General features: G+C 51.2%; 2 protein-coding genes across 3 annotated transcripts; one reads left to right on the forward strand and one right to left on the reverse strand.

Annotated features, from left to right (window-relative positions):
- Nucleotides 1-44,960: 44,960 nt before the first annotated feature.
- Nucleotides 44,961-63,028, forward strand: LOC135879458 (C-type lectin domain family 4 member F-like). 2 transcript variants are annotated; one of them, XM_065405442.1, is made up of 7 exons: nt 44,961-45,121; nt 47,153-47,269; nt 58,490-58,597; nt 59,734-59,871; nt 60,664-60,815; nt 61,695-61,813; nt 62,579-63,028. In XM_065405442.1, the coding sequence occupies exons 1-7, from the start codon at nt 45,061-45,063 to the stop codon at nt 62,727-62,729; spliced, it is 846 nt and encodes a 281-aa protein (XP_065261514.1). In that variant the 5' UTR covers nt 44,961-45,060; the 3' UTR covers nt 62,730-63,028. The 2 variants fall into 2 exon arrangements, with proteins under 2 accessions (XP_065261514.1, XP_065261515.1); XM_065405443.1 differs by lacking the exon at nt 47,153-47,269.
- Nucleotides 63,029-94,038: 31,010 nt separating this feature from the next.
- Nucleotides 94,039-113,303, reverse strand: LOC135879709 (C-type lectin domain family 4 member K-like). Its single transcript, XM_065405760.1, has 6 exons — nt 113,157-113,303; nt 110,930-111,046; nt 101,647-101,754; nt 95,320-95,454; nt 94,394-94,545; nt 94,039-94,044 (listed from the first exon to the last, which is right to left on the reverse strand). Exons 1-6 carry the CDS (start codon nt 113,215-113,217, stop codon nt 94,039-94,041), a joined length of 579 nt encoding a protein of 192 aa, XP_065261832.1. The 5' UTR covers nt 113,218-113,303.
- Nucleotides 113,304-124,559: the final 11,256 nt, after the last annotated feature.

The raw sequence follows: 124,559 nt of genomic DNA on the forward strand, positions 1-124,559 counted from the left end.
ATTACATGTCTTTGAAGGAAGGGCAGCCTGAGATGCAGAAAAACACCAGATTGGGGAAGGACTGCTCCTGTTGGGTTGGAAGGGAGAGACACGTTTTGTTACGTGGCACAGCGACGCAGGGATAGGAGAATTCGAACAGCTGTTGAATCTGGTCTCCCAGCTGAGCCTGAATTTATCTCCTCGGTGGCCCAAACATATTTTGCGACATACCTTGCTTACCAGATACAATTGGACATTTTAAATGTATGTATAGATGGTTCTGACATCATCATAACATCTGATCCAAAGGTGCAAAAATTAGAAATTCAAGTCAAGCAAATAATTATTTATTGGGTGATTATGAAACAATAACTCCATGATCCAAGGACTTTATTCAGTGACAGACCAGGAAACATATAAATTACAGAGCCAGCAACACTGAGCGGCATAAGGGCAGCTGTCTCCGCTACAGCCAGAAATATCACACCAAGACAAAGCAATCCTGCGATGCACATTCCATGCGGCCCCCTCCAGTGCACAGGGCTCCTCGTTGGCAGGTATCTGGAAAACATGCTCCATAGCTTGGAAATTAAGGAAGCTTTTGAGGTGCTGGGACCTGCATGTCACAGCCCAGCCTATCCATGGGCCTGCTTACAAATCCACCTGAAAGGCTGAATGCACTTGTTATCATTCCACAAATTCCGGTGTCTTGGCTCGGTATGAACACAGTCTTCTCCACCATAGGCATTGTTTGGCTCATCCTGCATCCAGAACCTACGGATCAGAGTGTTAATGTCTCAGGGGAGAACCACAGCCAATTCCTGAGCTCAGTTCTGCTCTGTGGACTCTGTGGTTGGCAGGGGACCAAGGCACCCAGAAACGACGCGGTGAAGCGATCCACCCCCCGGCCACCCCTCAGAGTTCTCTACAGCTCTTGTGGCCATGGTAACGAAGGGCTTCTGACGGCTGGGGGTAGCAACTGCCCTGCGCCTGACAGGCCAGCAAAGAGCCCAAGTCAGTCTGTGGCTCCAAATGCTGACAGCAGCAACTCCGATCTCAGTGCCCAGAACCAAAGCACGTGGCACAGCACGTCCCAGGAGCCCCCCGAGATGGGAACGCAGGAACGGGAAGAGAGGGCAGCGGGGGTCAGTCATTAACTTCTCCCTGGCCCTGCTTATGGGCCTCGTCCACAGCCCACTGAGGTCACTGCACCGACTGCAGCTGGCTCCGGCCATGCCCCTGGCCCCACAGCCTCCCCTTCCCCAGCCTGACAGAGGGCAGAGCGCAGTGCAATCCCAAGGAGAGCGTGAACCTGCCGCTCACTCCAGACTCACCTGGCTGTACTGAGGTGACTTGGGGCCAGATCCTCAGCTGGTGTAAATCCCTGTGGTTCATTCAAGTCAATGCCGAGTTACCCCAGAGGAGGCTCTGGCCCTGGGTCTCAGTGGGCACTGAACACACACTCCGTGTTTAGGCTCCTGCTCTGAACAAAGGGGCATTAGCAGAAATTCCTGAGAGGATTCATTGCTGTTGTGGCAGCGCCCGGGGGCCTCCCTCAGGATCGGGCCCGCTGTGCCGGGTGCTGCATAGACACCAGGGGCCGTACAGACACTGCCCGAAAGAGCTTGTGACCAAACGTGTAATAAATAATCACTTATCTCAAGCTTTACTCACCCCCTGCTTGTGTCTGCTCTGTATTCTGTGCCATCCACCCAGCGCCAGCTGCCTTCTGTCCCCCGGTCGGTGAGTCCAATCCAGTGATCTTGTCCCTTGGTCTCGTTGGAGAGAAACTCCTGCACAACACAGTTTGCAGCATGTCCAGGTCACCCAAGAGAGGCTGCAGGATGCAGCCACAGCTGCCTGGGCTGAACAGATTTGGGGGAGAGGAAAGGGCGTCTGGTGATGTGAGCAGGGCGCTGGGCAGCGGGAGACACGGTGTCCTGCCCCCAATGCTGACAGTGACTAGCTGGGAGACCCTGAGGGAGTCCTGGAGCATCTCTGTCTGTGTCTGCATCTGTATCTGCCTGGGGCTACCAGCAGCGACCTGTCTCAGAACACTCCCCCCACAGCCCCTCAGAGCTGGGCTGCGGCAGTGACTGACAGGCACCTCAGAGTTCACACCAGCGCCCTGCCCTTGGAGGAGACAAAGCTCGGAGCAGGGAACTGGGTGCAAAGTCTAGCCCTGCCGGAGGGTGGGATGTTCCTCCTCCGAAAGTGCCGCAGAGGCCTGGGGTGAGGGCTACAGTGGGCACGTGGGCAGAGAGGATTCTCTGAGAGGCGCATGGCCCCTTGCACACAAGCCCTCCAGATACAGGCTTCTAGATCGTCCAGCAGGAGCTCAGGCCCGAGCCCAGAGGAGGATTAAGGTTTGCTGGGGCCCTGAGCTAGAGCGAGTGGGGGGCCAGAGAGATATGTCGGAAATGAAGGATTCAGGGCCAGAAATGAGGGATTCAGGTGCAGGAGGGGGCTCCGGGCTGAGGTAGGAGGTTGGGGTGGAGTGTGCGGGAGGGTGTGAGGGCTCCGGCTGGGAGTGCGGGCTCTGGGGTGAGGCGGGAATGAGGGGTTCACGGTGCAGGAAGGGCTGAAAGCTGGGGTAGGCGCTGGGGTGAGGGACGGTGTAAGGGCTCCTGCTGGGGCCAGGGATGAGGGTTTTGATGAGGATTTTGAGGTGCAGGAGCAGACTCCGGGCTGGGGCCGAATTGTTCGGAGTGTGGGAGGGGATTCAGGGCTGAGGCAGGGGACTGGAGGGTGGGAAGGGGTGGGGATCGGGCTCCAGACAGGAGTTTGGATGGGGGAAGTGGGCTCAGGGCTGGGGAAGAGGGTTGGAGTACGGGAGGGGATGCGGGGTGGAGGCTCCCTGTGGCGCTTACCTCAGGCGGCTCCCAGGAAGTGGCCGGCATGACCTCTGACTCCTAGGCGCAGGCGCAGCCAGGGGGCTATTCATGCTGCCCCCACCCGCAGGCGCCCCCCTCGCAGCTCCCATTCATAGGTGCTGGAACTAGAGGTGGGGGGGTGCTGCAGCACCCCCTGACTTCAGGTGGCTTCCATTATGTACAGGGTTTACAGTTTGGTTCAATGGCTGTCAGCACCCCCACTATTCAAACTGTTCCAGCACCCCTGCTCCCATTGGCCGTCGTTCCCAGCCAATGGGTGCCGTGGAGCCGGCGCTCAGGGTGAGGGCAGCACATGGCTTCCCCGTGGCTTCCCCTATGCCTAGGAGCCGGAGGGACATGACGGCCGCTTCCCGGGAACCGCGTGGAGCCAGGTTGGGAGCCTACCAGCTCTGCGCCAACCGGACTTTTAACGGCCCAGTCAGTGGTGCTGACCGGAGCCACCAGGGTCCCTTTGCCACTGGGTGTTCTGGTCGGTAACCGGACACCTGGCAACCCTAACTGCGGCCTGGCAACCGTTTGCTCCTTTTTGTCCAACCCCGCATGGCGGCCCCAAGACCGGAGAAGCTCTGTACCTTCACCCTGGGGCTGCAGCGGGGAGTATGAGCTCCCCCAGCCCTGAGGCTTCACAGGGAGCGTGTGCTCCTCCAGTCCAGAGGCCGCAGCATGGGGGCCGGGGTGGGGGGTTTCCCCTGCTGCCTGGTGCTCATGCTGGGAAGCGGGGTCGGGACGCTGGGGCTTCTCCCGCCCCACCTGCCAGCCCGGTACTTCTGCCGGGGCTATGGGCTTCCGCTGTCCCATGGTGGATTTCTGCTGGGAGTGGGGCACCCATTTTTCTGGGGCCCTGGGGCACAGGCCCTGTCGGCCCATTGGACAATCCACCACTGCCTGAGCCCTCGGACTGGGGAGAGGGATCAAAGCGGGTCCTCCCTGGGAAAGGTCATTGGGTTTGCAGGAAATGCTACATTGGAAGTAGGGAAAATCAGAAATGAGCCTGACCCCAAATCCCCCTCCCCCGACACCCCAGACTCCGGGAAGTTCAGATCCTGGCACTGTTCGTCTGCCCCATCTCTGCTTTTAAACTGATGGTTGATGTGACGTTGTGCAGTCTATATGGTTTTATAAAAATATAAGTGAGTATAATGTAACTGGGATATGCTTCATGCAAAAGGTCTCTTGTAAGGTATCATTACAAAGCTTATAATCTACTGAGTGTGATCATCCTATTTGTAGAAATGTACCACTCTTGTATCTAAAACTAGAAATATAAAATGTAACTCTGAGGGCCTATTGTAATTATGTAAAGTGTGGGCCATTAATGATGGTTTGGAATCTTGATGACTCCCATTGTCTGCAGATGACTGTGTTTACCTGTGAGTCTCCCTGTATATGTGTGTGCTGGCAAGTGAGTAATGGAGTCTTGCAGTGACATGTGATCATGTCACCTGAACTGGAATCCATCTTTAACCTGGTGCTTTTCCAGTGAGGGGAGGGGGTGGAAACCCAGAGGGACAAAGGGTTCCCGCCTTATGCAAAAGATATATAAAGGGGTGGGAGAGAACTGAGAGGGGGAGGAGCCATCATGGAGAAACCCCTAGCTAACACCTAAGCTGGAACAAGAGCTGTACCAGGGGAAAGAATTGTGCCCAGGCTTGGAAGGTGTCCAGTCTGAGAAAAACTTACTGAAGCATCTCTGAGGGTGAGATTATCTGTATTTAGTTTGATTAGGCATAGATTTGCGCATTTTATTTTATTTTGCTTGGTGACTTACTTTGTTCTGTCTGTTACTACTTTGAACCACTTAAATCCTACTGTCTGTATTTAATAAAATCACTTTTTATTTAGTAATTTACTCAGAGTATGTATTAATACCTGGGGGAGCAAACAGCTGTGCATATCTCTCTATCAGTGTTATAGAGGGCGAACAATTTATGAGTTTGCCTTGCATAAGCTTTATGCAGGGTAAAACGGATTTATCTGGGTTTAGACCCCACTGGGAGTTGGGCATCTGAGTGCTAAAGACAAGCACACTCCTGTGAGCTGGTTTTCAGGTAAACTTGCAGCTTTGGGACAAGTGATTCAGACCCTGAGTCTTTGTTAGAGCAGACAGGAGTGTCTGGCTCAGCGAGACGGGGTGCTGGAGTCCTGAGCTGGCAGGGAAAACAGAAGCAGGAGTAGTCTTGCACATCGGGTGGCAGCTCCCAGGGGGGTTTCTGTGATCTAACCCGTCACAGTTGAATCCCCTGAGTCACGTTCCAAGGCTTGGCATCCTCTCCGATGGTTTCCAACCTCAGCTGCCACCTTCCACCTCCTTCTGGTATGAAACAAGACACTGACCCATTGTCCAAGCCCCTAGGAGCTTCCTGCACTCACCTGTTCCGCCTGGGAGGAGACAGAGGTCAGGTGCGAGTCCTGAGACACACAGAACTGCTCGGCCTCGTGCCACGACTTCCTTTCTTGTGAAAAGTAATAGAGGTTCCCACCGTAAAACGTCCAGCCTCTGGAGAGCTTTGTCAGCACGTCACCTGGGAGCAGAGACTGAGGTGAGACGCCCGGGCTAAAGTCACAGGGACACACGCAGGGAGCTCAGGGTTTCTAGTGCTGCATTTCCCCTGCCCTTCAGCTGCCCCCAAGCTCAGGGAACTTCTGAATCCTGATTCTTCGGCAGCACAATAAGTAACTTTTGTGGCCACATGATGGATCCCGAAGAGCGCTGCAGAAAGCAGACACCACGGGGTCACTGCCCCAGCACTGAAATGCAGCTGCATCTGGGCTGGAGCATGGGCGCTGGTCCCAGTGCCGAGCAGCACGGCTGTAATGGGAAAGGGGAGACTCACTGTTCAGCTGAGCTGGCAGGGGGAATTCAGGAGGGGGAATGGAGCTGCCCAGGGTGGAACAGCCCCTGGTTCTGCAGCAACAATTTTCAGTGATCTTAAGTGGTGAAGGTCTCGGGTGTTTTGCACTTTGGCACCTCCCCCAACACCCTGCCGGGGGCGCTGGCTCAGTGATGGTTCTGAAAGTAACGCCCCATACGCTGAAATGCCAGTATCACTTTTTGCCTGTGACCTGACGGGTTTGGAGCATCTAAGAAGAGCTGGTAGCTGGTGTCACGTTATTGATTTGAACTGGGACGATATAGAACATGGTTGCAACCAAAGTCCTGTAGTGGCACCAAATCTTGTATAAAGGGGGTCAAATGAGGTGTCTAAGCAAGGTTATGGTTTGCTGGTTATAATTATGCTGTCTATATGTGTGTATCAGTTTTGTAGTTGAAGTTATGAATATTGGCTCTATACTGTCTGTATTTCAAACTTATGCTATGCTTCTTGGAGACATCCCAGACAAGTTGGTGTCAGCTCTGCCTAGCCTGCTTGATGGCCCATTAAGGACCATCAGCTATACAATTGACCCATTGAGAGAAGGCAGATACACCTTGTAACTCAGCAAAGTATGCAGGGACTGGCCCATGTGACTCCAGACTCCATTTTGCTGTAATTTTCCACAGTAAGGACAAAGAGGTGTTCTTACACCTGGAAAAGACTATAAAAGGCTGATGCCTCCTCTCCATCTGGTCTTCAATCCTGCTTCTTATCTCTGGAGGGACTTTGCTACAAACTGAAGCTCTAAACAAAGGACTGAATGACCCATCCCAGCTGTGAATGTACTCCAGAGACTTGATTTGAACCTGCAGTTTATTCTATCACTGCTACAAGCCTGAACCAAGAACTTTGCCATTACTGTATGTAATTGATTCCATTTAACCAATTCTAGCTCTCATCTACATCTTTTTCCTTTTATGAATAAACCTTTAGATTTTAGATTCTAAAGGATTGGCAGCAGTGTGATTTGTGGGTAAGATCTGATTTGTATATTGACCTGGGTCTGGGGCTTGATTCTTTGTGATTGAGAGAACCTTTTTTTTTCTTTTATTGGGGTTTGGTTTTCATAATCATTCGTCCCCATAACGAGTGGCACTGGTGGTGATACTGGGAAATTGGAGTGTCTAAGGGAATTGCTTGTGTGACTTGTGGTTAGCCAATGGGGTGAGACCAAAGTCCTCTTTGTCTGGCTGGTTTGGTTTGCCTTAGAGGTGGAAAAACCCCAGCCTTGGGCTGTAACTGCCCTGTTTTGAGCAATTTGTCCTGAATTGGCACTCTCAGTTGGGTTCCGCCAGAACAGTGGCGTAGTCGGCAGGATCCACAGAACCAGTTCAATTAAGCTTTGGGTCAGTACCCCACGCTATCCACATTTGAAATTTGGGATTGAGAGTTTGGTTGGTTAAAGATCAGTGACCATGAGCCAAAAAGCAACAGCAGAAGCAATGAAACTGCAAGCCCTGATGGACAGCCTGCCGTTTGAACATGAGCAAAAACTGGCAGAAATTCGAATGGAAGAGAAGCAAGCCTTGGCCCAGCTGGAGAAAGAGGCTGCTGAGACAGAAGAAAAAGCTCTTAAGGGGCGTCTGGAACTGCTGGCTGCTGAGGAGAAAGTTCGACAGAGGCAACAGGAGACTCACAAGATGCAACGGGAGACTCACAAGATGCAACGGGAGATGGCTAGACTCCAGCTCCAAGTCAAAAAGGCAATGGAAGAACAGCGGAAACTGTATCCTCTTGAAAGTCCAGTTTATAACTATGGTAATATGTTGTATTACTCTAAGCAGTTTTCTGTGTTTAACGAGTTTTGCTATGGCCAGGGAGAGGGGGATTCTAACCTGGTGGGGAAAAGCTGTTTGTCTGTGAATGAAGTGTCTGAATGTCTGCCTAATGTCTCAGAAGTAAATCTGGAATTAGATAAAGAGCAGAAAGATCTCATTGGTCAGGAAAATGTTTCTCAGGAGCAGATTAAAGTAAGCGGTCAGGTTGAAGCCCTAACTGAGGAAGGAAAGGGTAGATTTTTAATGGGTGATGAATTGTTGGCTAGTACAGCTTTTAAAATGAACCTGAAAAGATTAACTGTGATTTGCTGGAAGTAGCTCAGTGTAGTGAGAAGAGCAGCAATGTGCCTGGTAAGAAAGCTGCCCCACTCTCTCAGTATTTGTCTGTAACCAGCCCTGTGTGCTGGGACAAAGGAGAGGAAGGCTGGGAAAGTTTGGAGGAGCCTAGGCAGCCTTGTGAGCTAATGGGTTTATCTAGTCAGCAGTTTGGGAAGGCAAGGATAGTGGAAGATGAGTGTCCATATCCCTTACCTGTTACCTGTGTGGAGAATTGTGAAAGTGAAGGAAATGTGCCTGTGTCTATCGGGGTATTGACTTGCCTATGGAGGGAGCTACCTCGGTCTCCAAGCAGTTGTCTGTGAACAGCCATGTGTGCTGGGACAAGGGGAATGGGATCCCAAGCTGTGTGTCTGGTAAAGGAGAATGTGTCTCCGGCTCTTCTTTGTCTGTGAAGCAGACAGAAGGTGCCTTTCAGCCTGCGATGGTTGAGAATAGTGCAGTTGTCTCAGAGTTGGTTCTGAATTCAACTAAAGCCCAGGAAGGGAATGATCCTAAGTTTGTGTCTGCTGGGGAGAATGGCACTGTAACTAGGTTGCATCCAATTAGTGTCATGGCGAAATCCCAGAGACCAGACAATTCTGGTGCTTGTATTTTGCCTGTTGCTAATGTGTGGTTAGAAAAGGATGTAGCAACTCTGTCTAATCAGGGTGATATCCTAGCCAGGGAACAAGGAGAGCCCCCAGATCCCACAGCCGGACCCCGCCCCCAGGAGACCCAACACCTTCTCCAAGGTTACCCAACGAGCCTCCGACCGCCAAAAACCCCATGCCCCACCGAGGACCCCCCAGCCGGATGCCGCCCGCAGAAGAACCAGAACCATCCCCAGTGCCTCCAAACACGACCGCGCCCCCACAAAGCCCAGCACCGGTGCTTCCAGAACCCCACTCCCTCCCGGAAGATCCAGCACTGCCTCAGAGACACCGAGAGCTGCCCTCCCCACCGCACCAGGAGCCCCACCTCAAGACCCACCTGAACACCGCTCCCCAGTCCGAGGGTCAACAAGGCCACAGACCATCCCCGCAGCATCTGAACCTGCAGAGACAACGCAGCAGGAGGAGCGATGGCCGCAAGCGAGGGTCGCCACGCCGTGGCAATCCGCCTGGATGGAGGAGCTGGCAAAGTCTGAGGACTTTGAGAACTTTGACACCCTGATGGACAGACTGACCACAGAACTGTCTGCGGAAATTACGGCCAGAAGGAGGGAACCCCAGGAGGCCGCACGGGCCACTCGCAGATTCCCTGCACTGAGCCGTAACAACACCGCCAGAGAAGGCAGGAGAGGGGACGTCGGCCGCCGCTATGATCCGGCGGCTGCATCCCGTATTCAGAAGCTATACAGGACGAACCGGACAAAAGCCATGAGGGAGATCCTCAACGGGACCTCCTCCTACTGTGCCATCCAGACCAAGAGGCTGTACTCCTACTTCAAGGATGTGTTTGATCACGAGGCCCAGACCAACTTGCGACGCCCAGAGTGCCTTCCCCCGCTACCCCGGATCGACCTCATGGAGGACCTGGAGCGAGATTTTTCCCTGCAGGAGGTGCAGGCGAGGCTGACGAGGACCAAAAACACCGCCCCTGGTAAAGCTGGCATCCACTACCCCCTGCTGAAGAAGCGAGACCCCGGCTGCTTGGTGCTCACTGCCATCTTCAACAAATGCAAGCAGTTCCATTGCATTCCCCACTCCTGGAAAAATTTCATGACCGTGCTCATCCACAAAAAAGGCAAACGAGACGATCCCGGCAACTGGAGGCCCAACTCCCTCTGCTCCACCATCTACAAGCTGTATGCCAGCTGCCTCGCGGCAAGGATCACAGACTGGTCAGTGTGCGGGGGCGCCGTCAGCTCAGTGCAGAAGGGTTTCATGTCCTGCGTGGGATGCTACGAGCACAACTTCCTCCTTCAGACGGCCATCCAGAAAGCCAGGAGGTCCAAGAGGCAGTGCGCAGTAGAATGGCTTGACCTGACCAACGCCTTTGGGTCCATACCCCACCATCACATCTTTGCCACCCTGGGAGAGTTCGGGATGCCAGAAACCTTCATCCAGATCCTCCGGGACCTCTACAAGGACTGCACCACCACCATCCGCCCCACGGAGGGAGAGACAGACGCCATCCCCATCTGCTGCGGCGTGAAACAAGGATGCCCCCTTAGCCCCATCATCTTCAACCTGGCCATGGAACCGCTCATCCGAGCCATCTCCAGCGGCCCGACCGGCTTCGACCTGCACGGCAAGAAAATCAGCATTCTGGCCTACGCGGACGATCTGGTCCTGACCGCGGACGACCCAGAGAGCCTCCAAGGTATGCTAAATGCCACCAGCCGAGCTACTGACTGGATGGGGCTCCGCTTCAATGCGAAGAAGTGCGCAACTCTGCACATTGACGGCAGCAAAAGGGACTTGGTGCAGGCAACGGGGTTCCAGATCCAGGGTGAGCCCATCATCCCCCTGGCAGAGGGGCAGGCATACCAGCACCTGGGCACGCCAACAGGTTTTCGTGTTCGGCAGACACCCGAGGACACCATCCAGGAGATCTTGCAGGACGCCGCCAAGATTGATGCCTCCCTGCTGGCACCGTGGCAGAAGATAAACGCCCTGAACACCTTCCTGATCCCACACATCTCGTTCACCCTAAGGGGATCCGCCGTGGCGAAGGTGCCCCTCAACAAGGCAGACAAGATCATCCGGAAGCTGGTGAAGAAGTGGCTGTTCCTTCCCCAGAGAGCCAGCAACGAGCTGGTCTACATCGCCCACAGGCACGGCGGCGCCAACGTCCCCCGCATGGGTGACCTGTGCAACGTCGCGGTGATCACCCACGCCTTCTGCCTGCTGACATGTCCCGACGCCATGGTAAGGAACATTGCGGAGAACACCCTGCATGATGCGACAGAGAAGCGGATCAACAGAGCCCTCTCGAACCAAGACATCGCCACCTTCCTGAGCGGCTCCCTGGATGGGGAATTCGGACGGGACGGGCGCGACATCGCTTCACTGTGGTCCCGCACTCGCAACGCCATGCATTGCCTGGGGAAGCGCATCGGCTGCCGCTGGGAGTGGTGCGAGGAGCGCCAGGAGCTGGGAGCCTGGGTGCCGCAGATCAGGTCCGACGACAACACCATCGTCACCCTGAGCGCCAGGGGCTTGTTGGAGAGGACTCTGAAGGCCGCCATCCACTCACTGTACGTGGAAACCCTGAAGCGTAAACCGGACCAGGGTAAAGCCTTTGAGTTGACCAGCAAGTGGGACGCCAGCAACCACTTCCTCGCCGGGGGCGGCTTCACCCATTTCACCGACTGGCGGTTCATCCACTGTGCCGGGCTCAACTGCGTCCCGCTCAACGGAGCCGTCCGCCATGGGAACCGAAACAAGCGTTGCAGGAAGTGCGGCTACCCCTACGAGACCCTGCCCTACGTCCTGTGCAGCTGCAAACCCCACTCCAGAGCCTGGCAGCTGCACCACAATGCCATCCAGAACGCCTGGTGAAAGCCATCGCACCACGCCTGGGGGAGATCTCCGTGAACTGCACCATCCCCGGTACCGACAGCCAGCTACAACCTGACGTGGTCGTCACCAACGAGGCCCAGAAAAAGATCATCCTCCTCAACGTCACGGTCTCCTTTTAGGACAGGACCCCGGCATTTCGCGAAGCCCGAGCTCGTAAGCTGGAAAAGTACGCCCCCCTGGCTGACATCCTGAGAGCGAAGGGCTACGAGGTGCAGATGGACGCCCTGATTGTCGGAGCCCTGGGCGCCTGGGACCCCTGCAACGAGCATGTGCTGCGGACCTGCGGGATCGGTCGACGCTACGCACAGCTCATGCGGCGCCTCATGGTCTCAGACGCCATCCGATGGTCCAGGGACATCTACATCAAGCACATCACCGGCCACCGACAGTATCAGGAGGCGTGAGCCAGAGTGACATTGTTCTCCCACTACGAGAAAGGGACCAAGTGACCTTCTCCGTTGGATCATATGAACTGGAACCATAAACCCCCTGAACATTAAATCTCACCAAATGAGGGTCAATCCATCCTCATCATCATATCCACTCATTATACTCCACACCCGAACATAGCCACTCTATGAACTTCATACCCTCATATCTCAATGCCTGTACTTTGACCCATCAACCTTTTACCCCCAATCGGGGATATCACAGATTATGTATTCCTCATGCCACCTGATCTTAAACCAAACTTTGCACCCTCGATAATCTGTACGTTATTCCCTGATAACCAGAAACTTCTTGGCTCAAACTCTGTTCACTTTTTTTTAACATCATCTTAATAAAATGTTTAACTCTGTCTAATCAGGGTAATACCCCAGCCAGGGCACAAGGAGAGCAGAAAGGTGATTTGATTGTGTTACCTAATGATGGTGTGGAAACTTGTAGCAAGAAGGAAAGGATTCCTGAACTTGTGTGTGGCAAAGGGAAGGAGAATGTTTCTAACCTTTTATCTAGGAAGTCTATAAGTTTGCCTGAAAGGGGATTGTGTAGAAATCCACCTGATGGGCCAAAGGTAAGCATGGATGTAAGTGAGACCCAGCAAGAGTCTGTTGCTGCTCAGGAAAGTGTTCCTTTAGAGCAAGCCCTAGGTGAAGAGGGTAAGGGCAGAATTTCTGTGAGGGGTGAATTGTTGCTTAGAGAAGAATCCTCAAGAAAAAGATCCTCATGGTAATCAGTGCAAGCAGTTTGCTGTAGCTGAAGGGTGTGAAAGTGATGTAATCAAGGAAGTTTCAGTTCCTAGCAGCCAGAAATTTTCTGTTGTAAATGATTCCACTGACTTTCCTTTTGAAAGATCCAGTGTGGATAGCTCTGAGAAGGTCTCAGATGGAGTAAAAGCTGTTAAGAAAGTTGAGCAGCCCTATAACCAAGTGGCTGTGCTTGGTCAGCTTGTTGGGAAGACAATGGTGTTGGAACAGGAATGTCTCCATTCTGATTCTTTAAGTGAGCAATCTGTGCTTCAGGGTCTGAGGACAGATTTGGTTACTGGTTTGTCAGAGCAGAACAGTTTTTGAATTCGTGTGGTATCTCTGTAAGACAGAGTCCAGCCTTGGAATTGATAGCAGCTGAAAATCTAAAAGCTAGTGTCTGTGCTAATGCAAATTACCTGCCTGGCTGGGAGAGGAAAGACTTACTAATAGCAATTAGCAAAGAAAGCCCAGCCAATCAGCCAGTGAATTCTGTTAAGCAAGAGAAATCAGGGTTTAATCCAGGGGTCTCAAACATGTGGCCCGCGAGCCCCTCGCAGCCCCCCCGCCCTCCCCCAGTGTTTACCAGAGCAATGCCCGGACGTGCACCGGGGGCAGGGCAGGCTCCCTGCCCTGCGCAGCTCCGGGAAGAGGCTGGAACGTGGGGAACGGGGGGTGGAGGGGCTGTGTGTGGCTGTTGCTTTAGGCAGCGCTCCCAGCAGCTCCCATTGGCTGGGAACGGGGATCCGCGGCCAATGGGAGCTGCTGGGGGCGCTGCCTCAAGCAACAGAAACACACAGCCCCTCCCCCTCCCCTTCCCCACGTTCCAGCCTCTTGCGGAGGCAAGGCAGACAGGCAGGCAGGCAGGGAGCCTGCCCTGCCCCCGGTACGCGCCGGGCCAGATCCTGCCCCCCGATCCCCTCCTGCAGCCGAACCCCCTGCACCCCGACCCCCTGCCTCACCCCGCACCCCTCCTGCATCCCAACCCACTGCCCTGATACCCCTGCCGCACCCTGCACCCCTCTTGCATCCCAACCCCCTGCCGCACCCTGCACCCTGACCCCTTGCTGTACCCCTCACCCCTCCTGCACCCCACACCCCAACTCCTTGCCCTGAGCCCCCACCACACTCCACACCCCTCCTGCACCCCCTGGGGGCAGGGAGGAGGCAGAGTTGGGGTGGGGATTTCGGGGAAGGGGTTGGAATGGGGGTAGGGAAGGGGTGGGAAGAGGTGGGGCAGGGGTGGGGCCTCATGGAAGGGGTGGAGTGGGGGCGGGGCCGAGGGCGGCCGGGGGGGGGGGGGGAGGTGTCAGTAATGCGGCCCCTGGCCAATGTACTAGTCCTCATGTGGCCCTCATGGTCATTTGAGTTTGAGATCCCTGGTTTAATCCTTCAGAACAAGGAGGAAAAGAAGAACTTAATTTTGAAAAGGGAAGCCACAGCTTAACCCTAAAATGCCCAAACTCCAATGGTATTGAGCCAAAGGTGTGGCATAGCAAACATAATTGTAAATGGACACTTGCAATGGATTTGTTGCTATTGCTAATGGTAATTTTTGTAACTAATGTGTTGCTATTACCAAGAACTGTAAAACTGTACAATGTGCCTAATCTTTTGAAAAATCCCTTGAACATGTTGAAAATGATACATAGGAACACACCTTATGTTAAAAGGCCTTGTAATGCTAATGTTGCCCAGTTAATGCCTGTAAACAGTATTGGAACTTTTCACAGGAGAAAAGACATTCCAGACCTGATGTGCTGTATGAAATGGGGAACTGAGGCACACTACCATATTGCTTTCATGGCTAAATGCCAAAATTCCTGTACTATGTACAAGGTTAATATCTACATTGACTTGATGTTAATTGGGTTCCAAACATTTGCCAGCGCTTGTATGGATAAAGTAGCTGTTTTCTTTAGCTCTTGGCAAGGTCACATGAGACATACAGAAACCATGCTGCAAGAGCAGATCCAATCCACTATTGTTCTTGTGACAGTGTACCCCATAAGGCTTTATGGGGAGGGGGTGCTTATAAATGTATGTATGACATAACTGGAATATGTTTTGTGCTGCCTGTGCCAGGTAACATATCTCCGTAAAGGTTATGGTCTACTATATCTATTCATCCTATTTGTACATATATATATCATTTTCTACTTGAGGTTAAGAATATGGGCTGTATGCTTGCTTGGTTTCTAAGTAAGCTTTGGGAGGCATTTGGTCAGCTTCTTTAGGAAGGAATTCGCCAGGTTAAGTACCTGATCAGGAAACACTTGGAGAACAATGCATCTTGGAATGCTCCAATCCACATAAGAAGTCTTCCTGGAGACATGCAAGATACCATGTGGACAATGGCGTTGGCCTGTAAAGACTGAGTCATGCAGGGGCATGTGACTTGCCCAGGTGACTCCAAAACTCCATCTTGGAGCTGGACTTTGCATAGGAGGGAGGAGGGGGGTCCACACACACAAGAGTCTATTTAAACCCGTGGGAGACCCCTCCATTTTGTCTTCAGCTGGCTAAAGAAGGAGCCTCTCCACCCCCACCCCCCCAGGATACCTGAAGGAGACTGAAACAAAGGACAGTAACTACAGGGGGTGTGAGTGATTGCTGGACCCAGGCTAAAAGGAGATTAGCCTGTAAAAGGGAGTGCTCTGGAACTGGTGAGGAAATCATCTGTATTTAGTTGGATTAGACATAGATTTGCGCATTTTATTTTATTTTGCTTGGTGACTTACTTTGTTCTGTCTGTTACTACTTTGAACCACTTAAATCCTACTGTCTGTATTTAATAAAATCACTTTTTATTTAGTAATTTACTCAGAGTATGTATTAATACCTGAGGGAGCAAACAACTGTGCATATCTCTCTATCAGTGTTATAGAGGGCGAACAATTTATGAGTTTGCCCTGCATAAGCTTTATGCAGGGTAAAACGGATTTATCTGGGTTTAGACCCCATTGGGAGTTGGGCGTCTGAGTGCTAAAGACAAGCACACTACTGTGAGCTGTTTTCAGGTAAACTTGCAACTTTGGGACCAGTGATTCAGACCCTGGGTCTGTGTTAGAGCAGACTGGAGTGTCTCGTTCAGCAAGACAGGGTGCTGGAGTCCTGAGCTGGCAGGGAAAACAGGAGCAGAGGTAGTCTTTGCACATCAGGTGGCAGCTCCCAAGGGGGTTTCTGTGATCCAACCCGTCACAGTTGTAACCAAGTTTTACCTTGAGTTTGTAAAGAGATTCAATCATGTTATTGAACATGACTTTGATAAACCATTTCTATTATACACCAATCCTTGCTGTAGTAAGACAGACCCAAGGATGGGGAGCTCTTGGGATGCAGTCAGTGATGTTTGTGTCATCGCTTCCTGCATCAATTTTGCGTTGGGGGTGTGACATTATTGATTTGAACTGGGACGATATAGAACATGGTTGCAACCAAAGTTCTGTAGTGGCACCAAATCTTGTATAAAGGGGGTGAAATGGGGTGTCTAAGACAAGGTTATGGTTTGCAGGTTATGATTATGCTGTCTATATGTGTGTATCAATTTTGTAGTTGAAGTTATGAATATTGGCTCTATGCTGTCTGTATTTCAAACTTCTGCTATGCTTCTGGGTGACACCCCAGACAAGTTGGTGTCAGCTCTGCCTAGCCTGCTTGATGGCCCATTAAGGACCATTAGCTGTACAATTGACCCATTGAGAGAAGGCAGATACACCTTGTGACTCAGAAAGGATGCAGGGACTTGCCCGTGTGACTCCAGACTCCATTTTGCTGTAATTTTCCACAGTAAGGACAAAGAGGTGTTCTTACACCTGAAAAAGACTATAAAAGGCTGATGCCTCATCTCCATCTGGTCTTCAATCCTGCTTCTTAGCTCTGGAGGGACTTTGCTACAAACTGAAGCTCTAAACAAAGGACTGATGACCCATCCCAGCTGTGGATGGACTCCAGAGACTTGATTTGAACCTGCAGTTTATTCTATCGCTGCTACAAGCCTGAACCAAGAACTTTGTCATTACTGTATGTAATTGATTCCATTTAACCAATTCTAGCTCTCATCTATATTCCTTTCTTTTTATGAATAAACCTTTAGATTTTAGATTCTAAAGGATTGGCAATAGCATGATTTGTGGGTAAGATCTGATTTGTATATTGACCTGGGTCTGGGGCTTGGTCCTCTGGGATCGGGAGAATCTTTTTTCTTTTACTGGGGTATTGGTTTTCATAACCATTTATCCCCATAACGAGTGGCACTGGTGCTGATACTGGGAAATTGGAGTGTCTAAGGGAATTGCTTGTATGACTTGTGGTTAGGCAGTGGGGTGAGACCAAAGTCCTCTTTGTCTGGCTGGTTTGGTTTGCCTTGGAGGTGGAAAAACCCCAGCCTTGGGCTGTAACTGCCCTGTTTTGAGCAATTTGTCCTGAATTGGCACTCTCAGTTGGGTCCTGCCAGAACCGCATCATTACAGCTGGGTGATCCCATTAGGCTAATGAGGCCTAGGGTGTAATTTAACTCCACATTGATCACCACGGTGTGGTTACAGGTGCAGCCACAGGTGATTTTTAATGGAAGAGAACTCGGTGCTGGTGAAAGGCGCTGCGCTGTCAGCCTTGGAGCCTGAAATCCTCCGTTTATCCTCAGCACCAGGAGAAACGGCACCAGCCAGCGCTGCAGCTAGTACTTACTGTAGCGACCTTGCACTGCTCCTCGCGCTGCACTGACGTTGTCCAGACGGATCTGGATTTCTCCAAACGCTGCACTGACATTACCCAGCTGGTCTTTCAGCATCCGGACTCCTGCCTGCGCTTCATCCAATAGCTGCAGACCTAGAAGAAAGTCACAGGGACTTCAGTGGAGATGCAGAACACTTGATTATCAGCACGTGTAATAGAGCAGCACCTGCAGGCCCCTCTGTGCCAGGCGCTGTACAGACAGGAGGGGACAGTCCCTGCTCTCAACAGCTCACAGTCAAAATCGACTTTAGGTGGGAGAAATAAAGGATGATTTTTCTGCTGGGGAACTGAGGTGCAGGGAGATGTGCCCAAGATCACACAGGAAGTTTGCAGCAGAGCTGGGAAGTGACCCCAGCACTTCTGAATTCTAGCCCTGTCCCCACAATCTCCCCAGCCACCTCTTCCCAATCGCTCCCACCTTGTGAGCTGTGAGTGGGTCACCTGCAGCACGTGGCAGAGCTGGGGCTGCAAGAACATCCCTGGACCCGAGCCGTGGCCCTGGGCTCCAGGCCAGGATTTTGAACAGCCCAGCTTTCCGGCGTGTTCTGTGCCAGGGTTTAGTTCAGGCCCATCTTCTGACTGGACGCTGAATAACCTGATCCATGGACCGGTTTGTATGTGCAGCCCTGGGCCAGACAGACAGAGCGTTGTGAGACGTGGCCACAAGGGGGCGCTCTGCCTCCAGCAATGGGACTGTGGCAGTTACCCGAATTATTGGAGCTGCATAGGAAGGGCTCAGGGACTCGGGGGGGGGAAATTGAGACCCACGAGTGCATCTCCACTGACGTCCTGCTTACAGCAGGGTCTGAACTCGGCCCTGTATGTCTCATGAGCTGCATCCGTCTTTCCCGCGAATGCAATCCTGACAATACAGGGCCAAGGTGAAAACTATGGAGCGAAGGAAGCAACAGGGAAAGGACAGAAGATGTGACCACTAGGCATCCTGCTTAGGAGCGTGGGGCAGATGCAGCCAGCCTGCCACTGCCAGGAAGGGAGCTAGGAGGGAAGCTGGAGCAGCCGCCCGTCCCTGGGAACAGAGCCTCCGTCGGCAGAGGAAGGGGCAGAGCAGCAGCTCATTAGACGGGGGACGGGACCACCTGGCAGGGACGTCTATGGAGGGGAGTAGGAGGATGCCAGGCACCCACCATCCCTATAGGCAGGAGTGTGCTCAGCTTCCAGGCCAAGGGAGGGGAGCCGACCCTGATGCCTAAGACCCTCGTCCTGCGACTTACTGTCCGATCCCTTTGCTGACGCGTCCGAGGCGTTGTCAGGCTGCAGCGAGACTTGAAGGAGTTTCTGCACTGCTTCTTCAACCGCTTGCAGCTTGCTCTGTCCCCGGAGATCTAGAAATCACATATCTGCAGGTCAGTGACCGAACTGAACTGCGGCTGGAGACCAGCCAGGCCCGGAGAAGGAATATGCTCCGAGTGTGAGCCTGTTCCCTATGAGTTCTATTATTTTAATCTTGGAAACCTTCCCTCCCGAGGAGGGACACAGGCAAAGCCAAGGCCCCGTTCGGGGCTCTCTCCTGGTGTATGTCACACCGTCTTAACGTAGGGCGTCAGCTCTTTGGAGCAGGGAGCTACAAACTCCAGCAGAGCAGATTGAGATTAAATCTCAGGGAAAACTTTCTGCCTGTGAGACCAGCAGGACGATGGAACAGACGCCTCGGGAGGTTTTGGAAGCTCCTACACTGGGGGTTTTCAAAAGGAGGCTGGAGCCATGTGTCTGGGATGGGTCAGACACAACAAATCCTGCATCTTGGCAGGGGTTTGACTGGATTCCCCTGCGGTCCCTTCTCACCCGATGGTTCTGTGATTCTATGACCTCATTTTCCTGTGTGTTTCCTGCTATGGAAAGCAGGACCTGGGTGCAGCTTCTGGGCCCTGTGGCCGTCCAAGTGCTTATTAACGATCCTGACAGCTCTGCTCCTGGCGTGTCTCAGGGGCCTGTCTGCTAACTGTAGCCCAGACCCTTAGAGGTGTTCAGGCTCCAAACTCCCAGTGATTCCAATGGAAACCAGGAGCCCAAATGCCCTGAGGATCTGGGCTTGCAGGACTACTGGCCAGCTGCTCAGATGGTGTCAATCTGACTTCAGAGGAGCTACTTCGATTGACACCTGCAGAGCATCTGTCCCTAAAAATCAGCCTTCACTCCCCTTAGCGCTGCAGGGCCAACCCAGCGATGCCCCGGGGAGCAGCTTCTCTTCCGGCTTGTGCATCATCAACAGACTTGTGATCTAAGTGCTGTCTGCGGAACCTTTCCCGCGATCCGTCGTACGCCTCTGGCTCCTTTCACTGCAGTATCTGAGTACCTCACAGGCTTTAATATGTTATTTAATGTCGCACGACACCCCTGTGAAGTAGGGAAGTCTCCTCCCCGCATTTTACAGGTGGAGAACTGAGGCAGAGACAGGTCTCATAGACCTTACAGCCAGAAGGGCCCATCATGGTCATAATCTGACCTCCTGCAGGCCACAGAACCTCACCCACCCACTCCTGTAACAGGCCCATAACCTCTGGCTGAGTTACTGATTGAAAGACTTCAAGTTACAGAGAATCCAACATTTACACTAGTTCAAACCTGCAAGTGACCCGTGCCCCAGGCTGCAGAGGACGGCAAAAAACCTCAGGGTCTCTGCCAATCTGATTTTGGGGGGAAATTCCTTCCCAACCCCATTGAAAGGGGGATCAGGACCCGGTTAAATGGGAGACTACAACGGGTCATGCTCAAAGGTGAAATGTCAGGCTGGAGGGAGGTTACTAGTGGAGTTCCTCAGGAATCGGGCTTGGGACAAATCTTATTTAACGTTTTCATTAAAGACCGTGGCACAAAAAGGGGGAGTGCGCTAATGAAATCTGCAGATGACACAGAGTTGGGAGCTATTGCCAGCGTGGAGGAGGACCAGAATATCATACGAGTAGAGCTGGATGACCTTGAAACCTGGAGTAGTAGAAATGGGATGAAATTCAGTCGTGCAAAGTGCAAGTTCATGCACGTAGGGATTAACAGCAACATTAATCCCCATCTTCTCCAATTTGGTCATAATTTCCCATGTGGAACTGAATCAAAAGCCCTGAAATCCAGATAGATGAGATCTACTGCATTTCCTTTCTCTAAAAAAATCAGTTATCTTCTCAAAGAAAGAGAAGGTTGGTCTGGCATGATCTACCTTTTGTAAAACCATGTTGTATTTTATCCCATTTACTATTAACCTCTATGCCCTGTGACAAACCCAGACCAGTGGGGTACAGGAGTCTGGTAGGGGGCAAATATACTGGTCACTGGATGAGTAGTTTTCTGTTCCCTGAGTGACCAGAGCAGGGGCTGTACTAGAGTAATCAGGAACCTGCTAGAACCAGTTAAGGCAGGCAGGCTAATTAGGACACCTGGAGCCAATTAAGAAGAAGCTGCTAGAATCAATTTAGGCAGGCTAATCAGGGCACCTGGGTTTTAAAGGGAGCTCACTTCAGTTTGTGGTGCGAGTGTGAGGAGCTGGGAGCAAGAGGCGCAAGGAGCTGAGACTGAGAGGGTGTGCTGCTGGAGGACTGAGGAGCACAAGCGTTATCAGATACCAGGAGGAAGGTCCTGTGGTGAGAATAAGGAAGGTGTTTGGAGGAGGCCATGGGGAAGTAGCCCAGGGAGTTGTAGCTGTCATGCAGCTGTTACAGGAGGCACTATAGACAGCTGCAGTCCACAGGGCCCTGGGCTGGAACCCGGAGTAGAGGGCGGGCCCGGGTTCCCCCCAAACCTCCCAATTGACCTGGACTGTGGGTTCTTCCAGAGGGGAAGGTCTCTGGGCTGTTCCCCAACCCACATGGTGAATCTCTGAGGCAAGAAAATCCGCCAATAAGCGCAGGGCCCACGAAGACAGAGGAGGAACTTTGTCACAGCCCCTAACTACTTTCTCCTTCTAAATTTGTTCAAAGACCTAGCATACAATTGAGGTCAAACTAAAAGGTCTGTAGTTTCCTGGATCACTTCTTTCCTGTTTCTCAAAAATAGGAACTCCATTAGCAATTCTCCAGTCACTGGGTCTGACCCCTGAATTTATGGACCACTAAAAATCCATGCTGGTGGGCTTGCAATTTCATGTGCCAGTTCCTTTAATATTCTTGGATGGAGATTATCCAGGCCCCCCAGTTTGGTCCTATTAAGCTCTTTTGAGTTTGACTTCCACCTCAGATGTGGTAATTTCTACTTCCATATCCTCGTTCCCATTAGCCAGCCTGCCACTACCCCTAAACTCCTCATTCCATTTATTAAAAATGGAGGCAAAGTATTTGCTTAGTCATTTGCCCATGCCTAGATTATCTTCAATCTCCAACACATCCTTTGTGTTGGACAGTCCCTTTTTGCGTATATGGCTATAGAACCGTTTACTGTTAGATTTAATTCCCTTTGCAAGGTCCAGCTCTGCTTGGCTCTTGGCAGTTCTCACTTTTCCCTGCACTTTCTGATCTCCAACAGGTAGCTTTCCTTGCTGATCCATCCCATCTTCCATTCTTAGTAGGATTTCTGCTTTCTCTTAATCACCAGTCCGAGACGCTTGTTCATCCAGCCTGGTCCACAGCCCTTCCCTAGGAAGTTTTTCCCCTTGCTTGGGATGCAGGCTTCAGAGAGCTTCTGTAACTTTGACTTAAAGTAATTCCAAGCCTCCCCAACTTTCAGATCCTTGAGTTCTTCATCCCAGTCCATTCCCCTAGTTAATTGCCTTAATATTTTAAAGTGTCCCATTTTGAAATCAAGGCCCCTAGTTGCAGACCTGGTAGCCTTCTTCCGCAAAGTGATTTTGACCCAAACACACTCTGTTTTATCCATTCTAGCACTTCTAATTTCTTTACAGTCAGTCTACCTCATCATTAATGTACAATGCTACAGCACCACCTTTATCTTCATTTCTGTCTTTCCTGAACAGCACATACTCTTCATTGTCTGTACTCCAGTCCTGGCTACTATTCCACCATGTTTCTGTTATCCCTGTAACATCTGGTTTCACTTCCTGCACCAGTAGATCTAGTTCCTCCATTATGTTCCCATAGCTTCTTGCATTGGTGTACAGACACTTTATTTTTTTCCGCTCGGCTTTGCCAGGGTTCCTCACGCGATTAGGTACAGTCATGCTACTGCCAGTATCACCTACTACTTGAGTGTTAGCATCATTGGCATGGGAACTCTCTTTCTTCTTGATGTCCATTCTCCTACCCTCTTCTGTTCCTTTCTCCATCACTGTATTTGCTCTTACTTGATTTTCTCCTGCTCAATATTAGAATCGGAAGTGGAGATTACATGAGCATCTCTCAACTGTCTCCCCTGAATTCCAAGCTTAAAGCTCTTTTAATCAGTTGTGCCACCCTCCATCCCAGAATCTATTTCCCTCCCTACCCAGCTGGAGTCCGTCCCATGAGAACAGTCCTATGTCTGTGAATGCCTCCCAGTGGTGGAACATCCCAAAGACCTCCTTACAACTCCACTGCCTGAGCCGTCTCTTGATAATCATCATCTTGTATCACCTCCATTCTCCTCCTCTAGGGACAGGTAGAATCCCATTGAAGATCACCTGAGCCTTCATTTCTTTAAGTGTCTTCCCCAGCCTGGCATCATCTCCCTTGATCCGTTCCAGCAAGAATCTAGCAGTATCATTTGTTCCCACATGAAGGACAATCAGCGGATTCTTTCCTGCTCCCATTAGGATCTTCTTCAGCCTCAGATTCACACCCCATAATTTAGCTCCCGGCAGACAGCTCACCCTTCTGTTCTCTGGATCAGCTCTGGTGCCAGGCCTGTCCATTCTTCTTAGTAAGGAGTCACCAATCACATAGACCTGCCTCTTCCTGGTGTTGGTGCCATTCTCCAGCCTTCCTCCCGTTCCTTCTGCATGCAAGTCCTCTTGTCTTTTGGTCTCCCTTGCGATCTAGTGCAAGTCATCCTCTGTCCTCCTGGGCTCTGAACTCTGGGTATGTACATTGACTCTTCCCCTCTTCTAGTAGGACTAGCTGCTCTACCCTTCTTCCTGGCCCTCCCACCTTCTGCTACTCCCTGCTGCAAGCATTCTTCATTTTCCAACTCAGCAAACCTATTCCTGAACTCTACTTCTCCTTCACTAGCTGGTCTTTTCCTCTGCCCGGTTCTCATCATCACATTTCCACTGGCCACTTTACTCACCCAGCAGTCTCTCCTCCGTGTTCTCCAGTCCAGCTTGGATTTGCCAGTCTTGAATTTTTCCGTCAGCCTCCTATCGCCTTCCCTCCATCATCTGCTCGAATCCCCTTCAAAACTCAACCATAGTTTCCACCTGCATCTCCAAACCTCGGCTCTTCTCTTCCATTAGCTCTCTAAGGCGGCACTTCATACAAACAAGCTCTTTTCAGGTACCTGCTCCAGGATCATCTCGCAGCTTCCACATCTGGTCACCTTCACTGTCTCTTCCATTGCTTGGGTCACTACCACTGCTGCCTCTGTGTCTGTCACACCCTTCCCACCTAAGCGCCTGTCAAGGAGAAAGAAAACCCCACACAACACAAAAACAGAACGCCACCGCCCCTCCCCCAAACTCTCCTTACAATCATGCACGCTAACTCCCCTGTTTCCAGTTGTTTGCTGGCTTCTTTGACACTGGCTGGCTGCCTTTATAGGCCCTCTACTCAGGGAAGCTTGTCTCCCCTCTCCTCCAAGAGCTCTCCACTCCAACTCCCTTGTTTTCAGCTCTGTTTGCTGGCTCCAGGGCAGGGACTCATTGGCAGAGCAGGAAATTAAACCCAGCAGTCTGAGCCCCCAGACAAGCGCCCGAACCACTGGGCCGTCCGGTCTCTCTGTAGGGCATTTCAATTGTGCCATGAGGAGACCTGGGGCTGAGGCTCATGCTGGTGATATGTGATCGGGAAAGGACCCAGCGTGACCCTCAGAGCTCAGGTTGAGCATGTGGGGCTGCCATGTGTGATCTGAAGTCACTGGGGTGATGCTCAGGCAGGATGAAATACACCCAGATCATCTCTGACAGGTGGGTGTCTAACCTGTCCTTAAAAACCTCCCGTGATGGGGATTCCACAGCCTCCCTAGGTGACCTGTGCCAGTGCTGGACCATCGTTAGACTTAGAAAGTTTGTGCTAGTATCAAACCAGCAGGGCAAGATCTTACAACTCCATTCGAACTCCCTGGAGTAGGAGATTTATTTGGTGGGACAGACTGGAAACACGGTCGATATTCTGTTGAAATGTGGGGGTACCCCCCCCCAGTCGAGCCAGCTGGCCTGTATGGAAGTTGGCAAACGTTGGTCTTGGAGCTGCAGTTGAACTTACATAGAAGCGTCACAGCCAGGAGGGACGTGGCCAGGGCCAGACTCAGGAGGAGAAGGACAGCAGTGACGATGTCCCCCACCCTGGGCCGCCAAGGGACCGATGTCTTGGGAGGATTTCCTTGAAGGAGAAGAAGAAACGTATCCATGGAAAGTTACAGCTCAAATGCCACTGACCGAGGAAACTCCATCCCCCAAAATCTAATAACTGCTCAGCCTCCTATTCCCTGACTGTGGTTAACAGCAACAGCGGACTCAGGCCAAATAAGGTCAGAACCGACCTGAACTCGAATGTGAAAAGCGACTCTCCCTAAATCAGGAGTGACTCTAGTGCCAGGCAGGCGTTCTGTGAGAGAGATCTGGGAGCAGGACTTTCCCCTGCCTAAGCATTTCTTGAGAGGGACGTTTAGGGCTTGTGAAGTCGAGGCCCAAAGGAGTATTTTTAAATGAGAACAGGAACCTGAACCAACTTATGAAATATGAAAACAACGAGGCAGTGAACTGAGGGGGAAATGATTCTTTGCAGGAGAAAAGTGGGGCTGACAGCAGTGTGCTCAGAAGGGCCTTTCTACAGCATCCCTGTCTAATAACCCATCCCCAGGATGCTGGGCTCCTCACTGCAAGGCAGCCAAGGGGCGAATCACAGGGCAAAGCCAGAAGACTGTGTCTCCCCTGCACATTAAAGGGAGAAGACTAGAGCTGCATTCGAGCCAGGATCTATGTGTAGTGAGAAATAAGTGTGCTCTGTGTGGTCTGGATTTGGTCTCCCCAAGGTGAACGGCAGCTGCTTGGAGACGCAAAATTCTCCTCTCCCTGAAAGTCTCAGCCTGCCACACCCATGTGCGGTGAGTTCTATGGGCCCGTGGTGCCCGGGCACCAGGAATATTCTTGGTCCGTGGGCCTGGCTCCAGCAAAGTTTCCAGCCTGTCCCCCCCCCATGTGCTCGCCCCACATGTCCCCCGGCCCTGCCTGCTGCCCAAGGGCAATTTAAAGCAGCCCAGGGGCTCCTGCCGCCACCCTGCAGCACAGCTGGGCTGAGCCGCTTCCTGTGTGCTCGTTCCACGTGGCTGCCGGGATGTCCCTGCAGCACGTGGGGGCGGGGCTGTGCCACTGCGTGCTGCCCCAGCCCCAAATGCCCCTGCGGCCAATGGGAAGCTGGGGGGGGGCAGTGCCTGGGGACAGCAGCGCATGGAGACCCCCGGCCTGCCCTGCCTAGAAGCCGCTGCCAGAGGGGCGCCCCAGGTAAGCACCGAACCCCTCGTCCACTTCCAGAACCTGCAGCCACACCCCCTCCCCACACACACCCTCCGGCCCCCAAATTTCCTCCTGCACCCCCACCCCCCACACTCCCTCTCATTCCCAAACTCCCTGCACCCATCACCTCCGCCTGCACCCCCCCAGAACCCCCACCCTCTACCCCAACCCAGAGCCTGGACCCAGCACCCAAACTTCCTCCCAGAGCCTGCACCCCCACCCCTCCCCAACCAAACTCCCTCCCAGAGCCTGACCTCTCATCCCTTCTGCACCCAAACTCCCTCTCAGAGCCTGCACCCATCCTGCACCCCAATCCCCTGCCCCAGCCCAGAGCCTGCACCCAAACTCCATCCCAGAGCCCCACCCCAGACCCCCTCTCCCACTCAAACTCCCTCCCAGAGACTTAGGCAGGTGGGGAGGGGGAAGTTTGCAGGGGGGTTGGGTGTTCTGAGCACCACCAACATTTCTACAAACCTGCCGCCCCTGGCCACATCCCCTCCCTGTCTGATGTGGGCCTCAGCCATTAGCTAGCGCTGCTCCCCCATGGGGTGTGGTTCCTGGAACCAGCAGACAACACTCAGATGCCCAGATAATCCCCTTACATTGCAGAAGTGGCTTCTCTCACGCTAACCAAAGGGTGAAGCTGCCTGTTAGGATAGAGATATTCAGGCCTGCCTGCAAAGGCCTATACTTTAAGAATGCAGCTGTATTCTTATCACTTAGCTAGTTTATAGAGGTATGAAATAAGAATCAAAATCACAGGCTGCCTGTTTATGGGCCTTCTCTCACTAGGATAGTCTAAGGCCGTGTTCGTAGGCTGAGATCTTTGGCTAAACAGCAGAGGCAGCCATAAGCTGGGAAGTGGATTGAAATAAGGTGCTATTGGGCTGTTAGGATGCCATCAAACTACGTTTTCTTTACATCTTCTAGGCTCTTCCCTTTCTCTGGAGGTGATAGGCATTACCAGGACAGGATTGTATTCCTGTCTGGCAAGAACTCACTTATCAATAACTGGGATGTCAAATCCTCATTTCTGTATTGTTCTAACACTGTAGTCTCCACTTCCCTATTGTTTGTCTGTATAATCTCTGTCTGGTTCTGTGATTGTTTCTGTCTGCTGTATAATTAATTTTGTTGGGTGTTAACCAATTAAGGTGGTGGGATATAATTGGTTAAATAATCATGTTACAATATGTTAGGATTGGTTAGTTAAATTTCAGTAAAATGATTGGTTAAGAAGATATAGCTGAGCAGAATTCAAGTTTTACTATGTCGTCTGCAGTCAATCAGGAAGTAGTGAGGGGAATGGGACCCATAACCATGTTTGCTAAGGGGTGGGGGAATGGGAACAGGGAGACAGGCAAGCCAAGTCTCTGTGGTGTCAGAGCTGGGAAGGGGGTCACTGAGGAAGGAAACTGGAATCATACTTGCTGGAAGTTCACCCCAATAAACATCGAATTGTTTGCGCCTTCAGACTTTGGGTATTGTTGCTCTCTGTTCATGCACGAAGGACCAGGGAAGTGAGCGGGTGAAGGAATAAGCCGCCTAACACTGCCTCTCACTAATGTACTGAGTTTACAGTTCTCAGCCTTTACTGAAACAGATTCTGGGAGGAGCTTCTCTGTCACCCAGCGCTGGCTACATTTCCCTTGTGTTTTCCTTTGTCGCTGCAGAGAGCCTAGCTGAGCTCGGTGCGTAGCTGCAGCTGCCTACGGCCGCACCCTCCACTACCGTCAGCCTCGTCTCCCTGCCTGTCTCCTGACCCTTCCTGGGTGTCTTTCATGTGTTCGAATCCAGAACAGCTGCCACACAGCATCTGGATTGCACTGAAACCAAAGTGGATAAATAACCCCTGGAGCAGGCCCTTGTTCAGCTGACACCTGCCCAACCAAACATAAGAACGGCCAGACTGGGTCAGACCAAAGGTCCCTCTAGCCCAGTGTCCTGTCTGCTGACAGTGGCCAGTGCCAGGTGCCCCAGAGGGAATGAACAGAAGAGGGAATCATCAAATGATCCATCCCCAGTCACCCATTCCCAGCTTCTGGCAAACAGAGGCTAGGGACACCATCCCTGCCCATCCTGGCTAATAGCCATTGATGGACATATCCTCCATGAACTTATCTAGTTCTTTTTTAACCCTGCTAGAACCCCCGGGAGAGGCTGATGGTGGCAGTGAGCTGGGGAGGGGGAGCCTGGATGGCTTTTATGGCCAGCCCACGGCACTGCGCTGGCCAGCAGGAGGCTGGGATGCTGTGCAGGGACTCCCGTCTCTCCCCCCGTGCCCTTCTCCCGTGGGGGACTGGCAGGGGAGAGAATGCACTGGGAAGCACTGACCGAGCACCCTCGCCCACTGCCCGTGGTGCTGTCTAGCCAGCACACGGCTGAGCTCTGGGGATGTGGTCAGTGGAGCAAGCGATCGCTGCCCAGAACGCTCTGCAGAGACCGCAAAGCCAAGGAAAGGCCAACGGGAGTCCAGGGTCGGGTGCAGCCTCTTGTGCTTACCTTTGGGCTGGGGAGCAGCTTCCGTCATCAGCATGTTCTCATAGATATTCTCATCCGCCATTCTCCTGCCTTCGCTCTGAGCCGAGCCCCCGATGACTGGTCTGTGGGTCCTTTCAGCAGCCTCCTGGGTTACAGCCTCTCTCTGACAGCTGCCCTGGCCCAGAAATAGAAATGGGAAGTGATGCCTGGTGGTGAGAGCCACCCTGTCGCCAGCTGGGCCATGTGCGGTCAGCCCTAGTGGTGGAAGTGAGAGTTCAGCCAATGGGCTAGAGCTGGGTCCAGCGTGGGCAGCATCCAGGAAATGGGCCCAGGGTCAGAAGCCAAATGCCAGAGCCAGGGTGGGGGGTACAGCAGAGTCCTCAGCCAGAGGCGGAGCCCGGGATCAGTACCAGAGAGACAGAAGCCCAAGCCAGAAGTGGGGGGCCAAGCAGTGTAGTGAGGCAGGGGCAGGGCTGGGCATCAAACTAGACGTCTGAAGCCGAAGGGGAGCAGGGGCTGGAGCAGAGCAGGAGCAGGGCCTGGAAGCCGGCCGGAGCAGGGACTGGGCGAAGAGGAAGCACAGCTGCAGTGAGCAAGATACACATTGAGCAGCTGCTGATCTCAGCTGGTGCCAGGCTTCGAAGCAGGGCTGGGGAGCCAGCAGCCAGCCAGTGGTGTGGCTCCTCCGGCAGGTCCCAGGAAGAGCAGATGGCCTTATAGGTTGTCTAGCAGTGAAGTTATTCAGAGAGCCGGCCAGCAGCTGTCCCCGCTGCTCCAGTCCCTGACAAGCCGAGGCAATAGGGACTCCCGGTTCCTATTCCTTGCTTTGCACCTGACTCACTGGGAGACCGTGGGCAAGTTACCTCACCTGCCTGTGCCTCAGTTTCCCCCATCTATTTACCATTCTGAGGAACTAGGAGGGGGATCAGGGTGGATCAGGGCTTTGGTAAAGGCCTACAGAGCCTTTCACCTCAAGGCAGATGGGTAAAAGCCTACCAAAGTTGCTACGTCTCACGAAATAAATATGCGACCTTGCCTTTCAAAAACAAGCCCAACCGCACCAAAACAAGCAGGTCAGTCAGAGGTGACTTGAGCTCCCATGGGGCTGGCCAGCCGCCCCCCTCCCCGACCGTGGCACCCTGGGCAGCCACCCACATCGCCCGCCCCGAAGGCCGGCCCTATCCTATGGGCATCCACGACTGTCCAAATCCGCATCTTTTTCCTACGTGTGACCAGCCACAGGTGGGAGTTCTGCTGTCCAAAGAGACAGAACCTGCTCACTGCTCCGGCGGTAACATGGGATGAGAGGGGGCACGTGTGGAAGCAAAGGTTAATCCACCACAACTCCCAGATCCTTCTCGGCAGTGCTGCTGCCAAGCCACTTCCGCCCCCCCCCCCCCCCCATTCTGTATTTGTGTGTTTGGTTGTTCTTCCCTAGGTGTAGCACCTTACATTTGTCTGTGTTGAATTTCGTGTTGTTGTCTATAGCCCAGTTCTCCAATTGATCAAGATCCCTCTGAATTCTAGCTTATCCTCCAAAGTGTTGCAACCCTTCCCTCCTAGCCTTGTGTCATCTGCAAAATTGATCAGTTTGCTCTCCATGCCTACACCCAGTGTACGGGGAGATTTTGGCAAACCAGTAAACCACTATGGCTTATTGCTAAAAGCAACCAAGTCAGCAGGCCGTAAAGTGGTCATGCAGCAGGCTTAGCATAACCAAGGAAGGAGGGGAGGGGGTTTTGGGTGCCACAGAAAGAGCAGCTTGACCCCGTGTCCTTCCTGATAAGAATTGTGTTGAAGTTGCTGATGCATGCATTTTAGAGGAGCAGGATGTGCCCTCAGGAATGTGTCTGACAGGGTCTCAAGGCTGCAAACTCTGGGAAAAACCCACACCTGGTTAATCAATAATCAGAAGGAAGCCTCTTGCTGGACCATTGAAACTGCTTGCTTAACAAGTTTTCTTTAAGGGACATGCCATTGTATTATAAATAAGGGGGAAAAGTTTGAGGTAGTGGGACTCTTTGTGTTATCCTGTTTGTGCCGGCCATCTATCGGTCGGACGGCCGTGTCTCCCCGATTTATTTCCTGACACCACCTCGCACAGAGTAAACGTTACCAAGAGCTTTGGGTTGAAAGAACGCCGGGTAACACCAGGTCATTACTGAAGATGTTGAACAACACTGGAGCTAGAACTTGAGTTAACGAACTTGAGTTAAAATCCTAGTGAAGACAAGGCCGTGTGTAGTTTTCACATGAGTTGTTAGCAGGTCAAGTTAAAGCCTGTGGAGGAGCCTAACAACTACTGTGAAAAATATGACCTACCTTGTCTCCATGAGGTTTTAGCTTGAGTTAAGGGCAAACCTTTCTCCCCATCCAGACGAGGCCATCCGGAGCTCAGGAGTGCTGCAGGGGACTGCTTAGCATGGAGAAAAAGACTTTTAATGAAAATTAGAATCTTTTGGTTAAACCCAAATGAAAAAATCTCCTGCCACACAGAGTACAAAGAGAGCCCGAATGCATGTTCGCTTGAGGTTAACGCTAGGCTGGTGCGGAACTTGGTTTTAACAGGAAACCCCCCTTTCCTCCTCTGAAAATGTTTCTCACGTTGGCTGAGGATGGAAGCTAGCTTACAAAAAACTCCTGATGCAGTAGGGCTGGGTTCTGCCATGCTAATCCACACCTTCCTCCACAAGCAGCCTCATTCATTTGAAGGGGACCAGCTGCAAATTAAAGTATTTCTCATAGTGAGTAAAAGGCAGAATCTCACCCTCTGGCTTGGTCTACACTACAGAGCTGGGTCAACGTAAGCTGCCTTACGTCGAGCTATTCATGTCCGTGTACACATCACAGCTTTGGTCCCACCGATGTAAGTGCCCTACTACACTGACATAATAACCCCACCTCCACGACAGGCATAGACCTTATATCAGTGTAGTCAGGGCAACACATTGTCTGTGTAGAGACTGCGGGTTACTCACATCAGCGGTTGGTTGTCATTCATGGAGCCGTGAAATTGACAAGAATGCCGGGATGTGTGGGGAGCGCCAGCTAGAGCCCGGCTACGCCCTAGGGTCTTGGCCCCTGCTCCCAGCTCACCTGCTGCTCAGGCTCCCCAATCCCAGCAGCGCTACGCCTGCCCAGCTCCCCACTCCGTGCTCAGATTTTTGGTGAGGTTGAGTAAGGAGACATGATTTTAAAGGCCTAGTTTGGCATGTTGTTAAAGAATAGAAAGAGAGAACTTAAAGAAAAATAACAATTTTTGTTTTTAAAGGGTTAGTTTGGCATGTTATTAAAGAATAAAAACAGTTTGAGATAAATTTAAAAGGTGTATTTAATATATGAGTAGGTTAAGAAAAGAGCATTTAAAAAGAGTCAAATAAAAGAGACAAATATAAAGGAAACTGCCATGTACTCTGAGCTGTGAACCCAGCTGGCGGAAGAATCCACTTTCATGATTCAGCTTCCCGGGGGAAGGGCAGAACAACCAACGTATCTTATCCTCTTTCACATCCCACAACAGTCCGTCTGGTGCCGATGGACCTTTCCTGTCGGGAAGGATGTAACACCTTCTGCTGGAGACCGGCACGTCACACCAGTTAATGTCCCTCTCCTGTCTGGTGGTTTACACGGTCACAGAGGCTCACAATACAACTGCTCCATGAATGACAATCAACAGCCGATGTAAGTAACCCGCAGTGTCTAACTCTGTAGCGTAAACCGAGCCAGAGGGTGAGATTCTGCCACTTTGACTCACTATGAGAAGTACCTTAATTTGCAGCTGGTCCCTTTGAACTGAATGAGGCTGCTTGTGGGGGAAGGTATAACCCAGTGTGGATTAGCATGGCAGAACCCAGCCCTATTGCATCGGGAGGTTTTTGTAAGCTAGCTTCCATCCTCAGCCAAAGTGAGAAACAACATTTTCAGAGGAGGAAAAGGGGGTTTCCTGTTAAAACCAAGTTCTGCTCCAGCCTACTGTTAACCTCAAGAGAACATGTATTCGGACTCTCTTTGTACTTGTTAGAGGAAAGGGCAGAAAGGCAAAGAAATATATGTGGGATAAGGCAAGAGATCCCTATGCTTCCTGTTTCCTTAGATTCGACCCTCCCTATCCAGCATCTGTCATCTGGTAGGGTCGATCTTCCCATAAAGGGTCCCTCCGACCGTGAATAACAAGGAATCAGTCGTGATAAGGTGAAAGACAAGTGAAGTGTATGGCGGGATTGGTGCACAATGAATGGGGCAAAGAAAAGGAGGGAGTAAACAGTAAAATTATGTAAGACAGTGATTTTCCCCAAATAAACCCTATAAACAGGTAAGTAAACCCCTTAATAGAAACCTCCTTCTATAGATCAAGCGTCGATTGTAGCCTGGGACCTCAATCCTCTGGCTAGTTGAAAGCCATTGGAGAGGAGCTCCAGGGAGTCCCTTGATGTTCCTCTCGGTCTGTAGAAGAGTAGATGGTCCGTCGGGGGACAGCAGCTGAAGGTGGATGATGGTAAGTGGGATGTGGCTGTCTGTCCTTCTCTTCTCCTTGCAGGTGATGACAAAGTAGAAGCAGAGCTGTGGAAGGAAAACCCGAGCCCCCTCTACCACTAGGATGGGGAGGTGAGTGCAAGTCAGACCCTCACTGTCACTCAGATGGACAACAACTGAGCAGTAATCTGGCCTGATAAACCCCGTAGAAGGAGCAGAAAACCCCTTCTGGGAAACCCTGTGGAAAAGGCGGTAAAAACCAGGTCTATCTAGAAGTTCTTTACCACTCCTGAGGAGAAATAAAAAGCGGGAAAACTGTGATCAGCTGGATCACATGGGCACAAACTCCATTTTGAAAATCAATATGGGATCCTGAAATTATACCAAACATACAAAATGGACATTACCTAACAATCCCCTCCTTGTAGGAGTTATAGCGATAAGCATAACTACTTCAAACATATAAAACAGATACTTAAACTAACAATCCCAAGGCATCAATATCAAATGGTACCCTGGGTGTCCTCTTATCATTTCCTTTTTTATACATACAAAAGCCAATAGTTAACATCACCAGATATATCAACATAACACCTTGTATGATTAACAATACACCAATGGGGTGTAAGACGATATTCCAAGCGGATCTGATATCACCTAAGTTATTATGGAAGACAACTTCCCACCAATGAGCTGGAGTAGTCTCTTCTTTTATCCTTTTCATGTCTGTTATGGAGTGTTATACCATCAATAATGTTTTTGCCCCTTCCTTTTGTAGATTATCTATATATCGGGCAAGCTTTGGATGCACCAAAAGTTTCTCAATGGCCTCCAAATTTGTGCCAACATGGATGGTCATTAACTCATCATACAAAGGGTAAGTATACAGGATGGTTTCCGTAGTCACGCTATGTGTGGTAACATTAACATCCCACCCATAGATTTGTATCACTTGGCATAGACATAGGTTCCCTCTTTTAACATGACTAACCTTGTAGAAATTATTTACAAAGAAATAAGGACACAGGCTCCTAATACAAAAGCAGTGTTGATCTACTTGTACCACAGCAGAGGCACGGCTGACAGAACGATGAAAAACCTCATATAAGCAGGTACCTTCTTCAGGACTTAAACGTGTTTCATCCTCGTCCCACACTTGTGTGGTGCAAGTGTATCCCAGATCTAATTGGTTAACACAGGCCTGTAGGTTAATGGGAGTGTACTTATTTTCCTTATTTATATGCACCCATTTATGTTCTTCGATAGGCACAAGTAAGGACTTGTTGGAATACATGCCTAAAGATATTGATGGATGTATTTTCTCCTCCTTAGCCGATTTCAAAGTTAAAATCAAAGCCATGAGAGTGTCATTTTGGGGGAAATAAGTAAATGTGAGCAATCACCACCATTAGTGATATAACTTTTCAAAGTCACTAGCATGTTCATAAATTATTTTCTTTAACTCTCTTGGCAGCTGTTGATTTAAACCATCTCGTACAAGTGACTTTGCCACACTAATTAACCACTGCTGAGCCTCGATGCATGAAGAGATTCTGAGAGATTTGATTGCAGCACACTCAGAGCACCCAATATTTGGAAGTGGTTTTGCTGCTGCATCTCGAGCCAGCGTGGAAGAATATTCACTATGTCAAATGTTATAGATGCCAGGCTTTGGAATGCCGGAGTGAGAGGTTCTGAGAGGGGGGCTGCATCATGGCCCAATTCTCCTGTACACTTAGCCGAATATTGCTGATCCACAGCATTAAGTACCCCCAAACCAGCTCCCATTCCACCTAATAAGGTTGCTCCCAAATCTCGCTTCTTCCTCTTGATTACTGAAGAAGTTGGAGGCAACACTCCCTTTAGCCACGCTCTCCACCCCAGGATTAGCAGAGAGATATAACGAGTAGAAGGGGCGTACAGTGTGGCAATAGATAATTGAGTTGGCATGATTAATTGTTTTATAGAGTATTGCAGATTTATCATTAGACTTCTAGTTATTAGGGTGACCAGATGTCCTGATTTTATAGGGACATTCCCAATTTTGGAGTCTTTTTCTTATATAGGCTCTTATTACCCCCACCCCCAGTCCTGTTTTTCACACTTGCTGTCTAGTCACCCTACTAGTTATATCCCTCTTTACCATGAATGGTCAAATAATGGAAGTCAATGAATGGCTATGCAGGTGGTGTCATTAGACTTCTAGTTATATCCCTCTTTACCACAAATGGTCCTACTTGGTACCTAGAGGGTGATGGCATTACTTGTATCTCTTTCCCAATCCTAAGTTCGAAAGGCGCTTCAAATGTCCATTCTCCAGAATGGTTCAGGGAAATATTCAATGTCAATGTATTAGAACATAATGTAGCAAACTGAATATTAACATCTTCTACTGGACAACATGTAGATTTAATATACTTTTTCATGGAAATATTGTAGTTAAACTCATGGTAAGTACAAATCAAGTTCATCACCATGTCATCATGATTAGGGGATTTTATATGGATATTCCCAGATTTTATCTGAGCATCTTGATGATGTATTATGACAGACAAAGACATTTCTCCAGGTGATACCACGGATGGGGATATGATATTTAATAAAGAGCATCTAGTGAGGTCCCTAGAACAGTTAGAAAAAGTCTTTGTGGGGACCTGCCATACACATTCGGGGAAAGATTAGCATATAGGGCCAAAAACCTGTTTTGGATTCTGCAGATGTTTGGTGACAGCTAGACAGCACAATCCCTTTGATTTATATGCAGATAACGTGGCCCATTCCTTTTCCTCATCTCTTATTTCTCTTCCAAATCACATCCCTTTTCTTAGCCCTATGTCCTCTATTCTTCTTGGTCTTGCTGTAGCTCTCTATCCACGTCTCCAATCCCAATGCAAGGCGTCAGAGCAAAGACTGAGGGAAATGGGTATGTTTGGTTAGGAAAAGAGAAGATTAAGGGGGGATATGACAGCAATCTTCAGACACTTGAAAGGTTGCTGTCAGGGTTCCCTCCTCACTCTGAACTCTGGGGTACAGATGTGGGGACCCGCATGAAAGACCCCCTAAGCTTATATTCCACCAGTTTAGGTTAAAAACTTCCCCAAGGCACAAATTCCTTTCCTTGTCCTTATATGGGAACCCCAAGGCTCCAGTCTCTTCAGGAGCGTGGGTTCGAATCCCACCTCTACCACCAGTTGTCACGGAGTAGGTGGAAGTCAGGGCCCTGCACCCCTCTTCCTGGGATTCACCGTGACTCTCAGCCAGCCAGTAAAATGAAAGGTTTATTGGACAGTAGGAACGCAGTCTAAAACAGGGCTTGTAGGTACAGCCAGGACCCCTCAGTCAAGTCCTTCTGGGGGGCAGGGAGCTTAGACCCCCAGCCTTGGGGTTCCCTGCATTCCACCACCCAGCACAAAACTGAAAACAAAACCCCCTCCAGCCGCTCTCTTCCCCCTCCCCCCAGCTCCTCGTCTCCTTTGTCCAGTCTCCGGGCCAGAAGGTGTCACTTCTCCCAACCCCCCTCCTACCTCAGGTTACAGCTCAGGGATCTTCCTTCAAGGGAAGTCCCCCATCCCCAGTGTAACTCCCCTGCAACATTCAAAGGTCAAATCCGCCCCGCTCCCTGCTCCGTCACAGCCTGTACACCCCCTTTCCTGGGAGGGCTTGAGAATTATATAACAATCAATAGGTTAACAAAGTCAGCACAGACCAACCCCTTTGGTTTTTAAGACACTAAAATCAAGCAGGTTCTTAAAAGAAGAATTTTATTTTTTTAAAAAGTAAAAGAAATCACACCTGCAAAAATCAGGATGGAAGGAACTTTTTACAGGGTAATAAAAAGATTTAAAACACAGAGGATTCCCCTCTAGGCTCAAGTTCAAAGTTACAAAAAAACCCCAGGAATAAACCTCCCCTTAGCATAGGGAAAATTCACAAGCTAAAAGAAAAGATAATCTAACGCATTTCCTTGCTATTACTTACATGGTGTCTGCTTTCTGCAGCGCTCTTTGGGATCCATCATGTGGCCACAAAAGTTACTTATTGTGATGCTGGAGAATCAGGATTCAGAAGTTCCCTGAGCTTGGGGCCGCTGAAGGGCAGGGGAAATGCAGCACTAGAAACCGTGAGCTCCCTGCGTGTGTCCCTGTGACTTTAGCCCGGGCGTCTCACCTCAGTCTCTGCTCCTAGGTGACGTGCTGACAAAGCTGTCCAGGGGCTGGAGGTTTTACGGTGGGAACCTCTATTACTTTTTCACAAGAAAGGAAGTCGTGGGACGAGGCCGAGTGGTTCTGTGTGTCTCAGGACTCGCACCTGACCTCTGTCTCCTCCCAGGCAGAACAGGTGAGTGCAGGAAGCTCCTAGGGGGTTGGACAATGGGTCAGTGCCTTGTTTCATACCAGAAGGAGGTGGAAGGTGGCAGCTGAGGTTGGAAACTATCGGAGAGGATGCCAAGCCTTGGAACCTGATTCTGGGGATTCACCCATCAGTTTAAAAGCAGAGATGGGCAGAGGAACAGTGCCAGGATCTGGACTTCCCGGAGTCTGGGATGTCGGGGGAGGGGGATTTGAGGTCAGGCTCATTTCTGATTTTCCCTATTTCCAATCCCACCCTCCGGCAGGGCTAGACTTTGCACCCAGTTCTCTGCTCCGAGCTTTGTCTCCTCCAAGGGCAGGGCGCTGGTGTGAACTCTGAGGTGCCCATCAGTCACTGCCGCAGCCCAGCTCTGAGGGGCTGTGGGGGGAGTGTTCTGAGACAGGTCGCTGCTGGTAGCCCCAGGCAGATACAGATGCAGACACAGACACAGAGATGCTCCAGGACTCCCTCAGGTTCTCCAAGCTAGTCACTGTCAGCGTTGGGGGCAGGACACCATGTCTCCCCCTGCCCAGTGCCCAGCTCACACCACCAGACGCCCTTTCCTCTCCCCCAAATCTGTTCAGCCCAGGCAGCTGTGACTGCATCCTGCAGCCTCTCTTGGGTGACCTGGACATGCTGCAAACTGTGTTGTGCAGGAGTTTCTCTCCAAGGAGACCCAGGGAGAAGATCACTGGATTGGACTCACCGACCGGGGGACAGAAGGCAGCTGGCGCTGGGTGGATGGCACAGAATACAGAGCAGACACAAGCAGGGGGTGAGTAAAGCTTGAGAGAAGTGATTATTCAATACACGTTTGGTCACAAGCTCTTTCGGGCAGCGTCTGTACGGCCCCTGGTGTCTATGCAGCACCCGGCACAGCGGGCCCGATCCTGAGGGAGGCCCCCGGGCGCTGCCACAACAGCAATGAATCCTCTCAGGAATTTCTGCTAATGCCCCTTTGCTTAGAGCAGGAGCCTAAACACGGAGTGTGTGTTCAGTGCCCACTGAGACCCAGGGCCAGAGCCTCCCCTGGGGTAACTCGGCATTGACTTGAATGAACCACATGGATTTACACCAGCTGAGGATCTGGCCCCAAGTCAACTCAGTACAGCCAGGTGAGTCTGGAGTGAGCGGCAGGTTCACGCTCTCCTTGGGATTGCACTGGGCTCTCCCCTCTGTCAGGCTGGGGAAGGGGAGGCTGTGGGGCCGGGGGCATGGCCGGACCCAGCTGCAGTCACTGAAATGACCTGAGTGGGCTGTGGACGAGGCCCATAAGCAGGGCCAGGGAGAAGTTAATGACTGACCCCCGCTGCCCTCTCTTCCCGTTCCTGCATTCCCATCTCGGGGGCTCCTGGGACGTGCTGTGCCACGTGCTTTGGTTCTGGGCACTGAGATCGGAGTTGCTGCTGTCAGCATTTGGAGCCACAGACTGACTTGGGCTCTTTGCTGGCCTGTCAGGCGCAGGGCAGTTGCTACCCCCAGCCATCAGAAGCCCTTCGTTACCATGGCCACAAGAGCTGTAGAGAACTCTGAGGGGTGGCTGGGGGGTGGATCGCTTCACCGCGTCATTGCTGGGTGTCTTGGTCCCGTACCAACAACAGAGTCCACAGAGCAGAACTGAGCTCTGGAATTGGTTGTGGTTCTCCCCTGAGACATTAACACTCTGATCTGTAGGTTCTGGGAGGAGAATCAGCCAGACAACTGGCATCAGGGGACAGAAGGCCGAGAAGACTGTGTTGAGACCCGCTCAAGCAACCTGAATTTGTGGAATGATGCCAACTGCACTCTGCCTTTCGGGTGGATTTGTAAGCAGGCCCATGGACAGGCTGGGTTATGAATAGTATATACCTCGATAGTATTCATCACCATGTATTTTTGACAGGTTTCCATGCTCCATTTAGGGCTTATGTCCTGCCCTCTGTTCTCGTTTCTGTTGGTGTCAAGGTTTGGTGCTGTTGGCCATTTTGAAAAAAAAAAGTTTGATTATTTTTTGTTTGGATGGGGGAATGTTGCGTGTCTGTGCTTTGAAACATTTGGTTGATTGTTTAGAGAAAAAGGTTGAAAGAATAGAGTGAGAGATCTTAAAGATTAAAGAAAAAAAGATTTGGTAAGGGTTAGAGGGGAAAAAAGGAAAGAAAGATTGTTTGCTTAGGTTTAGTAAGAAGAGATTATTTTAAAGGTGTAGTTTGACATATTATTAAAGAATAGAAAGAGAACTTAAAGAAGAATAAAGATTTTTCTTTTTAAAGGGTTAGTTTGAAAGAAGAGAGGCAAGTTATTAAAGAAAATAAATTTTTGGTGAGTATGAGAAGGAGAGGTGTTTTTAAAGGACTAGTTTGGTATGTTATTAAAGAATAAAAATATTTGAGATAAATGTAATAGGTGTATTAAATATAAGGGTAGGTTAAGAAAAGAGCATTTAAAAACATGAAATAATATTGAAAAATAGGTTAAAAAAGAACACATCGCAAAAATGGCATTTACTAAGGCAGCGACCATTTAGTAAGCACATGGTAAAAATATAAATGTTGGTTAAGAAAGATTCATTTAAACTATTAAATACAAGGATAGGTTAAGAAAAGAGCATTTAAAAAGTCTTAAATAAAAGAGAAACATATAAAGATTGGTTAAAAGAGAGAACGGGGCAAGAAAAGGGGGGGAAAGCCCCTTTGCAAAGGGCAAAGATAGACAGCACGTGGTTGAGTCAGAGAGAGAGAGAGATCGAGATCTTACCCTTGCGGCTGTTCCTGGGGAAAGAGGCAACTTCCCAGGTTCACAGCCCCTCATGATAGTTATCCTCCACCTTTGGATCGGACCAATCAGAGGCTGTTCTACAGCTGGGTCATAGATTACATTTTCCTGAACCAATCCTACAGTCCCAAGGTTTTTAAAAAGGAGCCATCTCCCACTCCCACCCCCTTTAACTGCCTTATTCTTATCTAAAAAAGCAGACCCCAAGCATCTTTCTCACCATGTTGTCCTCTTATATAGGGACTTTAATAAAGGTTAAAACCATAGGCCTTTAGTAACAAACAATTTTTAAAAGTTTTCCATCATGTTTTAGACTAACATTGGTTATTTTTTAGTGAGGACAATTTGAAGCTGCAACAAAGCGGCTGTTAGCAAAAATAGCATCCGGTGAGTCAGTGGATCAGAGAGAAGAAGGCTGCTTCTTCCCCCACTTTTTAACAAAAGCAAGTAAACGTTATATTAAGTTTTGTAAAGGAATAATCACTTGAAAAGACAAGCCTATATGAAGAGACAGCCCTTTATTTAGCACTTTTGCAGGTGTTTTAATAAAAAATGAGCATGCAAAAACACCCCAGGGTTAAACCCACAAACCCTTACTAACCAAAAGTTTTTAAAAGCTTTTCCCTTTGCTTTTAGTGAGGACAATTTGAAGCAGCAGCAAAAACAGCGTCTGTGAGCCAGTGGATCAGAGAGAAGAAGATTGCTTCTTCCCCCACTTTCTTTAACAAATAAAGGTGAAAGTTATAGTAAGTCTTGTAAAGGGATAAACACTTGAAAAGACAAGCCTATATGAAGACACATCCCTTTATTTAGCACCTGACTGAAGGGTCCTGTTTTCTGTACCTACAAGCTCTGTTTTGGACTGTTTTCCTGTCGTCTAATAAACCTTCTGTTTTATTGATTGGCTGAGAGTCATGGTGAATCGCAGGAAGTGGGGGGTGCAGGGCCCTGTCTCCCCCACAGTCCGTGACACGTGCTTTTTCAGCAAAGCCCCTGTTAGCAAAAACAGCATCTGAGAGTCAGTGGATCAGAGATAAGAAGGCTGCTTCTTCCCCACTTTTTAAAAATAGAAGTGAAAGTTATATTAAGTTTTGTAAAGGAATAAACACTTTACAAGAGAAGCCTATCTGAAGACACATTCCTTCATTTAGCGCTTTTGCATATGCATTTCAATAAGAAGTGTTCATGCAGAAACATCCCAGGGTTAAAAACACAGAGAACCTGTTTATGAAAGTAATTTATAGTGATAAAAAAGTTTCCCCCTATGTTTTAGACTAACATTGGGCATTTTTAATTAGGACAATTTGAAGCAGCGTGCTTCTTCAGCAAAGCCCGTTAGCAAAAACAGCCTTTGTGAGCCAGTGGATCAGAGATAAGATAAGATAAGGAGGAGCTTCTATTTAAACAGGTCTGATGATTAAAGATGGCTGCACCTCGAAGGCCCTGGCCAACACTGGCAGTCAAGCCTCTCTGAAGAGACGTATCAATGGGACCTGAAGAGTGTTTGAGACGGGTCACGGGAGCGGGGAGACAGGGATAGTGAACAATGCCTGTACCCACAAGAACGACGCGGTGGAGAAACACGAGGCCAGACCGCTGGGCCAAGATTTCTTTGAGACTCTGGACCCCAGCCAGGAGAACCCAAATGAATCAAACAAAGGGCAGTACGGAGATGAGGCACTGGTACGTTGTATATAAGAACGTTCAAGGGATGGTTTGGCAGGGACCCAGTCACCGGTGCTCGGTTGGCTAGAGCCTTTTGGATCACGCCTGCACAGAGACATATTGCATTTGTTGTTGTTTGTAGTTTTTAAAAGCGTATGTGGAAGGGGTCTCTTGACACACCATGTAAAAGGTTTTAAAGCATGTTATGAAAAAGTACAAAAATGCCTTACACATATTTCTTCCTGAAAATTTTTGAGCAGCTGAGTGATGGTTCTTCAGAGGACTTGGCGGTTCTGGACACCGAGAGCTCCAAAGGGTCCAGCGTTTGGGCCTGATCTGTTTTGGCCCAGACCCAGAACCAGATGCTCAACAGAATGCTGAAACAGAGGGGGATGCTTATTCTATAGGCCTGTACTATCTAAAGTTGAGGGAGAAATTCGGTATTAAGCCGGTGCGAGTTCATAACCGTAAAACCGTGATGCGTGCAATTGTGCTAGCGGCTGTGCACGGAATCATCAAGCACTGCCTGAGAGAGAAACAAAATGAAGATTGTCCTGGGTGCGCCATAGATGCCCCCGGTCAGAGGTCTCATGACTGCGTGTACTGGTCTTTAGATATAAACTGTAAAATTAAAGAAATTAGCAGTAGTTTGTGTCTGGAGAGTGTGTTAAATATCATCATCACGTTGGGATACGCACTGCAGTGCCTCTGTTTAACCCAGGAACATTTAGCTCTAGGGGCAGAATTGGTGGAGAAAGTGACAGAGGCCGAGGACCCAAATAGCATTTCAGATGAAATCATCAAACCGACAGATAACGGAGGAAAAGTTAAGGGGTGGGATGTTCTTCAGATAGGCTATCTCTGAGCGTCATGAAGTCACAAAGTATTTTCTTTTGTCTTTTACAATCAGTAAATGGAATAAAATACTTGTTATAACTGATTATGACTCTATCTGATTATGTTAATTATTGATTAACCAGGTGTGGGTTTTCCCCAGAGTTTGCAGCCTTGAGACCCTGTCAGACACTTTCCTGCTCCTCTAAAATGCATATATCAGCAACTTCAACACTATTCTTATCAGGAAGGATGTGGGGTAAAGCTGCCCTTTCTGTGGCCCCCAAACCCCCTCCTCTGCTGACTTGGTTGTTTTTAGCAATAAGCCATAGTGGCTTCAGGCACTTTACTGGTTTGCCAAAATCTCCCCGTACACTGGGTGTAGGTATGGATAGCATACTGATCAAGTTTGCAGATGACACAAAGCTAGGAGGGGAGGGTTGCAACACTTTGGAGGATAAAGCTAAAATTCAGAGGGATCTTGCTAAATTGGAGAACTGGGCTATAGACAACAACATGAAATTCAAGAAAGACAAATGTAAGGTGCTACACATAGGGAAGAACAACCAAACACACAAATACAGAACGGGAGGAAACTGGCTTGACAGCAGCACTGCCGAGAAGGATGTGGGAGTTGTGGTGGATCCCAACCTCAACATGAGTCAGCAATGCGATGCTGTTGCAGAAAAAACAAAAGCAATTTTAGGTTGCATTAACAGAGGCATAGCCTGCAAGTCACAGGAGGTGACAGTACGGCTCTACTCAAAATGGCTTCTCCCCTCTCCTGAGCTCCCTGGGAGGGGCATGTCACTCCCTAGTGATTGCCGGGCAGAGTCAGACTCTGAGTTTGCGTTGGTTCCCCCTGAGCTGCCAGCGGACAGAGCCCCAGGAATCTAGGTCATCTCCTTGGGGGTTACACCCGTCCCACAGCTACCAGACACCCGTCTCCTCGCTGTTCAGTGAGATGGGGATTCAGGAGCCTGTTACCCAGGTGGTTCAGGAACTGGGATGCAGCCATCACAGCTCTGGGTCCCGCATGGATCAGTCACCAAGCCCCCTGGGCTGTCTCTAGAGCCCATGTTTGTAACCTTTCCCCCTGAGCTCTGACCGGCTCGGCTCTCGGTGAGTGTGTGGAACCTGCGAGGCTGCTTGTCCTGCCTGGAAACTTCCTGTACAGCCCCAGAGATGGCTACCGAGGCCGTGTCTCCGCTACAACGTTATGTCGGCATTCAGCCACCACAGTTTGTGTATCGCTGGGCATGTGCCCACTTGGCTGCTTGTACCAGTGCTGCTCATACTCACCAGGAGTGCTTGTGTAACACACTAACCTTTGATTCCACACGTGCCCCCTCTCGTCCCATGTTACCGCCGGAGCAGTGAGCAGGTTCTGTCTCTTGGGACAGCAGAACTCCCACCTGTGGCTGGTCACACACAGGAAAAGATGCAGATTTGGACAGTCGTGGATGCCCATAGGATAGGGCCGGCCGTAGGGGCGGGCGATGTGGGTGACTGCCCAGGGTGCCACGATCGGGGGGGGGGGCATGGTCAGGAGGCAAGGAGCAGGACGCAGGCCTGGCCCCACACTGCCCCCAGCCTGCCCCTCACCGTGCTTTAGCGGGATGACGCTGAAGGCCCCTCAACACAAGCGGGCCCAGGACACAGAGCAGGACTGCCATCGCTGGGGCGGAGCTGGGGGCAGCCCAGGAGGGGAGAGGGCACAGGCTTCCCCAGGCCCAGGGCCTCCGCTGCATGACCTCCGGCAGCCAACCGCACGCGCGGTGCTCGGGGATGTGCCTTTACGCTCTCGCCAGAGCCCCACCCACAAGAGGGGGCCATAAAAGGCTGGGCACAGGGGGCTGGAACAATGTGAATAGTGGGGTGCTGAGAGCCACTGAACCGAACTGTAACCCCTGCATGTGATGGAAACCGCTTCCAGCCAGGGGGTGTGGCAGCCCCCCTAGATGCACCACCTATGGCCAGGTGCTGCCGACAGAACGCTGTCTTCCTCTTCCCTCACGCCTCCTTCCCCCATCCAACCGCCTCTCCCCTCCACTCCTCCCCCTCCTTCCCCATCCGCCCATCTCTCCCCTTCCCCTTCTTCCCCCATCCAACTGCCTCTCCCCTACACTCCCTCCTCCTCCTTCCCCAAACAACTGCCTCTCCCCTCCCCCTCTTTCCCCATTCATCTCTCCCCTCCCCTCCCCCTCCCTCCACCTCTCTCCTTCCCCTCCTTCCCCATCAGCCCGTGTCTCCCCTCCCCTCTCTCCCCTTCCTTCCCCAACCAATCACCTCTCCCCTGAACCACTCCCCTCACCCTCCTTCCCCCATCCGCCCGTCTCTCCCCTCCACTCCCTCCCCTTCTTTCCCCATCCACCCGCCTCCCCACTCCCCTCCCTCCCTCTCCCCCTCCTTCCCCATCTACCCACCTTCCCAATCCCCTCCCCCTCCTTCCCCCATCCAACCATATCTCCCCTCCGCTCCTCCCCCGCCCCATCCTTCCCCCTCCGACCGCCTCTCCCCTACACCCCACCCCCATCCTTCCTCCCTCACCTCCCTGCCCCTCCGCCAGGGCTGCTGTCAGAGGGAGACTCTAACCCAGCAGGCTGCTGAAAGGACCCACAGGCCAGTGATCAGGGGCTCAGCTCAGCCCAAAGGCAGGACAATGGTGGATGAGGATATCTATGAGAACATGCAGGTGACGGAAGCTGCTCCCCAGCCCAAAGGTAAGCACAAGAGGCTGCACCGGTCCCTGGACTCCCGCTGGCCTTTCCTTGGCTTTCCCCAGGGCTCGGGGATGGGGGAAGGGAACCTGTTCCTCCAAGGACAAGGAGCAAATGGAGCTGGAAATGCTGAGATAAGGACCAGACTGTTTTCCTAAAGCTCCCAGCACAAGGGGCCCCTCTCAGTGCTTTGACTGGGTGACCGGGCAACCAAATGGCAGATGAAATTCAATGTTGATAAAGGCAAAGTAACGCACCTTGGAAAACATAATCCCAACTATACCTATAACATGATGGGATCTGAATTAGCTGTTTCCACTCAAGAGAGGGATCTTTCCTCATTAGGAAAGGGACCGATAATAAGACAGAAAATATCACATTGCCTCTATATAAATCCATGGTACACCCACACCTTGAATACTGCGTGCAGATGTGGTCCCCCCGTCCCAAAAAAGATATATTGGAATTGGAAATAAATAGGCAGCCAGTTTAAAACAAACAATGCACAGTCAACCTGTGGAACTCCTTGTCAAAGGATGTTGTGAAGGCCAAGACTATAACAGGTTCAAAAAAGACCTAGATAAGTTCATGGCCAATAGGTCCATCATTGGCTGTTAGCCAGGATGAACAGGGATGGTGTCCCTAGCATCTTTGCCAGAAGCTGGGAATGGGCGACAGGGGCTGGATCACTTGATGATTCCCTGTTCTGTTCATTCCCTCTGGGGCACCTGGCATTGGCCACTCTCGGCAGACAGGACACTGGGCTAGATGGACCTTTGGTCTGACCCAGTCTGGCTGTTCTTATGTTCTTATGTTTGGTTGGGCAGGTGTCAGCTGAACAAGGGCCTGCACCGGGGGTTGTATATCCCCTTTGGTTTCAGTGCAATCCAGATGCCGTGCGCCAGCTTTTCTGGTTTCAAGCACATGAAAGATGTCCAGGAAGGTTCAGGAGACAGGCAGGGAGACGGGGCTGACGGAAGTGGAGGGTGCGGGTGAGGATGTGAGGTTCAGTAGGCAGCTGCAGCTACGCACCGAGCTCAGCTAGGCTCTCTGCAGCGGGAAAGGAAAACACAAGGGGAAAATGTAGTGTGCGTTGGGTGACAGAGAAGCTCCTCCCAGAATCTGTTTCAGGAAAGGCTGAGAACTGTAAACTCAGTACATTAGTGACAGGCAGCTTCACCCTTTGGTTAGCGTGAGAAAAGCCACTTCTGCAATGTAAGGGGATTATCTGGGCATCTGAGTGTTGTCTGCTGGTTCCTATGCGGGAGCGGCGCTAGCTAATGGCTGAGGCCCAGATCAGATAGGGAGGGGGTGTGGCAGGCTGAGACTTTCAGGGAGAGGAGAATCTGACAGTCTTACGTCTCCAAGCAGCTGCCGTTCACCTTGGAGAGACCAAATCCAGACCACACAGAGCACACTTACTTCTGTCTACACATAGATCCTGGCTCGAATGCAGCTCTAGTCTTCTCCCTTTAATGTGCAGGGGAGACACAGTCTTCTGGCTTTGCCCTGTGATTCGCCCCTTGGCTGCCTTGCAGTGAGGAGCCCAGCATCCTGGGGATGGGTTATTAGACAGGGATGCTGTAGAAAGGCCCTTCTGAGCACACTGCTGCTGTCAGCCCCACTTTTCTCCTGCAAAGAAACATTTTCTCATTTCACTGCCTCATTGTTTTGATATTTCATAAGCTGTTTCAGGTACTTGTTCTCATTTAAAAATGCTCCTTTGGGCCTGGACTTCACAAGCCCTAAACTTCCCTCTCAAGAAATGCTTAGGCAGGGGGAAAATCCTGCTCCCAGATCTCTCTCACAGGACGCCTGCCTGGCACTGGAGTCACTCCTGATTTAGGAAGGGTCACTTTTCACATTCGAGTTCAGGTCGGTTCTGACCTTATTTGGCCTGAGTCCGCTGTTGCTGTTAACCACAGTCAGGGAATAGGAGGCTGAGCAGGTATTGGATTTGGGGGATGGAGTTTGCTCGGTCAGTGGCATTTGAACTGTAACTTTCCATGGATACGTTTCTTCTTCTCCTTCAAGGAAATCCTCCCAAGACACCGGCCTCTTGGTGGCACAGGGCGGGGGGCATCGTCACTGCTGTCCTTCTCCTCCTGAGTCTGGCCCTGGCCACGTCCCTCCTGGCTGTGACGCTTCTATGTAAGTTCAACTGCAGCTCCAAGCCCAACGTTTGCCAACTTCCATACAGGCCAGCTGGCTCGACTGGGGTGGGGGCACCCCCACACTTCAGCAGAATATCGACCGTGTTTCCAGTCTGTCCCTCCAAATAAATCTCCTACTCCAGGGAGTTCGAATGGAGTTGTAAGATCTTGCCCTGCTGGTTTGATACTAGCACAAACTTTCTAAGTCTAACGATGGTCCAGCACTGGCACAGGTCACCTAGGGAGGCTGTGGAATCCCCATCACGGGAGGTTTTTAAGGACAGGTTAGACAACCGCCTGTCAGGGATGATCTGGGTGAACTTCATCCTGTCTGAGCATCACCTCAGTGACTTCAGATCACACGTGGCAGCCCCACATGCTCAACCTGCGCTCTGAGGGTCACGCTGGGTCCTTTCCTGACCACGTATCACCAGCATGAGCCTCAGCCCCAGGTCTCCTCATGGCACAATGGAAATGCCCTATGGAGAGACCGGACGGCTGAGTGGTTCGGGCGCTTGTCTGGGGGCTCAGACTGCTGGGTTTAATTCCCTGCTCTGCCAAACAGTCCCTGCCCTGGAGCCAGCAAACAGAGCTGAAAACAGGGGAGTCGGAGTGGAGAGCTCTTGGAGGAGAGGGGAGACAAGCCCCTATTCCTTAGGGGCAGTGAGTGGCACAGACGACTGGTGCCTCCCCATGCTGGGGGGCCACAATCTAAAGGGGAGGACACATGACCGCCCCACGTGTCTCCTCTGCTCAACAGCCCCCATGCCCAGCCCAACGCCACCATGCAGTCCCAGGCCCACCAGAGTTACCCTTGGGGGGCTCTGTCCTCCTCCCGCTGCGCCTCCCCCATTCCCCAGCACATTCGGCCGCTCTCCCTGGCAGCCGGGCCGGGGCGGGGAGCAGGAGGGAGCTGCGTCTCATGCGGCTGAAGCCGGTCGCTCCAGGTCACTGCTCTGTGCAGGGCAGCAGCTGGCTGAGAGAGTCTGGCTGGGGGCGCGGCGCTGGGTCACCCCCACCAGGGCCTGGCTGCTGGGGACAGGGGCCGAGTGAGCCGGAAACGTGCCGGGGGGAGAGGGGACTCCAGCTTGCTCGACCCCTGTCCCTGGTAGCCTGGCCTTGATGGGGTAGCCCCCGCCACCTCCCCAACCAGGCTCTCTCAGGCAGTCTCTCTGCACAGAGCAGAGACCCTGAGCGGCTGAGATGAGAAGTGGCTGGTCCTGTCCCTTCGACTCCCTGCCCGGGCCCGGCTGCTGCAGCAGGAGAAGGACAGAGCCTCTTTTCCTCCTTCCCTGCCCCCGACATGCCAAGCAGAAATCGGGGGGGGGCGCTTCACCCTGCACACACCCCTATGCGTCGCCTCTGGCAAGTGGGTTCTTGAGAGTTTGCTTGCTGGTTTGTTGTGTTCAGTTTGCAGAGGCTGGTATGGGCAGTGCGCTGAGAGATGCAGAGCCTGTGATCACATCAGATCAGGGGCTGGGCTTCCCTGGTTAGGGGGCCTATAAAGGCAGCCGGCCAGTGGCAAAGAAGCCAGGAAACAACTGGAAATGGGGGAGTTAGCGTGCGGGACTGTAAGGAGAGTTTGGGGGAGGGGCGGTGGCATTCTGTTTTGTGTTGTGTCGGGTTTTCTTTCTCCTTGACAGGCACTTAGGTGGGAAGGGTGTGACAGACACAGAGGCAGCAGTGGTAGTGACCCAAGCAATGGAAGCGATGACCAGATGTGGAAGCTGCGGGATGTACATGATCCTGGAGCAGGTACCTGAAAAGAGCTTGTTTGCATGAAGTGTCACCTGAGAAAGCTGATGGAAGAGAAGAGCCGAGGTTTGGAGATGCAGGTGGAAACTATGGTTGAGTTTTGAAGGGGATTCGAGCAGATGATGGAGGGAAGGCGAGAGGAGGCTGAAGGGAAAACTCAAGACTGGCAGACCGAAGCTGGACTGGAGAACACAGAGGGGAGACTGCTGGGTGAGTAAAGTGGCCAGTGGAAACGTGATGATGAGAACCGGGTAGAGGAAAAGACCAGCTAGTGAAGGAGAAGTAGAGCTCAGGAATAGGTTTGCTGAGTTGGAAAGTGAAGAAGGCTTGCAGCAGGGAGTAGCCGAAGGTGGGAGGGTCAGGAAGAAGAGAAGAGCAGCTAGTCCTACAAGAAGAGGGGAAGAGTCAATGTACATACCCAGAGTTCGGAGCCCAGGAGGACAGAGGATGACTTGCAGTAGATCGCAAGGGAGAGCAAAAGACAAGAGGACTTGCATGCAGAAGGAACGGGAGGAAGGCTGGAGAATGGCACCAACACCAGGAAGAAGCAGGTCTACGTGATTGGTGACTCCTTACTAAGAAGAATGGACAGGCCTGGCACCAGAGCTGATCCAGAGAACAGAAGGGTGAGCTGTCTGCCGGGAGCTAAGTTATGGGATGTGAACCTGAGGCTGAAGAGGATCCTAATGTAACCAAATGTTACAGGGACAACAGAAACATGGTGGAATAGTAGCGAGGACTAGAGTACAGGGAATGAAGCGTATGTGCTGTTCAGGAAAGACAGAAATGAAGGTAAAGGTGGTGCAGTAGCATTGTATATTGATGTAAGCAGAGTCAGAATGGGCTCTACCCTGACATCTGGTGGTGAGCTGTGGAGAAGGACTTCAGGGGCTGATCTCGTTTGCATGGGGACACCCGCCCTGCCTAGCATGATGGGACTGCTTGCCCAAATGGTCACTTTGGCTGCTGTGGGATCCCCAGTCTCTTTGTTATTGGGCAGGAGTAATGAAGTGTTGTTATGCTGGTGAATCAAGGACAGTAGACCTTTTATGACGGAGGGACTCACCCTCAATCAAGTAGCACTCGCAAGGCAAGGTACATGGGTTCCAAAACCCAGTGCATGGACAGAGGCTGGGGCCAGGTGTTTGTACCCGGTAGGATGAGTCCTGTCTGAGGGCCCTAAACAGCACTTTGTCTCCTCTGTCCATGGTGTAATAACAGAGCTAATTTTGACTCCATCTGGAGTCTTGACATATGCTGCAGAGCTGAATTCACTGATACCTAGATCTCAGCATTAGATCTACTTTGGGCTAGTGGTGCACCAGCCCTGAGGCTCCCCTACTAACAGCTGAAGTTACTAAGAGCTGAAATCACTGAGAGTTGTGTTAAGTAGTGAGGGGGCCTGAAGACATATTGGTGAACGGGTAGCCGGATGGCTAGTGGAGAGGAGCGGCTAGCAGGACAGCTGGCAGAGAGGAGTGGACCATGGTGAAAACTACAGCAGAACCCCACCGAGAGGCGTGGCAATCGGTTGTCGGCAAGAGCAGCGGAGCACGTAAGGTGCCCCCCCATATGTTGACCTGAATTTGATGGGTTAGTTTTTATGGCTTGCCACTGATCGCATCCGACCAGAAGATTTATAGGTTCTTATCCAATTCAGACTACAGAGTTCTAAAACTCAGAGAGTTCTGTTTTGGGAGAGGATTCTCGGGGTGCTTGGCAAGAACACATACACTGAGGACAATACTAAATTGATAAAATCTTTATTGCCATTAGCAGAAAAATAAGGAATGCAATGAAACTTATAACTGCAAAATAGCAACAGAGGGTCCTGTGGCACCTTTAAGACTAACAGAAGTATTGGGAGCATAAGCTTTCGTGGGTAAGAACCTCACTTCTTCAGATGCAAGTAATGGAAATCTCCAGAGGCAGGTATAAATCAGTGTGGAGATAACGAGGTTAGTTCAATCAGGGAGGGTGAGGTGCTCTGCTAGCAGTAGAGGTGTGAACACCAAGGGAGGAGAAACTGCTTCTGTAGTTGGATAGCCATTCACAGTCTTTGTTTAATCCTGATCTGATGGTGTCAAATTTGCAAATGAACTGGAGCTCAGCAGTTTCTCTTTGGAGTCTGGTCCTGAAGTTTTTTTGCTGTAAGATGGCTACCTTAACATCTGCTATTGTGTGGCCAGGGAGGTTAAAGTGTTCTCCTACAGGTTTTTGTATATTGCCATTCCTGATATCTGACTTGTGTCCATTTATCCTCTTGCGTAGTGACTGTCCAGTTTGGCCAATGTACATAGCAGAGGGGCATTGCTGGCACATGATGGCATATATAACATTGGTGGACGTGCAGGTGAATGAGCCGGTGATGTTGTAGCTGATCTGGTTAGGTCCTGTGATAGTGCTGCTGGTGTAGATATGTGGGCAGAGTTGGCATCGAGGTTTGTTGCATGGGTTGGTTCCTGAGTTAGAGTTGTTATGGTGCGGTGCGTGGTTGCTGGTGAGAATATGCTTAAGGTTGGCAGGTTGTCTGTGGGCGAGGACAGGCCTGCCTCCCAAGGTCTGTGAAAGTGAGGGGTCATTGTCCAGGATGGGTTGTAGATCACTGATGATGCGTTGGAGAGGTTTAAGCTGAGGGCTGTAGGTGATGGCCAGTGGAGTTCTGTTGGTTTCTTTTTTGGGCCTGTCTTGTAGCAGGAGGCTTCTGGGTACACGTCTGGCTCTGTTGATTTGTTCCTTTATTTCCTTGTGTGGGTATCGTAGTTTTGAGAATGCTTGGTGAAGATCTTGTAGGTGTTGGTCTCTGTCTGAGGGGTTGGAGCAGATGCGGTTGTACCTCAGTGCTTGGCTGTAAACGATGGATCGTGTGGTGTGTCCGGGGTGGAAGCTGGAGGCATGAAGGTAGGCATAGCGGTCGGTGGGTTTTCGGTATAGGGTGGTGTTAACGTGGCCATTGCTTATTTGTACTGTGGTGTCCAGGAAGTGGACCTCCCGTGTAGATTGGTCCAGGCTGAGGTTGATGGTGGGGTGGAAGCTGTTGAAATCATGGTGGAATTCTTCCAGGGTCTCCTTCCCATGGGTCCAGATGATGAAGATGTCATCAATGTAGCGTAGGTAGAGAAGGGGCGTGAGTGGACGAGAGCTGAGGAAGCGTTGTTCCAGGTCAGCCATAAAGATGTTGGCATATTGTGGTGCCATGCGGGTGCCCATAGCGGTGCCACTGGTCTGGAGGTATATATTGTCACCAAATTTGAAATAATTGTGCGTGAGGATAAAGTCACAGAGCTCGGCAATAAGTTGTGCTTTCTTAAACCTCTCCAACGCATCATCAGTGATCTACAACCCATCCTGGACAATGACCCCTCACTTTCACAGACCTTGGGAGGCAGGCCTGTCCTCGCCCACAGACAACCTGCCAACCTTAAGCATATTCTCACCAGCAACCACGCACCGCACCATAACAACTCTAACTCAGGAACCAACCCATGCAACAAACCTCGATGCCAACTCTGCCCACATATCTACACCAGCAGCACTATCACAGGACCTAACCAGATCAGCTACAACATCACCGGCTCATTCACCTGCACGTCCACCAATGTTATATATGCCATCATGTGCCAGCAATGCCCCTCTGCTATGTACATTGGCCAAACTGGACAGTCACTACGCAAGAGGATAAATGGACACAAGTCAGATATCAGGAATGGCAATATACAAAAACCTGTAGGAGAACACTTTAACCTCCCTGGCCACACAATAGCAGATGTTAAGGTAGCCATCTTACAGCAAAAAAACTTCAGGACCAGACTCCAAAGAGAAACTGCTGAGCTCCAGTTCATTTGCAAATTTGACACCATCAGATCAGGATTAAACAAAGACTGTGAATGGCTATCCAACTACAGAAGCAGTTTCTCCTCCCTTGGTGTTCACACCTCTACTGCTAGCAGAGCACCTCACCCTCCCTGATTGAACTAACCTCGTTATCTCCACACTGATTTATACCTGCCTCTGGAGATTTCCATTACTTGCATCTGAAGAAGTGAGGTTCTTACCCACGAAAGCTTATGCTCCCAATACTTCTGTTAGTCTTAAAGGTGCCACAGGACCCTCTGTTGCTTTTTACAGATTCAGACTAACACGGCTACCCCTCTGATACTTAACTGCAAAATAGTAAAAGTATTCCAAAACTCCTGGTGGTAACATTTCTATTATAAGTACCTTAACCTAACATACTCACACCCTTCCTTGAGAACCCAGTAATAGGAGGTGAAGGACCAGCCTCACTCCTGGCATGCCTGATTACACGATGGTGCTGGCTTCCCCAATGGTTAGGAATGCTGAGTGGTTATACTACACTGCACAAGCTGAGCTGATAGTGTGATAGAAGATAGGATAGATAGATAGAAGAAGACAAGAACTAACTCCAACGCAGCTACAAGAAGAAAGTTTAAGAAAAGAACTAACTAAGAAGCTCCCCCAAGAACTCGCTTACAAGGTATTTTATAGGATCCTGACCTATGTAATTCAGGCCCAACCTACTATACCCAAATCTTGTTTCCGTACCCTAAGAAATGTATGGGGACCCTTCTCCTATAGGTTAGTGGGTTATGACACTTACTTTCTAAATAGATTAATAAGTATTATCTCACTCCAAAACTGCCAACCTAGGCTATCATGATGACCTCAAGTTGTGGTGTACCCTGCGGTTACCAACCAGTTGTAGAAGCCGGATAAAACTAATTCTACTTTTTGCTATACAGCAGATCTTCCAGATCTTACAGGCCGATAGGCTTCTTCCATTTCAGCAAAACGTATTATTAGGAAATAATAACGTGCCTCAACACATCCTAGATTCCAAGGAATTAATACTGATAAAATATAAGAATAAAATGGATTAATTTCAACAAAAGAAACATTAATTCATACGGCTGGGTGGATTAGTAGGGTATAACAGCTAGCAAAATAATCCTATGGGTTACACAGCTAGCGGAGAGGAGCGGCTAACAGGACGGCTGGCGGAGAGGAGTGGCCCGCGGTGAAGACTGCAGCAGAACCCCACGGAGAGGCGTGGCAATCGGCCATCGACACAAGCAGCAGAGCATGTAGGTGGCCCCCATACCTCCCCCCCTTCCACCCAGACTGGGAGGTAAACTCTGCAGATGAACTTCTGAACTCTGGGGGGGCTGCACTGACCAAGGACAGAAACTGTGGGTGTGGGAGGGGTGACTTTTGGGTTGCTGGACTCAAGAACCACTCTGGGGCTGCACTGACCAAGGACAAAAACTGTGGGTGGGGTGACTTTTGCGTTGCTGGATTCAAGAACCAAAGGGAGAAGGACACGGCCCCATCTGCTTGGCGGTGGGTCTTCTAGTTTATGGTTTGTGTTTATGAACCCTAGTTGTGGTGTTTTAATGCTGAGTTGTTTACCTCATGTTATTAAAGATTTTTGCTACACCGACTCTGTGCTTGCGAGAGGGGAAGTATTTCCTCTTTGAGGCGCCCAGGGGTGTGTGTGTAATTTCCTAGGTCACTGGGTGGGGGTTCGAGCCGGTTTTGCATTGTATTGTTGAAAGGGAACCCCTATGTACTGAACCCGGCCCTTGCTGCTGTCAACTCGGCCTGGCAGAAGGGTTACATTAATGATGAGATAGACTGACAGTAAAGAAATTAGAAGTGCTGGAACGGATAAATCAGAGACTGTTTGGGCCAAAATCACTTTGGGGAAGAAAGCTACCAGAGGCTCCCCTGAGATAGTGCTTGGGGTCTGCTACAGACCCCCAGGATCCTATGCGGATATGGATAGAGACCTCCAGAATACCTTTAATGAAATATATACTCCTGGGAGCTGTGTGATTATGGGAGACTTTAATTTCCCAGGTATAGATCGGAGGACAAGTGCTAATCATAATGGTAGGGCCCTACACTTTGCTGGGTGTGAGAGCTGACAGATTTCTTCACCAGATAGTCACCAAACCAAGAAGAGGTGATGCCATTTTAGATTGAGTGTTGGTGAGTAGGGAGGACCTCCAGAGAAGAGCTGGTTGTATGGGACAACCTTGGTTTGCGTGATCATAAGCTAATTCAGTGTCAACTAAATGGAAGGATAAACAAAACTAAGTCTGCAACCAGGGGCCTTGATTTCAAAATGGGAAACTTTAAAATATTAAGGCAATTAACTAGGGGAATGGACTGAGATGAAGCACTCAAGGATCTGAAAGTGGGGGAGGCTTGGAATTACTTTAAGTCAAAGTTGCAGAAGCTCTCTGAAGCCTGCATCCCAAGCAAGGGGAAAAACTTCCTAGGGAAGAGTTGCAGACCAGGATGGATGAACAAGCGTCTCACACAGGTGATTAAGAGAAAGCAGAAATCCTACTAAGAATGGAAGATGGGATGGATCACCAAGGAAAGCTACCTCTTGGAGATCAGAAAGTGCAGGGAAAAGTGAGAACTGCCAAGAGCCAAGCAAAGCTGGACCTTGCAAAGGGAATTAAAACCAACAGTAAATGGTTCTATAGCCATATAAAAAAATAGGGACTGCCCAACACGGAGGATGTGTTGGAGATTGAAGATAATCTAGGCATGGGCAAATGCCTAAACAAATACTTTGCCTCCGTTTTTAATAAATGGAATGAGGAGTTAGGGGTAGTGGCAGGCTGGCTAAAGGGAACGAGGATATGGAAGTAGAAATTACCACATCTGAGGTGGAAATCAAACTCGAACAGCTTAATAGGACTAAGCCTGGATAATCTCCATCCGAGAATATTAAAGGAACTGGCATGTGAAATTGCAAGCCCACCAGCATGGATTTTTAGTGAATCCATAAACTCAGGCGTCAGACCCAGTGACTGGAGAAGTGCTGATGGAGTTCCTATTTTTTAGAAACAGGAAAGAAGTGAGCCAGGAAACTACAGACGTTTTAGTTTGACCTCAATTGTATGCTCGGTCTTCGAACAAATTTGGAAGTAGAAAGTAGTTAGGGCAGGGGCGGGCAAACTACGGCCCGCGGGCCGGATCTGCCCCCTCAGGGCTTTGGATCCGGCCCGCGGGATTGCCCCACGTGGTGCCACAGGCCCAGTGCCGCTCCGGGAAGCAGCCGGCACCACGTCCCTGCAGCCCCCGGGCCGGGGGGTCAGAGAGCTCCGTGTGTTGCTCTTGTCTGTGGGTACCTCCCCCGAAGCTCTCATTGGCCAGGAACAGGGAACCGCAGCCAATGGGAGCTTCGGGGGAGGTACCCACAGGCAAGGGCACTACACGGAGCTCTCTGCCCCCCCTTCCCCGGGGGCCGCAGGAACATGGTGCCGTCCGCCTCCCAGAGCGGCACGGGGCCGGGGCCACGGCAGGCAGGAAGGGAGCCTGCCCTGGCCCCAGTGCACGCCACTGCCACCCCGGAGCTGCTCCAGGTAAGTGGTGCTGGGCCAAAGCCCGAACCCCTCCTGCACCCCGCACCCCAACCCCCTGCCCTGAGCCCCCTGCTGCACCCTGCGCCCCTCCTGCACCCAACTGCCTGCCCTGAGCCCCCTGCCACACCCCTCCCGCATCTCAACCCCCTGCCCTGAGCCCCCTGCTGCACCCCTCCTGCATCTCAACCCCCTGCCCCGGCCCTGCAAGCAATTTCCCCACCCAGATGTGGCCCTCGGGCCAAAATGTTTGCCCACCCCTGAGTTAGGGGCATAGAGGTTAACAGTAAATGGGATAAAATACAACACGGTTTTACAAAAGGTAGATCTTGCAAGACCAACCTTCTCTTTCTTTGAGAAGGTAACTGATTTTTTTAGACAATGGAAATGGAGCAGATCTCATCTATCTGGATTTCAGGACATTTGATACAGTTCCACATGGGAAATTATGAGACAAATTGGAGAAGATGGGGGTTAATATTGCTGTTAATCCCTACGTGCATGACCTTGCACTTTGCACTACTGAATTTCATCCCATTTCTACTACTCCAGGTTTCAAGGTCGTCCAGCTCTACTCGTATGATATTCTGGTCCTCCTCCACGCTGGCAATAGCTCCCAACTCTGTGTCATCTGCAGATTTCATTAGCGCACTCCCCTTTTTGTGCCAAGGTCTTTAATGAAAATGTTAAATAAGATTCATCCCACGGCCGATCCCTGAGGAACTCCACTAGTAACCTCCCTCCAGCCTGAGAGTTCACCTTTGAGCATGACCCATTGTAGTCTCCCATTTAACTTGGTCTTCATCAACCTTTCAATGGGGTCAGGAAGGAATTTTCCCCAAAATCAGACTGGCAGAGACCCTGTGAGGTGCTCAGATACTGCAGTGAAAGGAGCCAGAGACGTACGGTGGATCGCGGGAAAGGTTCCGCAGACAGCACTTAGATCACAAGTCTGTTGATGATGCACAAGCCGGAAGAGAAGCTGCTCCCCGGGGCATCGCTGGGTTGGCCCTGCAGCGCTAAGGGGAGTGAAGGCTGATTTTTAGGGACAGATGCTCTGCAGGTGTCAATCGAAGTAGCTCCTCTGAAGTCAGATTGACACCATCTGAGCAGCTGGCCAGTAGTCCTGCAAGCCCAGATCCTCAGGGCATTTGGGCTCCTGGTTTCCATTGGAATCACTGGGAGTTTGGGGCCTGAGCACCTCTAAGGGTCTGGGGCTACAGTTAGCAGACAGGCCCCTGAGACACGCCAGGAGCGGAGCTGTCAGGATTGTTAATAAGCACTTGGATGGCCACAGTGCCCAGAAGCTGCACCCAGGTCCTGCTTTTCATAGCGCTAGGGGCTGCACGAACACACAGGAAAATGAGGTCATAGAATCCCAGAACCATCGGGTGAGAAGGGACCGCAGGGGCATCCAGTCTAACCCCTGCCAAGATGCAGGATATGTTGTGTCAGACCCATCCCAGACAGACGGCTTCAGCCTCCTTTTGAAAACCTCCAGTGAAGGAGCTTCCACAACCCCCCGAGGCGTCTGTTCCATCCAGGGCCAGCTCCCGGCACCAGCTTGTCAAGCAGGCGCTTGGGGCGGCCACTCCGGAGAGGGGCGGCATGTCCAGCTATTTGGCGGCAATTCGGCGGACAGTCCCTCACTCCGGCTTGGAGCGAAGGACCTCCCGCCAAATTGCCGCCGCAGATCGCGATCGTTTTGGCTGCTTGGGGCGGCCAAAACCCTGGAGCCGGCCCTGGTTCCATCGTCCTGCTGGTCTGATAGTGAGGAAGCTTTTCCTGAGATTTAATCCCAATCTGCCCTGCTGGAGTTTGTAGCTCCCTGCTCCAAAGAGCTGACGCCCTACATTAACACGGTGTAACATACACCAGGAGAGAGCCCCGAATGGGGCCTTGGCTTTGCCTGTGTCCCTCCTCGGGAGGGAAGGTTTCCAAGATTAAAATAAAAGACGTCATAGAGAACAGGCTCGCACTCGGAGCATATACCTTCTCCAGGCGTGGCTGGTCTCCAGCCGCAGTTCAGTTCGGTCGCTGACCTGCAGACATGTGATTTCTAGATCTCTGGGGACAGAGCAAGCTGCAAGTGGTTGAAGAAGCGGTGCATAAGCTCCAAGTCTCTCTGCAGCCTGACAACGCCTCGGACGCGTCAGCAAAGGGATCGGACAGTAAGTCGCAGGACGAGGGTCTTAGGCATCAGGGTCGGCTCCCCTCCCTTGGCCTGGAAGCTGAGCACTCTCCTGCCTATAGGGATGGTGGGTGCCTGGCATCCTCCTACTCCCCTCCATAGACGTCCCTGCCAGGTGGTCCCGTCCCCCGTCTAATGAGCTGCTGCTCTGCCCCTTCCTCTGCCAACGGAGGCTCTGCTCCCAGGGACGGGTGGCTGCTCCAGCTTCCCTCCTAGCTCCCTTCCTGGCAGTGGCAGGCTGGCTGCATCCGTCCCACGCTCCTAAGCAGGATGCCTAGTGGTCACATCTTCTGTCCTTTCCCTGTTGCTCCCTTCGCTCCATAGTTTTCACCTTGGCCCTGTATTGTCAGGATTGCATTCGCGGGACAGACGGATGCAGCTCATGAGACATACAGGGCCGAGTTCAGACCCTGCTGTAAGCAGGACGTCAGTGGAGCTGCACTCGTGGGTCTCAATTTGCCCCCCAGTCCCTGAACCCTTCCTATGCAGCTCCAATAATTTGGGTAACTGCCACAGTCCCATTGCTGGAGGCAGAGCGCCCCCTTGTGGCCACGTCTCACAACGCTCTGTCTGTCTGGCCCAGGGCTGCACATACAAACCGGTCCATGGATCAGGTTATTCAGCGTCCAATCAGAAGATGGGCCTGAACTAAAACCTGGCACAGAACACGCCGGAAAGCTGGGCTGTTCAAAATCCCGGCCTGGAGCCCAGGGCCATGGCTCGGGTCCATGGATGTTCTTGCAGCCCCAGCTCTGCCACATGCTGCAGATGACCCACTCACAGCTCACAAGGTGGGAGCGATTGGGAAGAGGAGGCTGGGGAGATTGGGGGGACAGGGCTAGAATTCAGGAGAGCTGGGGTCACTTCCCTGCTCTGCTGCAAACTTCCTGTGTGATCTTGGGCACGTCTCCCTGCACCTCAGTTCCCCAGCAGGAAAATCATCCTTTATTTCTCCCACCTAGAGTCTGTTTTGACTGTGAGCTGTTGAGAGCAGGGACTGTCCCCTCCTGTCCGTACAGCGCCTGGCACACAGGGGCCTGCAGGTGCTGCTCTACGACACGTGCTGATAATCCAGTGTTCTGCATCTCCACTGAAGTCCCTGTGACTTTCTTCTAGGTCTGCAGCTATTGGATGAAGCGCAGGCAGGAGTCCGGATGCTGAAAGATCAGCTGGGTAATGTCAGTGCAGCGTATGGAGAAATCCAGATCCGTTTGGACATCAGTGCAGCTCGAGCAGCAGTGCAAGATGGCTGCTGTAAGTACTAGCTGCAGTGCTGGCTGGTGCCGTTTCTCCTGGTGCTGAGGATAAACGGAGGATTTCAGGCTCCAAGGCTGACAGCGCAGCGCCTTTCACCAGCACCGAGTTCTCTTCCATTAGAAATCACCGGTGGCTGCACCTGTGCCCACACCGTGGTGATCAGTGTGGAGTTAAATTACACCCTAGGCCTCGTTAGCCTAATGGGAGCACCCAGCTACCAGCTGTCCTTAGATGCTCCAAACCCGTCAGGTCACAGGCAAAAAGTGATACTGGCATTTCAGCGTATGGGGCGTTACTTTCAGAACCATCACTGAGCCAGCGCCCCCGGCAGGGTGTTGGGGGAGGTGCCAAAGTGCAAAACACCCGAGACCTTCACCACTTATGATCATTGAAAGATGTTGATGCAGAACCAGGGGCTGTTCCACCTTGGGCAGCTCCATTCCCCCTCCTGAATTCCCCCTGCCAGCTCAGCTGAACAGTGAGGCTCCCCTTTCCCATTACAGCCGTGCTGCTCTGCACTGGGACCAGCGCCCATGCTCCAGCCCAGATGCAGCTGCATTTCAGTGCTGGGGGAGTGACCCCGTGGTGTCTGCTTTCTGCAGCGCTCTTCGGGATCCATCATGTGGCCACAAAAGTTACTTATTGTGATGCTGAAGAATCAGGATTCAGAAGTTCCCTGAGCTTGGGGCCGCTGAAGGGCAGGCGAAATGCAGCACTAGAAACCCTGAGCTCCCTGCGTGTGTCCCTGTGACTTTAGCCCGGGCGTCTCACCTCAGTCTCTGCTCCCAGGTGACGTGCTGACAAAGCTCCCCAGGGGCTGGAGGTTTTACGGTGGGAACCTCTATTACTTTTCAAAAGGAACGAAGTCGTGGGACGAGGCTGAGCAGTTCTGTGTGTCTTGGAACTTACACCTGACCTCTGTCTCCTCCCAGGCGGAACAGGTGAGTGGAGGAAGCTCCTAGGGGTTTGGACAATGGGTCAGTGCCTTGTTTCATACCAGAAGGAGGTGGAAGGTGGCAGCTGAGGTTGGAAACCATCGGAGAGGATGCCAAGCCTTGGAACGTGACTCAGGGGATTCACCCATCAGTTTAAAATCAGAGATGGGCAGAGGAACAGTGCCAGGATCTGGACTTCCCAGAGTCTGGGGTGCCGGGGGAGGGGAGTTTGGGGTCAGGCTCATTTCTGATTTTCCCTACTTCCAATGTAGCATTTCCTGCAAACCCAATGACCTTTCCCAGTGAGGACCCGCTTTGATCCCTCTCCCCAGGCCTGAGCTCCTGCTGGACAATCTAGAAGCCTGTATCTGGAAGGCTTGTGTGCAAGGGGCCATGCACCTCTCAGAGAATCCTCTCTCCCCACGAGCCCACTGTAGCTCTCACCCCAGGCCTCTGCAGCACTCTCTGAGGAGGAAAATCCCACCCTCCGGCAGGGCTAGACTTTGCAGCCAGTTCTCTGCTCCGAGCTTTGTCTCCTCCAAGGGCAGGGCGCTGGTGTGAACTCTGAGGTGCCCGTCAGTCACTGCCGCAGCCCAGCTCTGAGGGGCTGTGGGGGGAGTGTTCTGAGACAGGTCACTGCTGGTAGCCCCAGGCAGATACAGATGCAGACACAGACACAGAGATGCTCCAGGACTCCCTCAGGGTCTCCCAGCTAGTCACTGTCAGCGTTGGGGGCAGGACACCATGTCTCCCCCTGCCCAGTGCCCTGCTCACACCACCAGACGCCCTTTCCTCTCCCCCAAATCTGTTCAGCCAAGGCAGCTGTGACTGCATCCTGCAGCCTCTCTTGGGTGACCTGGACATGCTGCAAACTGTGTTGTGCAGGAGTTTCTCTCCAACGAGACCCAGGGAAAAGGTCACTGGATTGGACTCACCGACCGGGAGACAGAAGGCAGCTGGCGCTGGGTGGATGGCACAGAATACAGAGCAGACGCAAGCAGGGGGTGAGTAAAGCTTGAGAGAAGTGATTATTTATTACACGTTTGCTCACAAGCTCCTTCGGGCAGCGTCTGTACGGCCCCTGGTGTCTATGCAGCACCCGGCACAGCAGGCCCGATCCCCTGGGGTAACTCGGCATTGACTTGAATGAACCACAGGGATTTACACCAGCTGAGGATCTGGCCCCAAGTCAACTCAGTACAGCCAGGTGAGTCTGGAGTGAGCGGCAGGTTCACGCTCTCCTTGGGATTGCACTGCGCTCTCCACTCCGTCAGGCTGGGGAAGCGGAGGCTGTGGGGCCGGGGGTATGGCCGGAGCCAGCTGCAGTCGGTGCAGTGACCTCAGTGGGCTGTGGACGAGGCCCATAAGCAGGGCCAGGGAGAAGTTAATGACTGACCCCCGCTGCCCTCTCTTCCCGTTCCTGCGTTCCCATCTCGGGGGGCTCCTGGGACGTGCTGTGCCACGTGCTTTGGTTCTGGGCACTGAGATCGGAGTTGCTGCTGTCAGCATTTGGAGCCACAGACTGACTTGGGCTCTTTGCTGGCCTGTCAGGCGCAGGGCAGTTGCTACCCCCAGCCCTCAGAAGCCCTTCGTTACCATGGCCACAAGAGCTGTAGAGAACTCTGAGGGGTGGCTGGGGGGTGGATCGCTTCACCGCGACATTGCTGGGTGTCTTGGTCCCCTGCCAACCACAGAGTCCACAGAGCAGAACTGAGCTCAGGAATTGGCTGTGGTTTTCCTCTGAGACAAAAAACCTCTTTGATCTGTAGGTTCTGGGCGCAGAATGAGCCAAACTATTACGATCCGGGGACAGATGGTGGAGAGGACTGTGTTCATACCGAGCCAACCAAACGGAATTTGTGGAATGATGCCAAGTGCACTCTGCGTTTCAGGTGGATTTGTAAGCAGGCCCATAGATAGGCTGGGCTGTGATATGCAGGTCCCCGCACCTCAGAAAGCGCCTTAATTTCCAAGCTAGAATATTTCCCAGCCACCTGCCAATGAGGAGCCCTGTGCACTGGAGGGGGCCGCATGGGATGTGCATTGCAGGGACGCTTTGTCTTGGTGTGATATTTCTGGCTGTAGCAGAGACACTGCCCTTATGCCGCTCAGTGTGGCTGGCTCTGTAATTTGTATGTTTCCAGGTCTGTCACTGAATAAAGTCCTTGGATCATGGAGTTATTGTTTCACAATCACCCAATAAATAATGATTTGCTTGACTTCTGGTAGTCAGACGAGTTCATGATAACAACAGCACCTCCTTTATCAGCCTCTTTGATTATAATGTCAGGGTTGTTTTTGAGGCTGTGGATGGCATTGCGTTCTGCATGACTGAGGTTATGAGGCAAGTGATGTTGTTTTTCCACAATTTCTGCCTGTGCACGTCGGCGGAAGCATTCTATGTATAGATCCAGACTGTCATTTTGACCCTCAGGAGTCTACCAGAAGGAGGCTGCCAGACAACTCTCCAATACCAAATTCTACAGGCCACTTTCTTCAGATCCCACTGAGGAATATACTAAGAAACTGCACCATCTACTCAGGACACTCCCTACACTAACACAGGAACAAATCAACATACCCTTAGAGCCCCGACCAGGGTTATTCTATCTACTACCCAAGATCCACAAACCTGGAAATCCTGGATGCCCCATCATCTCTGGAATTGGCACTCTCACTGAAGGAGTATCCGGATATGTGGACTCTCTACTCAGACTCTATGCCACCAGCACTCCCAGCTATCTCCGTGACACCACTGATTTCCTGAAAAAACTACAATGCATTGGTGACCTCCCAGAAAACACCATCCTAGCCACCATGGATGTGGAGGCTCTCTACACAAACATCCCACACACAGATGGAATACAAGCTGTCAGGAACAGTATCCCTGATGATGACACAGCACAACTTGTTGCTGAGCTCTGTGACTTTATCCTCACGCACAATTATTTCAAATTTGATGACAATATATACCTCCAGACCAGTGGCACCGCTATGGGTACCCACATGGCTCCACAATATGCCAACATTTTTATGGCTGACCTGGAACAATGCTTCCTCAGCTCTCGTCCACTCATGCCCCTTCTCTACCTACGCTACATTGATGACATCATCATCTGGACCCATGGGAAGGAGACTCTGGAAGAATTCCACCACGATTTCAACAGCTTCCACCCCACCATCAACCTCAGCCTGGACCAATCTACATGGGAGGTCCACTTCCTAGACACCACACTACAAATAAGTGATGGTCACGTTAACACCACCCAAACCGAAAACCCACCGACCGCTATGCCTACCTTCATGCCTCCAGCTTCCACACCGGACACAGCACACGATCCATCGTCTACAGCGAAGCGCTGAGGTACAACTGCATTTGCTCCAACCCCTCAGACAGAGACCAACACCTACAAGATCTTCACCAAGCATTCGCAAAACTACGACACCCGCACAAGGAAATAAGGAAACAAATCAACAGAGCCAGACGTGTACCCAGAAGCCTCCTGCTACAAGACAGGCCCAAGAAAGAAACCAACAGAACTCCACTGGCCATCACCTACAGTCCTCAGCTTAAACTTCTCCAACGCTTCATCAGTGATCTACAACCCATCCTGCACAATGATCCCTCGCTTTCACAGACCTTGGGAGGCAGGCCAGTCCTCGCCCACAGACAACCCGCCAACCTTAAGCATATTTTCACCATCAACCACACACCGCACCATAACAACTCTAACTCAGGAACCAATCCATGCAACAAACCTCGATGCCAACTCTGCCCACATATCTACATCAGCGACACCATAATAGGACCTAACCAGATCAGCTACAACATCACCAGTTCATTCACCTGCACGTCCACCAATGTAATATATGCCATCATGTGCCAGCAATGCCCCTCTGCTATGTACATCGGCCAAACTGGACAATCCCTACATAAAAGGATAAATGGACACAAGTCAGATATTAGGAATGGCAATATACAAAAACCTGTAGGAGAACACTTCAACCTCCCTGGCCACACAATAGCAGATGTAAAGGTAGCCATCTTACAGCAAAAAAACTTCAGGACCAGACTTCAAAGAGAAACTGCTGAGCTTCAGTTCATTTGCAAATTTCACACCATCAGATCAGGATTAAACAAAGACTGTGAATGGCTAGCCAACTACAAAAGCAGTTTCTCCTCCCTTGGTGTTCACACCTCAACTGCTAGAAGAGGACCTCACCCTCCCTGATTGAACTAACCTCGTTATCTCCATACTGATTCTTGCCAGCATATTTATACCTGCCTCTGAAAATTTCCATTACATGCGTCTGACAAAGTGGGTATTCACCCACGAAAGCTTATGCTCCAATACTTCTGTTAGTCTTAAAGGTGCCACAGGACCCTCTGTTGCTCTTTACAGATCCAGACTAACACGGCTACCCCTCTCCCCCCTTAGTTGTCTCTTTTCCAAGCTGAAAAGTCCTGGTTTTATTAATCTCTCCACATATGGCAGCCGTTCCATACCCCTAATCATTTTTGTTGCCCATTTCTGAACCTTTTCCAATTCCAGTAGATCTTTTTTGGGATGGAGTGACCACATCTGCCCACAGTATTCAAGGTGTGGGTGTACCATGGATTTATATAGAGGCAATATGATATTTTCTGTTTTATTATCGGTCCCTTTCTTAATTATTCCCAATATTCTGTTTGCTTTTTTGACGCCGCTGCACATTGAGTGGATGTTTTCAGAGAACTCTCCACAATGACTCCAAGATCCCTCTCTTGAGTGGAAACAGCTAATTCAGATCCCATCATGTTATAGGTATAGTTGGGATTATGTTTTCCAATGTGCATTACTTTGCATTTATCAACATTGAATTTCATCTGCCATTTTGTTGCCCAGTCACCCAGCCAAAGCACTGAGAGGGGCCCCTTGTGCTGGGAGCTTTAGGAACACAGCCTGGTCCTTATCTCAGAACTTCCAGCTCCATTTGCTCCTTGTCCTTGGAGGAACAGGTTCCCTTCCCCCATCCCCGAGCCCTGGGGAAAACCCTTCTCTGCTAACACAGCTAGCATCTCCCTACCCCTGCTCACGGTTAGAAGCATGTGCTCGGGCCGGGAAGGGGCAGAGGGTAAGGAAAGGAGGTGTCACTGTGAAACAGGGGGATGAGAGGGAGCTGGTCCCCAGAGATGGGGGCTGTGAGGATTTGACCCTGGTGATCTCCTCCTGGGAGAGGCTGATGGTGGCAGTGAGCTGGGGAGGGGGACCCTGGATGGCTTTTATGGCCAGCCCATGGCACTGCGCTGGCCAGCAGGAGGCTGGATGCTGTGCAGGGACTCCCATCTCTCCCCCCTGTGCCCGTCTCCCGTTGGGGACCGGCAGGGGAGAGAATGCACTGGGAAGCACTGACCGAGTACCCTCGCCCACTGCCCATGGTGCTGTCAGTGTGCACCAGCACAAGGCTGAGCTCTGGGGACGTGGTCAGTGGAGCAAGCGATCGCTGCCCAGAACGCTCTGCAGAGACCGCAAAGCCAAGGAAAGGCCAGCGGGAGTCCAGGGTCCGGTGCAGCCTCTTGTGCTTACCTTTGGGCTGGGGAGCAGCTTCCGTCATCAGCATGTTCTCATAGATATTGTCTCTCACCATTCTCCTGCCTTCGTGCTCAGCCGAGCCCCTGATCACTGGCCTGTGGGTCCTTTCAGCAGCCTGCTGGGTTAGAGCCTCCCTCTGACAGCAGCCCTGGGGGTGGGGCAGGGAGGTGAGGGAGGAGGGAGGGGGGTGGGGTGCAGGGGGTTGGATGGGGAAGGAGGGGGAGTGGGAGGGGTTGAGGGGAGAGGTGGTTGGATGGGGAAGGAGTGGGAGGGCAGGGGAGGGGAGGGGAGAAGTGGTTAGATGGGGGAATGAGGGGGAGTGGGAGGGGTTGAGGGGAGAGGTGGTTGGATGGGGAAGGAGGGGGAGGGCAGGGGAGGGGAGCGGAGGGGAGAGGTGGTTGAATGGGGAAGGAGGGGAGGGGGACGGGTGGAGGGGAGAGACGATTGGATGGGGAAAGGAGGGGACGGGGTGTGGGGGAGAGGTGGTTTGATACCTGTCAGCTCTGTGTTCTTGGGGAGGCAGGGCACAGTATAAAGCCTGTCTGACTGATGATAGATACCCCCACACACACCAGCCTCTGCTTAAATCAAAACCCATCAGAGAAAAGACTTGCAGAGAGCAGTGAAGGGCGGATGGGAGACACACCTAGACCCCTCCTGACAAGGGTGACAAGACTAAGACATCTCCATTAGCATACAGAATGGAGAGCAGAGAACCGCACTGAACTCTGGGACTAGAAAAGCAGGGAAGCACTGCATCATGGGGGATCTCTGCTCCAGATGCTAATGAACCTACGCCTGCCCACACCCAGCTCAGCAATTATCAGACCAATTCTAGTAATGAATCCTTGATTGATATTCAAAATACTGAAGCAGCCTAGTTGCACGGTGAGCTCCCTGGAAGAAAACACCACCCGTAGCCAAGAGTGATCAGCTCCTATTGTCTAGCCCGGGGTAGGCAACCTATGGCATGTGTGCCGAAGGCGGCACGCGAGCTGATTTTCAGTGGCACTCACACTGCTCGTGTCCTGGCCACCGGTCCGGGGGGCTCTGCATTTTAATTTAATTTTAACTGAAGGTTCTTAAACATTTTTAAAACCTTATTTACTGTATAATATATAACTAAACTATTGTTGCATGTAGACTTATAGAAAGAGACCTTCTAAAAACGTTCAAATGTATGACTGGCACGTGAAACCTTAAATTAGAGTGAATGAATGAAGACTCGGCACATCACTTCTGAAAGGATGCCAACCCCTGGGCTAGCCTAAAGAAAACCCTTGAGTCATCAGTTTACCCATAAACAAATCCTGTGTTCTCCCTTGAACCATTGTATTTTCTCTATGTAACCCTTCTGCCCCTCTGAGTTGGCAGCAACAAGGGCCGGGTCCTGTATCTAGGGGTTCCGTTTCAATAACGCAATGCAAAACCGGCTCGAGCCCCCACCCAGTGACCTGGGACAATTACATACCACCCCCCCGGGCGCCTCTAGGAGGCAATACTTCCCCTCTCGCAAGCATGGAGTCTGAGTGTAGCAAAAGCCTTTTAATAAAGGATGGAAACAATGCGGCATTATGTTGGGGAAACACCACAAACAGGATTCATAACACAGACCATGAGCAAAAGACCCACCTCCAAGTAAGTTTGGCAGTGTCCTTTTCCCCTCAGGGTCTTAAGTCCAATCACCCCAAAGTCCAACAACCCCAAAGTCTCTGTCCCTGGTCAGTGCCGCCCCAGAGTTCAAAAGTTTATCTACAGAGTTTTAACACACACCCCCAGCCTGGGCGGAAATGGGGGGGGCACACAGGATGTTAAGGGGCACCTTACGTGGCCCGAGGCCGACTGCCCAACCTCTCCGTGGAGTTCTGCTGCAGCCTTCACCACGAATGGCTCCGCTCGACCAGCCGCGCCGCTCCGCGCCGCTCCTCCAGCGTCCCCGCAAACTGCTCCGCTCTGCTCCCCGTTCCGTGGGCCGCTCCAACCGTCCCACAAACTGCTCCGCTCTGCCAGCCGCTCCACTCCACCAGCCGTCCCATGAACCGCTCCAGCTGCCCCCGCCAATGGCTCAGCTCTGCTCCGCTCCGCTCCGCTCGCTGTTCCATGGGCCGCTCCAACCGTCCCACAAACTGCTCCGCTCTGCCAGCCGCTCCACTCCACCAGCCGTCCCATGAACCGCTCCAGCTGTCCCCGCAAATGGCTCCGCTCCGCTCTGCGCTGCGCCGCTCGCTGTTCCATGGGCCGCTCCAACCGTCCCACAAACGGCTCAGCTCTGCCAGCCGCTCCACTCCACCAGCCGTCCCATGAACCGCTCCAGCTGCCCCCGCCAATGGCTCAGCTCCGCTCTGCGCCGCGCCGCTCGCTGTTCCATGGGCCGCTCCAACTGTCCCACAAAAGGCTCGGCTCTGCCAGCCGCTCCACTCCACCAGCCGTCCCATGAACCGCTCCAGCTGCCCCCGCCAATGGCTCAGCTCCGCTCTGCGCCGCGCCGCTCGCTGTTCCATGGGCCGCTCCAACTGTCCCACAAAAGGCTCGGCTCTGCCAGCCGCTCCACTCCACCAGCCGTCCCATGAACCGCTCCAGCTGCCCCCGCAAATGGCTCAGCTCCGCTCTGCGCCGCTCCGCTCGCTGTTCCATGGGCCGCTCCAACCGTCCCACAAACGGCTCAGCTCTGCCAGCTGCTTAGCAATATATCTTCAGGCTCCCCCACTGGTTAACACAGCACTCAGTGATCTCAGCTCAGCAATTTTAGCTATTTTAGTGATTTCAGCTTGTAGTAGGGGAGCCCCAGTGCTGGTGCACCACTGGCCCAAAGTGAATTCAGTTCAGCAACTTCTAGCTAAAAGCAACAGAGGGTCCTGTGGCACCTTTGAGTTTAACAGAAGTATTGGAGCATAAGCTTTCGTGGGTAAGAACCTCACTTCTTACGCACAAAAGCTTATGCTCCCAATACTTCTGTTAGTCTCAAAGGTGCCACAGGACCCTCTGTTGCTTTTTACAGATTCAGACTAACACGGCTACCCCTCTGATACTTAACTTCTAGTTAGACTCCTAATGGAAGCAAACTTAGCTCTGCTATTCAACAGTGGAGAAAGGGGGGAATAGTGCAATTGGTGTTCCAGGCCCTCAAAAGGGGCCCATACCATCAGGTACACATTCCTGTCCCCAACCTCTCTCACTCTTGCACAAGCCTGTGTGCTAAATGTATTGGCTCCTCACTAGTCACCCCAGGTGCATCATAAGTTAACCGTTTTACTGGTCTTATTACCCTGTCTCGTCTATTGAGAATCTCTGCTGGCGTGGTAGGGGGGACATCTTCTTGAGCGACGGATGGAGAGGCTTCCTTTGAGGCCCCCTCGGCTACTGGCATAGGCCCCTGAATTTCTAGTTCTAACAGTGGAGGGTCCAAGGTGCCCAGGACATCCTCCACCTGTATGTCTCCACTGTCCAATAACCTGTGTGTGTCATCACACAGGGGTCCCACCAGTGCCTCGGGGTGTCAGGAATGGGCCTAAGTACTTCTGCCATGGGGTTTAGGGCGGAAGAGGAGGAGCTCTCTTTTGATTCAGCTGATCGAGACTGAAATCTTGTCTCCATCCCAGGATACACCATGGTTGTGTCTTCCTCCTCAGACTCACTCTCGGATGTGCTGCATAGGGGTAGGTTAGCTGCAGGGGGCCGGCTGTCCACGTTGGAGAGCGGCTTTGGTCCAGCACCTTCGTTCTGCCCGGTTGCCCTGTTGTGGCCCATCTCATAAGGGGTGCCTACCAATTCCCCCACAGGGAGCAAAAGGTTTCTGTGCACTGTCTTTATCTGCCCTGGACCCTCTTCAGGTTTGATCTTGTAGACTGGCAGGTCTCCTAGCTTTTCCATCACCAAGTAAGGTATTGCCTTCCATCTGTCAGCTATCTTGTGTTTGCCAGCAATACCCAAATTTCGCAGCAGGACTCTGTCCCCTGGCTGGAGTTCTTGCAGACGTACCCTAGCATCATATTGATGTTTGTTGCGGTCTGCGTTCTTCTGAGCCGCAGATGTAGCTAAGTGATAAGCATCCCGCAGCTTTTCTCTTAGTTGGGATACATATTGCTGATGAGTTTCATAGCTATCTCCATCCTCTGATACACCAAAGCACAGGTCTATGGGTAATCTTGGTTCTCGCCCAAACATTAAGAGATATGGGGTGACTTCCGTAGCATCGTTCTTTGTGGCGTTGTAGGCGTGCACCAGAAATGTGACATGTTGGCTCCAGGTTGCCTTCTGCTCTGGTCGCAAAGTCCCCAACATATCTAATAGGGTTCGGTTGAACCTCTCTGGCTGAGGATCACCTTGTGGGTGATAAGGCGTTGTTCTAGACCTTTTAATTCCCGCTATCCTCAGCACCTCCTTCAGAAGGTGACTCTCAAAGTCCCGCCCCGATCAGAGTGTATCCGGGCTGGGAATCCATAAACTGAGAAATATTTTTCCCACAGTACTCGAGCGACAGTGGTGGCCCTCTGATCACGTGTGGGATATGCCTGCGCATATCGCGTATAATGGTCAGTCACTACTACAATGTTCCCAATATTCCTCCTGTCTACTTCTAAAGACAAGAAATCAATGCATACCAGCTCCAGAGGCTTGTTGCTGGTGATATTCTTCAGATATGCAGCCCTTGTGGGCACAGTTTTTCTTTGCACACATCGAGCGCAGATCTCACATTTCCTGCGAACATCTTCAGCCATCCGGGGCCAATAGAACCTACTACGAATAAGTTCCAGGGTCCTCTCCATCCCTAAATGTCCAAAGTCATCATGCAGGGCCCTCATGGCCAGGGCTCTGTACTCTTTCGGCAGCACTAGTTGAGTCCATTGCTTTTGTAAAGGGTCTGTGGTCACTCGGTGTAACACCCCCTGAATCAGTTTCAGTTTGGTCCATTCTCTCAATAATAGTTTACCCTCCGGGTTAGGTGGGACAACCACAGCTGGGCTTCGCCCCTCCCTTTTGGCAAGTAGTGTGTCACGAATGTCAATATCTTGCAGCTGGGCTTCCTGCCAGTCAGCCTGGCCCACACCAGCCAAAGTAACCACTTTCAGTTGTTGTGGTCCCAGGCTAGGCGGGTGGGTGTGCCTATGCAAACAAGATCAGCCCCTGAAGTTCTTTTCCACCCTCACCATAATTCACCACCAGATGTCAGGGTAGAGCTTATCCTGACTCTGCTTACATCTACAAAGATCCCTACTCACCCTCCAGTCAGGGTTCTGATGCTTAGATCCAAGCGCTGCATCAGTTCCACCGGGACTCCATCTTCTCCTGACTGATCGTACTGGGGGCTCTGCCTGTCTCCAGCACTCAGGACCCTGAGCTACCACCATCAGCTGGGAACCCCGACCAGTTCAAGCCTCATGGAGTGGGTGAGATCCCCTCTTTCTCTCTCTCTTTTCCTTTCTGCCTTAGGTATGAACTTTTAATAATGTGTGTTATGTTGGTTTAGCTCTCCTTGTGTAGTGATCACTATTATTCAATAAATAACTAGTATGGTTCAGCTGGTTGCTTCTCTCTCTCTTGCTGAACTTTTCTCTTTTGTGTTTTTAGCTTCCCCCATTCACTCTACAGCAACGCTTCTTTTACCTAAGCTAAAGATCCCTGCAGCGCCCAAAATACTGTGGGGTTTGCTCATCAAGTAGGTTACTGCCAGTACAATTGTGATGTGAGAGTGGGGATAGAGACGTGCTGAATGGGACACATAAGGGTGGCAGCTTGAAAGTGCTATTTGACCCAGTCCGTTGAGCCCAGGGGCATATGAAGGGGGGCAGCTTGAAGGTGCTGCTCGATCCAGCCCATTGACCCGGTCCGCTCAGACTTGCTCTGTTAATGTGGGTGTGGGTGTGGGTGTGCATCCAGTTCTGGGGCTGGGGGAACCCAGCCCTAGGGAACGTAAGTCCTGCAGGATAGCTCCATTGGGAGGGGACTTGCAGAAGGGAGAAGTAGAGCTCCATATGAAAACACACGAGACACAAGCAGTACATTGATAGAATTACAGAAACCCCCCCATAAGAGTAACCCGAATAAATGAGCGTACCCCAAAGTAATGGGCAAATCTGGTAACACATTCAATGGGGGAAACAGGGGGAGGGGGAGATGCTTGGATGGGGAAGGAGGGGGAGGAGGGGAGGGGAGACACGGTGGATGGGGAAAGGAGGCGTGAGGGAAGGGAGTGGAGGGGAGAGGTGGTTGGATGGGGAAGGAGGTGGAGATGTGAATGGGAGAGGCGGTTCGATGGGGGAAGGAGGCATGAGGGAAGAGGAAGACAGCGCTCTGTCGGCAGCGCCTGGCCATACGAGCTGGATCTAGGGGGGCTGCCGCACCCCCTGGCTGGAAGCGGTTTCCACCACATGCAGGGTTACAGTTCGGTTCAGTGGCTCTCAGCACCCCACTATTCACATTGTTCCAGCCCCCTGTGCCCAACCTTTTATGGCCCCCTCTTGCAGGTGGGGCTCTGGCGAGAGCGTAAAGGCACATCCCCGTGTGCCTCGCGTGTGGTTGGCTGCCGGAGGTCATGCAGCGGAGGGGCTGGGCCTGGGGAAGCCTGTGCCCTCTCCCCTCCTGGGCTGCCCCCAGCTCCGCCCCAGCCATGGCAGTCCTGCTCTGTGTCCGGGGCCCACTTGTGTTGTGGGGCCTCCAGCGTCATCCCGCTGCAGCACGGTGAGGGGTAGGCTGGGGGCAGTGTGGAGCCAGGCCTGCGTCCTGCCCCTTGCCTCTTGTCCACGCTCCCCCCCCCCGACCGTGGCGCACCCGCCCTCGAAGGCCGGCCCTATCCTATGGGCATCCACAACTGTCCAAATCCGCATCTTTTCCTGTGTGTGACCATCCACAGGTGGGAGATCTGCTGTCCAAAGAGACAGAACCTGCTCACTGCTCCGGCGGTAACATGGGACGAGAGGGGGCACGTGTGGAATCAAAGGTTAGCGTGTTACACAAGCACCCCTGGTGAGTATGAGCAGCACTGGTACAAGCAGCCAAGTGGGCACATGCCCAGCGATACACAAACTGTGGTGGCTGAACGCCGACATAACGTTGTAGCGGAGACACGGCCTCGGTAGCCATCTCTGGGGTCGTACAGGAAGTTTCCAGGAAGGACAAGCAGCCCTGCAGGTTCCACACACTCACCGAGAGCTGAGCCGGTCAGAGCTCAGGGGGGAAGGTTACAAACATGGGCTCTAGAGACAGCCCAGGGGGCTTGGTGACTGATCCATGCGGGACCAAGAGCTGTGTCTGCTGTGACGGCTGCATCCCAGTTCCTGAACCCCCTTGAAAACAGGCTCCTGATTCCCCATCTCACTGAACAGCGAGGAGATGGGTGTCTGTTAGCCGTGGGACGGGAATTGCTGCTGGCCGGATGGATCTTTGGACTGGTGTTTGCTGAGGAGATTCTGAGGTGCTGGGCGGGGACGGAGACGCCGCCATTCTCCTCAGGCCCCGGAGAGTCCAGAGGGGGGACACATACATTTGGAAACCCCCCCCCCCCCCCCGAGACTGGGAAATGATCTGTGTGAGATCAGAGGTGAGTGTTGTGTTGTAGCCTTGCACTGAAATACATGTAACAGCAACAGCACCGGGAGTCTCTGAACGGAACCCCACAGATTTACTGCCGAACCGCGCTGCTGAAGGGACTGAAAAGTGTCCCGACTACTGTCTGCGAGGGGCCGTGTGTGCGTTAAATGTTCGCTCACTAAGAAATTGTCTGGGACTCTCTGAGCTGACTGGCAGCTACAGGCAGGGGCTGGTACCGTAGCTCTGAGCTTCAATTCTGTGCAATACTTTTCCTTTTTGAAGTCCTGAAAAGACAGAGCTCAGGCCTGCGCTTCAGCAGGGAGTTGTGCCGGGGGCCAGGGAAGGGGGGTGTCACAGTTACACATAATTCTGCCTCCGCCTCCCCCAGCCCATTGCATCTCTGTGCCCTGCTCCAGCATCGCCACTGTTCCAGCACGGCCTGACTCCTGGCAGCGGCTTCCCCCTCACCTGCCAGGTGGGTGGGGTCAGCGGGCGGGCTGGCCCTTTTAGAGGATTTGGGCTAAGCCCCATCAGTGTGCAGCCCAGAGTCTTGCAAGGGGCTGGTAGAGCTCCCTCGCTCAGGGAAAGCTGGTACCTGGTGCCCTGATAGAAGGGTAAGGGGCAGAGAGAGACCTGTGGAGGATCCAGAAGGGATCCAGGGTCAGGGAGGCATCAGGAGCACCTTCCCCCACACCAGCCAGAGGGAAAGGCCTGGCTGGAGCTACCTGCAGTGAGGGACAGGAGCCAACCCTTAAGGTCTGGTTGTCAGTGCAGAAGAGGGATGTTAACGCATAGAATCATAGAACCATCGAGTTAGAAGGGGCCCCAAAGGTCATCTAGTCCAACCCCTGCCAAGATGCCGGGTTTGCTGTGTCTAAACCATCCCAGACAGTCGGCTAGCCTTTGAAACCCTCCAGTGAAGGAGCTGCCACAACCCCCCTAGGCATCTGTTCCATTGTCCTACTGCTCTTACAGTTTGTCCTGAGATTTAATCTCAATCTGTAAAAAGTAACAAAGAGTCCTGTGGCACCTTATAGACTAACAGATGTATTGGAGCATAAGCTTTCGTGGGTGAATACCCACTTCGTCAGATGCATGTAATGGAAATTTCCAGAGGCAGGTATAAATATGCAGGCAAGAATCAGTCTGGAAATAATGAGGTTAGTTCAATCAGGGAGAGTGAGGCCCTCTTCTAGCAGTTGAGGTGTGAACACCAAGGGAGGAGAAACTGCTTCTGTAGTTGGCTAGCCATTCACAGTCTTTGTTTAATCCTAATCTGATGGTGTCAAATTTGCAAATGAACTGAAGCTCAGCGGTTTCTCTTTGAAGTCTGGTCCTGAAGTTTTTTTGCTGTAAGATGGCTACCTTTACATCTGCTATTGTGTGGCAAGGGAGGTTGAAGTGTTCTCCTACAGGTTTTTGTATATTGCTGTTCCTGATATCTGATTTGTGTCCATTTATCCTTTTACGTAGGGACTGTCCAGTTTGGCCGATGTACATAGCAGAGGGGCATTGTAGGCATATGATGGCGTATATCACATTGGTAGATGTGCAGGTGAATGAGCTCCTGATGGTGTGGCTATTGTGATTAGGTCCTATGATGATGTCACTTGAATAGATATGTGGACAGAGTTGGCATCGGGCTTTGTTGCAAGGATAGGTTCCTGGGTTAGTGTTTTTGTTGTCTGGTGTGTGGTTGCTGGTGAGTATTTGCTTCAGGTTGGGGGGCTGTCTATAAGCGAGGACAGGTCTGTCTCCCAAGATCTGTGAGAGTGAGGGATCATCTAACACTACTCTTAGGGTCACCGGTGCCCACGCTACTAATACCCGTGACTTTCCCCAGTCATGGGACCTGGTGTAGCAAATGTAAGATCAGTGTCCCGTTGGTTCGTGTACTTTGTTGGGGCCCTTGATGACCTATGACCATGAGATCTTCTCTGCAGTGGTTTAGCAGTGTGGCTGACTGGGTTCAGTACAGCCCAAAGGACTCACAAGTGGGAGGAGGTGGTAAGTCCCTCCACAGGCTTAATACGCAGCAGGTTATAAAATCCCCAAACCCTCACTCCTTGGCTTGAGGACACAGTACAGGGAGTAGGGGGTCCCCAAAACAAGTTCCCTGACTGACTAACTAAAAGATGGTGCACTCACAAACTCCATGAATGATCCTCAGGTTCAGAGCTGACTCTGGACCCCTCGGTCACTGCAGAGGGGCTGATCTCTGCTGGCCGGGATCCTTCTCAGGCAGGAGTCAGGCTGCTTCGGTCCCAGGATTTCCCCTCCCCACAAAGGGGTGCCGGGCTCAAGGTGCAGGTTACACAACTACACTAACATCCAAACTGTCGTCTCCTAGCCCAGCGTCCAGACACACTCCCAGCAGGCAGCAGCCCTGGACTAGCAGCCAGAGCAGAGCTGACCCTGTGAGGACTGGTCTCCCCTAGGGAGCTGGAGGGCGAACTCAGCCTGGCTGGGGAAGTTCCCCAGCAAAACTCTACAAACTGGGAGTCGTCAGTGGAGAGGGAAAGGCCCAGCTGAGGGATCTGCTGTCAGGTCCCTAGAGGCCAGTTCTCAGGGGGAACCTGCCTGCAGGCCTGGGACTCCCCAGCCCCCCACAGCCAGTCCTGCCCTTGCCCTGGCTGGCTCCAGACTGACTCAAAATGCCTTCTCCCCTCTCCTGAGCTCCCTGGGAGGGGCATGTCACTCCCTAGTGGTTGCCGGGCAGACTCTGAGTCTGCCTTGGCTCCCCCTGACCTGCCAGCAGACAGAGCCCCAGGAATCTAGGTCCTCTCCTTTGGGGTTACACCCATCCCACGGCTAACAGACACCCATCTCCTCGCTGTTCAGTGAGATGGGGAATCAGGAGCCCGTTTCCAAGGGGGTTCAGGAACTGGGATGCAGCCATCACAGCAGACACAGCTCTTGGTCCCACATGGATCAGTCACCAAGCCCCCTGGGCTGTCTCTAGAGCCCATGTTTGTAACCTTTCCCCCTGAGTTCTGACCGGCTCGGCTCTCGGTGAGTGTGTGGAACCTGCGAGGCTGCTTGTCCTGCCTGGAAACTTCCTGTACAGCCCCAGAGATGGGTTATGTCGGCGTTCAGCCACCACAGTTTGTGCATGGCTGGGCATGTGCCCACTTGGCTGCTTGTACCAGTGCTGCTCATACTCACCAGGAGTGCTTGTGTAACACGCTAACCTTTGCTTCCACACGTGCCCCCTCTCGTCCCATGTTACCGCCGGAGCAGTGAGCAGGTTCTGTCTCTTTGGACAGCAGAACTCCCACCTGTGGCTGGTCACACACAGGAAAAAGATGCGGATTTGGACAGTCGTGGATGCCCATAGGATAGGGCCGGCCTTCGAGGGCGGGTGCGCCACAGTCGGGAGGGAGGTGCCGTGGTCCAGAGGCAAGGAGCAGGACGCAGGGCTGGCCCCACACTGCCCCCAGCCTGCCCCTCACCGTGCTTTAGCGGGATTACGCTGGAGGCCCCACAACACAAGCAGGCCCCGGACACAGAGCAGGACTGCCATGGCTGGGGCGGAGCTGGGGGCATCCCAGGAGGGGAGAGGGCACAGGCTTCCCCAGGCCCAGCCCCTCCGCTGCATGACCTCCGGCAGCCAACCGCACGCGCGGCGCTCGGGGATGTGCCTTTACGCTCTCGCCAGAGCCCCACCCACGAGAGGGGGCCACAAAAGACTGGGCACAGGGGGCTGGAACAATGTGAATAGTGGGGTGCTGAGAGCCACTGAACCAAACTGTAACCCTGCATGTGATGGAAACCGCTTCCAGCCAGGGGGTGCGGCGGCCCCCCTAGACCCAGCACCTATGGCCAGGCGCTGCCGACAGAGCGCTGTCTCCCTCTTCCCTCACACCTCCGTCCCCCATCAAACCGTCTCTCCCCTCCACGCTCTCCCCCGCCTGCTCCTTCCCCCATCCAACCGCCTCTCCCCTCCCCTTCCCCTACATCCCCCTCCAACCACCTCTCCCCTCCACCCCCATCCTTCCTCCCCCTCCTTCCCGCCCTTCCTCAACTCACCTCTGCCCCTCCCCCAGGGTTCCCAAGAGGTCTGGGGTTCAGGGCTGTTGAAGGAGAACAACGGGGATGCTGGCCAGGGGGGAGGTTGGAACCAGGAACCCAGGGACGGCCGGCCACCCCCGGGGGAGCTCAAGTCACCTCTGACCAACCTGCTTGTTTTGGGGCGGTTGGGTTTGTTTTTGAAAGGCAGGGTCGCATATTTATCTCGTGAGACGTGGCAACTTTGGTTGGCTTTTACCCGTCTGCCTTGAGGTGAAAGGCTCTATAGGCCTTTACCAAAGCCCTGCTCCACCCTGATCCCCCTCCTAGTTCCTCAGAATGGTAAATAGATGGGGGAAACTGAGGCACAGACAAGTGAGGTAACTTGCCCAAGGTCTCCCAGTGAGTCAGGAGCAAAGCAAGGAATAGAAACCGGGAGTCCCTATTGCCAGATCTTGTCAGGGACGGGAGCAGCGGGGACAGCTCCTGGCCGACTCTCACCAGGCCTGAGATCAGCGGCTGATCAATGTGTATCTTGCCCGCTTCAGCTGTGCTTCCTCTTCGCCCAGTCCCTGCTCCGGCCAGCTTCCAGGCCCTGCTCCTGCTCTGCTCCAGCCCCTGCTCCCCTTCGGCTTCAGACATCTGGTTTGATGCCCAGCCCTGCCCCTGCCTCACTACACTGCTTGGCCCCCCACTTCTGGCTTGGGCTTCTGTCTCTCTGGTACTGATCCCGGGCTCCGCCTCTGGCTGAGGACTCTGCTGTACCCCCCACCCTGGCTCTGGCATTTGGCTTCTGACCCTGGGCCCATTTCCTGGATGCTGCCCACGCTGGACCCAGCTCTAGCCCATTGGCTGAACTCTCACTTCCATCACTAGGGCTGACCGCACATGGCCCAGCTGGTGACAGGGTGGCTCTCACCACCAGGCATCACTTCCCATTTCTATTTCTGCACCAGGGCTGCTGTCAGAGGGAGGCTCTAACCCAGCAGGCTGCTGAAAGGACCCACACGCCAGTGATCAGGGGCTCGGCTCAGCGCGAAGGCAGGAGAATGGCGAGGGACAATATCTATGACAACATGGAGATGACGGAAGCTGCTCCCCAGCACAAAGGTAAGCACAAGAGGCTGCACCAGACCCTGGACTCCCGCTGGCCTTTCCTTGGCTTTGCGGTCTCTGCAGAGCGTTCTGGGCAGCGATCGCTTGCTCCACTGACCACGTCCCCAGAGCTCAGCCTGGTGCTGGCTAGACAGCACCACGGGCAGTGGGCGAGGGTGCTCGGTCAGTGCTTCCCAGTGCATTCTCTCCCCTGCCAGTCCCCAACGGGAGACGGGCACAGGGGGGAGAGATGGGAGTCCCTGCACAGCATCCCAGCCTCCTGCTGGCCAGCGCAGTGCCATGGGCTGGCCATAAAAGCCATCCAGGCTCCCCCTCCCCAGCTCACTGCCACCATCAGCCTCTCCCAGTGGTTCTACCAGGTTTCAGAAAAGAACTAGATAAGTTCATGGAGGATAGGTCCATCAATGGCTATTAGCCAGGATGGACAGGTATGGTGTCCCTGGCCTCTTTGTCAGAAGCTGGGAGTGGACGACAGGGGCTAGATCACTTGATGATTCCCTGTTCTGTTCATTCCCTCTGGGGCACCTGGCACTGGCCACTCTCGGCAGACAGGACACTGGGCTGGATGGACCTTTGGTCTGACCCAGTCTGGCCATTCTTATGTTCTTATGTTTGGTTGGGCAGGTGTCAGCTGAACAAGGGCCTGCTCCAGGGGTTATTTATCCCCTTTGGTTTCAGTGCAATCCAGATGCTGTGTGGCAGCTGTTCTGGATTCGAACACATGAAATACGCCCAGGAAGGTTCAGGAGACAGGCAGGGAGACGAGGCTGATGGTAGTGGAGGGTGCGGCCGTAAGCAGCTGCAGCTACACACCGAGCTCAGCTAGACTCTCTGCAGCGACAAAGGAAAACACAAGGGAAATGTAGCCTGCGCAGGGTGACAGAGAAGCTCCTCCCAGAAAGCTGAGAACTGTAAACTCAGTACATTAGTGAGAGGCAGCTTCACCCTTTGGTTAGAGTGAGAGAAGCCATTTCTGCAATGTAAGGGGATTATCTGGGCATCTGAGTGTTGTCTGCTGGTTCCAGGAACCACACCCCATGGGGGAGCGGCGCTAGCTAATGGCTGAGGCCCAGATCAGACAGGAAGGGGATGTGGCCAGGGGCGGCAGGTTTGTAGAAATTTTGGTGGTGCTCAGGGCACCCAGAACCTGCCCCCCGCACCTGCCTAAGGCACTGGGAGGGAGTTTGGGTGCAGGGGGTGTGAGGGGTCGGGCTCTGAGAGGGAGTTTGGTGGGGGAGGGGGTCTGGGACGGAGTTTGGGTGCAGGCTCTGGGCTCGTGCAGGGGATTCGAGTGCAGGAGGGGTGCAGGCTCTGGGAGGGAGTTTGGGTGCAGGGTGCAGGCTCTGGGCTGGGGCAGGGGGTGGAGGTGCAAGGGGGTGAGGGGTGCAGGCTCTGGGAGGGAGTTTGGGGGCAAAAGTGGGTGTGGGGGGAAGGGTGGCGGTGCAAGTGGGAGTTTGGCGGGAGGGGTGCAGGGTGGGGATGCAGGAGGGGATGGGGGTGCTGCCCCCACAGCTTCCAATTGGCCGCAGGGGCGTTTGGGGCAGGGGCAGCGCGCAGCGGCACAGCCCCACTCCAATGGGCTGCAAGGAGGTTCCGGCAGCCACGTGGAACGAGCGCGCAGGAAGCTGTTCAGCCCCGCTGCGCTGCCGGGTGGCAGTGGGCACCCTTGGGCTGCTTTAAATCGCCTGGGGGTGGCAGGCGGGGCCAGGAGACGTGCGGGGCGAGCGCGCGGGGGGGGGGGGGGGGAACCAGGAGCCAGGCCCATGGGCCAGGAATATTCCTGGTGCCCGGGCACCACGGGCCCATAGAACTCGACACCCATGGGTGTGGCAGGCTGAGACTTTCAGGGAGAGGAGAATCTGACAGTCTTGCATCTCCAAGCAGCTGCCGTTCACCTTGGGGAGACCAAATCCAGACCACACAGAGCACACTTACTTCTGTCTACACATAGATCCTGGCTCGAATGCAGCTCTAGTCTTCTCCCTTTAATGTGCAGGGGAGACACAGTCTTCTGGCTTTGCCCTGTGATTCGCCCCTTGGCTGCCTTGCAGTGAGGAGCCCAGCATCCTGGGGATGGGTTATTAGACAGGGGATGCTGGAGAAAGGCCCTTCTGAGCCCACTGCTGCTGTCAGCCTCACTTTTCTCCTGCAAAGAATCATTTCCCCCTCAGTTCACTGCCTCGTTGTTTTGATTTTTCATAAGATGTTTCAGGTTCCGTTTCTCATTTAAATATACTCCTTTGGGCCTGGACTTCACAAGCCCTAAACATCCCTCTCAAGAAATGCTTAGGCAGGGGGAAAGTCCTGCTCCCAGATCTCTCTCACAGGACGCCTGCCTGGCACTAGAGTCACTCCTGATTTAGGGAGGGTCGCTTTTCACATTCGAGTTCAGGTCGGTTCTGACCTTATTTGGCCTGATTCCGCTGATACTGTTAACCACAGTCAGGGAATAGGAGGCTGAGCAGTTATTGGATTTGGGGGATGGAGTTTCTTCTGTTTTTGAGCTGTAACTTTGCATAGATATGTTTCTTCTTCTCCTTCAAGGAAATCCTCCCAAGACATCGGTCCCTTGGTGGCACAGGGCGGGGGGCATCGTCACTGCTGTCCTTCTCCTCCTGAGTCTGGCCCTGGCCACGTCCCTCCTGGCTGTGACGCTTCTAGGTAAGTTCAACTGCAGCTCCAAGCCCAACGTTTGCCAACTTCCATACAGGCCAGCTGGCAGCTGAGTCGACTGGGGGGGGGCAGCTGTGGAATCCCCATCACGGGAGGTTTTTAGGGACAGGTTAGACAACACCTGATCATCAGATCAGGGGCGGGGCTTCCCTGGTTAGGGGGCCTATAAAGGCAGCCAGCCAGTGGCAAAGAAGCCAGCAAACAACTGGAAACGGGGGAGTTAGCGTGCATGATTGTAAGGAGAGTTTGGGGGAGGGGCGGTGGCGTTCTGTTTTTTTGTTGTGTGGAGTTTTCTTTCTCTTTGACAGGCACTTAGGCGGGAAGGGTGTGACAGACTGTGACGAACTGGGACTGTTCTTAATGTGGTCTTTGAATGCTGAGTGGGGAGTGTTGGCTGGGAAGACAGGGGAGTGTGGCTAGGATGGTCTGCATGGAGGGATGGCAAACTGGCCGTGAGGGCAAATACCTGAGCATGTAACATGAGAACCCAGGAAGGGGTTAGAGGCCAGGTGACACCTTTGCTCAGGAAACTGAACAAAGGCTGAGGAGAGAGTTTCAGAGCGGGCTGGTGGAATGGCTGGGAGGGAGACAGGACTCTGACCTCCCAAGGGGGCTGTGGTGTAGTGCCCTGGGACCCCAAAATGGACCTATCTGAGGGGGTCCTGATGTCTGTGCCTGTAAGACCTGTCTTGGACTGTGTTCCTGTCGTCTAAATAAACTGTCTGCTTTACTGGCTGGCTGAGAGTCATGGTGAATTGCGGGAAGCCGGGGGTGCAGGGCTGTGAGCCCCCCACAATCCATGACACAGACACAGAGGCAGCAGTGGTAGTGACCCAAACAATGGAAAAGACAATGAAGGTGACCAGATGTGGAAGCTGCGGGATGATCCTGGTGCAGGTACCTGAAAAGAGCTTGTTTGTATGAAGTGCCGCCTTAGAGAGCTGATGGAAGAGAAGAGCCGAGGTTTGGAGATGCAGGTGGAAACTATGGTTGAGTTTTGAAGGGGATTCGAGCAGATGATGGAGGGAAGGCGATAGGAGGCTGAAGGGAAAACTCAAGACTGGCAGATCCAAGCTGGACTGGAGAACACGGAGGGGAGACTGCTGGGTGAGTAAAGTGGCCAGTGAAAACGTGATGATGAGAACCGGGCAGAGGAAAAGACCAGTTAGTGAAGGAGAAGTAGAGCTCAGGAATAGGTTTGCTGAGATGGAAAGTGAAGAATGCTTGCAGCAGGGAGTAGCCGAAGGTGGGAGGGCCAGAAAGAAGAGAAGAGCAGCTAGTCCTACTAGAAGAGGGGAAGAGTCAATGTACATACCCAGAGTTCAGAGCCCAGGAGGACAGAGGATGACTTGCAGTAGATCGCAAGGGAGAACAAAAGACAAGAGGACTTGCAGGCAGAAGGAACAGGAGGAAGGCTGGAGAATGGCGCCAACGCCAGGAAGAGGCAGGTCTATGTGATTGGTGACTCCTTACTAAGAAGAATGGACAGGCCTGGCACCAGAGCTGATCCAGAGAACAGAAGGGTGTGCTGTCTGCCGGGAGCTAAATTATGGGATGTAGACCTGAGGCTGAAGAGGATCCTAATTGGAGCAGGAAAGAATCCGCTGATTGTCCTTCATGTGGGAACAAATGATACTGCTAGATTCTTGCTGGAACGGATCAAGGGAGATGATGCCAGGCTGGGGAAGACACTTAAAGAAATGGAGGCTCAGGTGATCTTTAATGGGATTCTACCTGTCCCTAGAGGAGGAGAACGGAGGTGAGACAAGATGATGATGATCAACAGACGGCTCAGGCAGTGGAGTTGTAAGGAGGTCTCTGGGCTGTTTGACCACTGGGAGGCATTCACGGACATAGGTCTGGTCTCATGGGACAGACTCCACCTAAGTAGGGAGGGAACTAGATTCTGGGATGGAGGGTGGCACAACGGATTAAAAGAGCTTTAAAGAAGGAATTCAGGGGAGACAGTTGAGAGATGCTTATGTAATCTCCACTTCTGATTCTAATATTGAGCAGGAGAAAATCAAGAAAGGGCAATTACAGCAAAGGAGAAAGGAACAGCAGAGGGTAGGAGAATGGACATCAAGAAGAAAGAGAGTTCCTATACCAATGATGCTAACACTCAAGTAGTAGGTGATACTGGCAGTAGCAGGACTGTACCTAATCGCGTGAGGAACTCTGGTGAAGCTGAGCGGAAACAACTAAGGTGTCTCTACACCAATGTAAGAAGCCTGGGGAACAAAATGGAGGAACTAGATCTACTGGTGCAGGAAGTGAAACCAGATGTTACAGGGATAACAGAAACATGGTGGAATAGTAGCCAGGACTGGAGTACAGACATTGAAGAGTATGTGCCATTCAGGAAAGACAGAAATGAAGGTGAAGGTGGTGCAGCAGCATTGTATATTAATAATGAGATAGACTGACTGTAAAGAAATTAGAAGTGCTGCAACGGATAAATGAGAGACTGTTTGGGTCAAAATCACTTTGGGGAAGAAAGCTACCAGAGGCTCCCCTGAAATAGTGCTTGGGGCCTGCTACAGACCCCCAGGATCCTATGTGGATATGGATAGAGACCTCCGGAATAACTTTAATGATATATATATTCCTGGGAGCTGTGTGATTATGGGAGACTTTAATTTCCCGGATATAGATCCAAGGACAAGTGCTAATCATAATGGTAGGGCCCACACTTCCCTGGCTGTGAGAGCTGACAGATTTCTTCACCAAATAGTCACCAAACCAACAAGAGGTGATGCCATTTTAGATTGTGTGTTGGTGAGTAGGGAGGACCTCCAGAGAAGAACTGGTTGTAGGGGACAACCTTGGTTCGCGTGATCATGAGCCAATCAGTTTCAACTAAATGAAAGGATAAACAAAACTAGGTCTGCAACTAGGAACCTTCATTTCAAAACGGGAAATTTTAAATTATTAAGGCAATTAACTAGGGGAATGGACTGGGCTAAAGAACTCAAGGATCTGAAAGTGGGGGAGGCTTGGAATTACTTTAAGTCAAAGTTGCAGAAGTTCTCTGAAGCCTGCATCCCAAGCAAGGGGAAAAACTTCCTAGAGAAGGGTTGCAGACCAGGCTGGATGAACAAGCGTCTCACAGAGGTGATTAAGAGAAAGCAGAAATCCTACAAGGAATGAAAGATGGGATGGATCACCAAGGAAAGCTACCAGTTGGAGATCAGAAAGTGCAGGGATAAAGTGAACTGTCAATAGCCAAGCACAGTTGGACCTTGGAAACGGAATTAAAAGCAACAGTAAATGGTTCTATAGCCATATAAACAAAAAGGAAACAAGGAAGGAAGGAGTGGGACTGCCAAACGTGAAGGATGAGGTGGAGATTAAAGATAATCTAGGCATGGCCCAACACCTAAAGAAATACTTTGAGTCAGATTTTAAAAAGGGAAATGCGTTTCGGGGTAGTGGCAGGGTGGCTAATGGAAATGGGGATCTGGAACTAGAAATTACCACCTTTGAGGCGTAAATCAAACTCAAACAGCTTAACGGGACCTAATCGGGGGGTCCAAATAATCCCTATTCAAGACTATTAAAGGAACTTCTAATTGCAAGCCCAATAGCAAGGATTTTTAATGAATCCATAAATGCGGGGATTGTGCCCTGTGACTGGAGAATTGTTAACATCCTACCTATTTTTAAGAAAGGGAAAAAAGTGACCCAGGAAACTACAGGCCTGTTAGTCTGACCTCAATTGTATCCATGGACTTGGAACTAATTTGGAAGGAGAAAGTAGTTAGGCACATAGAGGTAAACAGTCATTGGGATAAAATACAACACGGTTTTACAAAAGGTAGATCATGCCAAACCAACCTGATCTCTTTCTTTGAGACGATAACTGATTTTTTAGACAAAGGCAATGCAGCAGATCTCATCTATCTGGATTTCAGTGGCATTTGATACAGTTCCACATGAGGAATTATTAGTCAAATTGGAGAAGATGGGGATTAATGTTGTTGTTAGTCCCTAAGTGCATGACCTTGCATGTGCACTATTGAATTTCATCCCAGCGAGCTCTGCAATGGGCAGATAAAGGGGCAGAACGTTTTGCCACATTGTTTCTGCGGATCTTGGTCCCCTGCTCACAACAGAGTCTGCGCAGCAGAACCCAGCTCAGAAAGTGGCTTTGATTCTCCACTGAGACAATAACATTCTTTTATCCGGGAAATATGGTCACCCGACTCCAAATACAACCAATTTCCAATCTAATTCCTGGCCCTTTAAGGAAACTAGCCCCTCCCATGTCCCGAAGGAAAGCAGTTACTGCTGCAGCTCTCAGCACATCCTCAAGAAAGAAGAATTTCCAAGGGATGCAGAAGACTCACTCTGCTGTCAAGACACAGTCGTGCTGGCTTTGGCACTGGGCTATTACTTTGAAAAGCAAGGGCCGGGTTCTGTTCTCACACCAGTCTCATTCTATTGTCTTGAGTTACTCCTGTGTCTGAGAGACCAGAATCCGACCCCCAGCGTATAAACCCAGCTCAGGATTCTTTCCCCATCTAATTGCAGCCTGGCCTGAGGGTTGCAGCCTTAAGAAGTGTGTCATGACATTGTCCCTTCCAGAAATCGTGGGGATGCTTTTAATGGCCTGCTGGCTATTGGGGCAGGTTCTGGGCAGGTTGGGCGTAGCTGGGATGAGGGTCGGCCCCATTTAGAGTAACTATTTTCCTTTCAAACGTGTCTGAAATGGGCAATTCTTTGTTTATTGGGCAGTTTTTGGTACCTGTGCTGTCGACTTCACTGGCTGTTCTGTTTTCCTTTCAAATGGACACAATAGCAAAAATATGTGAGTATTTTAAAGAACTCTGACCCCCTGTCTGTCATCTCAGAGCTTAGTTAATGCTGAATATGGAGAAGCAATTAACCATTGGAACAACTTACTGAGCAATGTGGTGGATTCAGGAGCGGCGCCAGGGTTTTTGGCGCCCTAGGCGGGGGTCCTTCTGCGCTCCCAGTCGTCATCGGAAATTCTGCAGCGGGGGGGTCCTTCCAGCCCCATACGCTGAAATGCCAGTATCACTTTTTGCCTGGGAGCTGACGGGTTTGGAGCATCTAAGAAGAACTGGTAGCTGGGTGCTCCCGTTAGGCTAACGAGGCCCAGGGATAGGAGAATTCGAAGAGCTGTTGAAGCCGGTCGCACAGCTGAGCCTGAATTTATCTCCTCAGTGGCTCAAACACATTTTGCGACATACCTTGCTTACCAGATACAGTTGGATGTTTTAAATGTATGTATAGATGGTTCTGACATCATCATAACATCTGATCCAAAGGTGCAAAAATTAGAAATTCAAGTCAAGCAAATAATTATTTATTGGGTGATTGTGAAACAATAACTCCATGATCCAAGGACTTTATTCAGTGACAGACCTGGAAACATACAAATTACAGAGCCAGCCACACTGAGCGGCATAAGGGCAGCTGTCTCTGCTACAGCCAGAAATATCACACCAAGACAAAGCAATCCTGCGATGCACATTCCATGCGGCCCCCTCCAGTGCACAGGGCTCCTCATCGGCAGGTGGCTGAAAAACATGCTCCATAGCTTGTAAATTAAGGCACTTTCTGAGGTGCTGGGATCTGCAAGTCACAGCCCAGCCTGTCCATGGGCCTGCTTACAAATCCACCTGGAAGGCTCAGTACAGTTGACATCATTCCAAAAATTCCGGTTGTGTGGATTGATATGAGCACAGTCTTCTCTGCCTCCTATCCCCTGATCCCAGTTGTCTGGCTGATTCCACGCCCAGAACCTACGGATCAGAGTGTTAATGTCTCAGTGGAGGACCACAGCCAATTCCTGAGCTCAGTTCTGCTCTGTGGACTCTGTGGTTGGCAGGGGACCAAGGCACCCAGAAACGACGCGGTGAAGCGATCCACCCCCCAGCCACCCCTCAGAGTTCTCCACAGCTCTTGTGGCCATGGTAACGAAGGGCTTCTGACGGCTGGGGGGTAGCAGCTGCCCTGCGCCTGACAGGCCAGCAAAGAGCCCAAGTCAGTCTGTGGCTCCAAATGCTGACAGCAGCAACTCCGATCTCAGTGCCCAGAACCAAAGCACGTGGCACAGCACGTCCCAGGCACCCCCGCGATGGGAACGCAGGAACGGGAAGAGAGGGCCGCGGGGGTCAGTCATTAACTTCTCCAGGGCCCTGCTTATGGGCCTCGTCCACAGCCCACTGAGGTCACTGTACCGACTGCAGCTGGCTCCGGCCATGCCCCCGGCCCCACAGCCTCCCCTTCCCCAGCCTGACAGAGGGGAGAGCGCAGTGCAATCCCAAGGAGAGCGTGAACCTGCCGCTCACTCCAGACTCACCTGGCTGTCCTGAGTTGACTTGGGGCCAGATCCTCAGCTGGTGTAAATCCCTGTGGTTCATTCAAGTCAATGCCGAGTTACCCCAGAGGAGGCTCTGGCCCTGGGTCTCAGTGGGCACTGAACACACGCTCCGTGTTTAGGATCCTGCTCTAAGCAAAGGGGCATTAACAGAAATTCCTGAGAGGATTCATTGCTGTTGTGGCAGCGGCGGGGGGCCTCCCTCAGGATCGGGCCCGCTGTGCCGGGTGCTGCATAGACACCAGGGGCCGTACAGACGCTGCCCGAAAGAGCTTGTGACCAAACGTGTAATAAAGAATCACTTCTCTCAAGCTTTACTCACCCCCTGCTTGCGTCGTCTCTGTATTCTGTGCCATCCACCCAGTGCCAGTTGCCTTCTGTCCCCAGGTCGGTGAGTCCAATCCAGTGATATTCTCCCTGGATCTCCCTGGAGAGAAACTCCTGCACAACACAGTTTGCAGCATGTCCAGGTCACCCAAGAGAGGCTGCAGGATGCAGCCACAGCTGCCTGGGTTGAACAGATTTGGGGGGAGAGGAAAGGGCGTCTGGTGGTGTGAGCAGGGCGCTGGGCAGGGGGAGACATGGTGTCCTGTCCCCAACGCTGACAGTGACTAGCTGGGAGACCCTGAGGGAGTCCTGGAGCATCTCTGTGTCTGTGTCTGCATCTGTATCTGCCTGGGGCTACCAGCAGCGACCTGTCTCAGAACACTCCCCCCACAGCCCCTCAGAGCTGGGCTGCGGCAGTGACTGACGGGCACCTCAGAATTCACACCAGCGCCCTGCCCTTGGAGGAGGCAAAGCTCGGAGCAGAGAACTGGGTGCAAAGTCTAGCCCTGCCGGAGGGTGGGATTTTCCTCCTCCGAAAGTGCCGCAGAGGCCTGGGGTGAGGGCTACAGTGGGCATGTGGGGAGAGAGGGGAGTTTCAGTGGGAGTTCTGTTGGAGGAGAAGGTTTTTGTAGTCTGTGTATTGTATTTTGTAGTTTTATATGTGTGGAGGCTGGTAGGGGCAGTGTGCTGGAAGAGAAGCTGAGCCCTGATTAGGGGGCGGGACTTATCTGCTTAGGGGTCCTATAAAGGTAGCCAGCCAGTCAGGCAGTGGCATAGACATCTGCAGCGGCACAGGAGCCAACAAACAGAGCTGTAAACAGGGGAGTTTCAGTGGGAGTTTGCAAGGGGAGGCTGCGGGGGAGACTAAGAGAGCTAGGCAGAGGAATAGACAGGCTAGTGAAGGGAGTGGGTGGTGTTCTGCCGTGTTTTGGTGCCCGTTGGGGGTTTGTTTTGCTGTGGGTGTTGGGGGTTTGGTTTGTGTTTCCCGGACTAACAGGTTTTAGGTGGGAAGGCTACGACCGATACAGAGGCAGCAGTGGAAGACACAATGAAGATGACTGGTTGTGGAAGCTGCGGCATGTACATGATCCTGGAGGGGGTATCTGAAAAGAGTTTCGTCTGCATGAAGTGCCGCCTAGTAGAGCTGATGGAAGAAAAGTTCCGAGGATTGGAGATGCAGGTGGAAACTCTGGTTGAGTTTAGAAGGGGGTTTGAGCAGATGATCGAGCAAAGACATGAGGAGGCTGAAGGAAAAAGCTCAGACTTGCAGATGGAAACAGGACCACAGAATTCTGAGGGGAGACTGCTGGGTGAGGAAAGTGGACAGTGGAAGCATGTGACTAAGAGAACCAGGCAGAGGAAAAGACGGACTAGTGAAGGAGAAATAGAGCTCAGGAACAGGTTTGCTGAGTTGGAAAATGAGGAAGGGGCACAGCAGGTGGTCGCTGAAGGTGAGAGGGCAAGGAAGAAGAGAAAAGCAGCTAGTCCTATAGGAAGAGGGGAAGAGTCCATGGAGATAACACCAAATATGAGTCCCAGGAGGATACGGGATGGATTGCGGAGGATTGCAAGGGACAATAGAAATCGAGAGGACTTGCAGCCAGAGGGAACAGGGGATAGACCAGAGAATCGCACCATCACCAGGAAAAGGCAGGTCTACGTGATTGGGGACTCCTTACTGAGAAGAATAGACAGGCCTGTAACTAGAGCTGATCCGGAGAACAGAAGGGTGTGCTGTCTGCCGGGTGCTAAGATACGGGATGTGGACCTGAGGCTGAAAAGGATCCTAACGGGAGAGGGAAAGAATCCGCTGATTGTCCTTCATGTGGGAACAAATGATATGGCTAGATTCTCGCTGGAACGTATCAAAGGAGACTATGCCAGGTTGGGGAAGACTCTTAAGGAAATCGAGGCTCAGGTGATCTTCAGTGGGATTCTGCCTGTTCCTAGAGAAGGGCAACAAAGGCGTGACAAGATTATGGCAATCAACAGATGGCTCAGGCAGTGGTGCTATAAGGAGGGCTTTGGGATGTATGGCCACTGGGAAGCATTCATGGACAGAGGACTGTTCTCTCGGGATGGACTTCACCTGAGTAAGGACGGAAATAGGCTTCTAGGATGGAGGCTGGCACAACTGATTAAGAGAGCTTTAAACTAGGAATTTGGGGGAGATGGTTGGGAGATGTCCAGGTAATCTCCACGCCGGAATTTAACATTGAGAAGGAAGAAAACAAAGTAAGAAAAGATACAGCCGTGGGTATGAGAATGGACGTAAGGAGGAAGGGTAGTGAAGATGCCAGTCTAATAGGTGATACTAGTGGTAGAATGTCTGTGCCTAATCGGGTTAAGAATGTCAGTGAAGCCAAATGGCAAAAATGAAGATGTTTGTACACTAATGCGAGGAACCTAGGTAACAAAACGGAGGAACTAGAGCTACTGGTGCAGGAAGTGAAACCAGATATTATAGGGATAACAGAAACATGGTGGAATAGTAGTCATGACTGGAGTACAAGTATTGAAGGCTATGTGCTGTTTAGGAAAGACAGAAATAAAGGCAAAGGTGGTGGAGTAGCATTGTATATCAAACTGGGAGGGATGAGGTAGACTGTAAAGAAATAAGAAGTGATGGAATGGATAAGACAGAGTCTGCCTGGGCAAAAATCACATTGGGAAAGAAAGCTACTAGAGCCTCCCCTGAGATAGTGCTTGGGGTGTACTATAGACCACCAGGATCTGATTTGGATATGGATAGAGACCTCTTTAATGTTTTTAATGAAGTAAACACTAATGGGAATTGTGTGATCATGGGAGACTTTAACTTCCCAGATATAGACTGGAGGACAAGTGCTAGTAATAATAATAGGGCTCAGATTTTCCTGGATGCTATAGCTGATGGATTCCTTCACCAAGTAGTTGAAGAACCATCAAGAGGGGATGCCATTTTAGATTTGGTTTTGGTGAGTAGTGAGGACCTCATAGAAGAAATGGCTGTAGGGGACAACCTTGGTTCGAGTGATCATGAGCTAATTCAGTTCAAACTAGATGGAAGGATAAACAAAAATAGATCTGGAACTAGGGTTTTTGATTTTAAAAGGGCTAAGTTTAAAGAATTAAGGAAATTAGTTAGGGAAGTGGATTGGACTGAAGAACTTGTGGATCTAAAAGTGGAGGAGGCCTGGAATTACTTCAAGTCAAAGTTGCAGAAACTATCAGAAGCCTGCATCCCAAGAAAGGGGAAAAAATTCATAGGCAGGAGTTGTAGACCAAGCTGGATGAGTAAGCATCTCAGAGAAGTGATTAAGAAAAAGCAGAGAGCCTACAAGGAGTGGAAGATGGGAGGGATTAGCAAGGAAAGCTACCTTATTGAGGTCAGAACATGTAGGGATAAAGTGAGAAAGGCCAAAAGCCATGTAGAGTTGAACCTTGCAAAGGGAATTAAAACCAATAGTAAAAGGTTCTATAGCCATATAAATAAGAAGAAGGAAGAAGTGGGACCGCTAAACACTGAGGATGGAGTGGAGGTTAAGGATAATCTAGGCATGGCCCAATATCTAAACAAATACTTTGCCTCAGTCTTTAATGAGGCTAATGAGGAGCTTAGGTATAATGGTAGGATGACAAATGGGAATGAGGATATGGAGGTAGATATTACCACATCCGAGGTAGAGGTGAAACTCGAACAGCTTAATGGGACTAAATCGGGGGGCCCAGATAATCTTCATCCAAGAATATTAAAGGAACTGGCACATGAAATTGTTGCAAGCCCATTAGCAAGAATTTTTAGTGAATCAGTAAACTCAGGGATTGTACCGTACGACTGGAGAATTGCTAACATAATTCCTATTTTTAAGAAAGTAAAAAAAAGTGATCCGAGTAACTATAGGCCTGTTAGTTTGACATCTGTAGTATGCAAGGTCTTGGGAAAAAATTTGAAGGAGAAAGTAGTTAAGGACATTGAGGTCAATGGTAATTGGGACAAAATACAACATGGTTTTACGAAAGGTAGATCGTGCCAAACCAACCTGACCTCCTTCTTTGAGAAGGTAACAGATTTTTTAGACAAAGGAAACGCAGTGGATCTATTTACCTCGATTTCAGTGAGGCATTTGATAGGGTTCCACATGGGGAATTATTAGCTAAATTGGAAAAGATGGGGATCAATATGAAAATTGAAAGGTGGATAAGGAACTGGTTAAAGGGGAGACTACAACGGGTCATACTGAAAGGTGAACTGTCAGGCTGGAAGGAGGTTACTAGTGGAGTTCCTCAGGGATCGGTTTTGGGACCAATCTGATTTAATCTTTTTATTACTGACCTTGGCACAAAAAGTGGGAATGTGCTAATAAAGTTTTCAGATCACACAAAGCTGGGAGGTATTGCTAATACAGAGAAGGACCGGGATATCATACAGGAAGATCTGAATGACCTTGTAAACTGGATTAATAGTAATAGGATGAAATTTAATAGTGAAAAGTGCAAGGTCATGCATTTAGGGATTAATAACAAGAATTTTGGTTATAAATTGGGGACACATCAGTTGGAAGTAACAGAGGAGAAGGACCTCGGAGTATTGGTTGATCACAGGATGACTATGAGCCGCCAATGTGATATGGCCGTTAAAAAAGCTAATGCGGTCTTGGGATGCATCAGGCGAGGTATTTCCAGTAAAGATAAGGAGGTGTTAGTACCGTTATACAAGGCACTGGTGAGACCTCATCTGGAATATTGTGTGCAGTTCTGGTCTACCATGTTTAAGAAGGATGAATTCAAACTGGAACAGGTACAGAGAAGGGCTACTAGGATGATCCGAGGAATGGAAAACCTGTCTTATGAAAGGACACTCAAAGAGTTTGGCTTGTTTAGCCTAACCAAAAGAAGGCTGAGGGGATATATGATTGCTCTCTACAAATATATCCGAGGGATAAATACCAGGGAGGGAGAGGAATTATTTAAGCTCAGTACCAATGTGGACACAAGAACAAATGGATATAAACTGGCCATCAGGAAGTTTAGACTTGAAATTAGACGAAGGTTTCTAACCATTAGAGGAGTGAAGTTCTGGAACAGCCTTCCTAGGAGAGTAGTGGGGGCAAAAGACATATCTGGCTTCAAGACCAAGCTTGATAAGTTTATGGAGGGGATGGTATGATGGGATAGCCTAATTTTGGCAATTAATTGATCTTTGATTATTAGCAGGTAAATATGCCAAATTGTCTGTGATGGGATATTAGATGGGGTGGGATGTGAGTTACTATAGAGAATTCTTTCCTGGGTGCTGGTTGGTGAGTCTTGCCCACATGCTCAGGGTTTAACTGATCTCCATATTTGGTGTCAGGAAGGAATTTTCCTCCAGGGCAGATTGGCAGACACCCTGGAGGTTTTTCGCCTTCCTCTGCAGTGTGGGGCACAGGTCACTTGCTAGAGGATTCTCTGCACCTTGAGGTCTTTAAACCATGATTTGAGGACTTCAATAACTCAGGCATAGGTTAGGGGTTTGTTACAGGAGTGGGTGGGTGAGATTCTGTGGCCTGCGTTGTGCAGGAGGTCAGACTAGATGATCATAATGGTCCCTTCTGACCTTAAAGTCTATGAGTCTATGAGGTGCATGGCCCCTTGCACACAAGCCCTCCAGGCTTCTAGATTGTCCAGCAGGAGCTCAGGCCTGGGGAGAGGGATCAAAGCGGGTCACCACTGGGAAAGGTCATTGGGTTTGCAGGAAATGCTACATTGGAAGTAGGGAAAATCAGAAATGAGCCTGACCCCAAATCCCCCTCCCCCGACACCTCAGACTCTGGGAAGTCCAGATCCTGGCACTGTTCCTCTGCCCATCTCTGCTTTTAAACTGATGGGTGAATGCCCTGAGTCAGGTACCAAGGCTTCGCATCCTCTCCGATAGTTTGCCACAAGGCATGTCGCAGAATTGGAACCTCAGCTGCCCCCTTCCACCTCCTTCTGGTATGAAACAAGGCACTGACCCATTGTCCAAGCCCCTAGGAGGTTCCTGCACTCACCTGTTCCGACTGGGAGGAGACAGAGGTCAGGTGCGAGTCCTGAGACACACAGAACTGCTCGGCCTCGTCCCACGACTTTCTTCTTTGTGAAAAGTAATAGAAGTTCCCACCATAAAACCTCCAGCCCCTGGGGAGCTTTGTCAGCACGTCACCTAGGAGCAGAGACTGAGGTGAGAAGCCCAGGCTAAAGTCACAGGGACACACGCAGGGAGTTCAGGGTTTCTAGTGCTGCATTTCCCCTGCCCTTCAGCTGCCCCCAAGCCCAGGGAGCTTCTGAATCCTGATTCTCCAGCATCACAATAAGTAACTTTTGTGGCCACATGATGGATCCCGAAGAGCGCTGCAGAAAGCAGACTCCCAGAGCACTGAAATGCAGCTGCATCTGGGCTGGAGCATGGGCGCTGGTCCCAGTGCAGAGCAGCACGGCTGTAATGGGAAAGGGGAGACTCACTGTTCAGCTGAGCTGGCAGGGGGAATTCAGGAGGGGGAATGCAGCTGCCCAGGGTGGAACAGCCCCTGGTTCTGTATCAACAATTTTCCCTGATTGGTGAAGGTCTCGGGTCTTTTGCACTTTGGCACCTCCCCCAACACCCTGCCGGGGGCGCTGGCTCAGTGATGGTTCTGAAAGTAACGCCCCATACGCTGAAATGCCAGTATCACTTTTTGCCTGTGCCGTGACGGGTTTTGAGCATCTAAGAAGAGCTGGTAGCTGGGTGCTCCCATTAGGCTAACGAGGCCCAGGGTGTAATTTAACTCCACACTGATCACCACGGTGTGGGCCCAGGTGCAGCCACTGGTGATTTTTAATGGAAGAGAACTCGGTGCTGGTGAAAGGCGCTGCGTTGTCAGACTTGGAGCCTGAAATCCACCGTTCATCCTCAGCACCAGGAGAAACGGCACCAGCCAGCGCTGCAGCTAGTACGTACTGCAGCCATCTTGCACTGCTCCTCGCGCTGCACCGTCCAAATGGATCTGGATTTCTCTATACGCTGCACTGACATTACCCAGCTGGGCTTTCAGCATCCGGACTCCTGCCTGCGCTTCATCCAATAGCTGCAGACCTAGAAGAAAGTCACAGCGACTTCAGTGGAGATGCAGAACACTTGATTATCAGCACGTGTAGTAGAGCAGGCCAAGGAAAAGGAGGGCTAGTGAGGGGGAAATAGAACTCAGGAACAGGTTTGGGTGTTTGGCTAACGAGGAGGGGACGCAGCAGGTGGTACCTGATGGTGGGAGGCAGAGGAAGAAAAGAAGGGCAGCTAGTCCAATACACAGGGGGGAGGAGTTGATGGAAGTAGCATCAACACTTGGCCCCGGGAGGATACAGGATGGCAATAGGGGGACTATAAGGGAAAATAGAGACAGACAGGAGTTACGGCCGCAGGGAACAGGGGATAGATTGGTAGATTGCGCTGCCCCCAGGCAAAGGCAGGTTTATGTGATTGGGGACTCCTTACTGAGGAGGTTAGACAGGCCTGTGACCAGGGCGGACCCGGAAAACAGAAGGGTGTGCTGTCTGCCGGGCGCTAAGATACGGGATGTGGACCTGCGGTTGAAAAGGATCCTAAAAGGAGCGGGTAAGAACCCCTTGATCATCCTTCATGTAGGAACGAATGACACGGCTAGGTTCTCGCTAGAGAGAATCAAGGGAGATTATGCCAGGCTGGGGAAGACGCTTAAGGAAGTCGAGGCTCAGATTATCTTCAGTGGGATTCTGCCTGTTCCTAGAGAAGGACAGCAAAGGGCAGACAGGATTGTGAGGATAAATAGCTGGCTAAGGGAGTGGTGCTATAAGGAGGGCTTTGGGATGTATGGCCACTGGGAGGCTTTCGGGGACAGACAGCTGTTCTCGCGGGATGGACTTCACCTGAGTAGGGAAGGAAATAGACTTCTGGGAGGGAGGCTGGCTCATCTCATCAAAAGGGCTTTAAACTAGGAACTTGGGGGAGACGGTTGGGAGATGTCCAGTTGATCTCCACGCCAGATTCCAACACTGAAAAAGAGGTCGAGGAGAAAAGCACAGATATAGGTAGGGGTAGGGAATTGGACATAAGAAGGAGGGGGCAGATGGACACTACTGGGTCCGTACCAAAGTGCATAACTAATGGGAGAAAGGATAGACAGCATATGGTAAGATGTTTATACACCAATGCGAGAAGCCTAGGTAACAAAATGGAGGAATTGGAGCTCCTGGTCCAAGAAATGAAACCTGATATCGTAGGAATAACCGAAACGTGGTGGAATGGTAGTCATGACTGGAGTACAGGTATGGAAGGGTATGTGCTGTTTAGGAATGACCGGAAAAAAGGTAAAGGTGGGGGTGTGGCATTGTATGTCAATAATGAGCTAAAATGTAAAGAAATAATAAGTGATGGAATGGATAAGACGGAGTCTGTCTGGGCAACAATTACACTGGGTAAAAGAACTACTAGAGCCTCCCCTGAGATACTGCTTGGGGTGTGCTATAGACCGCCGGGATCTAGCCTGGATGCGGACAGAGAACTATTTAATGTTTTTAAGGAAGTAAAAACTAATAAGAGCTGTGTGATCATGGGGGACTTTAACTTCCCAGACATAGATTGGGGAACAAATGCTAGTAACAATAATAGGGCTCAGATGTTTCTAGACGTGCTAGCAGATGAATTCCTTCATCAAGTAGTAGCTGAACCGACGAGGGGGGATGCCATTTTAGATTTGGTGCTGGTGAGTAGTGAGGACCTCGTTGAGGAAATGGTTGTAGGGGACAACCTTGGCTCGAGTGACCATGAGCTAATTTGGTTTAAACTAAATGGAAGGGTTAACAGAAATAAAACTATGACTGTGACTAAGGTTTACGATTTCAAAAAGGCCAACTTTAATAAATTAAGGCAACTACTTAGGGAAGTGGATTGGGCTAACATACTTAGGGATCTAAAGGCAGATGACGCCTGGGATTATTTCAAGCTGAAGTTGCACGAGCTGTCCGAGGCCTGTATCCCGAGAAAGGGGAAACGGTCAGTAGGCAGGGGAATTAGACCCAGCTGGATGAGCGGGCGTCTCAAAGGGGCGATTAAGAAAAAACAGAAAGCGTACAAAGAATGGAAGAGAGGAGAGATCGGCAAAGAAACCTACCTTATTGAGGTCAGAGCATGTAGGGATGCGGTGAGAAAGGCCAAAAGCCGTGTAGAGTTGGACCTCGCGAGGGGAATTAAATCCAATAGTAAGAGGTTTTATAGCCATATAAATAGGAAGAAAACAAAGAAAGAGGAAGTGGGGCCACTGAAGCTTGCAGATGGAGTGGAGATTAAGGACAATCTAAGCATGGCACAATATCTAAATGAATATTTTGCATCGGTGTTTAATAAGGCTAATGAAGGGCTTAGGAATAGAGGGAGCGGGACAGAGGGGAATAAAGGAGGGGCAATTGACATTAAAGTATCAGAGGTGGAAGCCAAACTTGACCAGCTAAATGGGACTAAATCGGGTGGACCGGATGATCTTCATCCTAGAATATTGAAGGAGCTGGCGCGAGAAATTGCAAGCCCCTTGGCGATAATTTTTAATAAATCTGTAAACTCGGGGGAGGTACCGATGGACTGGAAAATAGCTAATGTGGTTCCTATTTTCAAGAAGGGGATAAAAAGTGACCCGGGTAACTACAGGCCTGTTAGTTTAACTTCTGTAGTATGCAAGGTCTTGGAAAAAATTTTGAAGGAAAAAGTAGTTAAGGACCTTGAGGTGAATGGCAATTGGGACAAATTACAACATGGGTTTACGAAAGGAAGATCGTGCCAAACCAACTTGATCTCCTTTTTTGAGAAAGTAACAGACCTTCTAGATAAAGGAAATGCGGTGGATCTAATTTACCTAGATTTTAGTAAAGCGTTTGATACTGTGCCGCACGAGGAATTACTGGTTAAATTAGAAAAGATGGGGATCGATATGAAAATCCAGAGGTGGATAAAGAACTGGTTAAAGGGGAGACTGCAGCGGGTAGTACTGAAAGGGGAACTGTCGGGTTGGAGGGAGGTCACCAGTGGGGTTCCTCAAGGTTCGGTTTTGGGTCCGATTTTATTTAATCTATTCGTTACTGACCTCGGAACCGAATGTAGGAGTGGGCTGATAAAGTTTGCGGATGACACAAAGTTGGGAGGTATTGCCAATTCGGAGAAGGATCGGGATATTTTGCAGGGAGACTTGGATGACCTTGTAAATTGGAGTAACAATAATAGGATGAGATTTAATAGTGGGAAGTGTAAGGTGATGCATTTAGGGATGACTAACAAGAATTTTAGTTATAAGTTAGGGACGCATAGGTTGGAAGTGACGGAGGAGGAGAAGGACCTCGGAGTCCTGGTTGATCGCAGGATGACTATGAGTCGGCAATGTGACGTGGCTATGAAAAAAGCTAATGCGATCTTGGGATGCGTTAGGCGAGGTATTTCTAGTAGGGACAGGGAGGTGCTGCTTCCGTTATAAAAGGCGCTGGTGAGACCTCATTTGGAGTACTGTGTGCAGTTCTGGTCTCCTATGTTTAAAAAGGATGAACTCAAACTGGAACGGGTACAGAGAAGGGCCACTAGGATGATCCGAGGAATGGAAAACCTTTCCTATGAAAGGAGACTCGAGGAGCTCGGTTTGTTTAGCCTAACCAAAAGAAGGCTGAGGGGGGATATGATTGCTCTCTTTAAATATATCAAAGGGATTAATACCAAGGAGGGAGAGGAATTATTTCAGCTTAGTAGTAATGTGGATACGAGAACGAATGGATATAAAATGGCCGTGGGGAAGTTTAGGCTTGAAATTAGACGAAGGTTTCTAACCGTCAGAGGGGTAAAATTTTGGAACAGCCTTCCGAGGGAAACGGTGGGGGCAAAGGACCTCTCTGGCTTCAAGATTAGGCTTGATAAGTTTATGGAGGGAATGGTTTGATGGGATAATGTGATTTTAGTCAAATAGGCATTAACGGGCCATCGCGGGTAAAATGAGGGTCCGGCTGTAGAATCTTGCCTGTATGCTCGGGGTTCTGCTGATCGCCATATTTGGGGTCGGGAAGGAATTTTCCTCCAGGGTAGATTGGCAGAGGCCCTGGAGGTTTTTCGCCTTCCTCCGCAGCATAGGGCAGGGGTCGCAGGCTGGAAGATTCTGTTGTGGGTGAGTCAGCTTTTGTGGCCTGCATCATGCGGGAGGTCAGACTAGATGACCATATTGGTCCCTTCTGACCTTAAAGTCTATGAGCAGCACCTGCAGGCCCCTCTGTGCCAGGCGCTGTACGGACAGGAGGGGACAGTCCCTGCTCTCAACAGCTCACAGTCAAAATCGACTCTAGGTGGGAGAAATAAAGGATGATTTTCCTGCTGGGGAACTGAGGTGCAGGGAGACGTGCCCAAGATCACACAGGAAGTTTGCAGTGGAGCTGGGAAGTGACCCCAGCACTCCTGAATTCTAGCCCTGTCCCCCCAATCTCCCCAGCCTCCTCTTCCCAATCGCTCCCACCTTGTGAGCTGTGAGTGGGTCACCTGCAGCATGTGGCAGAGCTGAGGCTGCAAGAGATCTGTTTTGGGACTGGCTCTGTTCAATATCTTCATTAACGACTTAGATATTGGCATAGAAAGTACGCTTATTAAGTTTGCGGATGATACCAAACTGGGAGGGATTGCAACTGCTTTGGAGGACAGGGTCATAATTCAAAATGATCTGGACAAATTGGAGAAATGGTCTGAGGTAAACAGGATGAAGTTTAACAAAGACAAATGCAAAGTGCTCCACTTAGGAAGGAACAATCAGTTTCATACATACAGAATGGGAAGAGACTGTCTAGGAAGGAGTACGGCAGAAAGGGATCTAGGGGTTATAGTGGACCACAAGCTAAATATGAGTCAACAGTGTGATGCTGTTGCAAAAAAAGCAAACGTGATTCTGGGATGCATTAACAGGTGTGTTGTGAGCAAGACATGAGAAGTCATTCTTCTGCTCTACTCTGCTCTGGTTAGGCCTCAACTGGAGTATTGTGTCCAGTTCTGGGCACCGCATTTCAAGAAAGATGTGGAGAAATTGGAAAGGGTCCAGAGAAGAGCAACAAGAATGATTAAAGGCCTTGAGAACATGACCTATGAAGGAAGGCTGAAAGAATTGGGTTTGTTTAGTTTGGAAAAGAGAAGACTGAGAGGGGACATGATAGCAGTTTTCAGGTATCTAAAAGGGTGTCATAAGGAGGTGGCAGAAAACTTGTTCACCTTAGCCTCTAAGGATAGAACAAGAAGCAATGGGCTTAAACTGCAGTAAGGGAGGTTTAGGTTGGACATTAGGAAAAAGTTCCTAACTGTCAGGGTGGTTAAACACTGGAATAAACTGCCTAAGGAGGTTGTGGAATCTCCATCTCTGGAGATATTTAAGAGTAGGTTAGATAAATGTCTATCAGGGATGGTCTAGACACTATTTGGTCCTGCCATGAGGGCAGGGGACTGGACTCGATGACCTCTCGAGGTCCCTTCCAGTCCTAGAATCTATGAATCTATGAACATCCATGGACCCGAGCCATGGCCCTGGGCTCCAGGCCGGGATTTTGAACAGCCCAGCTTTCCGGCGTGTTCTGTGTCGGGGTTTAGTTCAGGCCCATCTTCTGATTGGACGCTGAATAACCTGATCCATGGACCGGTTTGTATGTGCAGCCCTGTGCCCGACAGACAGAGCGTTGTGAGACGTGGCCACAAGGGGGTGCTCTGCCTCCAGCAATGGGACTGTGGCAGTTCCCAAATTATTGGAGCTGCATAGGAAGGGCTCAGGGACTGGGGGGGAATTGAGACTCACAAGTGCAGCTCCACTGACGTCCTGCTTACAGCAGGGTCTGAACTCGGCCCTGTATGTCTCATGAGCTGCATCCGTCTGTCCCGCGAATGCAATCCTGACAATACAGGGCCATGGTGAAAACTATGGGGCGAAGGGAGCAACAGGGAAAGGACAGAAGATGTGACCACTAGGCATCCTGCTTAGGACCGTGGGGCGGATGCAGCCAGCCTGCCACTGCCAGGAAGGGAGCTAGGAGGGAAGCTGGAGCAGCCGCCCGTCCCTGGGAGCAGAGCCTCCATTGGCAGAGGAAGGGGCAGAGCAGCAGCTCATTAGACGGGGGACGGGACCACCTGGCAGGGAAGTCTATGGAGGGGAGTAGGAGGATGCCAGGCACCCACCATCCCTATAGGCCGGAGAGTGCTCAGCTTCCAGGCCAAGGGAGGGGAGCCGACCCTGATGCCTAAGACCCTCGTCCTGCGACTTACTGTCCGATCCCTTTGCTGACGCGTCCGAGGCATTGTCAGGCTGCAGAGAGACTTGGAGTTTCTGCACCGCTTCTTCAACCGCTTGCAGCTTGCTCTGTCCCCGGAGATCTAGAAATCACATGTCTGCAGGTCAGCAACCGAACTGAACTGCGGCTGGAGACCAGCCACGCCCGGAGAAGGAATATGCTCCGAGTGCGAGCCTGTTCCCTATGAGTTCTTTTATTTTAATCTTGGAAACCTTCCCTCCCGAGGAGGGACACAGGCAAAGCCAAGGCCCCGTTCGGGGCTCTCTCCTGGTTTATGTTACATTGTCTTAACATAGGGTGTTAGCTCTTTGGAGCAGGGAGCTACAAACTCCAGCAGAGCAGATTGGGATTAAATCTCAGGGAAAACTTCCTCACTATCAGACCAGCAGGACGATGGAACCAGGGCCGGCTCCAGGGTTTTGGCCGCCCCAAGCAGCCAAAAAAAAAAAAAAAAAGAATTGCGATCGCGATCTGCGGCGGCAATTTGGCGGGAGGTCCTTCGCTCCAAGCCGGAGTGAGGGACCGTCTGCCGAATTGCCGCCGAATAGCTGGACATGCCGCCCCTCTCCGGAGTGGCCGCCCCAAGCGCCTGCTTGACAAGCTGGTGCCGGGAGCTGGCCCTGGATGGAACAGACGCCTCGGGGGGTTGTGGAAGCTCCTTCACTGGAGGTTTTCAAAAGGAGGCTGGAGCCGTCTGTCTGGGATGGGTCTGACACAACAAATCCTGCATCTTGGCAGGGGTTAGACTGGATGCCCCTGCGGTCCCTTCTCACCCGATGGTTCTGTGATTCTATGACCTCATTTTCCTGTGTGTTTGTGCAGCCCCTAGCGCTATGAAAAGCAGGACCTGGGTGCAGCTTCTGGGCACTGTGGCCATCCAAGTGCTTATTAACCATCCTGACAGCTCCGCTCCTGGCGTGTCTCAGGGGCCTGTCTGCTAACTGGGGGCCCAGACCCTTAGAGGTGTTCAGGCCCCAAACTCCCAGTGATTCCAATGGAAACCAGGAGCCCAAATGCCCTGAGGATCTGGGCTTGCAGGACTACTGGCCAGCCGCTCAGATGGTGTCAATCTGACTTCAGAGGAGCTACTTCGATTGACACCTGCAGAGCATCTGTCCCTAAAAATCAGCCTTCACTCCCCTTAGCGCTGCAGGGCCAACACGGCGATGCCCCAGGGAGCAGCTTCTCTTCCAGCTTGTGCATCATCAACAGACTTGTGATCTAAGTGCTGTCTGCGGAACCTTTCCCGCGATCCGTCGTACGCCTCTGGCTCCTTTCACTGCAGTATCTGAGCACCTCACAGGCTTTAATATGTTATTTAATGTCGCACGACACCCCTGTGAAGTAGGGAAGTCTCCTCCCCCCGTTTTACAGGTGGAGAACTGAGGCAGAGACAGGTCTCATAGACCTTACAGCCAGAAGGGCCCATCATGGTCATAATCTGACCTCCTGCGGGCCACAGAACCTCACCCACCCACTCCTGTAACAGGCCCATAACCTCTGGCTGAGTTACTGATTGAAAGACTTCAAGTTACAGAGAATCCACCATTTACACTAGTTGAAACCTGCAAGTGACCCGTGCCCCAGGCTGCAGAGGAAATAAACCTCAGGGTCTCTACCAATCTGATTTGGGGGGAAATTCCTTCCCGATCCCATTGAAAGGTGGATAAGGACCCAGTTAAATGGGAGACTACAACGGGTCATGCTCAAAGGTGAACTGTCAGGCTGGAGGGAGGTTACTAGTGGAGTTCCTCAGGGATTGGCCTTGGGATAAATCTGATTTAACGTTTTCATTAAAGACCTTGGCACAAAAAGGGGAGTGCGCTAATGAAATCTGCAGATGACACAGAGTTGGGAGGTATTGCCAGCGTGGAGGAGGACCAGAATATCATACGAGTAGAGCTGGATGACCTTGAAACCTGGAGTACTAGAAATGGGATGAAATTCAGTAGTGCAAAGTGCAAGGTCATGCACGTAGGGATTAACAGCAATATTAACCCCCATCTTCTCCAATTTGACTCATAATTTCCCATGTGGAACTGTATCAAATGTCCTGAAATCCAGACAGATGAGATCTGCTCCATTTCCATTGTCTAAAAAAATCAGTTACCTTCTCAAAGAAAGAGAAGGTTGGTCTTGCAAGATCTACCTTTTGTAAAACCGTGTTGTATTTTATCCCATTTACTGTTAACCTCTATGCCCCTAACTCAGGGGTGGGCAAACATTTTGGCCCGAGGGCCACATCTGGGTGGGGAAATTGCTTGCAGGGCCGGGGCAGGGGGTTGAGATGCAGGAGGGGTGCGGCAGGGGGCTCAGGGCAGGGGGTTGAGATGCGGGAGGGGCGCAGGGTGCAGCAGGGGGCTCAGGGCAGGGGGTTGGGGTGCGGGGTGCAGGAGGGGTTCGGGCTTCGGCCCAGCACCACTTACCTGGAGCAGCTCCGGGGTGGCAGTGGCATGCACTGGGGCTAGGGCAGGCTCCCTTCCTGCCTGCCGTGGCCCCGGCCCCGTGCCGCTCTGGGAGGCGGATGGCATCATGTTCCTGCGGCCCCCGGGGAAGGGGGGGCAGAGAGCTCCGTGTAGTGCCCTTGCCTGTGGGTACCTCCCCCGAAGCTCCCATTGGCTGCGGTTCCCTGTTCCTGGCCAATGGGAGCTTCGGGGGAGGTACCCACAGACAAGAGCAACACACGGAGCTCTCTGACCCCCCCGGCCCGGGGGCTGCAGGGACGTGGTGCCGGCTGCTTCCCGGAGCGGCACGGGTCCTGCGGCACCATGTGGGGCAATCCCGCGGGCCGGATCCAAAGCCCTGAGGGGGCAGATCTGGCCCGCGGGCCGTAGTTTGCCCGCCCCTGCCCTAACTACTTTCTACTTCCAAATTTGTTCAAAGACCGAGCATACAATTGAGGTCAAACTAAAACGTCTGTAGTTTCCTGGCTCACTTCTTTCCTGTTTCTAAAAAATAGGAACTCCATCAGCAATTCTCCAGTCACTGGGTCTGACCCCTGAGTTTATGGATTCACTAAAAATCCATGCTGGTGGGCTTGCAATTTCACATGCCAGTTCCTTTAATATTCTCGGATGGAGATTATCCAGGCCCCCCAGTTTGGTCCTATTAAGCTGTTCGAGTTTGATTTCCACCTCAGATGTGGTAATTTCTACTTCCATATCCTCGTTCCCTTTAACCAGCCTGCCACTACCCCTAACTCCTCATTCCATTTATTAAAAACGGAGGCAAAGTATTTGTTTAGGCATTTGCCCATGCCTAGATTATCTTCAATCTCCAACACATCCTCCGTGTTGGGCAGTCCCTATTTTTTTATATGGCTATAGAACCATTTACTGTTGGTTTTAATTCCCTTTGCAAGGTCCAGCTTTGCTTGGCTCTTGGCAGTTCTCACTTTTCCCTGCACTTTCTGATCTCCAAGAGGTAGCTTTCCTTGGTGATCCATCCCATCTTCCATTCTTAGTAGGATTTCTGCTTTCTCTTAATCACCTGTGTGAGACGCTTGTTCATCCATCCTGGTCTGCAACCCTTCCCTAGGAAGTTTTTCCCCTTGCTTGGGATGCAGGCTTCAGAGAGCTTCTGCAACTTTGACTTAAAGTAATTCCAAGCCTCCCCCACTTTCAGATCCTTGAGTGCTTCATCTCAGTCCATTCCCCTAGTTAATTGCCTTAATATTTTAAAGTTTCCCATTTTGAAATCAAGGCCCCTGGTTGCAGACTTAGTTTTGTTTATCCTTCCATTTAGTTGACACTGAATTAGCTTATGATCACGCAAACCAAGGTTGTCCCATACAACCAGCTCTTCTCTGGAGGTCCTCCCTACTCACCAACACTCAATCTAAAATGGCATCACCTCTTCTTGGTTTGGTGACTATCTGGAGAAGAAATCTGTCAGCTCTCACACCCAGCAAAGTGTAGGGCCCTACCATTATGATTAGCACTTGTCCTCCGATCTATACCTGGGAAATTAAAGTCTCCCATAATCACACAGCTCCCAGGAGTATATATTTCATTAAAGGTATTCTGGAGGTCTCTATCCATATCCGCATAGGATCCTGGGGGTCTGTAGCAGACCCCAAGCACTATCTCAGGGGAGCTTCTGGTAGCTTTCTTCCCCAAAGTGATTTTGGCCCAAACAGTCTCTGATTTATCCATTCCAGCACTTCTAATTTCTTTACTGTCAGTCTATCTCATCATTAATGTAACCCTTCTGCCAGGCCGAGTTGACAGCAGCAAGGGCCGGGTTCAGTACATAGGGGTTCCCTTTCAACAATACAATGCAAAACCGGCTCGAACCCCCACCCAGTGACCTAGGAAATTACACACACTCCCCTGGGCGCCTCAAAGAGGAAATACTTCCCCTCTCGCAAGCACAGAGTCGGTGTAGCAAAAATCTTTAATAACATGAGGTAAACAACTCAGCATTAAAACACCACAACTAGGGTTCATAAACACAAACCATAAACTAGAAGACCCACCCCCAAGCAGATGGGGCCGTGTCCTTCTCCTTTTGGTTCTTGAATCCAGCAACCCAAAAGTCACCCCACCCACAGTTTTTGTCCTTGGTCAGTGCAGCCCCAGAGTGGTTCTTGAGTCCAGCAACCCAAAAGTCACCCCTCCCACACCCACAGTTTCTGTCCTTGGTCAGTGCAGCCCCCCCAGAGTTCAGAAGTTCATCTGCAGAGTTTACCTCCCAGTCTGGGTGGAAGGGGTGGAGGTATGGGGGCCACCTACATGCTCTGCTGCTTGTGTCGATGGCCGATTGCCACGCCTCTCCGTGGGGTTCTGCTGCAGTCTTCACCGCGGGCCACTCCTCTCCGCCAGCCGTCCTGTTAGCCGCTCCTCTCCGCTAGCTGTGTAACCCATAGGATTATTTTGCTAGCTGTTATACCCTACTAATCCAGCCAGCCGTATGAATTACTGTTTCTTTTGCTGAAATTAATCCATTTTATTCTTATATTTTATCAGTATTAATTCCTTGGAATCTAGGATGTGTTGAGGCACGTGTTTCCTAATAATTCGTTTTGCTGAAATGGAAGAAGCCTATCGGCCTGTAAGATCTGGAAGATCTGCTGTATAGCAAAAAGTAGAATTAGTTTTATCCGGCTTCTACAACTGGTTGGTAACCGCAGGGTACACCACAACTTGAGGTCATCATGATTGCCTAGGTTGGCAGTTTTGGAGTGAGATAATACTTATTAATCTATTTAGAAAGTAAGTGTCATAACCCACTAACCTATAGGAGAAGGGTCCCCATACATTTCTTAGGGTACGGAAACAAGATTTGGGTATAGTAGGTTGGGCCTGAATTACATAGGTCAGGATCCTATAAAATACCTTGTAAGCGAGTTCTTGGGGGAGCTTCTTAGTTAGTTCTTTTCTTAAACTTTCTTCTTGTAGCTGCTTTGGAGTTAGTTCTTGTCTTCTTCTATCTATCTATCCTATCTTCTATCACGCTATCAGCTCAGCTTGTGCAGTGTAGTATAACCACTCAACATTCCTAACCATTGGGGAAGCCAGCACCACCATCTAATCGGGCATGCCAGGAGGAAGGCTGGTCCTTCACCTCCTATTACCAGGTTCTCAAGGAAGGGTGTGAGTATGTTAGGTTAAGGTACTTATAATAGAAATGTTACCACCAGGAGTTTTGGAATTATTTACTATTTTGCAGTTATAAGTTTCATTGCATTCCTTATTTTTTTGTTAATGGCAATAAAGATTTTATCAATTTGGTATTGTCCTCAGTGTATGTGTTCTTGCCAAGCACCCCGAGAATCCTCTCCCAAAACAGAACTCTCTGAGTTTTAGAACTCTGTAGTCTGAATTGGATAAGAACCTATAAATCTTCTGGTCGGATGCGATCAGTGGCAAGCCATAAAAACTAACCCATCAAATTCAGGTCAACATATGGGGGGGCACCTTACGTGCTCCGCTGCTCTTGCCGACAACCGATTGCCACGCCTCTCGGTGGGGTTCTGCTGTAGTTTTCACCATGGTCCACTCCTTTCTGCCAGCTGTCCTGCTAGCCGCTCCTCTCCACTAGCCATCCGGCTACCCGCTCACCAATATGTCTTCAGGCCCCCCCACTACTTAACACAACTCTCAGTGATTTCAGCTCTTAGTAACTTCAGCTGTTAGTAGGGGAGCCTCAGGGCTGGTGCACCACTAGCCCAAAGTAGATCTAATGCTGAGATCTAGGTATCAGTGAATTCAGCTCTGCAGCATATGTCAAGACTCCAGATGGAGTCAAAATTAGCTCTGTTATTACACCATGGACAGAGGAGACAAAGTGCTGTTTAGGACCCTCACAGAGAACTCATCCTACCGGGTACAAACACCTGGCCCCAGCCTCTCTCCATGCACTGGGTTTTGGATCCCATGTACCTTGCCTTGCGAGTGCTACTTGATTGAGGGTGAGTCCCTCCGTCATAAAAGGTCTACTGTCCTTGATTTACCAGCATAACAACACTTCATTACTCCTGCCCAATAACAAAGAGACTGGGGATCCCACAGCAGCCAAAGTGACCATTTGGGCAAGCAGTCCCATCATGCTAGGCAAGGCGGGTGTCCCCATGCAAACGAGATCAGCCCCTGAAGTCCTTCTCCACAGCTCACCACCAGATGTCAGGGTAGAGCCCGTTCTGACTCTGCTTACATCAATATACAATGCTACTGCACCACCTTTACCTTCATTTCTGTCTTTCCTGAACAGCACATACGCTTCATTCCCTGTACTCTAGTCCTCGCTACTATTCCGCCATGTTTCTGTTGTCCCTGTAACATTTGGTTACATTAGGATCCTCTTCAGCCTCAGGTCCACATCCCATAACTTAGCTCCCGGCAGACAGCTCACCCTTCTGTTCTCTGGATCAGCTCTGGTGCCAGGCCTGTCCATTCTTCTTAGTAAGGAGTCACCAATCACATAGACCTGCTTCTTCCTGGTGTTGGTGCCATTCTCCGGCCTTCCTCCCGTTCCTTCTGCATGCAAGTCCTCTTGTCTTTTGTTCTTCCTTGCGATCTACTGCAAGTCATCCTCTGTCCTCCTGGGCTCCGAACTCTGGGTATGTACATTGACTCTTCCCCTCTTCTTGTAGGACTAGCTGCTCTTCTCTTCTTTCAGGCCCTCCCACCCTCTGCTACTCCCTGCTGCAAGCCTTCTTCACTTTCCAACTCAGCAAACCTATTCCCGAGCTCTACTTCTCCTTCACTAGCTGGTCTTTTCCTCTACCCGGTTCTCATCATCACGTTTCCACTGGCCACTTTACTCACCCAGCAGTCTCCCCTCCGAGTCCTCTAGTCCAGCTTCGGTCTGCCAGTCTTGAGTTTTCCCTTCAGCCTCCTCTCGCCTTCCCTCCATCATCTGCTCGAATCCCCTTCAAAACTCAACCATAGTTTCCACCTGCATCTCCAAACCTCGGCTCTTCTCTTCCATCAGCTCTCTCAGGTGGCAATTCATGCAAACAAGCTCTTTTCAGGTACCTGCTCCAGGATCATGTACATCCCGCAGCTTCCACATCTGGTAATCTTCACTGTCTCTTCCATTGCTTGGGTCACTACCACTGCTACCTCTGTGTCTGTCACACCCTTCCCGCCTAAGCGCCTGTTAAGGAGAAAGAAAACCCCACACAACACAAAAACAGAACGCCACCGCCCCTCCCCCAAACTCTCCTTACAATCTTGCACTCTAACTCCCCTGTTTCCAATTGTTTGCTGGCTTCTTTGCCACGGCTTGGCTACCTTTATAGGCCCCCTAACCAGGGAAGCCCCACCCCGATCTGATGTGATCATAGGCTCTGCATCTCTCAGCGCACTGCCCGTACCAGCCTCTGCAAACTGAACACAACAAACCAGCAAGCAAACTTTCAAGAACCCACTCGCCAGAGGCGACGCATAGGGGGTTTGTGCAGGGTGAAGCGCCCCCCCCCCCCCGATTTCTGCTTGGCATGTCACGGGCGGGGAAGGAGGAAAAGAGGCTCTGTCCTTCTCCTGCTGCAGCAGCCAGGCCCGGGCAGGGAGTGGAAGGGACAGGACCAGCCACTTCTCATGTTGGCCGCTCAGGGTCTCTGCTCTGTGCAGAGAGACTGCCTGAGAGAGCCTGGTTGGGGAGGTGGCGGGGGCTACCCCGTCCAGGCCAGGCTACCAGGGACAGGGGTTGAGCAAGCTGGAGTCCCCTCTCCCCCCGGCACGTTTCCGGCTCACTCGGCCCCTGTCCCCAGCAGCGGGGCCCTGGTGGGGGTGACCCAGCACCGCGCCCCCAGCCAGACTCTCTCAGCCAGCTGCTGCACTGCACAGAGCAGTAACCTGGAGCGACCGGCTTCAGCCGCATGAGACGCAGCTCCCTCCTGCTCCTCGCCCCGGCCCAGCTGCCAGGGAGAGCGGCCGAATGTGCTGGGGGGAAGGGGGAGGTGCAGCGGGAGAAGGACAGAGCCCCCCGCAGGTAACTCTGGCGGGGCGGGGAGTGCATGGTGGCGCTGGGCTGGGCACGGGGGTCGTTGAGCAGAGGAGACACGTGGGGCGGTCATGTGTCCTCCCCTTTAGATTGTGGCCCCCCAGCATGGGGAGGCACCAGTCGTCTGTGCCACTCACTTAGTCGTCTGTACCCCTAAGGAACAGGGGCTTGTCTCCCCTCTCCTCCAAGAGCTCTCCACTCCAACTCCCTGTTTTCAGCTCTGTTTGCTGGCTCCAGGGCAGGGACTGTTTGGCAGAGCAGGGAATTAAACCCAGCAGTCTGAGCCCCCAGACAAGCGCCCGAACCACTCAGCCGTCCGGTCTCTCCGTAGGGCATTTAAATTGTGCCATGAGGAGACCTGGGGCTGAGGCTCATGCTGGTGATAGGTGGTCAGGAAAGGACCCAGCGTGACCCTCAGAGCGCAGGTTGAGCATGTGGGTTGCCACATATGATCTGAAGTCACTGAGGTGATGCTCAGGCAGGATGAAGTTCACCCAGACCATCCCTGACAGGCGGGTGTCTAACCTGTCCTTAAAAACCTCCCGTGATGGGGATTCCACAGCCTCCCTAGGTGACCTGTGCCAGTGCTGGACCATCGTTAGACTTAGAAAGTTTGTGCTAGTATCAAACCAGCAGGGCAAGATCTTACAACTCCATTCGAACTCCCTGAAGTAGGAGATTTATTTGGAGGGACAGACTGGAAACATGGTCGATATTCTGCTGAAATGTGGGGGTGCCCCCCCCCATCGAGACAGCTGGCCTGTATGGAAGTTGGCAAACATTGGGCTTGGAGCTGCAGTTGAACTTACATAGAAGCCTCACAGCAAGGAGGGACGTGGCCAGGGCCAGACTCAGGAGGAGAAGGACAGCAGAAACGATGCCCCCCGGCCTGTGCCGCCAAGGGACCGATGTCTTGGGAGGATTTCCTTGAAGGAGAAGAAGAAACGTTTCCATGCAAAGTTACAGTTCAAATGCCACTGACCGAGCAAACTCCATCCCCCAAATCCAATAACTGCTCAACCTCCTATTCCCTGACTGTGGTTAACAGCACCAGCGGACTCAGGCCAAATAAGGTCAGAACCGACCTGAACTCCAATGTGAAAAGCGACTCTCCCTAAATCAGGAGTGACTCTAGTGCCAGGCAGGCGTCCTGTGAGAGAGATCTGGGAGCCGGATTTTCTCCCTGCCTAAGCATTTCTTGAGAGGGAAGTTTAGGGCTTGTGAAGTCGAGGCCCAAAGGAGCATTTTTAAATGAGAACAGGAACCTGAAACAACTTATGAAATATGAAAACAATGAGGCAGTGAAATGAGGGGAAATGATTCTTTGCAGGAGAAAAGTGGGGCTGACAGCAGCAGTGGGCTCAGAAGGGCCTTTCTACAGCATCCCTGTCTAATAACCCATCCCCAGGATGCTGGGCTCCTCACTGCAAGGCAGCCAAGGGGCGAATCACAGGGCAAAGCCAGAAGACTGTGTCTGCCCTGCACATTAAAGGGAGAAGACTAGAGCTGCATTCGAGCCAGGATCTATGTGTAGACAGAAGTAAGTGTGCTCTGTGTGGTCTGGATTTGGTCTCTCAAAAGTGAATGGCAGCTGCTTGGAGACGTAAGACTGCCAGATTCTCCTCTCCCTGAAAGTCTCAGCCTGCCACACCCCCTCCCTATCTGATCTGGGCCTCAGCCATTAGCTAGCGCCGCTCCCCCATGGGAATCAGCAGACAACACTCAGATGCCCAGATAATCCCCTTACATTGCAGAAGTGGCTTCTCTCACGCTAACCAAAGGGTGAAGCTGCCTTTCACTAATGTACTGAGTTTACAGTTCTCAGCCTTTCCTGAAACAGATTCTGGGAGGAGCTTCTCTGTCACCCAACGCACACTACATTTTCCCCTTGTGTTTTCCTTTGCCGCTGCAGAGAGCCTAGCTGAGCTCGGTGCGTAGCTGCAGCTGCCTACTGAACCTCACATCCTCACCCGCACCCTCCACTTCCGTCAGCCCTGTCTCCCTGCCTGTCTCCTGAACCTTCCTGGGCTTCTTTCATGTGCTTGAAACCAGAACAGCTGGCGCACGGCATCTGGATTGCACTGAAACCAAAGGGGATAAATAACCCCCGGAGCAGGCCCTTGTTCAGCTGACACCTGCCCAACCAAACATAAGAACGTAAGAACGGCCAGACTGGGTCAGACCAAAGGTCCATCTAGCCCAGTGTCCTGTCTGCCGAGAGTGGCCAGTGCCAGGTGCCCCAGAGGGAATGAACAGAACAGGGAATCATCAAGTGATCCAGCCCCTGTCGCCCATTACCAGCTTCTGGCAAAGAAGATAGGGACACCATCCCTGTCCATCCTGGCTAACAGCCAATGATGGACCTATTGGCCATGAACTTATCTAGGTCTTTTTTGAACCTGTTATAGTCTTGGCCTTCACAACATCCTTTGACAAGGAGTTCCACAGGTTGACTGTGCATTGTTTGTTTTAAACTGGCTGTCTATTTATTTCCAATTCCAATATATCTTTTTTGGGATGGGGGGACCACATCTGCACGCAGTATTCAAGGTGTGGGTGTACCATGGATTTATATAGAGGCAATATGATATTTTCTGTCTTACTATCTGTCCCTTTCTTAATGATTCCCAACATTCTCTTCGGCTTTTTTGACGCCGCTGCACATTGAGTGGATGTTCTCAGAGAACTCTCCACAATGACTCCAAGATCCCTCTCTTGAGTGGAAACAGCTAATTCAGATCCCATCATGGTATAGGTATAGTTGGGATTATGTTTTCCAAGGTGCATTACTTTGCCTTTATCAACATTGAATTTCATCTGCCATTTGGTTGCCCGGTCACCCAGCCAAAGCACTGAGAGGGGCCCCTTGTGCTGGGAGCTTTAGGAAAACAGCCTGGTCCTTATCTCAGAACTTCCAGCTCCATTTGCTCCTTGTCCTTGGAGGAACAGGTTCCCTTCCCCCCGTCCCCAAGCCCTGGGGAAAGCCAAGGAAAGGCCAGCGGGAGTCCAGGGACCGGTGCAGCCTCTTGTGCTTACCTTTGGGCTGGGGAGCAGCTTCCGTCACCTCCATGTTCTCATAGATATCCTCATCCACCATTGTGCTGCCTTCGCGCTGAGCCGAGCCCCTGATCACTGGCCTGTGGGTCCTTTCAGCAGCCTGCTGGGTTAGAGTCTCCCTCTGACAGCAGCCCTGGCGGAGGGGCAGGGAGGTGAGGGAGGAAGGATGGGGGTGGGGTGTAGGGGAGAGGCGGTCGGAGGGGGAAGGATGGGGCGGGGGAGGAGCGGAGGGGAGATATGGTTGGATGGGGGAAGGAGGGGGTGGGGATTGGGAAGGTGGGTAGATGGGGAAGGAGGGGGAGAGGGAGGGAGGGGAGTGGGGAGGCGGGCGGATGGGGAAAGAAGGGGAGGGAGTGGAGGGGAGAGACGGGCGGATGGGGGAAGGAGGGTGAGGGGAGTGGTTCAGGGGAGAGGTGATTGGTTGGGGAAGGAAGGGGAGAGAGGGGAGGGGAGACACGGGCTGATGGGGAAGGAGGGGAAGGAGAGAGGTGGAGGGAGGGGGAGGGGAGGGGAGAGATGAATGGGGAAAGAGGGGGAGGGGAGAGGCGGTTGTTTGGGGAAGGAGGAGGAGGGAGTGTAGGGGAGAGGCAGTTGGATGGGGGAAGAAGGGGAAGGGGAGAGATGGGCGGATGGGGAAGGACGGGGAGGAGTGGAGGGGAGAGACGGGCGGATGGAGGAAGTAGGGCGAGGGGGAAGGGAGTGGAGGGAGAGGCGGTTGGATGGGGGAAGGAGGCGTGAGGGAAGAGGAAGACAGCGTTCTGTCGGCAGCGCCTGGCCATAGGTGGTGCATCTAGGGGGGCTGCCGCACCCCCTGGCTGGAAGCGGTTTCCATCACATGCAGGGGTTACAGTTCGGTTCAGTGGCTCTCAGCACCCCACTATTCACATTGTTCCAGCCCCCTGTGCCCAGCCTTTTATGGCCCCCTCTTGCAGGTGGGGCTCTGGTGAGAGCGTAAAGGTATCATCCCCGTGCGCCGCGCGTGCGGTTGGCTGTCGGAGGTCATGCAGCGGAGGGGCTGGGCCTGGGGAAGCCTGTGCCCTCTCCCCTCCTGGGATGCCCCCAGCTCTGCCCCAGCCATGGCAGTCCTGCTCTGTGCCCGGGGACCACTTGTGTTGTGGGGCCTCCAGCGTCATCCCGCTAAAGCACGGTGAGGGGCAGGCTGGGGGCCAGGCCTGTGTCCTGCTCCTTGCCTCTTGACCACGGCCCCCAACCGTGGCACCCTGGGCAGTCACCCACATCGCCCGCCCCGAAGGCCGGCCCTATCCTATGGGCATCCACGACTGTCCAAATCTGCATCTTTTCCTGTGTGTGACCAGCCACAGGTGGGAGTTCTGCTGTCCCAAGAGACAGAACCTGCTCACTGCTCCGGCGGTAACATGGGACGAGAGGGGGCACGTGTGGAATCAAAGGTTAGTGTGTTACACAAGCACTCCTGGTGAGTATGAGCAGCACTGGTACAAGCAGCCAAGTGGGCACATGCCCAGCGATACACAAACTGTGGTGGCTGAACGCCGACATAACGTTGTAGCGGAGACACGGCCTCGGTAGCCATCTCTGGGGCTGTACAGGAAGTTTCCAGGCAGGACAAGCAGCCTCGCAGGTTCCACACACTCACCGAGAGCCGAGCCGGTCAGAGCTCAGGGGGAAAGGTTACAAACATGGGCTCTAGAGACAGCCCAGGGGGCTTGGTGACTGATCCATGCGGGACCCAGAGCTGTGACGGCTGCATCCCAGTTCCTGAACCCCCTGGGTAACAGGCTCCTGAATCCCCATCTCACTGAACAGCGAGGAGACGGGTGTCTGGTAGCTGTGGGACGGGTGTAACCCCAAAGGAGAGGACCTAGATTCCTGGGGCTCTGTCTGCTGGCAGCTCAGGGGGAACCAACGCAGACTCAGAGTCTGACTCTGCCCGGCAATCATTAGGGAGTGACATGCCCCTCCCAGGGAGCTCAGGAGAGGGGAGAAGCCATTTTGAGTAGAGCCGTACTGTCACCTCCTGTGACTTGCATGCTATGCCTCTGTTAATGCAACCTAAAATTGCATTTGTTTTTTTCTGCAACAGCATCGCATTGCTGACTCATGTTGAGGTTGGGATCCACCACAACTCCCAGATCCTTCTCGGAGTTGTGGTGGATCCCAACTGTCAAGCCAGTTTCCCCCCATTCTGTATTTGTGTGTTTGGTTGTTCTTCCCTATGTGTAGCACCTTACATTTGTCTTTCTTGAATTTCAGGTTGTTGTCTACAGCCCAGTTCTCCAATTTATCAAGATCCCTCTGAATTTTAGCTTTATCCTCCAAAGTGTTGCAACCCTCCCCTCCTAGCTTTGTGTCATCTGCAAACTTAATCATTATGCTCTCCATACCTACACCCAGTGTACGGGGAGATTTTGGCAAACCAGTAAAGTGCCTGAAACCACTATGGCTTATTGCTAAAAACAACCAAGTCAGCAGAGGAGGGGGTTTGGGGGCCACAGAAAGGGCAACTTTACCCCACGTCCTTCCTGATAAGAATAGTGTTGAAGTTGCTGATATATGCATTTTAGAGGAGCAGGAATGTGTTTGACAGGGTCTCAAGGCTGCAAACTCTGGGGAAAACCCACACCTGGTTAATCAATAATCAGAAGGAGAGACCAGTCCCAAAGAGTCCCACTTACCTCAAACTTTCCCCCCTTATTTATAATACAATAATATGTCCCTTAAAGAAAACTTGTTAAGCAAGCAGTTTCAATGGTCCAGCAAGAGGTTTCCTTTACTCACTATGAGAAGTACCTTAATTTGCAGCTGGTCCCTTTGAAATGAATGAGGCCACTTGTTGAGGAAGGTATAACCCAGTGTGGATTAGCATGGCAGAACCCAGCCCTACTGCATCGGGAGGTTTTTGTAAGCTAGCTTCCATCCACAGCCAATGTGAGAAACAACATTTTCAGAGGAGGAAAGGGGGATTTCCTGTTAAAACCAAGTTCTGCACAAGCCTACTGTTAACCTCAAGAGAACATGCATTCGGGCTCTCTTTGTACTTGTTAGAGGAAAGGGCAGAAAGGCAAGGAAATGTGGGATAAGGCAAGATATTCCTATGCTTCCTGTTTCCTTAGATTCAACCCGCCATATCCAGCATCTGTCATCTGGTTGGTTTGATCTTCCCATAAAGGGTCCCTCCCAACCTTGAATAATGAGGAGTTAGTCGTGATAAGGTGAAAGACAAATGAAGTGTATTGAGGGATTGGCGCACAATGAATGGGGCAAAGAAAAGGAGGGAGTAAACAGTAAAATTATGTAAGACAGTGATTTTCCCCAAATAAACACTATAAACAGGTAAGTAAACCCCTTAATAGAAACCTCCTTCTATAGATCAAGCGTCGATTGTTGCCTGGGACCTCAATCCTCTGGCTAGTTGAAAGCCATTGCAGAGGAGCTCCAGGGAGTCCCTTGATATTCCTCTGTGTCTGTAGAAGAGTAGATGGTCCGTCGGGGGACAGCAGCTGAAGGTGGATGATGGTAAGTGGGATGTGGCTGTCTGTCCTTCTCTTCTCCTTGCAGGTGATGACAAAGTAGAAGCAGAGCTGTGGAAGGAAAATCCGAGCCCCCTCTACCACTAGGATGGGGAGGTGAGTGCAAGTCAGACCCTCACTGTCACTCAGATGGACAGCAACTGAGCAGTGCTTGGGGCAGATTTATATAATCTGGCTCGGGAAACCCCGTAGATGGAGCAGAAAACCCCTTCTGGGAAACCCTGTGGAAAAGGCGGTAAAAACCAGGTCTATCTAGAAGTTCTTTACCACTTCTGAGGAGAAATAAAAGGCGGAAAATTGTGATCAGCTGGATGACATGGGCACAAAGTCCATTTTGCAAATCAATATGGGATCCTGAAATTATACCAAACATACAAAATGGATATAACCCAACAATCCCCTCCTTGTAGGAGTTATAGCGATAAGCATAAGTACTACAAACATATAAAACAGATACTGAAACTAACAATCCCAAGGCATTAATATCAAACAGTACCCTGGGTGTCCTCTTATCATTTCCTTTTTTATACATACAGAGACCAATAATTAACATAATCAGATATAACAAGCATTTTATTCCATTTACTGATTGTAAAAGACAAAAAAAAAACACTTTGTGACTGCATGACGCTCAGAGATAGCCTATCTGAAGAACATCCCACCCCTTAACTTTTCCTCCTTTATCTGTTGGTTTGATGATTTCATCTGAAATGCTATTTGGGTCCTCGGCCTCTGTCACTTTCTCCACCAATTCTGCCCCTAGAGCTAAATGTTCCTGGGTTAAACAGAGGCACTGCAGTGCATATCCCAGTGTGATGATGATATTTAACACACTCTCCAGATACAAACTACCGCTAATTTCTTTAATTTTACAGTTTATATCTAAAGACCAGTACACGCAGTCATGAGACCTCTGACCGGGGGCATCTATGGCGCACCCAGGACAATCTTCATTTTGTTTCTCTCTCAGGCAGTGCTTGATGATTCCGTGCACAGCCGCTCGCACAATTGCACGCATCACGGTTTTACGGTTATGAACTCGCACAGGATTAATACCGAATTTCTCCCACAACTTTAGATAGTACAGGCCTATAGAATAAGCATCCACCTCTGTTTCGGCATTCTGTTGAGCATCTGGTTCTGGGTCTGGGCCAAAACAGATCAGGCCCAATCCGCTGGACCCTTCGGAGCTCTCGGTGTCCAGAACCGCCAAGTCTTCTGAAAAACCATCGCTCAGCTGCTCAAAAATTTACAGGAAGAAATACGTGTAAGGCATTTTTGTACTTTTTCATAACATGCTTTAAAACCTTTTACATGGTGTGTCAAGAGACCCCTTCCACATACGCTTTTAAAAACTACAAACAACAACAAATGCAATGTGTCTCTGTGCAGGCGTGATCCAAAAGGCTCTAGCCAACCGAGCACCGGTGACTGGGTCCCTGCCAAACCATCCCTTGAACGTTCTTATATACAACGTACCAGTGCCTCGTCTCCGTACAGTCCTTTGTTTGATTCGTTTGGGTTCTCCTGGCTGGGGTCCAGAGTCTCAAAGAAATCTTGGCCCAGCGGTCTGGCCTCGTGTTTCTCCACCGCGTCGTTCTTGTGGGTACAGGCATTGTTCACTATCCCTGTCTCCCCGCTCCCGTGACCCGTCTCAAACACTCTTCAGGTCCCATAGATACGTCGCTTCAGAGAGGCTTGACTGCCAGTGTTGGCCAGGGCCTTCGAGGTGCAGCCATCTTTAATCATCAGACCTGTTTAAATAGAAGCTCCTCCTTATCTTATGTTATCTCTGATCCACTGGCTCACAAAGGCTGTTTTTGCTAACGGGCTGTGCTGAAGAAGCACGCTGCTTCAAATTGTCCTAATTAAAAATGCCCAATGTTAGTCTAAAACATAGGGGGAAACTTTTTTATCACTATAAATTACTTTCATAAACAGGTTCTCTGTGTTTTTAACCCTGGGATGTTTCTGCATGAACACTTCTTATTGAAATGCATATGCAAAAGCGCTAAATGAAGGAATGTGTCTTCAGATAGGCTTCTCTTTTAAAGTGTTTATTCCTTTACAAAACTTAATATAACTTTCACTTCTATTTTTAAAAAGTGGGGAAGAAGCAGCCTTCTTATCTCTGATCCACTGACTCTCAGATGCTGTTTTTGCTAACAGTGGCTTTGCTGAAAAAGCACGTGTCACGGACTGTGGGGGAGACAGGGCCCTGTACCCCCCACTTCCTGCGATTCACCGTGACTCTCAGCCAATCAATAAAACAGAAGGTTTATTAGACGACAGGAAAACAGTCCAAAACAGAGCTTGTAGGTACAGAAAACAGGACCCTTCAGTCAGGTGCTAAATAAAGGGACGTGTCTTCATATAGGCTTGTCTTTTCAAGTGTTTATCCCTTTACAAGACTTACTATAACTTTCACCTTTATTTGTTAAAAAAAGTGGGGGAAGAAGCAATCTTCTTCTCTCTGATCCACTGGCTCACAGACGCTGTTTTCGCTGCTGCTTCAAATTGTCCTCACTAAAAGCAAAGGGAAAAGCTTTTAAAAACTTTTGGTTAGTAAGGGTTTGTGGGTTTAACCCTGGGGTGTTTTTGCATGCTCATTTTTTATTAAAACACCTGCAAAAGTGCTAAATAAAGGGCTGTCTCTTCATATAGGCTTGTCTTTTCAAGTGATTATTCCTTTACAAAACTTAATATAATGTTTACTTGCTTTTGTTAAAAAGTGGGGGAAGAAGCATCCTTCTTATCTCTGATCCACTGACTCACCGGATGCTATTTTTGCTAACAGCCGCTTTGTTGCAGCTTCAAATTGTCCTCACTAAAAAATAACCAATGTTAGTCTAAAACATGATGGAAAACTTTTAAAAATTGTTTGTTACTAAGGGCCTATGGTTTTAACCTTTATTAAAGTCCCTATATAAGAGGACAACATGGTGGGAAAGATGCTTGGGGTCTGCTTTTTTAGATAAGAATAAGGCAGTTAAAGGGGGTGGGAGTGGGAGATGGCTCCTTTTTAAAAACCTTGGGACTGTAGGATTGGTTCAGGAAAATGTAATCTATGACCCAGCTGTAGAACAGCCTCTGATTGGTCCGATCCAAAGGTGGAGATAACTATCATGAGGGGCTGTGAACCTGGGAAGTTGCCTCTTTCCCCAGGAACAGCCGCAAGGGTAAGATCTCGATCTCTCTCTCTCTCTGACTCAACCACGTGCTGTCTATCTTTGCCCTTTGCAAAGGGGCTTTCCCCCCCTTTTCTTGCCCCGTTCTCTCTTTTAACCAATCTTTATATGTTTCTCTTTTATTTAAGACTTTTTAAATGCTCTTTTCTTAACCTATCCTTGTATTTAATAGTTTAAATGAATCTTTCTTAACCAACATTTATATTTTTACCATGTGCTTACTAAATAGTCTCTGCCTTAGTAAATGCCATTTTTGCGATGTGTTCTTTTTTAACCTATTTTTCAATATTATTTCATGTTTTTAAATGCTCTTTTCTTAACCTACCCTTATATTTAATACACCTATTACATTTATCTCAAATATTTTTATTCTTTAATAACATACCAAACTAGTCCTTTAAAAACACCTCTCCTTCTCATACTCACCAAAAATTTATTTTCTTTAATAACTTGCCTCTCTTCTTTCAAACTAACCCTTTAAAAAGAAAAATCTTTATTCTTCTTTAAGTTCTCTTTCTATTCTTTAATAATATGTCAAACTACACCTTTAAAATAATCTCTTCTTACTAAACCTAAGCAAACAATCTTTCTTTCCTTTTTTCCCCTCTAACCCTTACCAAATCTTTTTTCTTTAATCTTTAAGATCTCTCACTCTATTCTTTCAACCTTTTTCTCTAAACAATCAAACAAATGTTTCAAAGCACAGACACGCAACATTCCCCAATCCAAACAAAAAATAATCAAACTTTTTTTTTTCAAAATGGCCAACAGCACCAAACCTTGACACCAACAGAAACGAGAACAGAGGGCAGGACATAAGCCCTAAATGGAGCATGGAAACCTGTCAAAAATACATGGTGATGAATACTATTGAGGTATATACTATTCATAACCCAGCCTGTCCATGGGCCTGCTTACAAATCCACCCAAAAGGCAGAGTGCAGTTGGCATCATTCCAGAAATTCAGGTTGCTTGAGCGGGTCTCAACACAGTCTTCTCGGCCTTCTGTCCCCTGATGCCAGTTGTCTGGCTGATTCTCCTCCCAGAACCTACAGATCAGAGTGTTAATGTCTCAGGGGAGAACCACAACCAATTCCAGAGCTCAGTTCTGCTCTGTGGACTCTGTTGTTGGTACGGGACCAAGACACCCAGCAATGATGCGGTGAAGCGATCCACCCCCCAGCCACCCCTCAGAGTTCTCTACAGCTCTTGTGGCCATGGTAACGAAGGGCTTCTGATGGCTGGGGGTAGCAACTGCCCTCCGCCTGACAGGCCAGCAAAGAGCCCAAGTCAGTCTGTGGCTCCAAATGCTGACAGCAGCAACTCCGATCTCAGTGCCCAGAACCAAAGCATGTGGCACAGCACGTCCCAGGAGCCCCCGAGATGGGAACGCAGGAACGGGAAGAGAGGGCAGCGGGGGTCAGTCATTAACTTCTCCATGGCCCTGCTTATGGGCCTCGTCCACAGCCCACTGAGGTCACTGCACCGACTGCAGCTGGCTCCGGACATGCCCCCGGCCCCACAGCCTCCCCTTCCCCAGCCTGACAGAGGGGAGAGCGCAGTGCAATCCCAAGGAGAGCGTGAACCTGCCGCTCACTCCAGACTCACCTGGCTGTCCTGAGGTGACTTGGGGCCAGATCCTCAGCTGGTGTAAATCCCTGTGGTTCATTCAAGTCAATGCCGAGTTACCCCAGGGGAGGCTCTGGCCCTGGGTCTCAGTGGGCACTGAACACACGCTCTGTGTTTAGGCTCCTGCTCTAAGCAAAGGGGCATTAGCAGAAATTCCTGAGAGGATTCATTGCTGTTGTGGCAGCGCCGGGGGGCCTCCCTCAGGATCGGGCCCGCTGTGCCGGGTGCTGCATAGACACCAGGGGCCGTACAGACGCTGCCCGAAGGATCTTGTGACCAAACGTGTAATAAATAATCAATTCTCTCAAGCTTTACTCACCCCCTGCTTGTGTCTGCTCTGTATTCTGTGCCATCCACCCAGCGCCAGCTGCCTTCTGTCCCCAGGTCGGTGAGTCCAATCCAGTGACCTTCTCCCTCGGTCTCCTTGGAGACAAACTCCTGCACAACACAGTTTGCAGCATGTCCAGGTCACCCAAGAGAGGCTGCAGGATGCAGCTGCCTGGGCTGAACAGATTTGGGGGGAGAGGAAAGGGCGTCTGGTGGTGTGAGCAGGGCACTGGGCAGCGGGAGACACGGTGTCCTGCCCCCAACGCTGACAGTGACTAGCTGGGAGACCCTGAGGGAGTCCTGGAGCATCTCTGTGTCTGTGTCTGCATCTGTATCTGCCTGGGGCTACCAGCAGCGACCTGTCTCAGAACACTCCCCCCACAGCCCTTCAGAGCTGGGCTGCGGCAGTGACTGACGGGCACCTCAGAGTTCACACCAGCGCCCTGCCCTTGGAGGAGACAAAGCTCGGAGCAGAGAACTGGGTGCAAAGTCTAGCCCTGCCGGAGGGTGGGATTGGAAATAGGGAAAATCAGAAATGAGCCTGTCCCCAAACCCCCCTCCCCCGGCACCCCAGACTCCGGGAAGTCCAGATCCTGGCACTGTTCCTCTGCCCATCTCTGCTTTTAAACTGACGGGTGAATCCCCAGAATCAGGTTCCAAGGCTTGGCATCCTTTCCGATAGTTTCCAACCTCAGCTGCCACCTTCCACCTCCTTCTGGTATGAAACAAGGCACTGACCCATTGTCCAACCCCCTAGGAGCTTCCTGCACTCACCTGTTCTGCCTGGGAGGAGACAGAGGTCAGGTGCGAGTCCTGAGACACACAGAACCACTCGGCCTCGTCCCACGACTTCCTTTCTTGTGAAAAAGTAATAGAGGTTCCCACCGTAAAACCTCCAGCCCCTGGACAGCTTTGTCAGCACGTCACCTAGGAGCAGAGACTGAGGTGAGACGCCCGGGCTAAAGTCACAGGGACACATGCAGGGAGCTCAAGGTTTCTAGTGCTGCATTTCCCCGGCCCTTCAGCTGCCCCAAGCTCAGGGAACTTCTGAATCCTGATTCTCCAGCATCACAATAAGTAATTTTTGTGGCCACATGATGGATCCCAAAGAGCGCTGCAGAAAGCAGACACCATGTAAGTAATAGCAAGGAAATGCGTTAGATTATCTTTTCTTTTAGCTTGTGAATTTTCCCTATGCTAAGGGGAGGTTTATTCCTATTTTTTTTTGTAACTTTGAACTTGAGCCTAGAGGGGAATCCTCTGTGTTTTAAATCTTTTTATTACCCTGTAAAAAGTTCCTTCCATCCTGATTTTTGCAGGTGTGATTTCTTTTACTTTTAAAAAAATAAAATTCTTCTTTTAAGAACCTGCTTGATTTTAGTGTCTTAAAAACCAAAGGGGTTGGTCTGTGCTGACTTTGTTAACCTATTGATAGTTATATAATTCTCAAGCCCTCCCAGGAAAGGGGGTGTACAGGCTGTGATGGAGCAGGGAGCGGGGCGGATTTGACCTTTGAATGTTGCAGGGGAGTTACACTGGGGATGGGGGACTTCCCTTGAAGGAAGATCCCTGAGCTGTAACCTGAGGTAGGAGGGGGGTTGGGAGAAGTGACACCTTCTGGCCCGGAGACTGGACAAAGGAGACGAGGAGCTGGGGGGAGGGGGAAGAGAGCTGCTGGAGGGGGTTTTGTTTTCAGTTTTGTGCTGGGTGGTGGAATGCAGTGAACCCCAAGGCTGGGGTCTAAGCTCCCTGCCCCCCAGAAGGACTTGACTGAGGGGTCCTGGCTGTACCTACAAGCCCTGTTTTAGACTACGTTCCTACTGTCCAATAAACCTTTCATTTTACTGGCTGGCTGAGAGTCACGGTGAATCCCAGGAAGAGGGGTGCAGGGCCCTGACTTCCACCTACTCCGTGACAACTGGTGGTAGAGGTGGGATTCGAACCCACGCTCCTGAAGAGACTGGAGCCTTGGGGTTCCCATATAAGGACGAGGAAAGGAATTTGTGCCTTGGGGAAGTTTTTAACCTAAGATGGTGGAATATAAGCTTAGGGGGAATAGAAGAATAGAGGACATAGGGCTAAGAAAAGGGATGTGATTTGGAAGAGAAATAAGAGATGAGGAAAAGGAATGGGCCACGTTATCTGCATATAAATCAAAGGGATTGTGCTGTCTAGCTGTCACCAAACATCTGCAGAATCCAAAACAGGTTTTTGGCCCTATATGCTAATCTTTCCCCGAATGTGTATGGCAGGTCCCCACAAAGACTTTTTCTAACTGTTCTAGGGACCTCACTAGATGCTTTTTATTAAATATCACATACCCATCCGTGGTATCACCTGGAGAAATGTCTTTGTCTGTCATAATACATCATCAAGATGCTCAGATAAAATCTGGGAATATCCATATAAAATCCCCTAATCATGATGACACGGTGATGAACTTGATTTGTACTTACCATGAGTTTAACTACAATATTTCCATGAAAGAGTATATTAAATCTACATGTTGTCCAGTAGGAGATGTTAATATTCAGTTTGCTACATTATGTTCTAATACATTGACATTGAATATTTCCCTGAACCATTCTGGAGAATGGTCATTTGAAGCGCCTTTCGAACTTAGGGTTGGGAAAGAGATACAAGTAATGCCATCACCCTCTAGGTACCAAGTAGGACCATTTGTGGTAAAGAGGGATATAACTAGAAGTCTAATGACACCACCTGCATAG

The sequence above is a fragment of the Emys orbicularis genome, chromosome 5 (assembly GCF_028017835.1).
Source record: "Emys orbicularis isolate rEmyOrb1 chromosome 5, rEmyOrb1.hap1, whole genome shotgun sequence".
Classification (NCBI taxonomy): domain Eukaryota; kingdom Metazoa; phylum Chordata; order Testudines; family Emydidae; genus Emys; species Emys orbicularis.

Coding starts and splice junctions, on each gene's coding strand:
- LOC135879709 (XM_065405760.1), bottom strand. CDS start 113,217: ATGGTGGATGAGGATATCTATGAGAACATGGAGGTGACGGAAGCTGCT. Junction 101,755..110,929: donor CCTTGCTGTGAGGCTTCTAT/GTAAGTTCAACT, acceptor TGTGATTTCTAG/ATCTCCGGGGACAGAGCAAG. Junction 95,455..101,646: donor GTCAGCAAAGGGATCGGACA/GTAAGTCGCAGG, acceptor ACTTTCTTCTAG/GTCTGCAGCTATTGGATGAA.
- LOC135879458 (XM_065405442.1), top strand. CDS start 45,061: ATGGTGGATGAGGATATCTATGAGAACATGCAGGTGACGGAAGCTGCT. Junction 47,270..58,489: donor CCTGGCTGTGACGCTTCTAT/GTAAGTTCAACT, acceptor TGTGATTTCTAG/ATCTCTGGGGACAGAGCAAG. Junction 60,816..61,694: donor TCTCCTCCCAGGCGGAACAG/GTGAGTGGAGGA, acceptor TGTGTTGTGCAG/GAGTTTCTCTCCAACGAGAC.